This window comes from Pteropus medius, unplaced genomic scaffold (genome assembly GCF_902729225.1).
Source record: "Pteropus medius unplaced genomic scaffold, Ma_sr-lr_union100, whole genome shotgun sequence".
In the NCBI taxonomy this organism is placed as follows: Eukaryota; Metazoa; Chordata; class Mammalia; order Chiroptera; family Pteropodidae; genus Pteropus; species Pteropus medius.
In genome coordinates, this window is record NW_024349519.1 from 11,236,934 (window position 1) to 11,357,962 (window position 121,029).

The 121,029-nt window shown below is 35.6% G+C and overlaps 2 protein-coding genes and 1 pseudogene across 9 annotated transcripts in view; 2 read left to right on the forward strand and 1 right to left on the reverse strand.

Annotated features, from left to right (window-relative positions):
* Positions 1-54,192, forward strand: part of TMTC1 (transmembrane O-mannosyltransferase targeting cadherins 1) — a 476,780-nt gene extending 422,588 nt beyond the window's left edge. For all 8 annotated transcript variants that reach the window (XM_039882400.1, XM_039882401.1, XM_039882395.1 and 5 more), the window contains 9 exons: positions 5,323-5,466; positions 23,761-23,869; positions 36,688-36,790; positions 38,877-39,012; positions 39,770-39,914; positions 40,864-41,001; positions 42,336-42,458; positions 45,443-45,520; positions 48,781-54,192. In XM_039882400.1, the coding sequence (XP_039738334.1) occupies positions 5,323-5,466; positions 23,761-23,869; positions 36,688-36,790; positions 38,877-39,012; positions 39,770-39,914; positions 40,864-41,001; positions 42,336-42,458; positions 45,443-45,520; positions 48,781-48,921 (1,117 nt within the window). In that variant the 3' untranslated portion in view covers positions 48,922-54,192. The remainder of the gene's footprint in view (positions 1-5,322; positions 5,467-23,760; positions 23,870-36,687; positions 36,791-38,876; positions 39,013-39,769; positions 39,915-40,863; positions 41,002-42,335; positions 42,459-45,442; positions 45,521-48,780) is intronic.
* On the reverse strand, positions 11,905-12,023 carry LOC120618632 (uncharacterized; annotated as a pseudogene).
* A 2,388-nt stretch (positions 54,193-56,580) lies between the features above and the next one.
* Positions 56,581-110,122, forward strand: OVCH1 (ovochymase 1). The gene is given in 25 exon segments (XM_039882861.1): positions 56,581-57,600; positions 58,242-58,360; positions 58,614-58,711; positions 59,477-59,649; positions 63,039-63,260; positions 64,384-64,500; positions 64,605-64,739; positions 65,475-65,564; positions 66,572-66,700; positions 68,211-68,285; positions 69,213-69,393; positions 74,465-74,537; positions 74,937-75,132; positions 77,629-77,774; positions 84,445-84,601; positions 84,892-84,993; positions 88,247-88,272; positions 88,275-88,545; positions 92,384-92,530; positions 94,696-94,831; positions 95,582-95,721; positions 100,085-100,210; positions 103,213-103,259; positions 105,154-105,379; positions 106,654-110,122. Coding segments are annotated over 22 exon segments (2,868 nt in total). The 5' UTR covers positions 56,581-57,536; the 3' UTR covers positions 100,156-100,210; positions 103,213-103,259; positions 105,154-105,379; positions 106,654-110,122.
* Positions 110,123-121,029: the final 10,907 nt, after the last annotated feature.

The following is a 121,029-nucleotide window of genomic DNA, read 5'->3' on the forward strand; positions in this document are numbered from 1 at the left end:
CCATTTTCTTCTGTTCCTGTCTTCTGCTTTGCACTTAGTCTACCGTTTCTTTCAGTGACTACTTCCTGTTAACATATTGTTGATGTTCATTCTTCCCAGATAAGATGACTGGGAATGGAGGGGAATAATAATATTCTTAACTACCTACTTCATTAATTCTGCTTAAAGAAATGCAGTAGATAAAAATTAAGAACACTTTAAATGCTCAAATGGATGTGTGCTTATCAGGAATGTAAATTATTCAATATTTGAAAAAAAAATTCTCTTCTGCTCACGGAACTGTATCTCTGTACTTAGATTTCATTTTTAAAGAGAAAAAGTAAAATTCCTTATACCCCAGAACTATTAGACAATATAACACATTTTCTCTATAATGAGTTTTAAATTTTTAACTCATCAAAATAATAATAAATAGCAAGAGAACCCCAGTGAACAAAGCGAATGTTGAATAAAACCATGACAAAGAAAATCCAGTGATTGTTCACATTTGTCTTTAAAAAGTAGGTTTGACAATCACCATTCTGCTCCAGTTCAGAGAAACTTTTGTTGAGGTTTATTTTATTTTATTTTTAATTTTTATTTTTTATGGGGAAGGGAATAATCACTAACAGAACTTTAAAACATACCTGTAGAAGTCAGAGTCAAGATGGGCTTAATTTATTCTGACAATTGATGTAGCAACATAGATATCTCTTAAATTATTCATCTTTCCAGTAGAAAATTTCTCTCCCGGAGACCTCAGAATTGACTTAGACCCAAGCTAATTCAAACATAAATTTATTTTAAAAAGTAAACACACAAAATGAGTTTTGTTCTTGCATAGGTGTTCAGTATGCAAGAGAAGAGTAACTTTTAAGAAGATATCTAATCTATATAAAAATAAAAATGATGTTTTTTTTCTGACCTGGATGTCGAAGAATTCTTTTAATGAAATTCAGCTTTGTTTCATAAATAATGCAATGCTTACTCGCAATTAGGAGAACCTAATCAGATAACCAGTGAGAGAGGATGTTGCCAGCAGACCTTTACTATTACCAGGAATAAACAGCATCTATTTATTTACCAGGTGGAGGGAGAGCTGTGCCTGGTTATAGATTCAGTAAGTAACCGTAAATGCCAGCAGTCTCCTTCCTAGAAGGGGTGGGACTCTGTTTAATTAACACAGAGCCTCTTTTCTGACTGTAGCTGGCCAGGGAGCTTCGTGGTTCCGCAGCCTTGGAGCACAAGGCATTAAAGGCCTTCTCCCTCACCATGCTTATGTTTGTTTTGCTTTACTTCTCTTCTCAGTACTTATTTCTGTTTTTGAGAGTTCAGTATGGATTTACATTCTGATTTGAGAGAATAAGGGAGGGGAGAGGGGGAAAGGAGAAGGGGACGGAGACTTTTGGTGAACTTTTAAAGTACATGCTGTTCATTTAAATGGCAGTGGGATCATGAGTGAATATATAAAGTCCAAAAAGTTGGACTGAGAACCAGCTGGAAAGGGACAGCTGCTTGGTGATAAGGTGAACCTAATCAGATAACCAGTGACTATTTACTGAATCTACAACCAGGTGCAGCTCCCCACCAGGAACTTTAACGTATAGGTGAGCCCATTGTGGAAGTTCTCATTGACCTTAGATGCTCCTTGTCCATTGTTTGTGCTTTCATCTTAGACATTTATTTTGAGGGCTCCAAAGACTAAAGCTATAGGAAAAGGATCAAGTTTTAAGAAAACACCTTTTCTGAGAAGGCAGATGTCCCAGGATGCTTTTTATTACTGTTTGTCATCAGAGAAACAATGAGACTTGCTCTCACCAGGTTCACTGGACACCCTTAAATTATTTGGAAATCAGCTTTGCTCAACAACAACAACAACAAAAAGTTCTTTTAGAACAATTTGAGTCTTAGCTGTGACATGCTGTTTGTAACTACTTCCAAAGTAATTCTTAGACACAAACTTCCCAGGAGACTTTTTGAGGCATGGAGTGAATAGGCAGATACAAGAGCATTTTTTTTTTTTTTTTGGTCTCTCACCATAGCTCTGATAGCCTGTAGTGACATCTTGGAAAGCTGAGGACTTAGTGTCCTCACTAATTGTAAGATTAAGTGTTAAGGGGCTAGAACCAGGACCCTCAAGTTGTCTTTGCTAATTAAAAGTGACCAGAGAGAAGCAAACATCAGCACTTGTCTGGCTTGGTGTATTTTCTTTTCCCTAATTTCTTGTCACAATGTATCTTTCCCTACAGCCTCCAAATCCATTGTGAATAATTAGAGCTTTTTAAGCTTTACCGGGATGTAACATTCATCTGAATTGATTATATTCCTTGTCAGTCAAGAGGAGCATTACTCCGAATGTCTTATTAAAAATACTAGTTCTGAGGGATGTTCATAGCTATGCAGTAAGAGAGTAGGGAAAGGAGATTACATGGTCAAATAAATTTAGGAAACTCTGGGTTAAGCAAAGATTTAAAACAAAAAGTTATGCAACTTGTCTTTTCGGCCTTTTAATAGCAACTCCTTCTGTCCCCAAATGAAACTGATTTTCTTTGAAGGTACAGAATAGGAGGAGGGAGCATGGCATTTTGTTGTCAAGAAACTTGACAAGCACAATTTCTATTTTTATTACTTGGGCATTATCTTGGCTCTTCTGCCTTAAAAGCCAGTTCCACAGGCTTATTCAAAGTACTCTGGGTGACAGAGATGGAGTGAACCTCTTATATTCCTAAATATGTTCACTCTAAATGTAGCAGGAGCAGCTAAACTATGTAGTTGTGCCGATCTGCCTTCTTTATAGTTTTGAGTTAAGGAAGTAAACCAATTCCCTTCCTTCTTGAATCAGTACAGATTTGATTTACTGATATCCAGCCCTTTACATTTATTTTTGAACATTAGGAACATTATTTTCACTTTGTTGTGCATTATTTCATTTTCGATTTTTAAGTGTTTGTCAAGATTTTCATTCTGAGAACTATATGAAGCCAGGTGGTACTAAATTATAGTAGGAGGGGGAGATTAGATAAAATAGAAAAAAGAGAGTCAAGTTGTAGAGCCATATGAGACATAAAGTTTGTTATTCTGGGGAGACATTATGTATCATCTTTTTCTTAATAATAGTGGCCTAACTGATGCTCCCGTCTAAGCATGTTTACGAAGATCCCTCATCCAAGGAACTCCCAGCATCTTGTGAAAATAGTGGGCACTGTAGAGGCAGCAGCTGAGCAGCAGTCTCACCAGGCCAGAAACTCAGCACCTGAGGCAATGAGGATTTTCTAACAAAGGAATTTGAAAGTAATTACAGGCTCCAAAGGACTAAAATTTATTTAATCCTGATAGATTCATATGCTATTTATTTTTGTACTATTTGGGAATTACTTATACCACTAAGTGACAAATATGTGCTTTCTTGCCTTATTTATATGCGTACAGCTGCAAAAATAGTTGACCAAAGATTTGACATAAGAAAGAAGAACAAAGCTGGAGGTATCATGCTCCCTGATTTCATGCTGTATTATAAAGCTATAGTAATCAAAACAGTATGGTATTGTTATAAAAAAGCACATTGATCAATTGAACAAAATAGAGATCCCAGAAAGAAACCCACACACATATGTAAATTAACTTACCCTGAAGGAGCCAAGAATATTTAATGGGTAAAAGACTTTCTATTCAATTAGTGGTGTTGGGAAAATTGGACAGCCACATGCAAAAGAATGAGACTGAACTATTATCATATACTACATACAGAAATTAACTCAAAATGGATTAAAAAATATAAGACCTGAAACCATAAAACTAGAAGAAAATGTAGGCCGTAAGCTCATTAACAGTGTTCTCAGTGATGATTTTTTGGATCTGACTCCAGAAGCAAAGGTAACAAGCAAAAATAAATAAGTGGGACTATACCAAACCAAAAAATTTCTGCACAACAAAGGAAACCATTGATAAAAGGAAAAAGAAACCTACAGAATGGAAGAAAATATTTGTAAGTCCTATATCTGATAAGGAGTTAATATCCAAAATATATAAAGTATTCATACAACTCAAGAACAAAAAAAAATCCAATTAAAAAATGGGCAGAGGATCTGAATAGACATTTTTCCAAAGAAGACACACAGATGGCCAAAAGGTACATGAAAAGATATTCGACATCATTAATCATCATGGAAAATCAAAACCACAATGAAATATCAACTTGTACCTATTCAAATGGCTATTCTTAAAAAACAAAAAACAAAAAACAAGAAATAACAAGTGTTGGTGAGGATGTAAAGAAAAGGGAACCATTGTGTACTGTTGGAGTGTAAATTGGGGGACCCACTATGGGAAACAGTATGAAAGTTCCTCAGAAAAGTTAAAAATAGAGCTATCATATAGTTCAGCAATTTCAATTCTCGGAATATATCTCAAGGAAATGAAAATATTATGTTGAAGGGATATCTGCAGCCCCATTTTCATAGCCGTGTTATTTACAAAGCCAAGACCTAGAAACAGAAGACATGTATAAAAAAGTATATATATACACTGGAATATTATTTAGCCATAAAAAAGAAGGAAATCCTGCTATTTGTGACGACGTAGATAGGCCTTTCATTGCTAAATGAAATGAGTCAGACAGAGGAAGACAAATACTGCAGGCCCTCGAATAAGATCATTTTATTCAATGTCCTTTTGCTCTTGTTTATGGCAATTAACCTTTGGTAAAATTGCTTTCATTATACTCGTTTCACTTAAGTCACAGAACCTACTGACAACACTAAGTGAGACCTTAACTATACTGTATGATTTCACTGATGTGTTGAATCTAAAAAAAAAAAAGAAGAAGAAAAAAATCATAGAAAAAGAGATCAAATTTATGGTTACCAGTGCTGAATCATTGGATAAAGGTGGCCAAAAGTTACAAGCTTCCAGTTATAAGATAAATAAATACCAGGGATGTGATACACCACATGATGACTATAGCTGCCACTGGCGTATGGTGTATATGAGAGTCATTAAGTGGATCTAAGAGTACTTATCACAGGAAAAAAACATTTTTCAATCTATATGAATGATGGGTGTTAACTGAACTTCTTGTGGCAAGCATTTCACAATGTATGTATGTAAGATCTTTATGTTGCATATCTTAAACTTATTCAGTGACATACAACTTATATAAATTATATCTCAATAAAACTAGATAAAAAAAAAAGATTTGACATAGAAGTACCATTAAAATAAAGGAAGAATTTAGTGTTTCATTTTGGTTGTGGCATAGCTGGGGAAGAGGGATAGAGAACAAGCAAATTATGCCCAACGTAGAAGTTTTTGAACAATCATGGCTTAATACTCCTAATTTTTCAGATTGTATCCACGCCATGCAAGTGCCCTGAACAACCTTGGAACACTGACAAGAAACACAGCGGAGGCAAAGATGTACTATCAGAGGGCTCTCCAGCTAAATCCACAGCACAACCGGGCTCTTTTCAATCTTGGGAATCTCCTTAAGTAAGTAGAACATGTACCTTCGATCAGGTGGTCTCGTAATTTCAAGAAGTCTTTTCTTTCTCAACACTTACTTGGTTGTGCTGTTGTCTCCTCTTCTAAGAGTGCAATAATTAGGGATTTCAAGCTTTGGAGAGATGTAATATTCATTTGAATTAATTCTATCCCCTTATCAGTCAAAAAGAGTATTTTCCAGAGTGTCATTATGGAAGTATTAGTTCTAGGAGATCTTCATAGATTGGGGAGGGGTGGGACTAAGGAAGGATTACATGGTCAAATAAACTTAGGAAATGCTGACTAAAGTTAAAGATAGTTTCTTTATTGCAAGAATTTCTGTGTGCTAAATGCCCTGTGAATCTTGAAGAGGCGAATATGGAATACGGCATTTCTCAAGTCAATTTTTTCCCAAGTATATCATGAATATACTTGGGGAACGCTCCAGTCTAGTAAAAGCAATCTGCTCTAAAGGTGTAACTAAATGACATAACCACAACGCATGCCCAGTTTGTACTCTAGGTAAGAAACCAAGTGAGGCATACCTGGAATTAATAATGATTAGAGTAACTCTTGCTCTTAGGAAGACCTCCCTGGCATAATCGCTGGTGCTGGCTTTTCCCTCACTGCCCTGTGAAAGGTTGATAGTGCAATTAGTGTCACTGAAGACTAAAACAAAGAGGTACTTTCGCATCTTGTATTTTTATCAATATAAAGTCTAGGCATGCTGGTGATGGTGCTGGCAATGATAGCAACAGCAATAATAGTGAAAATGTTGGTGGTTCTGGAATTTAACTTCTAAACTTTTTTAAAAAAGGTCGAAAAACATTAGAAATGAAAATCAAAAGGTGAAAGTGGTTGGAATCAAATTGTGATATGTTTACCTGTACTTGTTAGGATACTGACAATCCACACAGTACTGAATATCTCTAAACTTCTAGAGAGCACATTTGTTGTTACCTTTAAGGCTAATATTTTTCTTTGTTCTTTTATCCTCTCCCTACCAGGATTGTCTTAATTGCCTCAGTAACTCATCATGATGTATCTGTCTTCTTCACCTTCCTGTTTACTCCTTGAATTTTACATATTCATATAGATAGTAGTCCTTTTTCCTAATGTGTGTGTTAATGCATGTTTTTATCTAATTCCATTTGAACAGAAGCATTGGGATAAGTTAATCACAGAACAATCTAACATTGTATTAAGTGTCATCCTGAGTTTGAAGTTTTATGTTTAGGAATGGCTTTTTTTATTATTATTAGTTTCAAGTATATAGTACTTTGGTTAGACATTTACATAGTTTATAAAATGATCCCCCTAATGGTTTCATCCATATACTGGGATAAATCAAGGGAATACTTCACAGAAATAAATAAATGTGAGAAAAGTACAATTAAAATGGAAGAAATAAAAGTGTAAATCAGCAAAAACTAAATTTTTCAAATTTGTTGAAATTAATAAAAATTGAAAATGATAAAAGAAACAGTAAGAATGAAGAAGTAAACATTGGCAGAAAGCCATTTGGTTCTTTAAAAATAAGAACAAATCAAAAGTTGTGGGGCAAATGAATTTAATTATTGTAGATAACTAGTTAGAGGTCAAAGGGGTGCTTTTATTTTACTCTACCAAATTTATCAGCTCTTATTTCTTTATGTGAAGTTCTAAGGACTAATTTTTTAAAGTCATTATTGCATCTGTATATGTCCTAACTTGGGGCCCGAATAACTTAATATGTGGATAAAATCCTGTCAAAGTTTTTCAGTGTAGATGTAGATGAGCATTTTTTTTCGAAAAAAGCCAGCTTTAATGGTCTGTATATGGAACGATGGTTGTTAGGAATGCTATATCCTGTAGTTACAATTATATATTGTGGTGGATGTGGCTCTACTTAAAAACAATGACAGATTCTTTTAAATTTCATCTTGCCAAAACCTGAACAGAAATGAACTCTAACCTTTTTTCAATTCACATATGATTGCCACTAACTACTATCCTGAATTAGTACATGTGAGTTAAAAACACAAGGAAATATTTTTTGGAGCATGGCAATGACTACTTTTCATGGTAGAAGGGACTCCTGGATACCTAATATAGGTTTTTTTCCTCTCTTTTTCAGTAAAGTCAACTCTTGATAATTATCCAAACCAACAACAATGCTTTACATTTGTATAAGACTGTAGTTTTCTGAGTGCTTTGGTTTTTTTATGAGGCCCTCCCAACGACTAAAGTAGGTAGGGAAAAGAAAGGGAACCAAGGTCCTGGGAGATTAAGTGCCTGTACAGAGCCACCAATGTTTACCTTCTGCTCTCTCACATTACACCAGACAGCAAAGTAGCCATATCTGTGTACATTATTCTTAGAATCCAGTAGAAGAAAACTCATAATTGCTAACATTTATGTAATACTTTTCAATTTACAGATAAATGTTTTTATATCCATTATTTAACTTAATCTTTAAAACAATCTATTGTGAGGGGTATTATTATTCTCATTCTCATTTTCCAGATGAGGAAACCAAAGTTCAGAGGTCTCATGTGACCTTGGCCTAGGCTATGGCAGACCTAAGATTGAATCGCTGCCTTTGGATTCCTGACACTTATTTTTCATTACCCATGCTGTCCAAATAGCTCTTGTTTCCAAAAATTACTTAATATTTATCAATTTAATGGCATGTGATTGCCTTTTGAGAGAAAGGTCCTTCCTGTTTTTCTTACAAAACAGTGAAGTTTGTTTACATTATATCCCTCAGCAGCAGAAAGAGGTAACCCAGAAAACAACAGGGCTAATCCACATTTAGGTAACTCAGAGTTTCCCTTTTGCTTTCCTTAATATATTTGCGCTACTAAGTAGCAATGAGTCAAAGGCTGAAAGAAGATAAGAATATTTTAAATTTGGTTTGATTTGATCTATTTTACTATTTATTGAAGATTAATACCCTATTCATGTCTCTTTAGGCAGCTTTTTAAAATTGTGCCCTTTTTTGTAATCTAGAACTTAATGCTTATTATAAGAACCCAAGTTATCTCTTTAGATAAGAGCTGTTTAGATTGGAGAAGTAATGTGCCAAGGTGCCTTAGCGAAGGAATAGAAGATGGAATTGAACTATCTAGATCTATCTAGATCTATCTGTCTGACCAAGTACTCTTGCCCTTCATCACTACACTAGACTGCCCTCTTGTGGCTCACCTCAAAACTGTGATGCAGCCTAGAGGAGCACTTCCCCACAGAAATGCCACAAGAGCCAGAATCTGTAATTTAAAATTTTCAGGTAGCCATGTTTCAAAACATTAAAAAAGTGAAAATAATTTTAATAAAATATTTTATTTAACCCCAATGTATCCAAAATATTATCATTTTAACATGTAATTAATATTAAAAATAATTTGAAAATCGAACATGTAAAAATATTAATGAGATAGTGTGCATTCTTTTTTATAATTAATCTCTGAAATCCAGCGTATGTTTTACATTTACAGGACATCTCAGAGTAGTCATATTTCAAGAGATCAATAGCCATATGTGGTTAGCAGCGGCTGTGTTGGACAGCACAGACCTTTATTAATGACCTTGACTTTGAGAGAAATGTGAGTCTTGTCCAGGCCAGAAGGTCTAAATAAGATGTGATTCTGTCAGACCATCTCAGAAGTCTTATAGCACTAAGGGCAAATTTCATTTGAATTCTTAGAATTATATGACAGAGAGCTTTAGACCTGTTCATGGCAGACTTCACTGAGTGTTATCCAAATATATTTGGCCTCTTTCAAGACCATTTCACTGGAATTCTAAGCTAATCTATTATGATTCTGTGCAGCACATTTACACTGTGACGGATTGATGAGGAACAGCTTTCCATGCCAGCATTTTTAGTTTATATTAATTATTGTTGGCCTTGCTTAGAACCTAAAATGTAAAAGAAAATAGGCAAGATTAGCATAAGCTTTTTATGGATGGAAAAAGCAAGAGTCCCTGATGGCTCAAGAGAATATAATAGAATATTTAAATTCAGGGCATGAGAAAATATTTCTGTGGCTACTTGGGTAAAGTAGTTGCTAATGTTTGTTACTGAAACAGAACGTGAAAAGAATCTCATAAAGAATCATATCATATCTCTCTATCATTGCCAGAACTACCTTCCATTCATAAGAGAGGTTGTAGGAGTTATGTGGTTGTTTTAATAAATCTTGTAATCAAAACTCAGATGAAAATGAAATAGAATGTCCACTAATTGAACTATATAAAAAATGAATTTGATACATTTTATTTTCTTTTAGAAAACTGAATAGTTAATAAAAGGACACAGAAGGATAACTGTTGTCTTTTAAATAAATTTAAATGTTAGTGATAAATTTTCTTATAGCTTTGGTACTAGCCACACTCCCTTTTGTTTCATAGAGAGAACATTTATATATTCAAGATAGTAGTATCCCCTTCTTCTACTTTTTAACTGAAGCCCCGAAAAGTCCAAAATGCCAGCCCACTGAATAAAGAAAAATGTTTTGAGGTTCTGCATTAGGATGTCAACTTTGGGTAAGTTCTACATCCTCCCCTTGGAGTGAAATGCCACCCCACCCCCGTGGTGACCTACTAGTATCCACGTTACCTCCAACTTTACTTATCTCTAGTCTCAACCCTATTACAGTTTCTCCTCCCTCATTTTTATCTAACTCATACCCATTTCTTTATTGATTTCCTTCCCCTGGCTCTTTAGAAGCCCAATTCATCATCCCATTAACACCATCTCCATCCTCATCACTTCCGTCTCACAGTCTTCTGTATGTTCTCCCATCGTCCTCAGGGCCTTGAGCACCAGAGCAATGACTTTCCCTTGCTCCCAATCTGTGCTGTCATCATTAGAGAATTCAGGAATTACATCAATCACCTGGTTCCTCTGCTGCCTTCGCTTCAGAGCCCCCCCAGTTCTGCTCTACTTTGGCCATTCACTAACATGGCCATGCATGGGCTTTTTATTGTGCAGACCTTTTCATTCTTTAGTACCCGAGTTCTGACATGTTCTTCTTTGACCTTAACCTCTTACCTCTGTCTGCCTTTCCCATCCCCCTCTCTGTCACTCCCACTGACCTAATGACGGGATCGTGGTTATGACCTGCCACCTCCTAGTTCTTCTCTGTGCTCAGTTGTCTTCTTTTAAGACCGTGGTGTTGGCACACCTTCTGTGATGAGTTTGTTCCCCTCATTGCTAGTGGCCCTGCTCTTTATCGTGGTTAGAATCTCATGGATAGATTATGTTCGTAATTTATAATCCCATCTCTAATTTATCTGATCTGTTTCGGTAATACATGTGATGCCACCTTAACTCCTTCACACCTTGACTGTCATTCACTTTCCTGAGCAGATCCCCCAACAAAAGGTACCCCCATTGCCTGCATTTTGCTTTCCTTAAACCAGTATTTCACAGCCATTTTTTATGAGCACTCCCATCTCCACCACAGGAGCCCTTTAAAGCATGTTTTTCCTAATCTCCCTCCTGCCCCAATTAAATACTCAAGAAAAGATTTATCAAGTAGGGCTTAGCTTTGGGAGACCACAAATCATTGTACTATCTATGATGATTTTTTGCTTCACCACCCATTCTCCAAGAAGCAATTTTCACCTCTGTCAAGAATGTATACCCTAGAACCTCACCCAATCTATCAAGTGTTGGAGGTAAAAACACATATCTTAGTTGAATGGAACCCTTACAAAACTCCGAAGGTAGCACTGTGGGAAAAAACAAGATCTTGGGGTTAGAGCTGTTAGAGATTCATCCTTTATGGTATTATAATATCTCTCGAATATTTTCTGTTTCCTAATATATGAATCCTTTGTTTCCCCTCTCAGTGCTCATACACACACCCAGAAGATGACATCATGCCTTCCTTTTACTGAGAATATTCAAGTAATTCAAGATGAATTTTTGCAGCTTTCATTCTGCCTGCCTCAAAATGTCCTGCATGTCCACTTTTCTTTTACTCTTCCATGGGAGGAAGAATTGTCTTGCCTCTTTCATTAGGCTAGTGCTCACAACTGTGCTTATGTGTTTTAAAAATCGAGGCATAATTAATATGCAGAAAACTGCACAAATCTTAAGTGTTCAGTGTCACGAGTTTCGACAATTTTACATACTCATGTAAATTACCCCCGCAAACAACATAGAGATTACTTCCATCACCCCAGAAAGACCCCTCATGCTTATGTGCAGTAAATTTCCCCTCTCCCGAGACAATCATTGTTCAGAATTTTTTTTTTTTTTTTTTTTTAGCCAAACCAGATTAGCCTGTTTCAGAACTTCATTTGGAGGTGATCATTTACTATGTACTTTTTTTGGTGTTTGATATTTTTACTTAGCATAATTTTTTTTTTTATGGTGAGGCAACCCTTGGTTGACCTCACAGATTGCAAGGACCTTATCAGCTTCCAATCCCTTATTTTTATTATTATTATTTTTTATGCCTACAGCACCTGGTCTTTCTAGGTGGTCTACCATCCAAACACTAACCAGGCCCGATCCTGCTTAGCTTCCGAGATCAGATGGGATTGGGCTTGTTAAGGGTGGCATGGCCGTAGACATGCTTAGCATAATTTTTGAGTCTTATCCATGTTGTCTCATGATACATTTTTTTTTTTATTGCTGAGTAGTATTCCGTTGTACAAATACGCTGTCATTTGTTTATCCATTTTCCTGTGGGTGGATACTTGATTTGTTTACAAGTTTGAGTTATTTTGAATATTCATGTTGTGAATATTCATACCTCAGTCTTTATATGTTCATTCTTTAGGGTAAGAGTAGAATTATGGGTAAATGCATCTAGGAGTAGAATTACGGGTAAATGCATCTTTAATGCTTTAAGAAACTGCCAAACAATTCTCCAAAGTCATCGTACCACCTCCTATTCCATCAACAATGGTGAGAGATCCCTTTACTTCACACCCTAACATTTGGTGTTGTCAGTCTTTTTTATTTCAGGCCTTGGTAGTCATTACTGTAAAATCCTCATGTGTTCTTGATTCTATTTTTTTCCCTTTCCCCCATCCACTATCTTGGGCTCTCTCTTGGGCCTTCAGATTCTTCCCATTCCACAGACTTCTGACACCTAGGGAAACTTTTTCAGTTCAGCTACACCCTCAGAGTTGTTTTCCTAATTCCTTCCTTTCTCTGATCAAATTGGCAAGAAAAATGGTTAGCACTTGGTGCTTCCCTTCCACAACTTGTTTATTCAGCATTCCAGTGGAGCTGCCGTCTTGATCATCAGCTATGAATTTCAAAGATTCTCTCAGCTCATATTCCCTTTGATTTCTCTGAAGTAAAGAATATGACACTGTTGACCACCTCCCATTGCTTTTGAAGCTTTTTTATTACTATATTATAACACATCATTTTTCTCTTCTATTTCCAACATCTACTCTTCTTTTACCCTCCTTCTAAATTTAGGAGCACCTGAGAAATTAATTGATTATCCATTACAGACACACATATGGGCCACATGTCATAATATTTAGGACTTTCTGTAATCCCGCCACTTTCCTCTTCTACTTTTCTACTGCTCTCCCACACGGTACAAACTCAGACTCTCAGCCAAACCGAACACTTGTCAATGTATGAGGAATGCAAACCTGCAAACCGTATTTGAGAAAAAAATATTAGTAAGGGTTTACAGTGAAGACTCTTCTAGTTCATCTGAAATATGTTTCATTTGTGTTTTTATAATCTGAAACTGAAAGTCTTACAAAACTGAATTATCTGGGAAACTATGAGAATGTTTACCTACTTCCTCAAGATTTGGGAGTTATTTGTATATAAACAGATTGCTAATTGTGAAAATATTTTTGTAAGTATCTCTCCTCCACCAAAACTCGACTCACTCATGTTGTGATTACTAATGAATTGGGCATGAGTGAGTTGTTTTAAATCTGTGCTGTGGTTTGCAAGGAAAGGCCCCTTTTCTCAGTCCTTTCTTTTGCCCTGATGGCTGCAACAAACACCGCTGAGGCCAGAAGACAGCTCTGCACAGGAAAACACTACAGGGGAACACAAGCTTTAAGGAACCCTTGGTTTTGTTTACATTCTCCTGATGAAATTGAAATGTCATCATTTTCTTTCCTTACATAAATATTGTTGACAGATAATAATTAAACAAGCTGGACTGCTTTGACAAGTACGAGAGTTTTCAGGAGTCTCCTCTGTCCTGAAAAGCATGTTTGCACTCCCTTAACCCTCATAATCTATCCTTGCTTCATTTGCAATCTAGTCCCCTTAAGCTCCTGTGCTGGGGAATGACTTTGGAACTACTCTTGACTTGAGATATAGCTTAAAGAAGGCACAATTCATTAAAAAGAATAAGAGAAATAAGGATAATCATTGGAAATTTCTTCTTGCATGTATTGTCTTACTTTAGGGGACCAGGCACCTCAACTTTTTATCTTAAATCTTGTGGGAGATCAGCTATGCCCTGACACAGAGGCTAAATTTGGAATATAAGTTGTTCATGAAAAGGCTTTCAAATCTAAAAATGCTCTATGCAGGCCAAGAAGAGAAATTTGAAGGACAGGAAGGGGCGACGCATGTTCTCTATGTTTCCTCTGGCCCACACTGCCTTGGCCTGAGGCAGGGTCTGTCTCTGGAAGCACCATCGAGGAAGTAAAACTTGCCTGTAAGCCTCTCTGCCTTCTCAGTGACTCCTTGCTAGTTCTGCCAGCATCCCTCCTGTGTTCCCCTTTTACCATCAGGCCCAGTGTGGTGCTTTCATGCAGTGTCACCCGTCTGCTGGGCAGCATTGCAGAGGTCTCTGTTCTTAACCTTTCTGCCTCCTCCCCTCCAAGTGAAAAGAATAATAGTAACTGACAAGTGAATGACAAATTACAAAGTGCTTCCTCATGTCTCATGAACCTGCCCATTCTGGGTTTATAGAGGGCAGGCACAATCACTTCCCTATTACAGATAGGGAAACAGGCAAGGGAGGGTCACGGACAGTAAGCTGTGAAGCGGGATGTCTAGAGCTTACACTTTTGGTTCTGTCATGCTGTTGCACTGTCTCCCTGTGCTCTCTCTCCATAGCACCAGGAGCGATAGAGTTTAGTGAGTTTGAGTCTCAGATCTGCCATGTATAGTGTGTGACCTTGGGAAAATGATTTTATCTTGCAGTGCTTCCAATTGCTCACTTATAAAGTGAAAATAATATTAGTAACTATGTCCTTCATGAGTACTAAACACAAGAATGCATGTAAGTACTTACCATAGGACCTAGCCCCGAATAAAGATGAAATAAGTTTCAGCAATTATTAATTATTACTAGCCCAGGGACATAATTTCTCGCTTCTAATTTGAAGCTCAACTTCTTAGTATAAAATTAATAATGAGTCAGAAGTACATAATACATTTTCTACCCCTGCAATTGAACAGCTTCAGGCAATATTCGACCTTCTTGACACTTTATTTGCTCCTGTTTGAAATGAGGAATAAGACCAGGTGATCCCGTAAAGCTCTTGAGCTATAAGATATGTGGTTTTAACTGACTCTAAGTTTCTCACCATTTAACAGAAGTGTAAGGAGAAGACCAGAAAGGAACTTGAAAGTCCCTTTTCTCTTCAAAGGCATCCTGGTTTTGCTGAGAAATCAGTCGATGAGGCTTCTGATAGAAATTCCAGGTGGGAATCTGGCTAGAGAGTGGGGAAGGAGCCAGTGCAGCTAACATTTACTGCATCGTCCCAAGTTCCAGACACTCTGCTAAGTACACTGCCTATGTGTGTTTATTCTACCCTTACAGGAACCTGGAGAGGTAGAGATGAATATGCACATTTCACAGATTCAGCTACTGAGGCTTGTAGAGGTAGAGCATTTAACCCAAGTCATACACCTCGTGAGGGCAGAGCCAGGATTTAGACCTCAGTCAGCCTGAGCCTAAAACCAGGGACTTGTATTCAGCTGCATCATCGGAGCAGCCTTTTATCTACTGGGTAAATGAATCCTGGCTATATCAGGCTATTCTCAGCTGCCTTCTCCTCCAGGTCCCAGCCTGGGAACACTGTTTCTATGCTTTCCGTCAAATTACAGAAGGGCTTAGAATAAACATTGTGTGCACTTTGAAGTGATGCTGACTTGGGACCACTTCCCACCTCCGGCCCACCCTCATACACTTGTGGCACAGGACTGGCTCCATACATGCAAGAGCCAGGCAATTGTGAGCATCAACAGCCATTCAAAGGAGCAAAGAGGGAGCAGACTCAGGATAGACATTGCCTCAGGAACTCCTGTGTGCCAGTCCCTGCTGAGGTCTTTATGTGAGCTGTGTCTTCAAATCTGCTGCTCTGTGACTAGATAGCATCAAAACTTTCCCTCATTCCATTCCTGTTTTCAGCTGGGTTGAGAGGTGTTACAGACCACCAAAGCTTGAGCACTACTTACACCACACAGAGTGTGGCAACCGGCAACCTGCCTCCCATTGTTGCCACAGCGACCTGAATCTGATACTGCAAACCCACTATGGGGGAGGGGCAGGTGATCAACTCTCTCAGTGCTAACTATAATGATCATGGTTTTGGAGTTGAAGAAAAAATTCATTCTTTACCACCACATAATATGAATGAGTCCTCCAGATAATTTTCCTATGTGGCTTTCATAAAAAGTCAAGCAGAAAAACTAGAGTGAACGCCAGTAAACCAGATGCTACATTTCCATCGCATTGCCCAGAGATGTGCTCGGTAAACTTGAATGTAAAAGAGGCTATATAGAGGATGATCCGATTTTTTTCCTTTACTGTATAAAAAAGATAGTAGAGCCATAGAAAAAATGCGTGCCCTAAAAAGATCATCTCAGTCAGACATTTATAATCTTGTCTTTCACGATTCGGTTTTTCAGAAGAGTTGGTAAAGTCTATCAGCCATCCCCCCCGCCCACCACCAACACTGCGTAAAAAAAATCATACTCTTTCCTTTGTGAGAGACGTCATTTTTGGACCCAACAACGACAGAACACCCCAACAAAGAAATAGAAATGAAGAGAGCTGCCCGGCACTCCAAGTTCACACTGTGGTTAATAGGAAATTTTACTGCTGCCAAGTGGATTGCCAAATCCATTTATTTCTGTTACTGGCATTTCCTAAATCCTCCCAAAATGTCAATACTTTTTCAAAGAAAGCATCTGCTTTCAGTTTAAATGAATGTGTCATGAGATTTTAGACAGGAGTCCAAAAAGTTTTCTAAATTGACACTTAACAGTTCCTTAATTACTAAAAAAATGTGGCGAAGCTTTATTCCCTTTTTCTAAATATCTGCCATTGAGACAGAGCCAGGAAAGTGAGAAGATGCAAATGTTTTTACTTAACACACAAGAAAAACAGTCTCACTGCTGTATAACCAAAGGAGAAATTCCCTGTGAAACTACAAATGTTTAATGGCAAGATTTGCACATTATGAACAAGATCTAATTTCTACTTGATGTTTCTCTTATGAAATGAATGATGAAGATGTTATTGGTTCCAGGAACCCCTTCTTAGGAATTTTAGCCTTTTGGAAGTTCCTGGGGGAAGCTTAAGAGACTGGAATTTTGCTTGTAGACTATTAGGAGATTTTAATTTATGTTATGATGCTTATGTGGATAACACAGGAGCTAAGACTTGGATGCACAATAGTAGACATTCACAACAGAGCTTCTATGAGAGAGAAAACTGCCTCTTCTACTTGCAGCATCACCTTCCATGCACCCCCAATCCAGCCTCTCCATATCACCTGAAATCCAAAGGTATCAATCATCCGGGCAGATCAGCTGGCACTGTGACATTTCTCTTTGGCTCAAATAGTCCCAGGAAGTCTTTCTCTTTTTTATAGGCTTCCTTGTACTGTTACATTTAGCATCAGTTAATTGATCGGGCAAATCCCTCCTGGAAATCAGTGCTGAGTTTTCTAAAGCACAGGCTGAGGACCACCCTAACAGAACCGCCTGAGGGGCTTGTTAAGAATAATGATTCCTGGGCCCTACCCCAGACGTACCTTCTGGGCTTGGAGTCTGTGCATTTAACTACTACTACTGAATCTTATGAGACCTGGGATCCTGCATTTTACCGAATACTTAATGATTCTTAAGCACTAAGTTTGAGACTGTTGATTTAAGGCAAACGTGAAGACAAAATATTTTAGGTCATGGAGGATTAACAGTCATCAGCTGGTGACTTGTTTGGCAGATAAGGAAATCCAGGATGCTGGGAGACAAAAAAATGTTACCTAACCCTGGGGCAGTTTTACTCTTACCTGTGTCTTTCACCTATCAGGGGATCCCTAATAGTTCCATCAGTTTCAGTTAAACCCCATGACAGAAGCTCTGACAATCCTCAGTATCCTCAGTTTCCAAAGGGATTTTGTATTCCTTCCTGTAACTCCAAACTGAAAGTGTCCATGGTTAATTGGATGGGGTATGTACTAAGGTTGATTTTATCAGTTTGTTAATTTGGCTACTTAATTCATGCTTTTTCTATGTAATTCAGACAACCTGTAGATTTGGTTTCCTAAATCACATGTTTGGTCAATTTAGAGGCAAATGCTATTTTCGTATGTCTCTCTTTTTAATTGACCTGTCAATTCAATCTCAGTGGCTAACAGAGTAGCACCTCATAGACGGGGTTTATATTGATGATGGGCTTCTGATTTCCCTAAATAGCTTATTATAGAGCCAAAATGAATGCATTTGGAAATTTTAATACTATCTAATGCTTGCCCAGGAGTGAGCTGTACTGTCAGAATACATAGGTAATTCCTATTATTAAGAAATTTCATAGTATCTATTTGAAATTGTCTGCTTCTCTTGTCATACCTTTTTATATGGAAATAACTGCCTAAACCTTTTTCTTCTAAGAAGCTTTCCTGGCTTGGCTGGAAAAGAGGCTCAAAATTGTCCCTGATCCTTTCTTGCCTAAATGTTCTCCTTCAGCAATCACCCCTACAAAATGCAGACCTGCTCCTTTGTGTGGCTCCATCAGCTGAGTGGATTCTGAACTGTTGGTCTGCCATTTAGGTCTCTTCAGATTGGTGTTTGCCTTACAGTGAGACTTCCAGGGGGTAATTGTGCCTCTGTTTGTTACTAGTGTTATTTTATATTTAGTACAACACTATTTATTTGTTGTGTATTTAATTATTATTATTATATTTTAAAAAATCTATTGTGATATCAGGCTCAGGAAAAATCACTCTGATGCCCTACTTAAGTTTTTTGTGAATAGTTTAAAATGTGGAGGTATATTACTTTTGAGGGAATTTCAAAAACACTACATTCTCCTTTATTTTAAAAATTAATTTTAAAAAGAAGGGGGAGATAGATTTGAATGCGTGATTTTAGAAACATTAAATGAGCTAAACAAAGCCAGAACATACATAGTACTTACTATGAGCCTGATAAACAGGGAGGTCAGATAATTTGCCTGTGAAAACACAGCTAATAAAGGATAGAAGTACAGTCTGAACCCAATCCTTCTGGGTTTTGAGTCTGTGCATTTGACTACTATGCATGGTTAAGGTAGAGAAGCTGCTTAGTAGTGCCTGGTATGTAAGAAAGGCTCACTAAATGCAAACTAGTAATTTTCGTATAATTCTAAGGCTTGGATGCCTCTGCCTTCTTTAGGGTCACTTCTATAATATCAAAAGATGTAGAAACAGATGTAAAATGGATAATTATTTTATCCTCTTCTGTCAAATTTTATTAGAATATTGGAAAGTTCATTTCAGATTTACAAAGATCTAAGAATAAAGAAAATAATAAAACCATGGGTTTTTAAAAAATTAATTTAGCAATTATTGAATTTCTACTATGTGCAGATCACTGTACTAAAATAATTGAATTTCCACTATGTACAGATCGCTGGGATGAAAGGAAGATGAATAAGACATGGATCCTCTCTATGAAGGAGCTTAAAACCTAGTACTAGTCACAGAGTGCATAATATTGAGTACTGGTCACAGAATGGATGCAGAAGGGCAGAGCATAGCCTGTCAGTGGACCAAACTATATTCGAAATTCTAAATTAGAACTCTGGTGTTACAGTAGCTGTGTGCTCTGGGCAAATCACTTAAGCTCTTCAAATCTCAGGGTTTTTGTTTTTGTTTTGTTTTGTTTTTTAATTGTTGTTGGGGTGGTGGTTGCTGGTGTTTGTTTTCTAAATCTTTAAAATGGAGATAATTATGCCTAATTCATGCTGTTTAATGAGAATTAAAATAAATAATGGAAAGGAATCACTCTGTTCTTAGCAGGAAGTAAATGTTCAGCAAACGACCACTTTATTCGGGAAACGTGAAATTTGAAAAACTTGCCCGCTTGGCACTGATAGAGAGGTTTGCACCCTCCCCCATGAGGCAGAGGTTGGGGAGCCCTCCACGTGCTGTGCCGGGGTCTGGGAGAAAAAAACAAACGCAAGCTGGGGTGCATTTACTCCTTAGAAAGCTGAGCGGGAGAAAAAAGAACAGCTGCCTCTTTGGATGTAAAATCATCAGAACAAAGGTGATTCCCCTACCACCTTTTTTGTTATTGAGGAACAAAGAGAAAACCCAAATATAAGAAAGAGAGCATGTATGTGGGTTTTGATTTTGTTGTATGTTTACGAGCTCTGATGAAGGCATCATGCTCTGAGCTGGGCAAGTCAGGGAAGGCTTCGCGGGAGAGCAGAAGTTGAGGGGAATGGGAGAAAGCCGTCTGTGAAGTGGCATGGCAGGGGTGCCAGGCTGAGAGGCACAAGGCCTGGGAGTGTCCTTTCTTTTTGCTTGGGACTGGAGCAAATCACTGAGATCCCCTAAATCTCAGTTTCTACTACTTTCAACCAAGGGGGTTAAAGTATATCCATACTTCTTCTCGGATCTAGATGGCTGTCATAATTCTGCGCAGAGCTTCCTATTAGTTGCCCAACTTCAGAACACTAAGGTCTTTTTAAAAGCACCCCAAGTGGTTTTAATGTACCATGAAGTTAGAGAAACAGTAGAGTAAGTGATCTCTTAGGTTCTGTGGGATGGATGTCAAAGGCCACCCAGTCTGGGTGGACTAGTGAGTACCTGGGTATGTTTAAACCTTGGTCAGAACTGTATTATAGAGGGTTTTAAACTGAGTCTACCTGTAGGCAGTAGGGCATTAATGAAGATTTTTATATAAGGGAATGTGCTGAAAGCAATGCTCTAGGGAAAAAAAAATCTATCTTTCAGTGGTCTGTATGTAGAAAAAGAAGAGAGAGGGAACTAGAAATGGGTTTTAACTAAGGATATGAACCAAGATATTAGCAAGCAAAGCTGAGTGAGATAACCCAATAGAATGCAATAACCCAATAGAATCATAGGACTATTGCTCTTGTTTTTTAACAGGGGATAATTATCAGAGAAATGTGGGCTGGACTGTAATGTAGATATAAAATGGGATGCTACTGAATTCAGAAACAAGTTGAAATGAAATTCAGTTCTCACATAGTAATCATGTTACTACAAACCAAGGAAGATTCCATTTAGATGAATTATCTGCTATAAGTTATTGTGTCAAAGCCACAGCAATTTCATAAACTACCACCAAAGGGTGAGCAAAAGAGGGACTACGGAAGAAATATATTTTTTCTACTATTCCTCTACCTTTCAGAAACAACAACAACAAAATTACTGCTTATCAATTTCTTGGGCTTTTGTAAAAAGCATTTTAAAATATCTGTTAAGGTGGCACATTCCTGAACCCTATTGGCATCTAATGAATGACTCTCAAAGATTCCCATGGGAAAGCAGTCATCCAAGAGCACAGAGCCAAGAGGAAATGTCCTGTCTGCTCAAGTGTTTGCATCTTGTAATACTCTTATACTAAATGAAATGACAAGATACAATGGTTTTCCAAAAGTATGTCAGTCGGTCCCTCCAGAGATTAATAGAAATAGTTTTTCAGAAAGAATCTGAGTTCGCTATGAATAACTTTAATGCTAACTTTTCCATTGTGTCACACGAATGTTAATGGATGACCTCAAGTATTTGGATTCATAGACTGTATTAAGTGGTAATGAATCTCATTGAGATTCATTAATAATAAAAGGTTTAAGTTGCCATGCTAACTAATGTGAGCCATGACAAATGAAAATCATTAAATTTTATTATCAAATTGTTTTTTTTGGCGGGGGTGGATTCCACTGATTTTGAAGACTATCTAAGCTAAATTATGTCCTGAAGGATTTAATTTTCAGCCTTAATTTCCTTAAGTCCGTATCTTCCTTTGGATTTTAGGAGGATTTCCAAATTAAAATTAATAAAATTTACAAAATCCTTGGAGGAAGAGTTCTGCTAACCATGAAATCAGTAATCAAATTACCAGAATTAAAAAATAAGTTTTTACTTAAAACATGTACCTATAGAAGAAATACTTCAAGGTATATTTTAGAATAGAAACCCAAGAGTGTGTAAACATAGTGGACTCCCATAGGGTCTTACATACACTCTCTAAATATTTATTGACTAAATGAATGAATCAACAAGAAAGAAGCATTTCTTGCTGCTTTCTTATAACCAAGCAACTTTAAAGCCACATCCCAAGGATGATATACTTAAGGACACAGGTGTTACACCTTGATATCAAAGGCAGGACTGTGTATTGAGAGGAGTCCAGTAGGAGTTAGCTAGACCCCAATAATGAGAAGATAGCATAGACAGCCACCTCCCTTGAGAAATAGCTAACACATAATAGCAATGATAAATATTTGCTAAATTGAATAGTTAAATGCAAGGTCTCTGCTGGAAACATGACTTTTTTCCCCAAGGTTTGTGATAAAAGACTATCTCCTAAGTAAAATCACCTTATAATATGCTGCTTCTAGAACCTGGAACTCAAAAAGGTGGAGTTAATATTTTCCATAGATCTTTATTCTACAGAGACTTAAAGCCATAGGGGTTTTGTAGCAGGAGTGCTCTCAGCTGCCTTTGATAATTCATGGAGCAGTTATGCTGAAATCTCAGTGCATGTACAGATTACCTGACAATCTTTTTTAAATGAATGGTCTGATTCATTGGGTCTGGCTTGGGGTCTGAGACTGCATTTTTAATAAGCTCCTAGGTGATGTTGATAATACTGGTCCATGAATCACACTTTGAGCAAAGTCATAAAAGGTGGATTTCTAAGTAGTTAGAATAGACAAGTGTGGAAGAACATTGGATCTTGACTCGAGACTGATTATGTGAATATGATGAGTCACTTGACTTTTCTAAATCTAAAATTTCTCACTAGACAAATGAGTATAATAGGACAATAATACCTGCTGCAGGGGATTCTTGTGAGAATTAAATTAAAAATGTTATGTGAAAGTTTTACCAGAATGTATGGTAGATAGCCATTGCTGAATAAATAATCGTTGATCCTAAATAGTATAAACATGAGCACACAATTCCACATTGGTAACTGGTAAAGATGAGGGACCCTTCGGCTGTGTGCTTTTTATAGTTCCAGGAGTTCTATTCTTCGTTCCACTTCTTTTGCCTGTTACAAAGTCTAGCACTTAGCAAGCGATTAGTGTTTGTGGAATTGTACTAGTACTAAAGTTGATTATTGCCAGTGTACATTTTTAGCTTCAAAGATATCAGTGTCAGAATAATAACCCAATGTTTCCCTATGACATGAGCAGGAAAGAAAACTGTCACCCAAAATAATGTAACTTTTGGGCCTCAAGTCCTTTTTGAACCAGAATTGTAATCGCTGAGAGAAGACCAAAATAAAGAACGCAGAGCCAGCCTCAGTTCTCAATAAAAATATAAAATTACTGATCATTCTTTGCCAGCCAGTAGTCACAATATTTTCTGATTGCATAAATTACGTATAAAATATATCTGTCTTATGAAAAAAAAAAGACTAACATGGGTAGTTTGGCTGGCTTGTCCCTGATGAATGGCACTGGCCGTAAGGAGCCCAGCCCGTAGCATGTAGCTGGGACTACAAGGGCTCAAATCATCTTCCACATCATGGTAAACTGGCTCCCAGGCCACCTAGGTAATGCCCCCACATTGCTGCTCTGAGGGTCTAACTTTCTGGTTAACAAACTTGTAAATTATTAAATAAAACTCTCGAAAAGTACATAGCAGGAAATAGAAGTTGGAAAAATTAGTGGATACCTTGCAGCATCATTTGCATCTTAACATCTCTTTCCACTGAGAATTCAGGGACAGAAACTAACACTGAAACGGCGTAGATCAATTCATTTGCAATATAATCCAGAGTGAGTCAGTTAATCTTTGCTAACAGAAATAAGATCTTAAAGTCTAATCAGAGGATTTAAACAAAGTTTTATTCAAAGATGTTCTTTTTCCACCCCCTCTTATAATCTGTAGGTCCCAGGAGAAAAAAGAAGAGGCTATCGCTTTACTGAAGGATTCCATTAAATATGGTCCAGAGTTTGCAGATGCATATTCAAGCTTAGCTTCACTATTGGCTGAGCAGGTGATTTTTTTTCCATTTAATGTCATTTTTTTTTTTTTAATTTAACTGTTGAATGTGCAAAGTATTATTACACAGATTTTTAGTACTGATGGTTTCATTTGTAAGTTCATACTGGACAACTAATCTCTATGTCAGTTTTCTTGACAGAAATTACAAGCCTAGTATTATCATTCCAATATTCTCTGTGTAGTGTAGGTGGTCTTTAGACAAAGATGGTCCATTATAGGCCGTTGACATATTCTGTATCACTTTGCGATAAAATCTGTGAAGAACAATACATGCTATTTCCTGGTTTTATTACTGTTTATTTATTACATTTGTCTCTGGAATTACTAAGCTATCTAAACTCAAAATGGAACTTATTACCAGTCATCTTATAGAGCCTATGTCTTAATACCTGTTAGAAGGTCACAGATGCTTTTAGGACAAGCTCCTAAAAGATAACATTTCTCATGGCATAAAATAGAGAGGTATTTTGACTTCCCTCCTTTTCACTTGTCTCTAAATGATTTGATACCACTTTTCAGTGTCCTGGATGCATGCCCCTTGTTATGGGAAAACAAATGTAAATTATCTCCTTTAAATTGATTATATAGTCTTGTTGACACACAAAAGTGCCCTCAATAGACAGTGAGTAGATTCTGCTATCATGCAATTGTCATATTGTCTTTAAAATCAAACTCAATACCTTTGAAAGTGGCCTTGCAACACTCAGATGGCTTGAATGTAATGAATAATTTGATACTGCATGTCGAGTACATAGGACTGCAATTTGCAGTCGAAAAACTTTGGAACTTCCACCAGGAAACAAAATTAGGACATTCTATGGATATTTAAATGTCAGAAATGGTAAGCCTAGTTGTCTTGCTGTAATAGTCTCCATATAGTATAGGAGGGCTTTAGACAAAAGCCCATGTGTATAGTGGATGATTTTAATGCTAGTTTTAGCACAATATTTAAGCTAAAATGATGATGGTCATGTTCTATGCTATACATTTAGTCCTCAGCTGCCCTTGGCTTGTCCTTAAGCAGGCACAGTAGTTTTCTGAAGAAACATTGCCTCTATCATTATTCGTTTTTTTCACCTCGTCTTGGCTCCTTCATTTTCATAAGAAGACCCTCACCCTGCCTCTGCTTGGCTGGTTGTCTTGTAGCTACTTAGACACTTCAAGCATGCTTCTCTATCAGGCTTTTATAATAACTGTTCCCTTTGCATACACACTTTTCTCCCAGATATCTGAGTTTCCGTCCTTATGTCCTGTTGGTTTCAGCTCAAATATTACATCAAAGGGGTTGTCTGTGATTGCCCTTTCTAAACAGCAACCTCACACTGCCCAGCATGTTCTCTACCACTTTGCTTTATTCCCCCTAGCATTTATCACCATATAACATATGTTTATTTGTCTGTCATCCTTCTCCCACCACTAGAATACTTAATTCCGTGATAATGGATATCTGTTTCACTCATGGCTGTAGCCCCACATTTGTCACATTGTATGTAATCAATGAGTCTTGAACGAATAAATTAATGCATACACATATTCTAAATCCACTCTTATACCACAAGGAGGGATGGGAATGTGGGCCGCACTGTTTTGCAACTGAATTGTGGCTCAGCATGATGCTCTTATCCTCCACTGAGGGTCAACATGAAAAACAGCTGTGTGAAACTGCTCATTATTTAACTATAGGGTCGGGGTGGGGTCGAGGCCAGCACTTCCTACATCATTCAGTGGCTTCTTTATGAGGACTCAAGGGAGACACTTCTCTTGTCTCAGTATTAGGAAAGGCTAGGCTTCTGAATTAAAAGATTTTTGTTTTATTTTTAATCTAATGAAAAATCTTGCAAATGCTAGAAAGGTTAACTCTCTTTCTGTCCCTCTTGCTCCTCCTACCTCCAACTAACAACCATGTGGATCACATAGTTTGCTTTTCTGTATGTGCTGCTTTCATTCCTGGGTTTATCATTTTCCTTAGAATTTACTTTATTCAGTTTATGTCCTGTATTTTTTAAAGCTGCCTCATTTTCTTTGTGGAATAAGGAGGTATAAGTAAGTAAATAAATAAGGCATTGCATTAATGGTTTCCATTTATATCTTTTTTCGCAACTCGCAAAGGCAGATAATAAACATTAAATTGCCCTTCTTGATGAAAATTACTCTTAAGGTCAATGACAATATCACTTACCTAATACCAGTCATAACCCTGTATGTTGTGTTTCGGAAGCTCTTTACAAATATTCACACAGTTCCGTCTTTCTGTAATGCCATCTCCTTTCTCGCCCTCTAAACCCTCCCTGTTTTTCAAGATCCAGTTCACCTTCCACTTCCCGCCCCCGCAACATTCTCTCACTTTCTCATCTCATGGTGAGTTGTGTTTCCTTGGAGCTCCTATAACATTTTGGGGAAACACATCAACTCACAAACTAATCAGATATTTTTATTTTTTGAATTAATATTGTGAATTGTAATTTAAACAGTTTTTCCAGTTTACTTACCTCACGAGACTACACATTTCTTTAAGAAAAGCAGTGTCTTCTTTGCATACTATTCCTTCTTTGGGTCTTAGGATAGCTCGCTGTGTAAGGCAGGCATTCATAGAGCATGTCTTAACTCAGTCACTTTGGCATTCAGTTACTCTGGGCTGTGCTGTTAGGAGCATTTGGTGGTGAACTGAGACACCTGATTCTAGAGCTCACTTCATAGAAACCAACTGCACATTTACTCTTGGATAAAGAGTAATTTACCTCTCTGGGCCTCGGTTTTCAAATCTGAAAAATGATAGTCTAAATTATCTTCACTGTATCTTATCTTATGCCTCTATCATTTTAGAGTGTCTAAAACTATCTCATTTAACACCAACTAAGTAAGTTCTAATGAATATTTTAACAAATAGCAAGACTCCACTGTAATTAGTGCTGCTGTTTCTATACAAATAAAGTATTAATATGTTTATATTGTAAAATGTGATTTGCCTTAATAAATATCCAAAAGTTTCAGTTGTATTCTTTTTCTAAATTGATGAGCTCTCAGTTCATAAAAAAACTACTATTTTAAAAATGATTGAGCTGTTTAGTGATCTTGAAATTTTAGTCCATTCTGCAGTATCTCACTATTCACAAATTTTATAGACGGTAAAGACTAAAAAGGATGACATTTATACTTTTTCCTCAGTTATTTTTAAGTAGTGTCAAATGCTTTATTTAAAATCAATTATGCGATAAATTTAATTTTTGTGAACCACAGTGGCAAGGTGATATAAAGTTATTGCATGTCTCAGAGTTGAAGTTATGAACAATTTTCTAAGAAAAATAAATTGTGACCATGACCATGATCTTTTCTTATATACAGAGGTCATATCTTTTGCCAGTATTTCCTTCTCTAGATTTGAATATAAAATGCTATGAGATTGAATAATGTAATTGAAAGATTGAAAGGTTCTCACTTCTCCTTCAGGCAATTGATTTTAACATCAAAGAGACAAAGTAGCCTTTGGGCATAACACGGGATTGCCTCCCTCTCTTTCAACATCTTGTCTTCATGTTTTGAATTCTTTAGTGATAAAAAGAATGTGTCAGATACACACCAAGGCACAGAGAAACTACTAAAGAAAAATCCACCTAGCTTCACATTCTTTGACATTAATCAAACTCATTTCTTGGTGACACAACCTTATGTAACAGCATTCCATAATTTCAGACACCTAAGGTATATGAAAGCAATGTTTACGAACCTTAGCCAATCTGTGACACACTTGTTGAAACGACCCCCTTACGGGTCACCTTCCAGTGCCACTTGTGCACACGAAACAGCCCATCTCACTGAGGTTGTGGGCCAATCTAATGTTAGAAAACTCTTTCTTACACTGAGCTGAAACCTCCAGTCCTGTAATTTGTTCCTGTTGGGCCCAGCCCAACAGAGAGTTTGTGAGTACAGTTTATGAACACAGCTATCTTACCATTTCTCTAATCTCTTTTCTATGCTAACCCCATTTCTTTCAACTTGTTTCTCATTTACTCTGGTTTCCAAATACTTTCCTTCTGGTCGTATTGCTTTTCATAGCATCTGAATTGTCCATTTTCTCTATGATAATATGGCTCCCAAGTTGAACTTGCTTCTCAAACTGCAGTTCATAAGCTCAGAGTGGGATAGAAATACTTCTTTCCTTATTTTGAGATCCTGTGTATTATATGACACTCTGAAATGAATACTGTTAGATTTTAGCATCCTCATAATGCTCTGGCTCAGAATGGAGATACAGTCAACTGGAATTCCTAAAAAATGTTAAGGTTTGTTACCTCAGGTCTCACCCTTTTTTTCAGGCAAGTTTTTATAAATTGGGTGAAAGGATTCATCTTTACTTGTATTTAATTTCAACTTCTTCATATCAGCCTGAAATTTCTGGTATTCTAGGACCTCTTAATCCTTTTTTTCTCCCATTCATTGTATTAACTACCCTTTCCAGCTATTTTAATTGGCAAATTGAATAAGAATATCTTCTAGTTATTTGCCAAGATCAGTAGCTGGTAGAAAGCCCCATATTGTATCTGTAGACTCTTCTGTCCAGGTGATCGCTATTTTACCCAAGACACTTTAGGTGTAGTTATTTGACTCTTGGTTAATTTATCAAATTATATTATCATTCAGCTCACCTCTTTCAGACTTGTCTACAAGGATGTTGCGAGATTTGTCAGATACCTTCTGAAATCCTTCCTCTGATCTAAGGTTGTAATTCTATGCTGCTGTCTACTGATACCGTTTTCTATCTGTACTCACAATAAAACCATGAGTTTAATAATCCTTTCTAGAGTTTGTCTCAGACTAATATTGTGTTCCTCACTCTGTTGGAACTGAAAGTAGCAAGTAAATCTGGGCACAGTGGAGAAGGGGACATTTGAAAAACAGGTTACTAAGTTTAATAAGACATTATATGGTGGAACATATTAAGGCCCAGAATGGAACCCAAATTTGAAATTGGTAGATAATAGAAAGCAAAGGTTCAGTGTCTGAAGAATGGGTTTTAAAACAGGTGAGAAAGAAAATCCTGTAGCAATATATAGGATATTTTAGAGGAGGCTTTAACTGCATTCTGTTGTGAATCGAGAGCCTTGTTTCAGGCAGAAAGAGTAGAAATAGATAAATTCTACTGTGGAAAAAAAAATTCTCTTTGTACTTGGAGACTATCTGCATGTGAAGGCTGAAAGAAAAGAAAATTAAAAATTAAGAACATCAGGCTAGGGCTCTTAAAGGACTGAGAAGACACATGGCCACTGACAATGATGGGGAAGCCAGGGAGAAATAAGATTTTAGGAAAAGAAGAACTGAGATCAGCTTCAACATTTTTTAAAATTACACAAATATTATAAAAGTATAATGAAAAGTGATCAAAAATCATAGAAAATAAAATATACCTTCACCCATAATATAATATCTGAAAATAACAAATATTATCATTTTTTAATATTCTACAGGTCTTTTTAATGTACTTATTTTGTTTTCATACTTACAGTCACATAAGGTTTATATCCTGTTCCTTTTACTTGCCATTAAATTATGAATAATATTATATGTATTTTCATGGTGCTAAGTGGCCTTCACAGATACCATTTTAATGGCTGCATACTAACTTATCAAAATGATACATTGCAACTTACATTAACAATGGTATCCCATGTGTTAGTCATTTGGGTTCTGTGTATGTGTATATGAGAGAGAGAGAGAACTTTTCATTTCTTATGTTTTTTTAGAAACAGTATTTGGAATCATTTCCTAATGATACATCCCTAGAAGTAGAATTCCCATATCAAAGAGTATCAGCATGTTTCACTGCGATATCTCACAAAATTGCTCTTGGGATACATTACTAAGTTGCTTTCCGAAAGAGTGGTACTAATATTCTCTTCCCTCAGCAGTGTACAACCTTTGTGTCTTGAATGTTAGCGGAACATTTAAATGAAAATAATTTATGGACAGATGACAGCAAGAGAGATCAGGACTGAAAAGACAGATTTAGGACTTTAAATAAATGAAACTGCATTGTGAATAGGTCATTTCTCTGAGGGGAAAATGAAGAATAGTGTAAGGGGGAATAACCTTACAGAATACTTTAGCCTTGTCATTTTGTAGATGAAAATGTAAGGTGTACAGAATTAAGTGCTTCTCAAGTTCATACAAATAACTAGTGTCAAGACCAGGACCAGTGCCTGGTTTCTCAACTCCTCCCCAGCTCCTCTTTCACTGTATGATGCTGGGATCCCATAATTGGACTATGATATTAGGCCACAGTCAATGAGGTTGTGTGTGCAAGGGCCTGGAAGGGAGAAGAGAATTGATAGAGGAAACCTGGAAGGGTGAGTGGTCATAGAAGTTAGATACATGAAAGGATCCAGAAGAAAATTGATGCCCCTCTGTATCTATTGCAAACTGAAAAACTGAGAACAGAAAATAAACTCTGAGATTCAAAGTCAGGGTGGTCTCTGGCTTGCTACTCTCTTCTGGTTCTTCATTAGCATTTTTCACAACTGGCTGTACTCCAGCTTCACAGATAGGATTACAAACATTTACAAACCCACCGTCATTTTTAAACAGCTTGCTCTTGCCATAGATTATATAGCTTGCATTACACTAGCAGTAATGGAAATAAAATTAACATTGTTTATGACTCTGACCCACTGCAAATTATGGCTAGCCCTATGTTTACAGCATATTGAAAAACTCAATTAATTAGATAGTACTTAAAATAAAATATTTTCTTTTTATGTATTTTGGGATATGTCTTCACCTGATACAAGAATGAAAAGAAAATTGGAACAATGAAATATAAATTAGAGCATAGATCAAGAGTAAGAGGTTCAAGGTCAATGTCTCTCCTACAAATGCCACATTTGGGGTAGGTTCAGCCATGTATAGCATTGTATGTGTGGCCAGCTCAACTCCAATTGGACCCTACCTTAAGAATTCAATGATTGAATTATTCAGCACACATTTATTGAGCATCTAGGTACCACTAAGCATTAGAGATAGTTGAAGTAGCAAGGTATGATCCTTATCCTTATTGAACTTAGAGCCTAGAAGGGAAGGTTTCCCTTAAACAAAGAATTACATTATCGGCCCCCTCTCCACTATCTACCACAATTGTGACAAATGTGCAAAGGGAAAGTACTAATGAGAATGATAAGGGGACCTAATCTAATGTGGAAGAGGAGTATGGGGAGTGGAGGCCATGGCCAAAGAGTAACATTAAATCTGATACCTAAAGAACTTAGAGATATTAACTAGGTAAAAACTAATAAGACAAGGTTTCTGGCAAGAGGAAGCAGATCATGTGAGGGCTCTGCGATGGAGAACAGTAGGGGTGTCTCCTTCTAATAGAAAGTCATGTGCCTAGAAATGCAAAGAATGAAGATGAAATGGCATAAGAAGGACACTGCAGTTCTATGCAAGTGTGAGTTTTCTCCTTTTTTCTGGTCTTCTGATAGTGTGATGCCCCTGTGGTTCCTTACTCTTGCCATGTTTTCACTTTAGCTTCTATTTTTTATGATTCTTGGCATTTCCTCTTTAAAATGTTTCTCTTTCTGACATTGTCAGAGTGATGTTGATCACGGTCTGCTGGGTAATGAGAAAATTCGGGGTTAGAAATATCTAACATTTAAAAAAAAAAGACATAGCTAACATTTCTTTGGTGAGGAGGATTGCCACATTAATTGATTCATTTCAGTTGAATGCGAAAGAGAATTAGACATCAAATATCGACAGCACGTTTCTCACAAATGTCTGTGTTGAGTAGGTAATGACTGGTGGTAGAAGAACTGTTTCATAAAAAAAAAAAAACACAAGTAAAGACAAAGGAGAGTGAGAAAGCAGACGTCTCTGCTTTGTGTTTTGAGCGGCTGTGTCTTGAAGAGTTTTTCAGAAAAGTCATTGAAATGAGTTTAAGCACATCCATCAGCACTAAGCTTCCCAGGTTTGTAGGTTTGTAACAGTGAATAAAATCATCTATCAGTCATAATAAAGTTAAGTGTTTTTCTAAAAGAGAGAGGATCTTTAGCGTAATCTTTCCCACATTTAATTTTGTAGGTACTATATTTCTATTCTCTTTTCAAGCATTCAGATCTCTCTAAGATTTGAGCAACACCTGATAGGGTATACAGCAAAACTGCAGCAAATACTTCCCAGTGCTTTTCCTCCATATGCTAATGAGTAACCAGTGCTATATGGTTTCTAGTAAGTACTCTGGGATTTGTTCTCAGAAGATCTGGATTTTAGGCACCTTTGGGTCACCAAATAGAAATAAATGAACAAAATAAAGTCATTTGGTTGATGAGGAAATACTTTATCACTCTGTGTGCTTACATCATTGACTAGAGTGAAAGCACTTCCAAAAAGCAGTTCAGACACATGATCATAGTGTCAGGGCACGAGGATAACTTTCCATTCCCCTCTCTATAGGTCCTTAACCACTTTGGAGTACCACGCCCTATACCTTCTATACAGTAAGGACGTATTGTTACCGACTGCTCATTAAGCCAGCCGTTCACAAAGCATTGACTGGGTATCCCTGAGGTCCAAGAAGGTCTTCGTAATAGTACTAACAAGTAATTTGCCTTTTTCATTCTCATTTTCTCATGAGCATACCGTAGTTTTGTAGAGGCTACATGATGTATCCACAATTATGAAATGGCTATTAAAGTATTCTCCTATTTTCCAACTAAACATCTGTGTGAGGCCAGATTTTTTTCATATACTCTAACTAAAAAACATATAAAAACAGATTTGAGCACAAAAGTAGATATGAGAATCCAGCCATCTTGTAGTAAGCCAGGCATGAAAGAAATTTGCAAAATATAAAATAATGCCGCTATTCTAATTTTTTGTGCTTTAGAGAATATAGTTATTTTTCATATAAATGTATTATGTTTGAATTTATTATCATTTAAAATAAACTAACAAATACCGTAAAAGTTGCTCAGCTTCATTTCTATTGTGGTAAACACTTACAGATAAAGCCCACATAAACAAAGCTCTTGGAGACCTTCAGTAATTTTTAGAGAACAAAAGACCCCTACAACGAAAAAGTTTGAGAATTGCTACATTAAGCTTATGTCTGTTTGTCCTCCTAGTTGCTGCAACTTGAACTATAAAGAAATGGTTCCAAACATATCCGTTGATGCAAGAGAGTAAATTACAGTCGGGGTTCCTTTTTTAGAAGATCTGCTTTTTATTTTCCTTTTCTTGAGTTAAAAAGCATATCATGTAAAACTTGGGGACATTGACTATATTTTATTTTTCCCCTAAGGCCCATTTTATTTCTGACCTGCTGAAAATGCTTTTGAGCCTTGGAAAGGAGCCCGTGGCTTCATGCTGCCCATTTTTAACCACTGCCCTCAAAGGCCAATTTCATGCTGAGGCAGTGATTGATTGAGGACTCTGATGTACAGCAGACGATATTTTTTTATCAGAACCATTCTCTGAATTCCACACATTTTTAATTAAAGTTGTTTTGTAAATAGCTACTGTTTATTTCTCCCAGATCTCACAAATCAGTAGAGACTAGGAATGGTCAGGCTTAACTCAGAACATCCAACCAGAAGAGGTCAAGGAAAGTGTGTGCATGAAATTGAGCTTTGGGGATTAACTACTACTACTTTTTAAGATAAATGCATTGCCCTTCCAGGGAAGGTGGAATTTATTTTAAATAAATACCTAGAAGGTATTTTTCTCCTGCAGTAGTGGTTCCCTTCATTTTTTAATAAATGGAGTTAATCATTTCTTGAAATTTACAGTCAGGTGAAAGCAAGAGAAAGACAGATATTGAAGACATTTTTCATAGAGCCAGAATCTTGAGACTGCCCTTGGGGGTTACCAAGGTTACAGGGATATGATTACTTGCTCCCAACACGCATGGTCTCTTAAATCCCATTACTTCTTTGGACTTTGCAAATTGAATTTCTAATGGAAATCCAGCTCATAAAGCCAAAAATAAGAGAACTTTTAGATGAAAAAGATGATCTCTTTGTCTATTTTGGAGTAGCAAGAAAATGGGAGAAAAATAAAATTAAATCAGGCAGAACAGTAATTGCACTTGAAAACTGTTGTTAACTGTTGTTATTTGACTTCGGGAAGTTAGAATGTGAAGACATCAATTTTATTCCTTTCAGCTCTCCCACAGTTCAATTATCAAGATGTTTTTAAGATCTCAAGTAGCTACAGATTTTTTTCAAGCACATCTGTATGTTACACAGCTACCGGAGTTAATGGTAACCAGCCTCCTTAGGCATTTGGATCATGATAAGTGTAGAGTATCTATCCAACCCCAATTCTAGGTGTCACTTCTGGTTGCCTCTCAAGTCCCTTGTACTTCTCCTCCCATGACACTGTCACCATACATCGCAGTGTTTCGTTCTTGTCTGAATCCTATTTGATTGTCTGTGAGGACAGGATTGTGTCTGTCTCATTCACTCTTCTGTCTCAACTATATATTTAGCACATGGATAGTGCTCATGAAATATTTGTTGAGGGGATGGATACATGGGTAGTGGATATCCAAAAGTGTAATTGTTTCTTTTAATGCCAGACACACCCTTGTTTATTTCCAGAAATACTACTTTTATTCAAAGATTATTAGTTCCCTGTATGTCAACTGAAAACCTAGGTTCTTCTCTGTCTCCTTGTCCCTATGAGATCTTGGACAAGTCTCTTAACCGATTGGTATTCAAGTTTCTTCATGTATTAACTAAGATAATTAGTGTCTATTAATGTTCTTTCCAGCTCTAATAGTCTTTTATTTCCTGTGCTAAAAATCTTACTCATTGTATTTTTAATAATTGTTTGTTTGTTTTTAATTTTATTTTGCCATGACTATGTTAGGGTGTTTTAACAGTGCCATGCAAACTAGAAAATTTGATCCTATAAAAATAAAGATTTGGCATTAGTGTCAAACATTGACACTGGTCAGATGGTAACATTACAACTCAAGATTTTGAGGAACTGATTACCCAGTTTTGGATTAGCCAGGGTATTCTTTCTCTGGTTGCCCCTAAGATATTTTTTATTGATCTCTGTATCAGAAAGTGATTAAGAAAAATTAAAAGAAAAAGCATTCAAGTTAGTTAATGATTTCTCATATTGAGTTACTTAAAGAGGTTTGATAGGAGAGAAACTTGAAACGTGCTCCTTCGTCAGGGTCATGATGCCTGATGTGGCGGCAGTAACAACTCTAGGCCACCCGAGCTCAGAGCTTCCATACTTACCTCTTTAATACATTGGTCATAATACAAAATGATCCTTTCTAACTATGAATTTGGTTAGAGTTTGATATAATTTGTGTTCTGCCTATCTCCATTTAACACACACATACACACTCACAAATTTGCTAGTCCTTCAGTAGATGATATCTTCATAAAGTTTTTCTTCTCTTCAGTAGATTGAAAAGATAGTTTGAGATTTTCCTTCATCTTTAACTTTTTTGAGTTTGACAATTTATTGAGTTTGGCAATTAGAAAATGCATTTTTAGAAACATGGATCTCCATTTCTGCTGGACTATGGATTTATAGTTCAAGTAAGTGAAATTTGCCCAATTGAAAACACACTTTTTCCCTGCAAATTGTATTTGAACATGTAGATTCAGAGAGATGGCATTGGTCACGCTACAGAGGGTAAAGTGTCTTTACCTTTCTGGATAAGTCAGATGTCAGCTTTTTGGCTTACTGCTCAACCTTCAGTACATTTTAGTACAAGCTTAAGGTGTCACATCTGAGAAAAGTGATACTGTACACTCCCTTTTTATTTGTCTGGTTGAATGCTTAGTACTGTTAACTTGTGACAAAATTAGGAAACTGTCCATGCTCCGAGCATGTTAAAGGAAAAGTTGCGATATGCTTTATGCCAAAATATTTCCTTTCACCTGACCTTCACAGCAGTACTAGGTAACTATGAAATTGTTTACTTGTGAGTAATTATTAGGACCTGGGTAGCTTTATTCATTAATTAGGTGTTACGTTCTCTATTGTAAAGTTTATGTGACCTAACAATCTCAGATGGTTGCAAAAAAATGTACCTAAAAGCTAACTCAGAATTATTAAAGTGTGTTAAAGTGAATCTTTAGAGGAGTAGAAGATCAGAGCAATTAGAAAATGATTATTTGAAGATATGGCAGTTGATCTGGGCCTCGCCACAGCAGTAGGAGTTGGAGGTGTGCCTTTGAGGAACATATGTTCCTGTTGGAGGGAACGGCTCAGACATAGAGAGCACAGGTTAGATAAGAGAAGTGGCAAAGATTTTGGTGGACTATAGAAATACTTCAAGTAAAGAAAGGATAAGGCAAAGCCCTCCATAATTTGCATCAGCCTCCCTTCCTCCTTCCACCCAAAACCTCCCCCAAATAAGCCCTAAGTGTGCTTGTTAGTTAGGCAGATGCAGCTGGAAAACAAAGATCCCAGGCCTTCCTGTTACCTAGTCAGAGTGCCACCTGGGAAGATATTCCTAAACATTTTCATCCTGAGAGTTATCGTGTGGAGGGCATCCATTTAAACAACCATTTTGAGGCTTTTTCCAACTATAGAGCAAATAAATCCTTGCAGATATCACTTTTTAGTAAACATCAGCTGTTTGCCCTAAAGGAAATAAACACAGATATGAATTGCAGATATATGTGCAGTTCGCATTGTCTTTGATTCAGACAAGGACATAGTGTTTGATCTTGGCGCCTATTGCATAGCAGATGCTCAGTAAATCCTTTTCTGCTTTTCTCACTTTTACTACTCAGTGTCCTGTCAATTTTTTAAACGTCCTCATTTGCTTTTCTTTATTCTCTTTTGAAGGAGAGATTTAAGGAAGCTGAGGAAATATACCAGGCTGGAATAAAGAATTGTCCAGACAGTTCAGACTTGCACAACAACTATGGCGTTTTCTTAGTTGATACTGGTAAGTGAAATGAAAGACAATCTGTTCTGTTGAGATTAGATAATACTCTCTCTCGATAAAAATGTCAACCACCCAAATAATGCTTCGGAAGTAAAAATCCCTGGGCTTGGCAGGATGCTCATACCAGCGACAGTCGCATTATACCATGATGTATCATTCCTCTAAATTTTCAGACTCAGTTCAGTAAAATCTGCCCGGTTCTTATAATCGTATCTCGAAGGAAAATTCCCCAGGTGGCAGGCAGTTGCTTCAATGATTTAATGAGTAGCAGTCTTCTTTGAGTATCCTTTATGCAAGTTTATAAATCTATGGTAATGAAATGTTCCTCTGCAATAATGCACAACCTGCCTCTGAATCTAGTAAATGGCAGGTGGTAAATACTTTTTTACAACTGATAAAAAAGCCTCTAGAATTGTTTTATTGTTCCTCATGTCATATACATGATATAAACTATTACTATAATCGATAGAGTATTCTTATATAACCATGCTATGGAAAATATACTTACTCCATCTTATTTAATGCAAAACATTACCGAGCAGGGATTCTGCTTTCTTGATGACTTGTGCCTCATGTACTATTTGCATGTTATGAATCCTTATAAAGTATAAAAAGATATTTGAATTTAATGTAAAATCACCACATTCTTCTCTTTCACTATTATACTACCTGCCCTGCAGTAAAATTAAATTTTAATTATTTTGTCAAAATGAAATACTCAAAAGGGTTTTTATTTTTGAGGATGTTAGAACTGCTTCTGTTTCATAGAACGTAAATTTATCTTCTGATTCACCTAAGAAACATCCTTTATTTTTGCATGTAAAATTGTTTTGTGGTGCCATCTGCTGGTACATTAGCAATATAATGATAAATTTGGTATCATAATGACATAAAAACTAGAAGAGACCTCCTTGGTCTAGTCTTCTTCCTTCTACTTCAACAACAACAACAACAACAAGGCCACTCCCAACCACCATCCCCAATACATACTGACCACATTATGTATCTTCCCACCACTTCTTTTGCATTTGTGTTTTTCACACTGGCAAAATTCTTCCTGTCACCAGTAGCCGATACATAGACCTAGATATACATAAAGCCTTTTTCGGCACTTCCTAGTCAAACTTGCATTCAAAGAGGGTGCACTTGAGAAGATGTCTGTACAGGCAGTAAACATGTCGTTCCACATAGAACTTTAGACTCTTCTACGGTTTCGTCACTTAGATGTAACTTCACTGGGCCGCTTCTTTGGGGAATCTTATCAGATTAGAGAGACTTGATTCTCATTCTGGCCTTTTCCCTCACTTGCCCTGGAATTTTTGTCAAGTCTCTTAATGTCTATTCACTGTAATGTCTTGTCTATAAAGTGGTAATTTTATTTAAGATATCTCTTACATCCCAAGAGACAGTTTAAGTGATATCAAAAGGCAGCTTGAATAGTATGAAAAATAACTGCAAGGATCATATGATAGCACTTAATTAAAATGTTTTAAAATACACGATACTTTGGACAAATGCAAGGTGGCATTATTATGTAAGTCCCTTCAAATAAAGTCCATCTAAACAACGTATGATTTAAAAAGATTTTTAGAATACAGCTAATATACCTTTAAAGCAGTTCCTGAATTACTATGTTGTGGTATAGAAACTCAGACAGGCCCTTAGAAATTGCTTCAGGACAGTTTTCTTTGCATAAAGCTTATTCTTTTTTTTTTTTTTTTTTTTGTATAATGAGAAGCAACAATATCTTGTGTAAATAACAGTCACAAATAATCTCAGAACATCGTATTAACTAGGGCAATGGCCAAAAAGCACTTTGACTAAAATAATGTATGTAATAAAAGAAATAGGTTGTAGTTTCTATTGCTTTTTAAAATTAATTTCTTCAGAAATGTGAATGAATAGTCAAATAGTCTAAAGTTAGGCAATGGCAAGAAGAAGCCGAAGTTCAAGGTAATTTCCAAACTGAATAATTGATGGTATGACTCTATAAGAAGAATGATGTACATCAGAAGAGAAATGAAAGAGCCTGTGTATTTTATAATTAAGTTGTGTTCCGCTCTTACCAACCCACCATGCGTCACAGGCTTTCCAGAGAAGGCAGTGGCCCATTACCAACAGGCCATCAAACTTAGCCCAAATCATCATGTGGCCATGGTGAACCTGGGAAGACTCTACAGGTCTCTGGGAGACAACAGTGTGGCTGAAGAATGGTATAAACGGTAAAGTCATTTTTCTTTACTTTGTAAGTCACCCAAAGACCTCTGCAATTGCCCATCAAGTTTTTTAAACTCTTAAATTTTATTTTTTTAAGTATAGTTGTTATTATATTAGTTTCAGGTGTACAACATAGTGATTAGAATTTATATACCTTATGATGTGATCACCATGATGTCTAGTAACCTTCTGTCACTGTAAAGTTATTACGATATTATCGACTATCATCAAATTTTTAGTTAATTAAAACAGACATCATCTCAGAATACTAGAAAATTTTGCCAATGCAGTCCATTCAGATTCTCATATCTAAAGAGAACAATACAACATTGTAAATGGTATCCCAGTTAGTGACTTTTTTGCTTACTGGTTAGAAGACGGTGCTAAACCAAGGTTGGAATTTAATTCTCATTTTAGCTATTCCACTGTTTTCTGAAGCAGTGGACTGCAACCCAAATCAAAAATAGCAGTTTCTGAAGTGGATGTGGATGAAATACTGTGCATGCATCAAAACAAGTCTATCACCATTAATAGAAAAGATTCTTGGTGCTCAGTTTCCATACTGGTAGGTCACTAGACTTTCATATAGTCAGAGGTGGCACCATGATCTTTTTGTTTTTTTAATATTCTTCTTGATAGAAACACAAAGACCACATTGGAGCAAAGTCTCCAACCCAGACAGTCATCCCTAAATCTAAGTTTTGACCTTTGGAAATGTACCTATTAGATGAAAAGTGTTAATTCATCTTTCTCAAAACTCAGCGCCCTGCAGGTGGCACGCAAAGCTGAGATACTATCACCCTTGGGAGCACTATATTACAACACTGGCCGATATGAAGAGGCTTTGCAGATTTACCGGGAAGCTGTAGCACTTCAGCCTTCCCAGAGGGACCTCCGCCTGGCACTGGTGAGTAGATAGACTGAAAAAAATGAAGCTGGGAACATAAGCACAGTCTGAAATATAGGGAGCTGTAGTCAGTAAGCCTCAGAACGGGAAGTGGAGTGCTATAATACTATCCATTTTATGAATATTCATATAACCAGTGTTAGAGCCATTCACAAAAGACATGGATGGTAAAAATACTTTTAAGTTTTTGTTTTGAAATAATTTCAAATGTGCGAAAGTTTGCAAGAATATTAAATAACTCTCATGTATTCTTTCATCCAGATCGATCAGTTTTTTAGCATTTTTATGCATTTGTTTATCACCCTCTTATGTATGTACGTATGCATGCATGTATGTATGCATGCATATATGTATGTATGTACCCATATAAATGTGCATATTTAGGCAGATATATGTGTGCATATACATATTATTAATACATGTTATTTTTTCCCGAGCCATGTGAGAATTATAGGTCTCATACCTTTTATTTCTAAATACTTCAACATATAGTTCCTAAGAGCAAGGATGTTCTCTAACAAAACCACAGTATGGTTATCAAATTCAGGAAATTTAAACGACAATATTTTGTATTTAATTTTTGGATCAGTACTCTTCCTTTTCCTTATATTTCCAGTAAATCAAACTCGTTATCTTATTACAAACACAGTGTTCTGTTGAAACCATAGGAAATCATTTCCCTTTTTTGACATATTTAATCAGCTTTTTAAAAAAGACAGTCATTTCATTAGATATCTGTGATGTTCCTGCCATTCATGCAGAAACTCATGCACGTACCTAAATACATAAAAAATAAACAACAAAAAATTAATGCCTGTAAGCTCTGGTAATTCAGCCCTCTCTGTGAGTCAACAATATATGCTGAGAACTTTCATCTGGGGTGTTTCCTGAATGCCTCTGCTTTATTCGATAAAGTGTCTTATAAGCTAAGGTCTGCATGGTTTTGCAGGCTCAGGTTTTAGCCGTGATGGGTCAGACAAAAGAAGCTGAAAAGATGACCAATCACATTGTTTCGGAGGAGGCTGGATGCCTTGAATGTTATCGCCTGTTGTCAGCAATCTACAGCAAGCAGGAGCACCACGATAAGGTAGAGGGGACACTGTTTGGATTCATGGGTAGAAAATAGGGTGTACCTAAATGGTTCTCCAGTTTGCACAGTTACAAGGCTGAGCAGTCTTGAATATCATTAGTTTGCATATCCGATCTTATGGGTACTTTCCACAGATATCTTCTTAACTCCTAAGATGTCCCCTTGAAATACATTCTTAGCTCTTCCATGGTCTGAAAATTTTATATATTATCTCAGTTTGTTTTCGGCTAATTCTATAAAAATAAAGACTAACACTTTCATGCTTTATCATTTTCCATGTTCCTCCAAATATATTTTTTATAGAAACCTTATAACACCATCTAAGGCAGGTCAGTGACCCTGTATTTTTCTCCATTTAAAAAGTCACATAACTAGTAAACCCATGAACTGACTCAACAAAATAGTTATTGAATACCTGCTATATGCCAGACACTGTGATGGGCACTAGAAATAAATTGATATTAAAAAAAAAATCATTGCCCTTGTTCTCATGGAGTTTAATAGAAGAGCAAACAGATTAAACAAGTAATCACAAAATCAATGTAGAATTATAGCTATGCTCACTGATATCATAAAGTGACGTGGTCCCTAATGAGGCTATAATCAGGAGACCTGAGTAGTCTGTGAGGTCAGGTTCCCTGAAGAGCGAAGTGGCGGTGAGGGCTGAGTGAATAGGAGTTATTAGGCAAAAGCGGAGTTCCAGACAAGACCAAAAAAGAAAAAAAAACAGGAGCAAAGGCCATGTGGCAACAGTGAATGACCTGTCTGAAGGATGGGCATGAGGGAGCAGGGTACAGCATGAGATGTGGCCTCAAAGGCTGCTGGAGACTAGACCCCAAGGCTTGGGAACAGGGCAAAGGTTTTGTTCCTTACCCTGAAAAAAGCTTTGGGGTTTTAAGGAGAAAAGCGTCATCATCATATTTGTGCTTTGAAGAGATCTCTGGCTGCAGAGGGCAGGGCAATGGGTGTTGGGGGCAGGGTGGGCTCCAGGGACTGAAGAGAGGCTGTTTGAGTGGCCCAGACTGAGACGTGGTAAGGGCAACTTGTCCGACCCCAGATTTTACTCTCTTTCAGCTGGATCACCCAACTTCCTTGTGAAGTGATCAGGGAGATTTCATTGTGAATATAAATGGGGAACCTGGAGTACAGGGAAATTATTTTGTCAGGGCCACATTATTTCTCAACGAGAACATTAAAGAATGAAGAATGTGTTTTGATTGTCCTTTACCACACTACCTAATACATAAGAACAAAAAGTATAAATTTTATCATTTAAATTGTTTTTTCCTTATCTAATCAACATTTATTGTTTCAATTTGCAACCTGTGCAGGCACTACATGCTATAGACAAGGCTCTCCAGCTGAAACCAAAGGACCCAAACGTCGTATCTGAACTTTTTTTCACAAAAGGAAACCAACTAAGAGAGCAGAACCTTCTGGACAAAGCTTTTGAGGTATAAACATTTAATAAAATTGTTATTAAATTCATGGATTAAAATTAATACTCCCTAATCTTTAATGAAGCAAATATAGTAAAATCTAAATTCATCAGCATGTTTGTGAATTTTCTGGTTAATTGACGATAAAATTGAGCCCCTTTTTTCATGTAATGGTTATATATTTTTTATTTTTCAATTACAGTTGACATTGAATATTATTTTATATGAGTTTCAGGTATACAACATAGTGGTTATATATTTATATAATTTCCTAAATGTTTCCCCCCAAGTAGTCTAGTACCCACTCTGCACTGTACAGACTTAATGCAATATTATTGACTGCATTCCTTATGCTATACTTCACATCCTTGTGACTGTTTTATAACTACCAATCTATATCTCTTAATCCCTTCACCTTTTTCACCCTACCCGCCTCCCATCTGGCAACTATCAGTTTTTTCTCAGTATCTATTCTGTTTGTTCATTTATTTTGTTCTTTAGGTTCCACATATAAGTGAGATCATGTGATATTTGTTTTTCTCTGTCTGACTTGTTTCACTTAGCGTAATACCCTCTAGGTCCATCCATGTTGTCACAAATGGTAAGATTTCATTTTTAATTGCCAAGGAATATTCCCTTGTGTATATGTACCACATCTTCTTTATCCAGTCATCTATTGATGGGCACTTAGGTTGCTTTTATATCTTGCCTCTCGTTTTTGCCTCTTTGGAGTTCTGCAATACCTCTACATTATTTTCTGAATCGTCATCTTTAACTCGATGTTTGAAGCCTTCCACATTTTGCCCACAAACCAGCTTCTCCCTCTCTTGCTCTTTCTCTATCTTCAGTAACTCTATGCCAGCTGCACTAGTGCTTGAATCGCTTTTGGCATTTCTGCACCCTCCCCTTGTAACACTCTTCCCAGCCCAGCCCCAGACCCCCTGCAAATCCCCACCCTGCTGCCAACACACAGCCCGTGTCCTCCTCCCTCACGAAGCCCTCTGTGCCATTCTTTTTCTCAGTGACCCTGTTTACACCGAACTCTTAAAACACTGTCTCTAACAATCATTTGGAAGTGTCATGTACGATGTAATTATCGTATTCTTAGAGCCCCAGTCCCTACAAGTGCATGCATGTGGTTTAGCTCCCCAGTTTGCTTGGACTTTTCCTTAAGGGCCTGCTTCCTTCTGTGTTTTAAAACATGGTATATTGCATCTTATAAGTATTCAGTATCTACAGCTTTGGAACACAATTGATACAAAATTTAAAGTCAAAAAGACATTTACAAAGTTAAATAGAAATATTATAGAATACCATACATTTTCCTTGTACCTGGTAAAGCCACAGTTGGAATTAATGAAGTCAGAAAAATTACACCAAATATATCATGGGAAAATAAAATTTCAAATAATATAATTATTTTTGAAAATAAACAGTAAGTGGCCTTTAAAACATTATTAGAAAACACATGCAAAGATATTTAGAAAAACTAACTTGAATGCAACCCCTTAAAACAGAAACAGTGGCATATTTGAGACAGAAATTATGCATTTTTCTCTGCCTTGTGAACATTTTCAGTACCATCATTCGTAAATTATTTATAACTAACATGACAATTTAATGATTAATTACTTTAACGGTGAATATTTATATGTTATTTATGTCTTATATCTTGTATTGAAAACAAAAGTATTTTCTAATTGTTTGACTAATGGATTAAATAATCATTATAGAGTAGCTAGATTTCTGAAGAGTAGGGGTAGGGCTGTTGGCTAATAACAGCAACTAAAATGTGTTAACACTTTTATTATGATTCCCATTAAGTAATTTAATCTTCATGACAATAATATGAGAAAATCATGGTCATTGTCTCTGTTTACAGTTGAATAAAATGAGACTCAGAGTTTATGTAACTTGCTCAAAGTCACACAGAGGGTAAGAGATGGAGTGAGGATTTGAATCTTTACCCTACCTACACTACATCCCATCTGCCGATAACACTTAAGACATACTCTTCAAGTTTATTTTAGCAGCTTTTTAAGAGCATATAGTTTCTTAACCTTTGCTCTTTCTTCTAAAACTGAAATAGAGGAGGGATGGACAGATTTTCTTTACTTTATGGATCTGTTCGGTTGAATTCTTGCTAATGAAAATAGCAAGGAGCATTGGACTACACACATACATACTCAGTTTTGTTACTGAACACTCTGTAAAGGCAACACTCCTAGCCTTTAGTTTTATTAAGTTTACCACTCTTAAAATCAAGACTCAGTGGTGAGCATTCCTTTGATGTAAAACAACATACAAAATATTAAAAATATATCTCATGGTTGTTACATATAATGGAATACATGCTATTTAGGCAAAAAGTCAAAAATATTTAAGGGTTAGGTAGTTCCCTTCAAACAGTGAAGATCTTTCCTATGGCAGAAGAAAAAGAAAGACTTTATAATTATTAAAACTACCACCTAGTAAAATAGGTGTCTTTAAAGAAGTAATGAGCATCCTGTCACCACAAGAATTTAAGCATAGGCTGAATAACCAGGTCAGCGATATTGTCACAGGACTTACTACAGTACAGTTAGGCTGTTTAGGAAACTACTTTAAGCTTCTGTGATTATTTAAAAAAAAAAAAAAAAAAACTCCTTACCAAACCCTTTATAGCAAAAAAGGCCGAAAAGTGCTATTTTCTTGCAGGTCAAGGCCAGCGGGAATGCTGCCCAATAATAGAAATCACCTGGATTCCCTGCAGGCGTCTTAAGTCTCTTTAAGCCCAAATGTTAGTTCTGCAAGGAAATTACACATTTCTGTTTCCTCCATTTTAGAATCATCAGCTTTAAAAAATAACAGAAATAAATGGGAACACCTGTGCACTAGAAGTGGCTGTTCGTTTTCTTAACCATTTAAATTTTCACATGTGAAGAAAGTGGTTTCCACATTATGTGGTGTTAAAGATGGGTTCTCATTTCTCAGTCTGAAGGTCTTTCTTACATATTTAGAGTTACAAAGCAGCCGTGGAACTGAATTCAGAGCAGGCGCAGGCCTGGATGAACATGGGTGGAATCCAGCACATCAAGGTAGGAGAAGAATTCACTTCCATGCAAACTGGATTTTTCCTTTGTATTTTCTCTTTCTGTCTTTCTTCTCTTAAAATATTGAGAAACTATTATGAACTTCCTCTTTGAGTTATTTGAATACCAAAAACATAGTTGTTTAAAATTAGCCACTTATGTTCATTTCGTATTACCTAGATATTGACTAGCATGAAGCCATTTAAAAAATAAATCTATGAAAATTAGATTCCATGGTTTAATTTATCATAAAGAAAACCACAGGTACTTCAGAAAAGTATTATCATAGAGCAGATAAAATCTACTCGTGTGAACTAAAAGCTTTGTTGGAGTTTAGTGCAGTTATTTTCCTGTAGCTTAACTCACTATCAAGAGAAAGTGTTACTTTAAATATTACTTTACTATTTCTTATACCTAATGTGTCTTTTATTCCTTAACTTTTTACTGAAAAACAAGGTTACTTGGTTGTATTTATGTTTGTTTTGTTTTGTTTCTCAAAAGAAAATGCTACCTTTAGGTGAATTATTGAAAATGATCCTTTGGGGGACTGTTGTCTATAATTAATGAAATCAGAGATTCACTGTCATTCATTCATTCACCCACTTATTTGACAAGCATTTATAGAGAGTGTCATATGGCCAGCTACTCTTCTGGGAACTGGGAATACAACAATGGAACTAACATTCTAGTAGAGGGAGACAGGCAATAAGTAAATAAACACATATGTACATGCATATATACACACATAAAATATATCAGATGGTGATAAGTGTTATGGAGGAGAAAGAAAGAAGATAGGAGTGTCAGGGGGTCAGGGCTGAAATTTTAAATTAAGGTGGTTAGGAAAGGCCTCAGTTAATGTGATATTTGAGCTGGGACCGGAGAAGAGGAAGGCACGTGGCAAAATAAGGAATAAACGTGTGCGAAGGTCCTGAGGTGCAAGTGTGCTTGCTGTATTTGAAGAATAGGGAGGAGGCAAGTGAGTGACTTACCTGCTTTCCTGGTTTAAAAGTATCCAACAGGTACATGTTATGAGACACCATGAGGACTGGATAAATAGGGAGGAGAAAATGGTAGAAGCTTTGCCTTAGGTAAAGCTTAAGAAGGACTAAAGGCTTTGGTAAGGGTGAGAGTTGGAATAGGTTTTGCAAGGAGGTGACAGAGGAATGGGTGGAAGGGAGTTGTCTCTTGCTCATACTACTTAGTAATAAAAGATCATATTTTTATGAAGTTTTATATAGGATGAACTGGATAGAACAAAAAAGCTACAATACATTTTTTATAATCAGAATTGCATCAACTGGGCCATATCACAGAGTATTATTTTCAGTGCTGCCTCATGAGATTAATGCATTTTATAGAATGACACTTTGCAATATAACTTTCTGCAAAGACAGAAATGTCCTATATCTGCACTGTCTAAGGCAGTAGCCACTAGCCAGCCATGTGTGGCTGTTGAGTATTTCAAATGTGGCAGGTGCAACTGAGCAACCGAATTCTTAATTCATCATAATTAATTTAAATAGCTACATATAACCAGTAGCTATCATACTAGATACACATTTCTAGAAATTAAATAATTCAAATTCTCTTCCTAGCACCTAGGAATTGGGTATATTGAATTAAAGGATATAAGTTGTTTCTTAAAATAAGGCTTCCAGTGTAATAAAGAAAAGGGCAATTTGAGGGACAGAAAATAACTCTATGACTAAATTTTTGTGTGACAGGAGAGAGAAAACTGGTAATTAGAGAAGATGTGGTGGCACCAATCTGAGGCCTAAATTGAGAGAGAGCTCTTGGAAGAATAATTTCAAAGTCAGCTGCAGTAGAAACATATTTTGAGAGCACGTTAATACTCACAAAAGTTGTCTGCATGTGTGTGCTCAGCTTAATAAACTTCAGAAGGCACTTGGAAGATAAATGCTTGAGTTGAAAATAAAAATAATGTAGCAAATCCAGATTCTCACTTGTTCGGAATTCTTATCAGAATCAGGGTTAACAATGAGAGACATCTTCATTTGTGCACATGCCAGAGCCTGGATTCCCAATGTACAATTTCCTGTTCTGTCATTTCTACTCTCCTTTTCACCAGTATAACAAGTGAATGCTACAAGAAATAGTATTTACACAGCCTGGACAGTGTCCAGCAGTGTCTAAACTCTTGACACATATTAACTCATTTGGAAAATAGTTGCTATTAGTTGCTATTGCTAAGTAGTACTTTTACTTCAAGAGGTGCTATTTTAAACTGTGGTAGAAATTTAGAAAGAAACTTGTTTTCATCCACGTGGAGCTGTAACAGAATAAAGTAGAGCAAATTCATATTTTTTAAAATGGAGCTCTCTGACAATCTTAGTTCTGACACTATACAGATCTGAAAGACTGCAGACCACATGAGGAAGGTAATATGTTTAGTAACAGAAAAGGGGCTGGGAAAAGTTAGTTAATTGTGAATAATTTGCCTGGGACCAGGCACACGTGGTTGCCAGTTAGGGAGGCATTGAACAAACCAGATGGGAGCCAACAGAGGATAGGGACAGGTGTCTTTAGCAGGTCAGGAGTGACATACCTGCCTTCCTGGTTTAAAAGTATCCAACAGGTACATGTTATGAGACACCATGAGGATTGAATAAATTTGACTCTATATTCTTATTTTTTTCATTTTATAGAAACTTACATTTGCATTAATTAATACCATGTATACCATGTATTGGGCAATAGTTGGTTTTCCCTTTCAAGTTGAGGATTAAAATAACTCCTACCACTAAATAGATATTGTGGATTCCTAAACTATTTACTTTTTAATCATTACCCTTGGACTTTCGAAACATTTCCCTATACACGTACCTCCTCTCTCTCTCTCAATCTCTCTCTCTCTCTCTCTCTCTCTCTCTCTCTCTCTCTCTCTGAATTTCACCTGCCTTGGCTCCATTTGATTACAAAACAATAGTGCTAGCCCTGTGAGGACAGTATGAAATAGTAGTCTCCCACTTTGCATTAGTAGAACTGAAAATCTGTTTTCTGCCATTTCACCTTATGGTATAACTCTTAACCTTCACATTCTCCGGTTGGTCTGGTACTTAAATGGTTTCTCCAAAAACACCAAAAGATAAGGATAAAATTACACATACAGACAGGGTTTCCTTATGAGGATATTAATGTTAAATTAGGTGAGAAGTTCTGTTTTCTAGTCTCCTCATTCTCTAACAGAGTGTTCTGATAGGTCAGAATATAATTATTCTATTTTTTTTTTTTTTTCACAACAGGGAAACTATGTGTCTGCAAGAGCTTATTATGAGAGAGCCTTACAGCTGGTTCCAGACAGCAAACTGCTGCAGGAAAATCTCGCCAAATTGGATCGCCTAGAAAAACGATTACAAGAAGTTCGAGAAAAGGATCAAACATAGCAGCATTTGACCTGATCTCAAGGACAGTGTTGGTGCCTCTGGAAGAAGAAGTAATGGAGGCCTTATTTTTACATCAGCAAAGGCACAACCAATGAAGCTTTCCTCTACCCCCAGTTCGGGGTGGCGCATTAGGGGATCCCTGCTGGTAACGCTGTGCTGAGGAACTTACATTTCCAAAAAGACAAAAAAGAGCAAGAAAAAGCTAGGAGGTCTAAAAGGGAAGGGGGAAAAAATAACTACGCATTTTACAGATTATTTTGCTTTAACTCCAGATTTCCCTTCATGTATTTCTCTGCTTTTGCAACCCAGAGATTTGATTCTATTTCTTAGTTTAGACTTATGTCCCAGAAATACTGAAGTTAGAAATGCTGAGAGGGCAGAGCATTGCTTCATAATGAGATGGGATATTTCCAAGAGGACAAATCCTCTGAGATAAGCCATTTGGGAAATTCTACCAAGAGGTGGCTCATTTAATGCTCCAGAACAAGAAAGGAGTATCTAAAAGTTTTCGTAGAACCTTCCAGAATATGTGGGGAAAGGGCTATTATTAAGTGAGCTTGATCTAATAGTCCCCTAAGGATATTGCTAGGTCCCTATCGAGTAATTAAATTCTACTTTCATGTAAGCTTTTCCATTGCCTAACATATAAAAAGAAAGCTTCTGGATTTATGTGTGATATTCTTATCTCTAGGGGAAAATCAAAGATCTTAGTACCCCTAATTCTTTATGGAAAATTTTAAATTATTTAAATTTTATTACAGGTATTACTAGAGTAGTGGTTCTGCTCTAAGATTTGAAAAGTGCTTTTAAAATTATAAATGTTTCTGCCTCCACATATATTGTTATTTTGGTGGAGAAAAACATAGTATATTCTACATGGGAATTATTAAAGATATTAACTGAGAGAAATGTTCTACTTTATCTTAATGTTTAGACATCATGAGATTATTATTTTTTTGAAAATTATTTTTAACCATTGAGAAATCTTTACAATATATCACAGAAGTCTTCATAGACTCTAAGTGGAAAGAGAGCTTTATTGATTTGTCTTCCTGGGCATATGAGAATTCTGTGCTTAGAATGTGACTGATGGAAACCCAGAATTCTTGGCTCTGTATTTGTAATCCTGGAGATTTCATGGAGAATGCTCAAAAAATCTGAGAAAAAAGTCTAAATTCATAATTTAAAAATATATATTTATATTTAAATGTAAGGAAGGAAAAGTTGAACCTACAATTTGACATTTTTTAATGTTATTTATTCCATAACTTATAAAATATTTAATATATACATACATACAGTTTTTCTTTGTACATAGTGGTTTTTAATTGCAACTTTCAAACGTGATCATAAAAAAATTATAAATCTAAATTAAAAATAGTTTGGTTGTAACAGCTTCTCAGAAAAGTTGTATTGGTTATTCACTCATTATGAAATTAGGGATCGGCCTTCAGTGTTTCGGTGGTATTATATTTTGGTATATATTTTAAAAGTGGACCACCTTTTAATTTGGTCATCATCATTAAAATTTAAAAAAAAGAAACCACTCTGGGCAGTGCTGTTCATGGTGCCGATCCAGGTGTCATTGACATATGGTAGTCAGAAGGCACACATACTCCACATGCTTAGGCTCAGGGTGAAAACCTTCTGCTTCTTTTCAATCCAAGATCAGGAAAAGGAAGAAAAACTTCTTTAAAAAGAGATAACATGAGGAATGTTTTAAATGCAAAGGACTATCTAATTTGCATTAGCATACCTCTGTTTGTGTGCATCGATCATCCAATAATGTTTATATTACCCCTGTGACCTTCTGTTCCTAATAGTCTTTTAATGTTGTATATCACAAATTTATCCAAAAGTTTATTTAAAATATTTTCTTTGGCCTCCCCGCCCACAAGATACACTTTTATAGTCCTAAGCCAAGAAACTTAATACAGTGCATTTAAAAAATATACTGTGTTATACCCTAGCCCCAAAATAAATAATATGAAGCTCTAGCTAAAACTAGTATCTAGAACTTTAATTACAACTTTTTAAGGATAATCTATAACCAAAATTCACACTTAGAAAGTTAATGGAAAAAACTGAGCACCAAATTTTGAAAAGCAATTATGCCTTACTTGAAGTGCCACTAAAGTTATGAGAGTACATTTGTTGGAATAATTGAAATGGCAATTACAGCCCAAAAGTCTCTGAGAGAAAAGGGTCACATAGCCTTCAGGAGACTTTTTCTGCCTTCTTTTGGTGCTTTTCTCCTCTCCCTACTTCATATCTCTTTCCCTCTCTTTTTCTCTATTGCTCTGTCTTCATACCCTGGCATCTCTTTGAACATTAAAAATTAGCACGGTTGCATCAGATATTTCTGTTTTGAGTTAATACCTTCACTGAGATGTGGCCAATGGAATAATTTTCATAGTTGAAGTGGTGCCTATAAGAAAATAAATCACACGTTATTTTTCAAAGATATTAAGTGTATTTTGTACGATTTTTATTTGATCTTTATAACATGAAATAATATATGGTTTTCGTGCTTATCAAAATAAAAACTGAATGCCCCGGCTAGACATGGAGATGCATCCAGGCTGCCCTTAAGAAAGCATGATTGGCACGTGAGTTGATAAGCCTGTTTCTGAGATGGAATTGCAGAGCTAGTTACATGGACGTGCAGCCTACACAGTCCTTCGGGATCCTGCACTCTTATGCTTGGTTGAATATCCTGCTTGAAATTCTTAATAATCTTTAACAGGAGTCCTGTAATTTCATTTTGCACTGGGTCTTCAAATATATGGCAGGTCCCGGGTAGGAGGGAAGATGGCTGAAGACAAGACAAAGTTGCTTTAGGCTGGCTGAACACTTGATCTAATGATCAGTTTCATCTGTGACTCTGTCATTCTGAGTAGCATGTGCCATTTTTTTCTCAGCTACATTATAGTTCTTTGTGTACATATCTCCCTCCTCCTACTGCCAGTCTGTCTAACCCACCTTTCACTCCTACCGAAAAGCAGTTCTTCTTGCCTTCAAAATCCTCATAAATGGCAGCCCTTTAATGTGTCCTTTGACACAGGAGCCATGAGAATGGCTTCATAAGCTTATTTCAAACTTGAGAATGATTCAGGATTTAAAAATGATTCAGATGTTTTCAATTTGTTAATGGCAGTCATAAAACATGGTTCAGTGATGTAACATAGGTAAACTAAACCAAAGATTCAAATACCTTGAAGGAAAATTAATTTTATTTTAGGGACTCCTAATTCTAATGTGCAGCTAGGCTAGAGAGCCACTGCAGGCTAACGATTTCAATGGGAGTGTATGACTTTTACAAAAGAAATGTTTATAACCTTTCATAATTTTTACTTTTAAATCTAGACTAAAATGAGCCAAAGAATTCTAAAGAACGATTTATGGCACAATTGGTTGGTTGAGGTTATTTTGAGACAGACAAACAGGTGGATTAGATGGGGTAGTTTTGCACTTGTGGCAGTTGGACTGTGATTTGACCTTATATTTACAGAATTTTTCATTCTCAGAGGGAAAGGAATTGCCTTGCCATTTGCACGTACTCAAAGTGCCCAGTATGTAAAACTCATACTTTTTTACGAATCTAAGAGGGTGTCCATGACATAAAGTTTATGCCTAGACCTGTGTCTTTCTTTAGGTTACACACATGTCAGCATTTAAAAATTATTTCTTAATTGTACTCATTAGAATCAGTTTGAAAAAAATAAAACTTTTGCTCTGATGTGTGATGGATTAACATCCTAGATTAATAAATCTATAGGATATTAGTAACAACATTCAAAGCAAATGTAGTTTTAGGTGGTTTGTTATTAAATTTTTTCCTGATTTCCATGTCACATTTACTTTGATTAAATTGTATGTTGATATTTCCCAATAATAACAAAATTTATCTAAATGCCATCTTTTGACATTGTAAAAGAACAAATATAGCTTTCAAATTTTGCATTTAGGCTACAATTAAGATAAAAACTTACAATGCCAATAATATATAGGGAAATATAACTCTTTTATTATTATTCTTGATGTTTTTGATGTAACAGAAAAATATGTTGAACAATTATTCCAAGATTAACACTTTCTCATTATTTTTGTTTTTAGTAGCCATATAGTTTAAAGAGAAGAAATAAAATAGCTGGAATCAAAGGCATGGTTTAAAATCAGTAAAATAAAATGGCACAACAGAATTGATGATATTCATATCTATCAATTGGCTCATATAAAAATGTTTTATTTTTATCACCAAGGATCCTTTCAATTGAAACCTTTAGGGTACGTAACTTGTAAAATTAGCATCTATCATAATATACAGTCATTATTAATTTGTCACAATATACAGTCATTATTAATTTGTAAGTTCACCCCAAACTGGAAAGAGGTGTCCAGAAAGCCAGGAATTTCCTCCCCTTCTCAGTGGGGCACACGGAGTATATGTGTATCACATTTAGAAGTTTCCAAAAAAGAAAAAAAAAAAGTTTCCAATGTGGATAATGTCCTTTTGGGCTGGTCCGTGAGCGGGGTACACCAGTTCAGGAATCAGGAGGTCTGGGTTCTTAGTCTTTCCTCTGCCACCAGGAACTGGAGCCACCTCACCCTGGGCGAGTTACCAAATGTCTCAGTCATGTTTATCACTCATTAAAGGAGGACTCACTGGGTAGTTCTAGGGAACTATCAAGCTCTACGGGTCTCCTGAAATGAATACAAATTGAAAGCCCTCTACATCTGAAGCCATAGCTGCTAAGTGTTGCCCTTCGTTTTAGAAACCCTTAAGAAAATCACCACCACAAAACACATACATAAACAACCTTAAAAGTGACTGAACTGCCCAAGTGCTTTAACATGGCAGAGCTAACCACTCTTATTTTACAGTCTGTACCCATAAAAATCAGTGATTTTGTTATGTTTCTGGGAAATAAAGATATTTTTAAAATTTCCTCCTAAGGAATTAAAATATCTATAGAAGCCATGGCTTGCTTTTATAACATGGAAATCATTTGACTTGCTGTAACTCACACCGATCTCTCCTTCTGACGGGGGAAATGACTTGCATCATGTTTTTTGTTCATAATGCTTTTATTTCCTACTTTAATCAGTTGTATATAAATGTACATTTTTGTTACTTTTGCTGTGCCATTAGAAATATATCTCCCATAAAGTATTTCTCCCATGTAAGTCTGATTATGTATACTTTGCCTAGGTATTTACGAAATAAAATTTATGTAAATATCTATTTTATATAAAATATGATGAAAATAATTGTCTTGTTTCAATCTCTCAAGTGCTCCATGATTAATATCCTTTGAAATCCATGTCACCAGTAGGTGTCTGCTTAAAAAAAAAAATCTTCTTTCCTTCCCTCATTCATTCATTCATTGCATTGTTCTGTGTGCTTCATTTCAAGTCTGCTTTCTTTCCCAGACCCCACAATGACTATTTCAGTGCTTGCTCCAAGACCCGTCTCCTCATCTTACCAAGTAAATGCCTTCACCTCTTTCTTCACAAAGTAAATACAAGGTAGAAAATGGGTACTCCCTCAAAACTCTGTGCTCTTTCTATAACCTTATCTGCACCCAATTCTTCCCTCTCTCTTATTCTTGCAGTGGAATACGAGGGCTCTAGGCTTTGTATTTTGCCTCTGATAGAACTTCATTCGATTCCTTAACCTCTTTTTTTATCTTTAACATCTTCCTTTTGCTAGCTCTTGTCAATTTTCTTTTTTAAAACACACATACAGGTAACCACCATCAAAATTATTTGAAAAAATAGCCTTCCTTTATTTCTTTTATTCTCTAGCTGCTACTACATCTTTCTGTCCTTCACAGCCAAGCTATCAGAATGAATTGTCTCCACTCATTCTGTATACCTCCATCCTTCACATCCCTTCCGCATTATAGTGATATCTGTCCCTGCAACAAATACTCATATGAAACTACTGTTTCTAAGGGCATCAATAACCCCCTTGCTGCTGAATCTTAGGACTTGTGGGACTTTAGAGAGGGTTCCAGAGTTTAGACTAGTTGTTTAGCTGGGATGGAAAATTTTACTTTTTACACAAAACATTATTTGCCAATAATTTGCTTATTGCTAGTGTGTTCATCACCTAACACTCCTAATTTTACAACTATCCTTAGAGTTAGGGCTTCCATCCAGAGTTCTGGAAGGCTTTTAATAGCAGACAATTATTATACTGCCCTAATGAAGATATGTTCAAACTAAAGGCAGATTTCTCATATATCACAAGTCTGATCTAGGGTAGTCCAGCCCACTCAGCCCTTCACTGACGTCCTTCCTTTTCTGAAGTTGTTTTTTTTTTTTTTTTTAAATAAGAGAATACTTCCATTTGGACACTTCAACATCTTCGTAAACTTAAACCATCATCATATTAGCAAATTTAAATCTAAAGATAATATCCTGGATATCGGGTATTATGCAATTTACATTAAATGGTTCTTTTCCTATTTAATGGAAAGGCATTTTGTTAGGCCTGTAAGAGACCAATTCTCTATATAGAAGGAAGAGCTCTCACTTGAGGCTTCGAGTTTTGAACTTTGGAAATAAAGGGAGTTGTGCTGTAACAGGAAATGAGATAATGCCCAATCTCATGGATACTTTGGGTATGAAATAAACCACTAAAGATCCTGCAAAGCTGTGGGTATCACATGCAGAAAGAGTGCAAGGGGACAGCTCTGTGAACCTCATAAGTTAGCCATGAACTTCAACATTGGGGGTCCAACTATATTTGCACAGCACATGGTAATTTTTCTTCTTCCATTTTATTTACAAAAGCTTCGTATTAGTTTTAATCTGACTCCCTTTTGCTAAGAAGAGAGGAATTTGGGTCTATTTGGATAGTCTGAGATTTTTTTGAGTAGTGGGCCCCTGAGGTCAGGGATGGTTATGCTAATCTTCATGAGATCACTACAGTGAAAGCAAAACTCAGGAATGAGAATGGTGAGGGCCCTTGGCCAGGAATCTGCCATACCTGGAGATTTCCTGAACAGTGCTCAAATCTGGAGGTCCACTGCCTTATTTTCACAGAAGAGCTGCTTATTTTACTAAGCCCCCTCCCTAGTGTCTCCTAGATACCCAAGCTTGTAACCCAGAAGTCATCTCAGTGAACTGTCATCCAAGGTGTCTCTATTTAAAATAAATACTTGAAACTAAATCATACTCACTCAAGAACAGTGCAGTCCAATGGAACTATCTGTGATGATGGCAGTGCTCTATGTCTGCACTATCCAATATAGTAGCCACCAGCCACAGATGACCATTGGGCCCTTAACATGTAGCTCACAAGACTGAGAAACTAATTAAATTAAATTTTAGTTCATTTTAATATAAATAACCACATGTGGCTAGTGTTCACCATAGTGAACAGCGCAGCTCTAGATATTTTCATGTAATAAACTCGGAACACAAAAATCACAGAAACCCTTTTTAGGTTCATGAAAGGTTTGACAAGTGTGTTCCAAGTTTGGGTGCCAACCACATTTTGTAACCTTTTCACCAAAAGGTGCCCATTCACTTTCTGCTCCCTTCTACAGTTACAGGAGTCACTGTCCCCAGCTGAATCTCACCTGCCTGGTTCTGTATCTGCATTCCCTCTACCTTGACTGTCTTCTGTTTTCCCATCCATCTGTCTACTGTCTGCCTACTTCCCTCTGTTTGTGTGCCCTCCTACCTAAAAGAGCTTTTTTTTCTGTTTTACACAGAAATGAGACAACTGGGCCTAGGGGATTGGTGTCCAGATTATTCAGTATATAGAATGTTCATTTAGCCTTGCCTTATATTTTCAATAAAATATAAATCCATTACAAATTCTGGCTTTATTCCTCTCCCGGCCTCAAGCTAACATATTACAAAATAATACTTCTGGAAAAAATGTTGACATGATAATCTTAGCCATGAATTTATTTTAATCATCTTAAATGATGGATCGTACCACTTTTGGCCCATTCCACTGAAGCTAACAACATCACCATCCAGTAAAGAAATGGTAGCATGAACCTGATTTTTCATATCCTCTATTTGAAGACTCTGTTTGAAGGCTCTTAAGTGTCAAGGGCTTCACGAAGCTGCTTAGAAGCAGAAGTATCATTAAGTCCTTAAGTTTTTGTGAATCTTGCTCCCCTCAGAAGTCAGCCCCACTGTGTCTTGTATGTCACCAGCTTCCCTGCCCCTGAGCTTGAGCACACTCACCGGTGTGGAACAGAATTCACCTGCGCTGAGCCTTCTAGGTCGCTGATCACCTTGCTTCTGCATCTGTCCGTAGGGACCTCTGCACACGTGTGAGCGTCCCACCAGCCACGGGGACATCTAGTGTCTGTCTCTAGGGGCGGATGGTAACCTGGGTCCTGTGTAACCTGGGGCAGCCAGGGGGCGGCAGTGTCTTGGGAGGATCCCGAGGAGGAAAAGCAGCAAGCTCTCAGCCCGGGGGCGTGGCAGGTGTGGCTCATCACGTTGCAGGCTGAATAGAATGAAGAGCAGGACTGGCGGATGATTCAGGAGCGCTAGGGCCTTTTCGTGCGGACCGCCTTCTTTGCTCGGTTTTCTCAGCCTGCGACCGAGAGAGGTGGACAAAGTCCCGGTTCGTGGGCGCCATGTGGGCGCTGGCCGGAGCTGGTGTGCTGCTGCTGTTCGCCGTGGACCTCCGCACCAGCTCAGGTGAGCCTGGTCCTGTACGCCCAGGCCACAGGAGCCTGACTGCTGGGAGGGACACTGCAACTCCTCAGGCCAGAAGAGGAAAGGGTTGGGGGAGGGGAGGGAGCAGTGCAATCCCAGGTGTTCCCGAAGAAGCTCCTCGGTCAGTTTCTTTTTGAAATTCTCGAATTCTGGAGTTCACGTTTTTAGGCACAGCTGCTAACTTTGCGTTCTGAGCAGCCTCTGTGAAGGAAAAATAACCAAGTCGAAGTAACTTAGAGCCAAATATCTGCCATCTGGGGTAGCATATGTTGTTCTCCAGTATCTTTGATAGAACATAAATTATGTATCGCTCTCTCTCCCAGAGTAAGGCCCCCAGTCGGTCACCACAGGGAGAGCTGGAGCATCCTGCCTCCAGTTCTTGTCTTGTTAGGGCAGCTCAGGCTGAAAATGGACAGGGGAGTCCTGAGGCAAGTTCCAGCCAAGGCGGGTAAGGGTAGGGTCTCAGGAATATCCTGAGAAAAGAAAGAGGATAGCCTGCAGCTGAGTGATATCAGGACATCTGTGCCAGGCCAGGAAAATCTGAATGTGAAATCTTGGTAAAGTGAACCTTTTAATAAAGTGCACTGTGTGAGTGTGTGTGCATACATGTGCTTTTTCAACAGGACTGAAATGTGGAGTTCAAGCAGTTGATTTGAAAAGTATGGAGACTGTCTCGGAATCAGAGTTTTTTACTAGAATTATTAGTTGGAGAAATTCAACAGTTGATGGACATCTGTGGCAGGTCAGTATAACAAAGGCATTGATTTCTTAATGAGAAAATGGTGAATTATGTCCTTTGTTTCATATTTCAAAACTGCAAGTTAACATTTTTCTCTCGACTCTACTCAACCTCTCTGCCAGTTTACTTCATATCTTATTAACCAATTTATCATAAGAATGTTATAATAGAAGAGTTCATTTCAAATATTTCTGAGGGAGACAACATCCCTGGGGAGATGCATGTTAGTTGTGTTCATAATTTTCTTTTTGGGCAGGTTTCCCTAAAATTATGTGAGCACCATTTCTGCAGAGGAAGCTTGATTCAAGGTGATCTGGCGGTTACAGCAGCACACTGCCTGGTTAGACTCAATGAGTAAGTTGTGGATTTCTAATACTTGTCAAACTTTGATTCATGATGATAGAACTGAGAGATTTGATGCTTTAAACACCTTCCACAGTTAAATCTCAATCCCTTTCTTAATTTTGCCACCTGGTCTGCCTACCCACTGACCTTCCTGATTCCCAGAAACTGATATCTGTCCCAAGATTAGCCACACTTCCTGCTTTACTGATAAGAAACCCCAGTGATCGCAGATATCATGTATAATTCGTGGAGTTAGTGGTGGAGAAAAATAATTACCCATTCTAATAAAGGATTAACATTAAATGTTAAATGGATGCTCCAAAGTTTTAATAATCTTTGAGTTTTAGTCATTAAGAGGGGAAAACACCGTGGAAATAACAGATACTTGGCTGGATTAAAAGAAGGTATTAATAAGAGGAAAAGAACAGTTCTAGGAACAATTTTTATATATTGTTAAAAATGATAGAGCATGTATAGACTGATTTATTTATAAAAGAAGAAAAGAAGGTCACACTTATTTCACATAGAAAGAGGATGGTAAGAGGAAGAGTTCACAGTGTAAATACTCTGTGACTGAAAATTATGACTTTTTATAGATCCCCATAACTTATAGGGAATTATGACAATTGTAATCATCGACAAAGATATATATATATATTTGGTCTTAGAAATGCATATAGGTACATTAATCACTTTTCATTTATTTACATGAAACTAAGACAGTCTTTCTTGGGGAAAACAACTACTGAATGAAACATTTTTCTTTGGTTTTAGGAAGCAAATTAAGAGTCTGACTGTGATCGCTGGAGAGTACAATCTCTTTCAGAAGGATAAGCAAGAACAAACTATCCCTGTCTCAAAAATTGTTATCCATCCTGAATACAATAGACTTGGATATATGAGTTCTGATATTGCACTGCCGCATCTAAAACACAAAGTCAAGTTCGGTAAGTAAGAAGAGTTAGAATACAAAAAAAAATTATAATAGAAAAGAATTTTATTAATTCTGTACCAGTTAACTTTAATTTCTGTATATGTATTTAATAATATTAGAATGGCTAAGTTTTATTTCTTTTTAAAATGATTTTTATAATGTATAAAAAAATCACTGTACAGACTAAAAGTCCCAGCCACGAATTATGTATGCTTAACTTAATCAGCATTTTAAATACTCTAAAGTCTTGGCTGGGCTATAATGTAGACCATCTACCTACCTATGCTCAGCTCTAGCCTAGGAGTTTGGAACATTTGAAAATTTTCTCAGAAACTTATCCTTTCTGTCATTATTATGGACTAGATAGCTGACACTCTCTCAACACAGATAATCTAAAGTTGGATAAAATAGTAAAAACATATATTTTAAAAATGCAAGAATTGAAAGTGTTCAGTGGACCAAAACAATGAAAACACACATCTAGAGGAGTTAGCCAGGCACTGAAGTAAGTGATTGCTTTTGAGACATCTAATTCAGGATCCCTAACCCCTGGGCTGCAGACCTGTTAGGAATAGGGCCACACAGCAGGAGGTGAATGGCAGACAAGTGAGTGAAACTTCATCTGTATTTGCAGCCTCTCCCCAGCACTAGCATCACCTCCTCAGCTCCACGCAGACCATCAGGCATTAGATTCTCATAGGAGCACTAGTCACTGGTGCCAAAAAGGTTGAGAATCGCTGATCTAATTGATCTTTTAGAACCTAGAGCTTTAATTGATCATTTAAAGAGACTACATAGGAGTAGGAATGGGGGATGGGAAAGTCTGATTACAGCCTCTTGTTTAACCTGGGACTTCTTGAAAAGTAATGCTTTGGAAGATAGGGAAAAATATGTCTACAGTCATACCGCTTAATGTTCCTGATCTCGTCTGATCACGGAAGCTGAGCAGGGTCAGGCCTAGTTAATACTTGGATGGAAAAACAGTCGAAATGAGAGGGAAATATGCCACATGTAGTGAGAGAATAAGGAAACTTACCTGCCTGAACCTTGGCTCTGGATGGAGAATTCTCAGAAGAATCTGTATTCATGAGCCAGTCCTCATTCCAGTTCGATGCTCACATTTACATTACCTGTGACCAAAAACTCCAAGTGAAGACTTTAAAGTTGTTCCAGGTGAGTAATTGGGGCTTCTGGCAGAAACAAAGGTAAATCCTCTCTGAAGAGATGAAGCTTAAATCTCAGCTTCGAGGTACTCCCATAAAATTTTAATAAATGTGAGCACACAATTAAAAGCATGCAAAAAAAGTTGCCACCAAAGAGAGAGTCAGAAATAGTAACAACCAATCAGTCTTTCTAGGATTACAGATGTTAAAATGAGATGCATAATATAAAAATGTTTTACTTAAAGTTAAGCAAAGGTCTATCAAAAATGACAAAAGAACAAGAAACTATTAACTGAAAAGGAAGATTTGAAAAGGAGCCAATAAAACACTAAGATATGAAAATATAATTGGAATTAGATTGCAGAGTAGATCAGATATAAGGAGCTAGATCAGACTACATGAACTATAGGGAACTAGAAGATCTGAAATAATTATCCAAGACACAAAAAGAGTAAGAGAGAAGATAGACTGAAAGAGTCAACGTCCAGTATGAATTTTAGAGTATAGCTAATGGGAAAGAAAAGCTATAATTTAAGAGAAAGTGACTGAGAGTTAATTATAACTAATGAGATACAAATCTTCAGATTTAACAAGTTTAGTAATCCCAAAGTATGATATTACAAATAATTTTATATTTAGATATATTGTGCTAAAACCACAGCATGCTAAAAACAAAGTGTGGATGGATCTCAGAAGCATCCAAAGGAAAATATTATATTCCCCAAAAAGGAAAGATAATTAGACTGACAGCTAATTTTTCAACAACAGTAATGAAAGTCAGATGAAAGTAGAACAAGGTTATGAACATACTGAGAGAATAACTCAAACTAGATTTGTATATCAAAAGAAACTATTGATTTTTTTCTTCCATTTATAAAAAACTCTGAGAAGATCTATCTGTGTTAGCTATGTCAATTTCGCCTTCTCAGTTCTAATAAGCATATATTAGGTTTGAGCTGTCTATTAGACATCCACTACCACCACGCTACCAAATTTGATCTTGTCACAGTCACTGATGGCATATGATTTGAAATCTGTTTTCCATCTCTGAGTTAGAGACTTTGAGGCAGAAAAAATTGGATGAAAACAGGAGAAAGTACTGGCCTTTGAAGCTATACAGCCTAAACTGTATTTCCTATTATATGAGATGTGATGAGTCCTTTAATACAAATGCCAGTTTTCCCATCCAGAGAAGGGAAGCAACTTCTCTCTTGCCTGTTTCAGAGGGGTGAAATGAATCGAAGGAAGGATGATAGATGTGAGGTGCTTTTTCAAATGAAGTGCTTAAAAACCTGAGCTTTATAATATTTTAGGCAGGTTTTGCTTTTTTAAATTGAAGTGCCTAAAAAGTGATTTTCCTAATATTTTAGGCAGCCTATTTTTACATCTTCGTTTGGGATAATGGACTCAAAAAGAAAAAGAGTAAAGCAAGGAGTTTCTGATTAAGGAAAAGATGTTTAGTAAGACAAATCATTGTTTGGTTTTTGGAAACTGGGCATAAAAGAGTTGGATAACGCCTAGAGCCTAGAACATTTATTTCTTAGAGGGCAGTGGGACTGTTAACAGGTCGAAGATTGTTGAAAAAGACTACCGAGTTTTGGAAAGATTCCAGATGAGATTGCTTTGCATTCAGATAAATGTGAGACATGGAAGACACTGAGGATTTATGGCCCACTGGGGTTTCTTTTCTTGAATGAGAACATGAATTCATGTAGAAATATAAAGATGTAAAGGATTACTGTTAAATTATGTAAGACTACTTTCAAAATGTTTACACATGTTTCTAAAGATGTTAGTAAAAGGTCATAACTGACCTTACTGGGAATTAGAAGGATGACATTGCAACCACAGGGACAGTGACTTGGGTCGACCTTGGAAGATGCAGCTGATAACATGTGCTGCATGAATAGTCTACCATTCATAATTAATAATTCAACTTCTGGGTGAATATTATGAATTTTCAATTAGACTTAGAATAGAGAGATGAATCTTAGGATTCTTCAATTCGTAGATCATAATTCTAGCATTTTATAACTAAATGAAATTTTAAAGGTCGTTTCCGGCTATTCTCTAATCTTCTATTGGTTGGATGTCAGAAATTCAAGCATAAACAACTTATTCTCACATAAGTAATTTTCATTGCCTTTTATCTTCTAATGTTCTATAAAATATCTTTGGTAATTATGAGGTAAAGCTCAGATAATAGATCTTATCTGTCACACTTTACTCTGCCATTAATTATATGTTTTCTACCTTCCCCTACCTAGCTTATGTATTTGGAAAATAATAGTACCAGAAAATAAAATTATCTTGATAAAATTTACAAGTTTAGACATAGAAAATCAAGTTGGATGTGATGATGACTATGTATCTTTGCAATCAAGCAATGGAGTACTTGTTAGTAAGTATGTCACATTTATTTTCATTTGTCATTTTATAGTTCCTAAGAGACCAAAGAGATGCTAAAGGATCTGAAATTAAATTTCTGCCCACAGACCCATTATTTTATCTTCTATAGTGTGCCCTTCTGAAAGAGGTGGGGGTATGTGCAGTAAAAGTGGAGCCAATGGCCAGCATATTGACTGAGGTTTCTCTATTCCTTTCCCAAGTTTAATAACAGTATTGCACAAAAGTGATGTCACAATTGTCAGAAAACTTCTTTTCAATGCATTATTTTTTTTTATTTTTGTCACAAAAGTGGGTGCACGTTTGCAACTCTGGTAAAGACAAATGAGCAAATGGAAGAAATGTAAAACAACCATAACTCGAGCACGTAGAGATAGATGCTGTTAACATTTTATTATATGTTCACTTATATGTACTTACTATACACACTGAACTTTACTGCACATTGTATTATAATGTTCTTTTTTCTCATGAGACAATAGATCATTTCATGTCATTAAATTTCTTTTATTGAAGCTATATACAAGCATAACTAATATATGTATTTAATTGAAATATTGTGTTAAGCATGATAGAGTCTCTAGAGCTGGTGTAAAATTAATCTCTAGGTCTCTGTAAGGCCAGTAAGATTAGCAGAAATCTCCCTTCACAAATATTTGACAGGATGGTATAGGCAAGATGTCATGCTAAGTGTTGTAATATTTATTGACCAAATGATTTCATGCTTCAGGCCTGATATTTACCCAGAAATTATTCATTCAAACAGTCATTTGTTAAAAATCAGTTATATACCAGATCTCATATCAGGTCCTGGATATACACAGAGTAAAAGCAGTCTGTGCTCCAATGAATTTGCAGTTTGAGGAGATAACTAAAGGTATACCACAAAGTAGGAAATGACACAGAATAGGAAATGTGCTGTGGTGATTCAGAAAAGGTAACTTTTATTTCTGTTGAGTATCTTGGAAGGATTATGGGAGAACTGGACTTTGAGTTAGGCCCTGAAAGATGAGTAGAATTTGGACACAGGAGATTGGGTTTGAGAAAGTGAATGGAATATAAAATCATAGAAGCAGAAAGTGCGGAATGATTAGAGATTGTGTTTAGAGTTCATGGAAGATAATATTAGAAAAACAAACATGTATAATTTTGTTTCCATCATTTTTTTTAGTAATCTTATTCCAATTTGCTGACAGAGACCAATAAGGCCAAAGTTACATTTGTTTCTGATGCAGAAAATAGTGGCAATGGCTTTGAGTTTACCTTTAGAGCTGTACAAAAGAACTCAGAAGCAGGTATTTCAGATACATTAAATCCCTGTTCTTTCTCTTTGACATGAGGGTGAGGAAGAGAGAATGCCTTTGGCCACTCACTTTGGATTTTCCAAATACTTCCATAGATTCATGTCGTGGGAGTGTGACTGAATTTGTGGAAGAAGGGACGATTCACTCTGCCAGTTACCCTGATTTGTATCCCAGGAATGTAAGCTGTCATTGGTTCATTCATGCTCCAGAGAAACACGTTATAAAGATAAGCAACAAAGGAAGCTTTTTACTTCATTGAGAACTTAGCTATGTTAGTTAGATAGAACTTATTTTATTTGAACTGTGAAATTCCCATCATGACTAGGAGCTTCTATTTGCCTTTTTTTTAACTCCTAAAGGATAAAGGAATCAGCAGTTTAAAGGGAACACAGGGAAAAATATGCCTCCTTCTCATCCGACTCTCATTCTACCTCCCGGTGGCAAACACTAAGTTTCTAGATCATCCCTAGAGAGAGATTCTGAGAATATACAAAGACGTATACATTTATATTATTTGGCAGTGCTTTTTCTACTTAAAAATATCTCAAAGATCTTTCTAGATGAGTCCACAGAGCTCTTTAAAAACTATATAAAATTATATTGAGGGATGTTACATAATTTCTTAAACCAGTTTCCTATTAATGGATATTTGGTGAGTTTCTAATCTTTGCCCATACCAATAATGCTGGTATATTCCTTTGTCACTGTTTTTAGACACATGCAGATGAATATAACTACCAGAAGTAAACTTACATGAACCCTAGGTCAAAGGGTTTATGCATTTAAACCTCATAGTCCTTGCCAAATTTCCCTCCAAAGAGGCTATAATTATTTATTTGCACTTCTATCGATGGAATATGAGGGGGAGTACTAAGAGCCTTTTAATTTATAGAGAGGAACTTTTAAACTTTATCACTTCTCTTCCTTGACCTCTTCTCTGGTTGTTTTTATATTTGTACAGTTGGCATTTGAGGACTTTAATACTGAATTTAACCAAAACTGCATTTATGATGCTGCTGTGATTTATAGTGATCCTGAAGAAGAGCATGAGTTAGGTGGGTAATATTCTGTCCTTTAAACGTAATCCCGAAAGCATGAGACTAACCAGAGTAATTGAGGTATTGGCTGGCTTCCTTGGGTACACAGAGGTAGAGTGTGAATATGAATTTGTTACACTGGAAACTCATGAGCCAGCAATGGATTCACCAGTAAAGTTTTCAATAGAAATATGCCAAATTTGAAGAATGTTTCAGAATATTTGGAAGATGAAAAGGAAATCTCAGGGAAAAAGAAAAATAGTAACAATGAGTACATTTTTGACAGTTATTTAAAGTAAAATTTTAAACCTCCTTCTTTTCTATAGTAATCCCTTACATTGTTGATATATCTACATCCAAGGAAAGTAACAAAGGTAACCAAAGTTATAATTTCTGCTTGAGTCTTAAAAGTTAATTTTTTGAACTAAAACTTCAAATATGCTTTCAATTTGGACCTACCAATTTACTAAATATAAAAACTTATCCCTTCCAGCCATACAACCACATCTTTAACACCTACTATTTGCCCCAGGCTAGGCGTTAGTGTGGGTTGGGGACCAGGAATATAGGTAGGTTTGGAATGTTTATTTGGATATTTAGGACAGGCGAGTGGAAGCACAATCCCCTCATCCAACAGAACTTGTGTTGGGAGGAGGAGAGGTGGTTAGGCAAAGCAGATTTCAGTTGTCACAGTGTAACCATTTTCTATTTGGAAGGAGGAATATCAGATTTGGGATTTCTTTAACTTGCCTTTTTTCATTGTCTACAAATTAACAATCAATTGAGATTTCTATGCGTACTAAAAATCGGATGTCTTTACCTTATCTATAGAGTATTTTCCCTGCCAGATAAAATTATAATGCATTACTGTCTTGAAACTAGTGTTTAATTCCCACATGACATAAAAGGGTGTGCCTACATACTAAAGTTGCTGGAAAATAATTGAATAATGTTTTACCTTTGTTTTCTGATTTTTAAACATTTTTTTTATAACTATAAAGTAAACTTTTCTAAAACTTTTACAGCTAAGCTTTGTGGAATCTTCAACCCTACTCCAATATTCAGTCCCGGAAACATGATGGTGATTCATTTTAAAAGTGATGATGAAAATAACTTTCGAGGCTTCAAGGCTAGATTTACTTTTTTGCCCTCAGGTCGGTATAAACAGCAGTAGTGATTTTTACTTATATAAACAATTCTAGGGAATATAATTTAGCCATGTTTACCTAAATTTAGGGTGCTTGAAGAACCTCAGTGGCAAAATAAAAATGCAGATTCCCGTACCTAACCCCAAAGATTTTGATTCTATAGATCTGGGATGAGGCCCAGGAATCTGTTTTTTAACGAGCACCTCCGGTGAAGCCAAGAAACTACATCCACTAGGTGATCAAAAACTATCCTGAGTATTTTATGTTGAAGTAGATAATTCAGATTAGAGAACATAATTCAGAAATGAGATTGATTGGCTCTGTTGTGGAATGATTGAAGGTTTTGAAGAATCAATACGTTTCTAGGCATTCTAGAAGATAAAATAGCCTTTACCCAGACAAAAGAAATATCAATTACAAGGACCCTAATGTGAAAGAGAATAGATGATGTACAAAAAATCTACAAATAATTTGACATAGTTTGACTTTTGGGGGGAAATTATAGAATTGGCAAGAGTTAGATGATGATGGACGTAGGGCATTAAATTTTAAGTATCAGAATAAGATAGCTAGCTAGCATTTATTGATTACTTGCTCTGTACCAGGTATAGACTAAGCATTTCACATGCATTATCACATTCCTCCTTAAAAACCTAAGAGACTTGTACACGGCTCCCCTTTTTAAAGATGAGGGAACAGAGGCTTAGAGAGACAACTTTCCCAAAGGTGCATACATAGCTGATGGAGAATTCTGGAACCAGAATTCAACCTTGGTAGTAATGTGTAAAATGGGTATGATGATTAGGGGTGAATTTACAGGTAAGGAGAGTAATGAGGAAGTCATTGCAAGAATTCATTCTAGGTGTATTGCTTGATTAGATAGGTTGTGGGGAGGGGGTATATGAAGGAGAAAAATTCTAGCGTGATTTTCAGGATTCTAGCTTGAGTGGCTAGATGAATGGTAGAGACACTAACTGATACAGAGAAATACAACAAGACCATATTGATTGTTAAAATTGATTGGTACCATTTGAGACGTGGATTTTTTTATGAGCTTGTGGGAGATCTAGACAGAGAAATCTAGCAATCCTAGATCCTAGAATTCAGGAAAGAGATTTAGATTGAGGAGACAGATTTGGAAGTCATATATATGTAATGAATAAAAATAGGATCATAAACAGTACCTTATGGAACATCTTTCAGGCTGGAGAATAGGATCCTGAAAAGAAGACTGAGACTGAGACGAGAAATCTTTAGATATATCAAGAACACCAAGAGAATAATATCATGAAGCCAAGGAGGGAAGAGATGCTTAAAGAGCTTAGATACAGCAGGGATATTAAGAGATATGCAACAGATCATTTCCATGGGATCTGGCATTTAGCATTTGAAAGGTAGTGTTAGTGAGATTAACATAAAAGTGGTTTTATGACTGCCCAGGGTAAGCAAGTAGGGTCAGCTAGTATAGGCTACTCTAAATTATTTTCAATGAAAAAATTTGTTTTTATATCTATAGACTTTTTAAACAAAATTGGATCAACATCACCTCCCCAAAACCATCCTGTATCTTCTGAAAAAACTATTCCCTATGGTGAGTTGATGACCATGTCGTCTGTTTTGTTTCCTTTCTTCTTTGACTAGATGTCTGTTTTGGAAAGCCTCATCTTACGTTGATATAACTCCACAATGAAAAAGAATAAGTTTTGTCTCTAGGACCATGAAACGTCTACAATCTTGTTTGGGTTTGCATATAAACTCATAGATGGAAGAAGAAATAATAGGAAGAAAGGGGTACAGAGGACGATCCTTTGTCCTCATCTATTCTTGTGCAAACAATATTTAAAATATCTTCCTAGACTCTGTATTTAATATGATTATGCATTTGGGGGAAAAGGGCGGGGGAAAGGTTTTTTGTTTTTGTTTTGTAATACACACTGTTAACTTTTAACTTATTTATGATCTGAAGTATCCAGTTAAATACGACGATCCTTCATTGCTCTGTATGCATGTACTGAATATGTTCTGGTTTTTGGGCTGTAATATAGAAAGTTGTACAAGGAGCTGTAAGAGGTGAAAATATCTACCTCTTACAGGGGAGACAGAGAAGGCTTCATGGAGAAGATAGCACCTGAGCTGAGCTTTAGCAGTATTCCAGACAAGAGAACAGCATTTAGATGTCTGAGCAAATTTGGCATGTTTGACGATTTTTAATAGTTTATACAGTGAGAAAGAAAGAAAACAAGGACATATAATGAAGAATCTTATATGCTCTGCCAACAAAATTTTCCTACTAGAATATAAGTTCCATATAATGTAAATTCTAATACAGTTGCTTAGCAGAGTCATGTAGGCAAGATGTAGATCACAGCTTTTAAAATCAGATTCCTTAGTGGTGGTGGTTGGGAGTCTGTATTTTTATAAAGCTCATTATGATTGTTCACCACAGCAAGCCATTGGAGGAAAAGTATGTTCTTAATTATTTCAGTTGTACAGGTCATTAGTTTCATCTCTGCCGTAGGTATCTGTGGCATCCCTCCATTTAGCCCCCAGTGGCTTTCCAGAAGAATTGTGGGAAGGGGAGAAGCCTGCCCCTACTGTTGGCCATGACAGGTGGGTTTGAGGTTTCTAGGCAACTACCATTGTGGAGGTGCCATCATCAGCCCAGACTGGATCCTGACTGCAGCCCATTGTGTGCAATTGTGAGTTAAACTGAAGATATTTTACTAAGGTATTTATAGACCATACCTAGGACACAAATATAACTGTCTAATTACTAAAATCATCCAGATTAATATCTTTCAGTATTTCTTCTACATAGCCATGTAGCTTCTATTTAAACAATGTCAGCAAAGAAAAAGTTAATCAAATTTTGAAATTGTTCCTCCAATTTATGAAGATCTCTGATTAATATGTTGAGCCTTAGTCTGCTTCTCTGTAGCAGAAACTTATTGGTCTAAATTAATCATAGTTCCAGAAAAGAACTAAGTCTGTTTCTTCTTTCAAATAACAGTATTTCCTGTTATTGAAGACTTCTCTCACATTGCCTGTCAATTTAATCTTTAAGGTAGATACTCATTATTCTATTGTTATTCAGTAATTCCAGATGCCTCACCATACGATGTACTTTCCTTGGTTTGGTTTAGTATTGTTCCTCTTAAAATAGGATTCATAACAGTGGAGAGCACAATTGATGGTACACCACCTTGATCACTGGACTGCTAGTGAACTAAAATTTTGGCTGACTTTTTCAGTGTTTTTTAATTGTGAACTATGCCATGATATGAAAAAATGCAAATAATATATATGTAATGTAATATTTGTGTCCCTACCACCCAGTTATGGAAGGATCTTTATATTTACCTTTTAAAAACCCTTGGGGCCCCTCCCAAGAAGTAAACACTATGCTAAATTTTGTATTCATAATTTCTTTTCTTTTTATAATTTTTTTTGTTTGTTTTAACATCTCGAAGTTCTTAAAACCAGTATGTTGTTTGGTTTTGATATTAACATAACAGAATTGTAGTTTATATTCTTCTGACTTACTTTTGTCCTCATAACATGTTATATAGATCAAGTTGTGTGGATGTGTATAACTGTAATTAATTCATTTTCAGTCCAGATCATTTGAGGTTAAGTTCTGGACACCATATTTGTAAATACTCCCCAGATAATCCAATGAACAGTCAAAGTCAAGAACTACTCCCAGTCTCTCTGATCCACCTTGACTCTTCCTCTGCTCACTCAAAGTGGGCCAGTCCTGCTCCTCAAACATGCTGAGCTTGTTTTTGTCTCAAGGTCTTTGTAGTTGCTGCCTTTCAGGATATCACATTACATTTAGTTGTCTTGCCTCCTTAGGCTCCTCTTGGCTGTAGGTTTCACAGACTTTCCTTGTTTTTGATGACCTTGACAATTTTGAGGAGTATGCATCTGGTATTTTGTAGAATGTCCCTCAGTTTGATTTCATCTGATATTTTCTTCATGGTTATACTGGGATTATGGATTTGGAGGACAAAGACTGCAGAAGCAACATGCCATTCTTATAATATTAAGGTACATGCTATCAACATAATTTATCACTGATGAAGTTAATCTTGATCACTGGCCAAGGTAGTGTTTGCCAGGTGTCTCTACTGTAATGTTATGTTTTCCCCTTTTCACACTTACTCTTTGGAAGCAAGTCACTAAGAGTAGCCCACACTCAAGGGGTTGGGCATGAAACTTTACCTTCCTGAGCAGGGAGTATCTATATAAATTATTTGAAATTCTTCTGCATGGGAGATTTGTCTCTTCTCCATTTATTTACTTGTTAAATCATTTTTTTATATTGGTATTGGATTCTGGAATATTTATTCTCTAATATTACATACTTTATTGTTCAAATTGTTCTAGCTTTGACCATTGTAAGGTTTTTCAAGGTGGCTTCTAGTCTTTTTGACACCCCCTATAATTTTGTGACACTATAAGATGCCCCAGGCTCATATATTCCTTGCTCAGTCCTAGAATCAGCGATGCCCCCAGTTAACCCTGATTTATCTTATTGGAGAATGGTATGAGAAATCAAGATCTGAGTTCTACGTGTACTGGTTGCTACTAGGGCTTTATTCTAGTAAACTTCTAGGCCCTCTCAGCTGACAGAGCTAGAAAATATAAGAAAGCATACTAACCCATTTATGTAAACATGAGCTAAACATGAGTTCATGAAGATGTTTCCAATTCAATCCAGTACCACAATGTTAATTCCAGGCCTCCCCATCCCTTTAGAGAGGAGCCCATTTTACAAGAAGTCTATCAAAGTGCATTGTTATGTCCTGTGGAAAAGAAACCTCCATAGTAGCTAATTAATTAATGAAAATTAATGTATTGGGAAAGATAAATATTAGTATTGATGCCAGAGGGACATAAGAAACTTTGGTAGACTCAGTTGTCAGGTAGCATACATAGTCTGTTCTTGACTTTATGTGGTGGACCATGACACCTTACAGCAAGATATAGACCACAGCAAAACCATTCTTCACAAAACTATTGTTCAACTGTTCAACTTGATGAGTCAGTTGAATTTAATAAACGCAGAGTATTTTCAAGTGAACCATTTAAGTTAACCACAAGAAGAATTTATGTGCAATTTCATCAGCAACTATTCTTGATTTTTGTTTTAGAAATTTATTATAGTACTAATGCTTTGGAAAAAGACAGGTAAAGTTATCAAGTAAAATCTAAACTATCCCTTCATTTCACTAATCCACTCTTCCTCTATATTAAGTAATCGATATCAAGAATGTTACCTGATTTTCTATTAATATTTATGCACATGTGCACATATTTTATAGTATTTGTATATATCACATATTATTTTATAACTTGCACATAACATTGTGCCTTATATTTATACTGTATGAAAAATGTCCATGTGCTTTATTTTTTCTTCAACTTTTCATACTTGCCCAACTTATTAACCAGAGGAGTGTCTTTTTTGAAGCTATTCCTTGAAGTGTATGGATTTTAACAGCACAGGTTTTGATATGCTGATACAACAAAAGTAGTATGTTCCATTCATTCCTGCCTTTGTGGAAACTCTTCAGCTGATCCCTTCAGGCGCTTGTTTGTCCTTGTCTCATCTTCGTCAACCCTATAGGACATCCAGGACTCCCCCGCTCCCCCCACTCCCCTACCCCGCCCTCCCCTGCCCACTGAAGAGGTTTTCTGAAGGGGACTTCTGAGCATACACATCCATTGAAAAGGGATGTTCGTCATGTGGAATGAGTCATTTGGAGAGATAATGCAAAATCCTGGAGCTGAAATAGATGTCATTTTTGCTGAAAGTCACCAGGGGCCAGGCTGGCTGACGTTGTTGGGTAGAGTTCCAAAGACAATAAGAACAACTGACAGCAACATTGTACCACCTCCCATATATCTTCCCTGGCTCTTGTTACCCTTTGTATTAGTTCTCAAACGTTAGTGTACACTAGGATCACCTGGAAGGTTTCCAACTCTTTAAGAATATTGTTAAAGAGAATTTGTATTTCTAGTAAATTCCCCGGCAATGTTGTTTCACACTTCAGGAAAAGCTGGTGTTCTCCTCTCACTAACTCCACATTGATATTTGTATTCATGTAGAATTTTTAACTTACTTTAGGAGACTAAACTCACTTTGTAATTATACATCAGAATCTTTCTGTCTCAAACTAAATAAGCAGTTTTTGTCAATCTGAGCCACTTTCTTTGTGTAAATTGGTAGTGACAATTTCTCCTCTCATAGCAGTGACACATGTTCCATTGTTGGATTAGGGATAAGACTCAAAATATAGCAAATGAAATTTGATTATGGGCAAGTGGGAATAAAGTATGGAAGAATTCGTCAATTGAAACCTTGAGCTATTATCTCATTATTAGAAAAATCTCAGACTTCGTTGCTTCATAAAATCTGTGTTGCTCTGTCATATGCTTTTCACGCAGTGTTCTCTACCAAATTAAAGGATATTTGATGACCGCACATAAAACTTCACTAGAAATCATAGTCTACATTATCAACTCTACTATAATTTTTATTATTTCACTGTATTGTGCACACGTCCTCTAAATAAAGAAGTAGAGTGACTTTAAGAAATAAGGTTTTTTTTTTACTGCCAAGTAATAATTTGGAGGGTGACTTTGAAAATAAAGTTTAATCCTTCCATTAGAGTGCATGGCAGATAATAACGATGATAATGGCTACCATTATGGAGTCATTACCATCTGCAAGGTACTTGCCAAGCACTTTACCTGAGTTAGCTCCCTTTATAAAGGCATACTGAAACACATGAATAAGCCAGACTCATCATGCAAGGATTTGAAATGAGCATGGTTATGACTTGAGAGAAGATGCCTCCATGTATTAAAAAACTCCTTTGAATAAGATGTGTCGAAAAATAATTTCAATAACTTTACTTTTCCCAAAGAAACACTTTTGAAAAATGGAAGAATCTCTAAGCCAAAGTGACGGAATAATTGTGGCAATTAGGTACTTTTTCCTCAGATATTTTTTCAGCTGGAGATCTTAAATAAATGGTTGTTGATTTACGTTTTTGTATCATCTTTTTAAAGTATGTCAAAAGTGTGCAAATGTTAGACTTGTAGTTTGAGGAATTGTCACAAAGTTAGTACTCCTGTAACCAGCACCCCAGATTAAGAAACTGAATATTACAAATACGCTAGGTAGCAGGCCCTTCTTATGCCTCTTCCAATCATCACCCCATTAAAAGTAGCCAGTGTCCTGATTTCTAACACCATAGGTGAGTTTCACCTATTTTTTGAACTGATAATGTCTTTTTAACCTCGGTTCTATCAATACTCGTGATTTAATAAAAGACGCCGATTTGAGATACATTCCTGTAAGATAATATTTGGATACTTTTAACAGTAAAACATAGACCAGAAACTACCTCATTCTGAATGTAGTTTTTGTTTTATGTGTTCTCAATATCACTGTGAGATTAAAATAAGCTCTAATATTTCTTTTTGCTTCTCAACTAAAAAAATAGCCTTTGGTGATATTTGGTAAGGGCTCCAAAGTCGTTTTATACCCAAAAGAAGGGGGCAAGATACAGAAGTAAGAGCTCTTCTTCAGGTAGATGAGCCTCTTTCCCTGGCGAGAGATCACAGAAAGACACCAGACAGGGAACTGAGTGACACCTGGCTGAACTGAACAGTGTATATTGGTAGGGCCAAATAGAATTAGCCAAATAGTGAAAAATGTCATTTCATGTCATACATTTGTTGTTGTTCTTTCTTTAGGAAAAATAATCCCCTCTTCTGGAGTGTTGTTGCTGGGGACCATGACAGAACTCTGAAAGAATCAACCAATCAGGCGAGAAATGTTTTTAAAGGTTATTTTGCCTATACTCTATTGTCACATGCCAGGGAATTCCTTTAGCTAAACTGTATAATTAGATATTCCACTCTTAGTGCTCCTTTATATTTGTAATTTAGACCAACATTTAAAGATACCATTTGAGATCACACTTTAATCTAAAAATTAGATCAAGTTGGTCAGAAAGTACGAATTCAGGTCCACATAGTCTGATTCCTCCAGGACTGAAGTCCTCAGAAAGTGGTTCATGGCCTCCTGCAAATTATAAACAGAGATTACTGATTTCAAATTAAGTCATCTTCATTGAAATCTGTAAAGATTTCAGATTTATTTTATCGTGATGTAAAGAAGTAGTTTGACTCATTGTCTTAATCTTGTCATCCTCACCTGATACAGGTGAGAAGGGCAAAACACATCGTCATGCACGAAGACTTTGATAGACTGAGCTTTGACTTGTACATCGCCCTAGTGCAACTGAGCTCTCTTCTGGCATTCAGCTCTGCGGTGAGGCCGATGTGTCTCCCACACAGCACGGAGCCTCTGTTTCCCTCTGAGATCTGTGCTGTGACTGGATGGGGAAGCGTGAGTGAAGGTAAACAGTTTATGTTTGCATAAACAATACTGCAAGTTGTTGATTTTAAAAATTTGTCATGGCAATTAGTATCAGGCAGTAGCTACTTTAGCCTTTCTTCCTTCTGAAAGATAGAAGTCATGGTTTATTTAGTTGTAAGAGGTGATGAAATTAGAGAATGATCTGTTTTATGTTTTTCCTTTAGAGTAACCAATTACAGGTAGGCTAGATTGGTAAAGGGCCAGGTAATAAGTTTTTTAGGCTTTGTAGGCCATATGGTCTCTGTCATAACTATTCAGTTCTGCCATTATAGCACAAAGCAGCCATAGACAATGTGTAACAGAACGGATGTGGCTGTGTTCCAATAGAACTTCATTCATGAAATTTAAATTTCATATAATATTAATGTGTCACAAAATCTTGACAGATTTTTTTCAACCATTTAAAAAGGTACAAACTATCATTAGTTCCTGGATTGTACTAAATAGGCCCAGGGATTGGGGGTGGGGCTGGGATGTGCTGGCAGAGAACTGGCCTGCGGGCTGTGGTTTGCTGACCTCTGGGCTGGATTGTAGCATTCTTAAAGCGATAGTAAAATAGTGAAAGGTCTGAATGGGTTAATGTTCATGTTTTGCTTCTTTTCACTGTATAATTTTCTTTTACATTCTCTTTCTGTTTCTATGTCATTTATTTGTAACCTGTGAGCTTAAAAGAGAGGGATTTATCTTTCTGTAGTTTTCACATTCACATCTTACTGTATGACCTGCAGCCAAATTCTATTTTCCTAAAATCTTTGCAACCACCATAAGAGGAGATTTTATCCTCCCTGTTTTGCAAATGAAGTTATGGCCCCAAGATTTAAGTAACTTACCAATATCCTATGACTGCTAAGTATCAGAACTAGGATATACAATTAACCATGGCTCAACTGATAACCCTTAAATGGCTGAATGGCTTTTTAGTTTATTTAGAATAAAATCTGAACTCCTAGCCTGGGTTGGGCGCTAGCTGATTTGCCCTCCACTTAACTCTCCAACTTCATTTCCATTTTTTATCCCTGGTCTTCTTTCTTTCTTTTAAACACCAAAATTGTTCTGCGTTCTGAAGTTCTGTATCCTTTTTTTCTTCCACTTGGAATATTCTTACGCTAGTCTCACAGCTGCCTCCTCATCATTCCCTTCTCAACTCAAATGACACTCCCCTTCTCAGACCACTTTGCTTCAGCAGGACTGTCTTTCCATCACTTTCTGCCTTACCCACTTTTCTCGTCTCATTGCACATAAATGTTCTTGATATTATTTTATGTCACCATTTTCTACATCTCATCCTTTAGAGTAGGAACCACTTGGAGACAGAACTCTAACTCACCATTCTTTCCCCAAGGCCAGAAGTGTACCTAGTTGTGGAAGAAATATTCAGTAAATATTTATTGACTGGCTGGCTTCAAAGCCCTTGAATAAATGTGCCCTTTCTCTAACATCTTTGATCTCCACCAACTCCATGATCACCAGACAACTGAGAGGTGGTTATAGTCTCATAATAGATGAATCTATTCTTTCAGTCTCAGAGAAAATAAATTCTTGATTTTGAGACATGATAAGCCACACCAATATAGATGGTCCCTGAAAAGAAGAATTTAAATACATTACTTATGTATTAGATGAATACATTAAAGAGAGCACAAGATTTAGAGTCAGACCTTGGCTGGAGTCATAATTCAGTCCCATAGGAGATCAAATTCTCAGAGCTCTGGCTTTTTCGTATGTGAGATCGGTGATAGCCCATCTCACAACGTTGTTGTGAGTGTTACAAGGTCGGAGTGAAGGGCTTTATAAATATCAAGGTCTTATATAAGCGTAAGGTAATTTTTATTTTGTCCAAAAATGTATAAGGCTATAAAATACTAAACTTAATTATTTTAGTCATGAATCTAAGATGATAGAATAAGTCATACAGAATACATGTTAACGCAGGCCTGCTTGAGAGTCAATTATGAGAAAAAATTCTTTAGTGTTCATCGTTTGTCATTTTAAATTGGAGTTGAGTTTAGGTCTCAGTGACAATAGAGGAAGAAGTGGAATATGATTTTGGTTTATATTAAGAAATTCTAAAAACATTGATAGTGCATATTTAAAATATATTTTATGTAATATGTTTATATGTATAAATATATACTCATATAAATCATGTATAACACCAATTCATATCTTGTTGAATTTTTTTCTGAGTTCTTATGTAGCAATCGAAAACACTAAAATTTAAATCAGAAATAAGCTAGAAAAAAAGTGTTTCTGGACTTGTTCTCCTGCCAATGTATTTCTTTTACAAAGATGTCACATCTGGAAATGAAGATACTGCATAAGACACTTATATTTTTTGATTCAATATTCTAAATCTGTTCAGGCAAAACTGAGTGATTGCAATTATGTTGGTGCAGAGCAAGTTTGAACTTAAATATATTTTTTAACATCTTGCCATCATTATTAAGCTCTCTTTCTGAATCTATTTCTTAATTAGACAGTGGCCTGGCAAATCGCTTTCAACAGTCCATGTTAGAAAGAGAGATGTGCGAACACACTTACTATTTTGCTCACTCAGGAGGGATAACAGAGAAGATGATCTGCACTGGCTTCACAGCTACTGGAGGGAAAAATTTCTGTCAGGTGAGACGATTATGATTTTGCTGAGGAGGATAGAAAGTTGCCATCTGTTGGACAGTAAGAGAACACTCTCAAAACCAGAGACAACCAAGGTCTTAGCCTGTGTCTCATAGCATCATGCCACATCCCCTCACCCGAAAGGCTGGAGAGACTACAGAAAGAGTGAGTTGTCCAAATTTGCTGAGATGGCAGAGAGTGGGTGGAAGCAGCCCACAGCCAGAAGAGCAGGTGGGTACATAGAGGAGCCAAGAGAAGGTAGGAGATGGCAGCTCTACTAAACTGGCCTGCAGATGGGAAGATGTGTTCAGATATATTTAAAGCTTTGGGAAAAGAGGACTGAACAAATAAGGATCTAAATTAGTATATCCTATTTATGACTGAAGAGTTTTATTGTTTTAAATTTTACTAATCTCCAGTGTACTCACACTTAATTTTCCACCACAGGTTAAAATAATTGTGAAGAAAATGAGAACTTTCAAAGAAATGATTTTTTATATGCAGTGGAAAACAAATCACAAAGTAATAGTTTAATTTCAGTGATGTTATAGAGTCACAAAGCTGTACAGATGTATTCACACTGGGCAAACAGACTATTGGCAAGTTCAGAATCAGCTAAGAAAAAGACGATATGAACAAATAGCTTGCAAACACTAGCTTTAATATTCGCCAAGCCTGCTGAAGAATGTAAATTCAGATATACAACCAAAAAGGATTTCTAATACTCTGTAGCCCACCTTTAATACCTGAGCAATCCAACTAAGGGAAAGTGTGGTCTGCAGGGCAGACGTACTTCTCCAGATTTATCATTTCTTACTGGTCTAGAGTAGAAAGAAGAAAAGATGAATCTCTAGTCTTTACTGCTTTTTGGTAGTTCCCCCCACCCCAATCAAGAAACATGAACCAATGGATGTCACCTCTACAAGAAGGAAACTGGGCATTTATATAGAAGTCCTTCCGTGTGAAAACATTAGGAAAGAAGGAAGGAAGTCCCTTCTTAACACTGAATATAAATTTATTTCACTTAAACCTAGTCATGGTGTCCAGCACTCAAATTTAGTTATATGTTGCATATCTTAATTTGCATCCCCAGAAGCAGACCCTGTGACAAGGATTCAAGTGCAGTGGTCAGTTTAGGAAGTGCAGATATTACCAGCAGGAAGGTAAGGAGGAGGTGTAGGGAAGGCAAGGCTGCCAATCTAGGACATGCCATTAAGCCAGCTACCACAGTGAGGGACTGAGCTTAGTCATGTGACAAAACTCTAGCAGTGATGCAAAACACACTAAGAATATTTATCCCTTCTGGAGGTTGAGGGAGCTGTTTCCCCAGGATCATAGTTCCAGGGCTGCAGGGGGAGCACTTCCTACTTCTAGCCTGCTTCATGAATGGGGTGAAGGGTAGCAAAAACCTTCAGACATAGAGCCAGGATGTGGATTGAAAGATATAAAGAATATGGGAATGGTACACCTACATTTGCTAGAGGACATACATATTATAAAAATCAAATAGAAAAGTACTCTGAATTAATGTGTTCACTCTTACTCTTTGGGGGTATGATTTTATGAGTCAAGGAAATTACAAATGGTTCTGCTGTCTCTGTCACATGTGAGCATCTAACATGAAGGGAGCACCTTAATCACTATCAAGAACTAGGGAGGGGCATTAGATTCCTGTCAGAGGTGAAGCGAATATGATCTCAGTTGGCACTTATTCTTATTTTAGCTACATCCAACGGGTCCCTTCTGGTTGCAGTGCAACCAAATTTATAGCTAGTACAAGAGGAGGAAAATAGGGAGTTGAGATTCTGACTAATAAATGTGGCTAGCTTTCTTTTACAGATTACTAAAGGGTAACTTCAGAAACTTGCTTTGATAAAATGGACTCTATTTCTATCAGGTAATTGATTTTTACTCTCCTGTGAACGCTCAAAGGTCATGGACCTACTAATGTCATTTCTCATCAAGAAGGTAAAAATAAGAACATTGGGATGTAGAAACATGGGAGTTTCCATGTAAAATCCTGTAGTTCTTTGCTCATAACACATTTCAGATTTTAGCTATTTTAAAACATTTCAGCTTCTTTGACCTACAAAATGGTCTCTGTTGTCACAGAGTGATGTAGGTCCTGTTCCTGCTGATTTTTCCAATTGATTTCATACTTCTCTCTCCTTGCATACTATATTTCAGCCACACTGATTGCTTTCTAACCTCCCACCTTGCCACGTACTTGCCCAACTGGGGGCCTTAACCCAGATATCAATTCTGCATAAAATGTGATTCCTCCAGGTTTATGAAAATCTGGCTCCTTCTCATCCTTCCTGTATCAGTTCAAATGTTATTGAAACTGCGTATACATACATGCACAGGTAAGCACACACACATACCTACCCATATTCTCTACATTTTGCTCTGAATATTTCCTTTATAGCTATTATCACCCTCTAATACATTTATAGTCTTTCTCAGAATGCCTAGCTCAAAATAGGCACTGAATATTTTTTTAAATAATTAACAAAGACTCTTTGTTTATTGAAGACCATATGCTTGGCCCTATGATAAGTACTGGCAATAAAGGATAAATTAGATAAGCTCTCTCTGTATCATGGAACATTTGTAGTTGCTTAAAAAATTCTGTATTGATATGTGTTTGTACTGAATAAATGAGTGATTTAAGAGAAAACAAACCTGACTGGAGATAGACCATTTTCAAACTTGAAGGGGATCTTAAGTATAATCTTATTTTATGCAGGAAAAAAAAATAGGCTCAGAGAAAATGTTAATTGCTTTACATTACAGACTAGGGAATCTATCTTCTTATTCCCATTTTAGGATTTATTCTGTGAAATTCTTCATATAAAATAAACAGGTACATCAAATATGTCAGCTTAGTGTTTTTTATAAGAAGACAAATTAAGAATTTAGTTTGGTCCTAAATACATTTGTGTCAAAAGTGGAGGGCTGATTAAAAATCAGAAAGGCTATCTTAAAAAATTAAAATCCTGCGTTTTAAGGATTGGGTTTTTTTCAGCTTTATTGAGATATAATTGGCACGTAACAGTGTGCAAGTTTAAGATGTTCAATGTGATGATTTGGTACACACATGTTGTGAAATGCTTACCACATTAAGGTTAGTTAACACCTCCCTCACCTCATATAATTACCATTTCTTTCTTATGCTGAGAACATTTAAGATCTACTCCTTGAGCAACATTCAAGTCTATAATACAACACTGTTAACTACAGCCACTATGCTGTACATTAGATTCCCAGAACTTTTTAATCTTATAACTGGAAGTTCAACATCTCCCTATTTTTCCATCCCTAGCTGCTGGTAACCATCATTCTATGCTCTGTTTCTATTAGTTCAGCTTTTTTAGATTTCACATATAAGTAATATCATCTAGCGTCTGTCTTTTGCTGTCTTTGCCAGAAAAATAGGTTGTTTCAATATCTTGACTATTGTGAAAAATGCTTCAATGTACATGGGAGTGCAGATACCTTTCCGATATCCTGTTCTCACTTCCTTTGGATGAATACACCCAGAAGTCGGGTTGCTGGATCATATGGATCATATAGTACTTCTTTTTTTTTTTTTTTTTGAGGAATTTTCATGCTATTTTCCATAGCGGCTCCACCAAGTTACATTCTCACCAACTGTGCACAAGGGTTCTCTGTTCTCCACATCCTTGCCAACACTTTTTGTCTCTTGTCTTTTTTCTAACAGGTGTGAGGTGATATCTCATTGTGGTTTTCATTTACATTTCCCTCATAATTAGGGAGTTGAGAATCTTTTCATGTACCTGCTGGCCATCTATATGTCGTTTTTGGAAAAAATGTCTGTTGAGATCCTCTGCCCATTTTTAAATTGCATTTTTTGTTATTAATTTGTATGAGTTCTTTACATATTTTGGATATTAATCTCTTACCAGATATGTGGTTTTAAATATTTTCTCCAGTTTCATAGTTTGCCTCTTCATTTTGTGGATTGTTTCTTCTAATGTGCAGAAACATTTTAGTTTGACGTGGTCCCACTTACTGATTCTAGCTTTTGTTGCTTGTGCTTTTGGTTTCATCTCCAAAAAACTGTTGCCAAGACCAATGTCAAGGAACTTTCCGAATATGTTTTCTTCCAGGATTTCTACAGGTTGGGGTCTTGTGTTTAAGTCTTTAATCTATTTCAAGTTAATTTTTGTGAGTGGTGGAAGGTAGGGGTCCAATTTCATTTTTCTTCATGTGGTTATCCAGTTTTCCCAGCACCATTTATTGAAGAGCCTGTCCTTTCTTCACTGAGTATTGTTTGCTCCCTTGTCAAATATTAGTTGATCAGATATGTGAAGGTATTTTCTGGGCTCATGACTCAGTTCCATTGGTCTATATGTCTATTTTTATGCCAGTACCATACTGTGTTGATTACTATGAACTTGTAATATATTTTGAAATTAGGAAGTTCGATGCCTTTAGCTTTGTTCTTTCTCAGGATTATTTTGACTATTCTTATGTGGTTCCATGTGAATTTTATAATTGTTTTTTCCATTTTTGTGAAAAAATATCACTAGAATTTTGATATAAACTGCATTGAATCTATAGATGGCTTTGAGTAGTATGGACATTTTAAGAATATAAATTCTTCTGATCCGTTAAAATGGAATATCTTTCCAATTATTTGTGTCTTATTCAATTTCTTTCATCAAAGTCTTATAGTTTTCAGAAGAGATCTTTCACATCCTTGGTTAAATTTATCCCTAAGTATTTTGTTTTCTTTAACGCTTTTGTACATAAGATCATTTTCCTTTTATTTTCATATATTTTGTTGTTAGTGTATACAGATTTCTATATGTCCATTTGGTATTCTGCATCTTTACTGTATTTATTGATTAATTCTAACTTTTTTTTGGTGGAATCATTAGGATTTTCTATATATAAGATCATATCATCTGCAAATACAGTCCTCTTTCTTTTTCTTTCTTTCTTTTTTTCTTGCCTTTCTTTCTTTTCTTTCTTTCTTTCTTTCTGATTTGGATGCCTTTTTTTCCCCTCTTGCCTGATCGCTTTGGCTAGGAATACCAGTATTATGTTGAATAACAATTTTCAGAGTGGGCACTCCTGTCTTGTTCCTTGTCTTGTTTAACATGAAAAGCTTTCAAGCTTTCACTGTCAAGTGCAATGTTAGCTGTGGGTTTGTTATATATGGCTTTTGTTATGTTGAGGTATGTCTCATTTATACCCAATTTGTTGAGAGTTTTTATATGAAAGGAGGTTGCAGTTTGTCAAAACCATTTTACTATTAACCATAATAATACGATTTTTAAATTTCATTTTATTAATATATATATAATATTTATTAATTTGCATATATTGAACCATCCTAGCATTGCTGAAATAAATCTCACTTGATCATGGTATATGATCCTTCTAATGTGCTGTTGAATTCATTTTGTTAGCATAGATGCTCCTCAACTTATAATAGGATTACATTCTGATAGACCCACTGTAAGTTAAAAATATAATCAAGTCAAAAATGCATTTAATACACCTACCTTAAATGTGTCAGAACACTTTAGTGTACAGTTGGGCAATATTATCACACTGACACTGTGCAGCATTGCTAGAGAGAGTATCATACTGCATATCATTAGCCCAGGAAAAGATCAAAATTCAAAGCACAGTTTCAACTAAATGCATATTGCTTTCATACCATCATAAAGTCAAAAAATCATAAGTCAAACCCTCATAAGTTGGGAACCATTGGTATTTTGTTGAAGGTTTTTGCATCTATGTTCATCATGAATACTGGCCTGTGATTTTCTTTTCTTCTGTCCTTATCTGGCTCCAGTATCAGGGTAATGCTGGCCTCATAAAATGAGTTTTGGAATGTTCCCTCCTCTTCATTTTTTTAAAAAGAGTTTGAGAAGGATTAGAGTTAATTCTTTAAATGTTTAGTAGATTCATCAGTGAAGCCATCTAGTCCTGGGCTTTTTTTGTTGTCGGGATGTTTCTGACTACAGATTCCATCTCCTTACTCATATTAGACTGTTCCGATTTTCTATTGCTTTATGATTCAATCTTAGTAGGTTATATGTTTCTAGGTCATGTGACCCACTTAGTGACAAGGATACATTCTAAGAGATGCGTCATTAGGTGTCTTTGTGTGAACATCATTACACGAACCTAGATGGTATAGCCTACTACTGTAACTTTATGTTCTATCATTTTATATGACTGGCAGCGCAGTAGGTGTGTTTACATCAACATCACTACAAACATGTAAACAATGCATTGCACTACAACATTAGTATGGCTACATTGTCATTAGATGATAAGAATTTTTCAGCTTCATGATAATCTTATTGGGGCCACTATTATGATTCATCATTGACCAAAACGTTATGTGGTATGCAACTGTATTTCTTCTAGATTATCCAGTTTTTGATGTATAATTGTTCATAATAGTCTCTTATAATCCTTTGTATTTCTGTGCTATCAATTGTAATGTCTCCTCTTTCATTTGTGATTTTAATTATTTGAGTCTAAGTAATCTGTTATACAAATTGACAAAGAACAATCTTTTAAAAATTAAATGTATTATGAATAAATTATTGTTTTTTCCTGTTCCAAAATCAAAAGCAGGAGCTCTGATTGTAGTGAATTTCTAGAACACATTTCCTTGGTGTTTCAGGGAGACTCTGGTGGGCCATTAGTGTATAGACATGAAAAAGATCCCTTTGTCCTCTATGGCATCATAAACTGGGGAGCTGGCTGTGCCCAGTCAAGGAAGCCAGTTGTATTTGCCAGAGTGAGTGTCTTCTTGGACTGGATCCAATCCAAACTCAAAGGTAAATATTTTTCAGATATTGTGAAAACAATGCCTCTTTCTTTAGATTTCTATCAGCATTATAAAAAAGAAGACCATAAAGTATTGTTTTATTTATTTTAGTTTCTAAACACATTAAAATGAACATTAAAATTCTGTAAGAATAAGTTCTCCCTTGGACAGAGTTAGGGTAAGACTCTGAAGCCGTTTTCATCTTAAATTTGCATTCTCTTTTAACAAAAGCTACTTTGGTACAGACTACATTTTGTCCTCAGGCTTTCTTCTTTATTTTTTTTAACATGTTCTCTCTAGATACAAGTTCTGCTTCACTTCAGATAAATAATGAAAGCAAAACCTTAACAAAAAAACAGTTGTCACCACTTACAGCTTCAACAGACAATGTATCTGAGCTAGGTAACAGATATTCATGTTATCCCATGACAGCTAGGAAGAATTTAGCAAAAGGCATTGCATGTTTGAGTTCCCTTATTTTCTTTGGAACACCGTAAACTCTGTGTTTTCATTCTGGTTGGTAATTTAAGCTAAAAGAGTTGTTACTGTGATTGGGGATCTTTTCTACACCATAGATACAGTGTTCGTAGGTGCCTGAATCTGGAGAAGTGCATAGAATTTTTCTGACCTTTGAGCTATATATTTCTACATGAACAAAGGTCCTTATACTTCCAGATACCTTGCTAGGTAAAGACTCTGAATGTGAGGTGACCAAGACCACCATCAGGGTTAGTGCCTCTCTTAATTCTCCCACAGTTGTCAGTCTGTGTTTACTAATAGGATTTTGATTTTCAGTTTAAAGCAAACAGAAGTTGGAGAATTAGAAATCTGTAATAGACTTATAGGGAGATGAAAGTTCTATGACATCATCATTCTTGATTTCCAAATGGTCAGAGTCTTTCCCTTTTCACTCATCTCTGCCCCACCCACCCCCACATACACTCAACCCTGGTAGACAGCTAGGATGAGTTGGAGGAAAATTAAACAGGATGCAAGAGAGAGGAGTAGAGAATTATTAGAGTGATGGCTTCAGTAGATGAAAGGGATGAGATCTACTGCCCAGCCGTGGGGATTGGGCTTAGTTAGGAGCAAAGCACAGTTTATCCATTATTGCCAGATAGAAGGCAGAATACTTAGGTACTGATGCAGGTGTATGAGTACATGTGAGGATGAGAACTTCTGGAAGATCTCCTTTAATTGCTTCCATTTTCTCAGCAGATGAAACAAGGGGTTGTGGAAGAGGGTGTATGAGTTTTCAGAGGAAAGTATAAAATAGTTTTCTTAAAAAATGACAAAGAACATGGACTAGGAATATGTAGTAGGATTATCGGGTAGCATAAAAGCCTCTTGAGATTAATGATTATAAATTTAGACAGAGACCAACCAGTTAGCTTAATTTTATGTTTTCCTCTGAAGACATTGAGGGATATCACATAGATGCAGAGCAGGTGGAGAATAGATTCAATCAGCGTGGGTTATCCCAAATATGCGAGACTATAAGAACATTGAGAGTGTGTGTGAGAAAGGAATTAAACAATGGATCATTGGAATTTAAACTAGGAAGAGTAAGCAAAGATGAGAGATGAGTTAGGGACAAGGACAAGGATAGATGAATTAGAAGTCTCAAAAGATGGAAGGAGTGTTGGAGGACGCTGAAAAGATAGAAGGTTGTAGTTAGAGTGGTGCTTGAAACAGATTATGGCAGGCCTGGGATTTCTGCAAATGACTAGATATCTTGGGGCTGACCATTGGGATGAGTGGCTGAGGTCAAGTGGAGGAAAGTTGGGAAATTGGAATCATCATCTATATGGCTACTGAACTCAGCAAGATTTGAGGGAGGAAGAGTATCAGAGAGAATATCTGCTAAAATCTAGGAATGAGAAGGAGGTTGTGGGTAGTATAATCTGAAAACACAAGAGTCAGAGAATCAAAACAAGAGTCAAAGAGTGAAATTTAGATTTAAAAGAAATCGAATTGGGGCTGAGGTGGCACACTTAGGTGCAAGCAAGATCCTAAAGCCTAATGATTTCAACGGTTTGAGTTAAATGAATAATTTCAGTGAGTGCCTCAGTAAGTTGATACATGTAAAGCACTTAGAATAAGGATGGCATGACCAATGAGAAGGGTCAATAAGTGGTGGTGGTAGTGACCATCTAATGCATTCTTTGAACTGTCTCAGACTATTAGAAAATTAGCATTGTTAAAATATAGAGAAGATATTCCTAATATGTTTATGTTCAGCAATACTTATGCATGCCAAAGAACTTTTTCAGTTTTACGTATGAATAGGCATTGTTTAGTTTTAGTTCAATGACTGTTTAATGAGCTAAAATGTTAGGACTATGCTATACCTAACATGCGCCCACTTCTACCACTCGCTTTTTATACAAGAGAATTGACAAATCTTAACTGTTTTTTTGGATTTTTTGTTGTTTTTTTTTGTTTGTTTTTTTGAGGTTGTTACCTCATTTATAAAAAATAGTGACTGCTCGGGAATTCATGACTTTATATGATTTGGCTACTTTCCGGGCAGATTTGTCATAGAGATTCACGTGGAGAGGAAAAAAGATTGAAAAGATTGGAAAGACATGTTAGGGCCAGACTCTGAAAAACTTTGCAAGGTGTACTACTTTAGTTGCTCTGAGCATGGAAAGAACTTAATTTCGTTTCATATACTATTCCCAGAATGGAGGGCATGGTGGGAAAAGATTAAAGACTGAGAAATCTATTAAGTTACTATTAAATCAAAGTAGACCTAATATCTAAATTAGATCATAGTAATGAAAAAGAAAATTTGCAAAGAAATAATAGAGGATTAGGCAATGGAGTAGAATCCTTAATTATTGTAGCATTTTATTTCCCTTCTGCCACTCTTCATCTCTATTGTTTATAAAAATATATTTATATATGTATCTCCTTGGTGCAATTATAATTTCTCTATTGCAGAGTATATATAATACATGTGTTAATTAACTAACACCCATACAGTAAAATTTGTTCATTTGAGTACAGTGTATTTTAATATGTAATTGCTCAATATATTTTTGTCAAGGGAATAAACATAGGAGAAGAAGGAAGAGTCAAGGGTATAATCTGAAGGAGAAGTTGATTGCAGGGTCAGTAGTCCAGAGAGCTACTGGCATCTGAAGCACTGCAGGTATCCCCACAGGTCCAAAGGTGCCCTTGGACTTAAGAGCAAGTCAAAGAAGTGAGAAACATTCAAGTACATTCAATAAATTCTCCTTTTCTTGACCTCATTCACAAACTCCATAAATGTAATCACTTGTCCCAGCAGGATAAATACTCAGTTAAATTAATGAAGCTTTTAGGAAGAGATCTTCAGCTGCATCTCAAAGAAAGAAAGAAATGAAAACATGCTGGGAATAGAGAATGTAATCCGTAGTGCATTTTTTAAGAGATTTAAAAATTCAGTTAAAAGTAATTTTAAAAAAAAATATTTAAATTCTACTCATAATCTCACTTTAAGAAAATAGGAGATATTAAATGGAATGGTCTTTTTTACCCAATAACTTGCAACCAATAGTAATAAAGTTTTACTTTTCTTCTTGTAAACCTAAATTTCTCAAGATTGTGATAGAACCTCATTTTCCTTTGTTTATGTTTGTCCCTGGTGTCTGTGTGTTCTGAATTGTAGGCTGTTACTCTGAAGTGGAGCTGGAAGAGAGCCCAAAGGCTTTTTTTCAACTCCAAGATATCCACTAGATTATAGAGGAAAACTGGAATGTTCTTGGGTGCTCAGAGTTTCACCAAGAAGTATGGCAAAATTTACTGTTGAGTACCTGTCACTCCCTGGATCTCGTATGTGTCTAGATTCAGTTCTGACTATATATGAAGAAAGCCATGGTGAGATAAGAATGTCAGATAATCCTTACTGGTGCTTAAACTTTGTGCTAGGAGACTTTTCTGTAGAGGCGGTTTATGATCAAGAGGGACTTTGACTTGGTAACGATACCACCAAAATGTTGATTCATGTAATGGGCATGCCTTTTTTCTTAGACGTGCCTAATATTATCAAAACTGGATTTTACAAAACAGGATGCAAGAGGTTGTATGCATGTGTGTGTATGTATGTATATTCATAAAAGGAAAAAAAAAAAAAAAGAAGGAAGGCCCAACTTCTTCAGACGTACCAAAACCACACCAGAATCCCAGAAATGTGTATGTGATAGAGAAGGGATTAAAATGGTTGAAAATTGGGTGGTGAGAGAGGGGATTAGGAGTGTTTAATTTTAAAATAAAGCGAAATACATTAAAGGCTTTTGAAACTTTCAGAATTAAAAAGATTTGATACTAACATGCCAGCCATCATTTCATGTACAGGCAAACCTGTTTTCAGTCAACAAAACAGACTTACCACCTCTTGTTTGTATATAGGTGTAATACAGGATTTTTGTCTCTCAGTAAAGAGGGAAGTGAGAGGTGTCAGAAATAATTTGGTTGATGGGGAAACCTGGAAAGAAAATAAGTTTGTGTATGTTATTATGAATGTGTATGGTACACACACATATTCACGTGCTTGATTCAGGAGAATATGGAGACCAGAGAAATTGCTTTGAAGGTGAGATTGTTGTTTTAGGATTACATTAGGGTGAGAGATTAAATTATTGATTTAGAAGGCACAAACATATTTGTTTAAGGAATCTTTCTTTAAAAATACTGCCTTATTTAGACTTTAGGAAAAAAAATTTATTAACCGGCCTTTCCACTTGCACACATATCCCCTACAATCAGATCACCTTTACCATCCCCCTGAATTAAAACTTCTCCTTGTAGCTGGAATGAAATCCAGACCCCAGTGCCACCTTTTTCCTTTCTTTCCCCCAGCTCACCATGATCCGGGCACTTCCATTTTCACCTGAGGTTCCTGTCCATCTACTTCCGGCTCTTCAGAGAGTTCCTTCTCATCCTTGTCTCTCACCTCAAGTCTTGAGTAAAGTGTCACCTTCTTAATGAGTCCTACCTTGATCAATGTAAACTGTGTCACCTCCTACCTGTGTACTTTGCAGTGCTCTTTTCTTAGCACTTGTCTCCTAACATATTTTGATTTTTTTGGTCATATTTTTGGTTTGTCTGTGTCTTTCCTTTTGAAGGTGAGCTTCCTGAGGGCTGACACTTTTGTTTCTTCACTTCGAGAATCCCCAGTGCCTAGAATAATACCTGACACATAGAAGGCATTTAGTATATCAATGAATGAAAGAAAGGTTGCTTCCTCAAAGAGGCTTTGTCAGTCTGACGTAGAACCATTTATTCTATTCTACAATCATTTTCTGTTATATTATACTGGTTATTTCATTTGTAGCCTTGGTCTCTATTTGAATTCATCGTCTTCATTTACCTGACTAAAATGAAGGCTTCTGGAGATCTTGCTATTTTGTTTCCTTCTATAGCTCCCCAAATTAGGATAATGCCTAGAGACCCAGAACATTTTTTGCCTAATGTGTGTTGCTAAATACTCTTCAAAAAGGCTAAATCAGTTTTCGCTGCCATTAGCAATATATGGGTACCTCCTTCACCATGCCCATCACATAATATATCAATTGAATAGGCACTTTTACTTTTTAAAAATCATTAATGAAGAATAAATATTTTTTTTCATATATTATTTAGCTATTTGTATTATTTCTTGTTATTTCCATCCTTTTTTTGAGTATTCTTTTTATTGGTTTATAAAAGCTTTTATGTATAAAGATATTTTTCCTTTGTCATAAGTTGTAAGTGCTTATTCGTAAGGTTGTAATTTGCCTTTAAATTTTATTACTTGTTGATGTAAACATTTAAAAAATTATTTGTTTAAATCTATCCATACATATCTCTGATCTTCAATTTATTTCACTGCTTTTATATTTAAAATTCTTTCTGAGTTCAGAAAAATTTTTAATTAAAAATTTTAATCCTGCTAAAATGTTTTATTATATTATAAATGTTGTATTATAAAGTGATGCTATACCTGTTTCTTTAAAGAAATAAGCTGTTTTCTCTTAAATTTATAGCTCTATCTTTATTATATACTAAATTCTCTTATGGAAAGAAACATTTTCTGGAAAACTTTCCTTTATCATTATAACCTATTGAAAACCATGCTTGACTTTCTTGTCGGCTAACTGGGAAACCACTATAATTTTCCAACCTAGCATTTCTTTGATTTGAAATTGTCATCTTGAACCTTGTAGAACTGTTCTTTCTCTTCAAATGATAGCTAGCAGAACTGAAATACTGAAAACATTACCTCTTACTCAAATTGGATAGTATTCTTCTATACTGTAAAATGCTATTTTTTTCCCTGTGGAATCCAGCAATTCATTCAAGAGCTGCATTTATCTCTACTTGCTACAAATAAATGTCTGATCATTCTTCAAATAGTATTTCAACATCATTTACCAACATATGTTATGCGAACTAATTTTTTTTCTTGGATATAATCTCCTCACTCTCTTTTTCACCACAAGTATTTTGGGGTACCTACCATAGGCCAGAGACTGACTCTTCTTGGTTGTGGGGCTCCAGTAGTGAACAAAATGAACAAAAAAATCCCTGCCCTAGTTAAGCTTATATTCTAGTAGGGAGAAGACACATGATAAGATAAAATAAAATACATCATATATTATGTGAACGAGGGGAAATGAAGGAGGTAAGGGAGAGAAGTAGTGTCTGGGAGGTAGGTACCATATAGTTGTATGTAGCATAAGGTGCAAATGTCTTTCTGAGTATGCGACTTTTAAACAAATGTTGCAGAATGATACTGAATTATTCTCAACAGTAAATGAGTTTGCTTCTAAGAAACACAGACTCTTTCCACGCCTTTTTAATCAGCTCTCTAAATTGTTTTTAGAATTATGGTTATAATTTTTCCTTTCATCTTTGACTTAAGCTTCTCAAAGTAAAGCAATCAAAAAACGAGTGACTATGGGGAAAGAATAAGTTTTCAGGTAGAAAAAGTTTTCCATCATGAATCTTCATGGTGAGATATTTTTAATAAGTAGGCTAATTGTCTAGGAGAAAATGGCATATCAGCATTATCTTAAAGATAAGATAATTTACTATCTACTGTCCTTCAAGGAGCAAGGTGATATAGTAGAATATGATGGTATTGGATTTGTGGACCCAAATTCAAATCTTGACTCCTCAGCCCATCTGTCTGTGACTTTGGGAGAGTCACTTGAGTTCAGGAACCCTGTTTCCTCATTGGAGAGTGAAATAAACTCCTATTTCATGGGTACAAACTTGTAACTAATGAACAAATAAGTCCCTGAGATCTAATAATGCACAATATAGTGAATATAGACAAAAGTATTGTATTATAACCATCAAACTTGCTAACGGACTAGATCTTAATTTTTCCCATCACAAAAAAGAAATAATTATGTGATATGGTAGAGATGCTATTGCTACAATTACAATATTATAGTATGTAAATACATCAAATCAACATGTTGTATACCTTAAATTTACACTATGTTACATGTCAACTATATTTCAATAAAAATAAATACATAAAAATAAATGTTATATGTAAAATAGAGAGACTGCTCAAAAATCTGAGTTCTTGTTTTTTACCAGATTTTCTTTTTTCTTTTTCTTTATTTTTTAGGTGAGGCAGCCCTTGGTTGACCTCACAGATTGCAAGGACCTTGTCAGCTTACAATCCCTTATTTTTTGTTTTTTACACCCGCAGCACCTGGTCTTCCTAGGTGGTCTCCCATCCAAGTACTAACCAGGCCCGACCCTGCTTAGCTTCCGAGATCAGATGAGATTGGGCTTGTTCATAGATTTGATTTTTTCTTTTTAAATCTAGATAAATTATGTGGAGGAAGGCTTTACCCAATGATTTTCATGAGCTCTGGACCACTGGTAAGGGTGACATTTCAATCCCTTGTGCAAGGTACTTTTGGCATAAGTTATATTGTCTTTAGAGTCCAAGGTATGTTTGGTCATTTTATTAACTTATAAAGTTAAAAACTAATGTTTTTCTTTTTAGAAATATTCAAAAATTATACATTGTTTTGAAAGAAATAGTGGGAATGAGTTTATGTTTGAGGTGATCTGAGATTGATCAGGTCTAAAAGAGAAACTGCTCAGTGGATAACTTGCTTAACTTGTAAATCATCCAGAATTATGATTTCTGGACATGGCCATGATATGCTGAAAAATAACATTTTTGACTGTGATTGTGATTTTACATCACAGAGAGCCTTTTCTGCATCTGTAATTCTTGTGGATCAGAAGATCTGGGTTCTAAATCCTAGCTGTCTGATTAGCTCTGGACACTTTGTTATCTCTGTATCAGAATTTTCTTTATAGTGATATTATAATAAAAGAATGAATTTTGGAAACAAACTACACAAATATTAGATGCTAGAATTATAAATGTAAACTATGCAATTTCAACTTAGATCAGATTGCATTTTAGAACATGTAGTTAGTGAGGCTTTTTGACTCTTGATGAGCATAGGTAACTGAAAGCTTGTTTTTCTTCTTTGTACTGAAAAGCACTGCAAAAATATATTGGGGAAAAAGTTAAGTGACTAATAAAGAAAAGCATGCATATCATATGAAAGTCTTCTCCTGAAGAACTATATTAAGAATGTTGCTTTCAGATGAAATTGTGCATGAAACTAGCATTATCTACAGTTATCCCACATTTCCTTCCACAGACCCTAGGGTATGCCAAAGATAACTCTAACAAGTACTCCTTTTCTGTATCTTTGAATGGTTCAGATAAAGACTATTCAGTGACACTAATGACCTCCCGTTAACTTATTTTCTGTAACAAATTAGTGCCGTGTCGTCTTTCTACCCTACTGCGTGACAAGGTCCGGAGATGGGAACAGAGGCTTCAAGGAATGCATCGTCAAGAATGAGGACGTGGCATATGTTTAGGGATAATTGGTTTCTTAGAAACGATCCTATTAATAGGGGGAATTTGGGTAGCACAAATTCTAGTAAGTGTAAACACTGTCCAAATGGATTTCCTCAAAATTGGCTCTGAGGAAAAAACAATAAATTCCCCATGTATGGAATCAGCTCTAGTCACCCTGACGTATCCAGAATGCATAAACCCTTTATTTGAACAATTATTAAGAGAAATTCCTTTTGACGTGCCTCTTAAAGATGTTATGAATAAATTATAACAAGCTGAATTACTAGAACCAGTTTATACTCCTGTTCCCACGCAGTTAGTAGAAAAATTAGTAAAGGATAAGAAATTTACTCATAAGCCTGTGCCTACTATGGAAGGGCCTCCTTTTGTGGCCTAGTGGATAAATAGAAAACTCTGGTATCCACCTAGGGGGGCTAATACTATGAAAAGATTACCTGATCTTCCTTTGCCTTATACAGGAGCTTATAATAAAGATAGTATACATATAGTGAATAAAGATGGAATTCATGTGCCTTATAGTAGTTTAAGTTTCATAGAAAGGCTGGCTAGGTCAGGACCTCCTTAGTGCTTAAAAAACAAAGGAACAGAAACTTAGCTTATGAAAGCAGCTTTGTAAAACTGATTTTTATAAATATTTTCCTCATTAAAGCACCAAGAAAACTTTTGAACAGCTATGAGAAAGGTTCAGCTTGAACTTTAGATATAGCATAAATCAAATAGCATTTAAAAGATTTCTTCAGGCAGAAAGAAGAATAATGTCTGCCTACAAGCCAGTGCTTGCTGTTATGAATACATCTATCTATCACTTTTACTTAAATCAAACTGTATCTTACGTAATAGATATAAGAATTAAAAGTTTAGATTGTTCCTTCAGGTAGTTCTGTTCTAATGATTGAGAGAAAAATGTACTAATTAATCATGAACATTAATAATAATATACTCTAGAAGATTTTTCTGCTTCGCCTAACCACAGAAATTTAACTCCCTGCTACCTTAACTACAAAGTATAATCCAATGCCAAAATAAAAAGTATAAAAGTTGTACTCAAATCACAATAAAACGGAACAGTGTCACACCGCCTCTGAGTTGTGTAGTCGACTGTCTCCCGCACCGACGCCTTGCCCACCTTCGGGGCCCCCTGGATCCTGTCGTGGCTGGACCGCGGCAAATTAGTTTTATTCTCATTCCCTTTTCTTCATTTCTAGATCCAAAAGGCAGTAAAATAACAAGACTTCTTCAGAGTGCAAACCAAGGGCATGTGACCACTTGTAAGGGTGTTATACTGACCAAACCAGTAGGAACCATACATATCCCAAAATATTTTCATAGAATCACTATGAAGTGAAATTATTATGATGAAAGAAGTAGGTAAATGATTACTTGACAAGTAGCAACACTTGATATTTGCTTAAAGCATTATTTTTCACCTTATCTCCTTAAAGAATAGACTTTGAGATAATCCCTGATCTGAGGCCTTCAGTATACAAAAACTTACTGTAAATTATCCCTGTTGATAAATAATAGTACTTTTTCAACAAAAGAGATTATTTATCAGGCAAAGTGGAAAGTCAGAGCTTTATCAAAGAGTTTTGGAGATTGAAAAATGTACGTAGAATCTTCTGGCACCTAGTAGGTATTCAATATGTGGTTCTTAAATTGCCATAATGGAAAGAGAGGTTTTATTGAATTAAACAATAGAATATATTTAAAGGGAGAAATGAAAAGTTAAGATTTATATCATATTAATCCTAAGTAAATTTATGTGATCTGGGGGAGTTTGGGCAAATTCAGGCAAGAGTAGGTTCTTAACTCTTACAGATTGCCAATCAAATTTAGAGTATTTCACCTGATTGACCAACCATTCACCATAGTAGGTGAATTTACTTAAACTTTTTGATGAATTAAATATTAGAGAATAATTTTAATTTTGATAATTTAAAGTAGAAATCTTTCAGCCCAGCACAAAGAAGTAAATATAAAAACTAAGGCACACTAAAAGTCAATAAAAGTGATGCATTAAATTCTAAAAAAGTAAATAACAATATATGCTGTTTAGAAATAATTTCTGACATTCTTCCACCTGTTCCATAGCTGCCACTGGAGGTTATTAGCCCCTTTACATCACATCATTCGCCTGGATACTATTAACTTCCAGATGAAGCCAACACCCTTATTCTGTCAGGGTCACCAGTGGGTTTATGAAGGATTTGGATCAGGCAAGAAATTAATAGGTAACTAATGTTCCACGAAGAACTATGCTGTTGATTTTTTAATGAAATATTCCTAGATTGTTTTATATTCAATATCAGACTTATAGATGATATATATTTGTCTCTTCCTAGATGATGTTGAAATAGTCTTACAGTTACTGTTTTTTTAGATTTATAATTGAAATTAACCTAATATCCTCTCCAATTAAGTTGAAAACAAAACCCAACTACATGCTGTTTACTCAGGTCATACTTAGATTACACTTGCACAAAAATACTAAGAAATAAGGGATGAATAAAGCAGTTTTAGATGAACATAAGAACATTGAGACTATAATGTTAATTAGGCAAAGAAATATTTATAGGAAAAGGCATTAAATGGGTTTTTGTATTAGATAGTAACCAGAAACCTGAATACAGTGACTTAAATTTATTATTCTGAAACGAGAGAAATCTAGAGATATGCAGATATACCATTAGTTCAACAGTTCAACTCTGTCAAGACTGAAGTTACTGCAATTTTCTAATGGTTCCATAATGGCTATTTCAGTTCTCACCATTACACTGGAGGAAAAAAGAAGAAGGGGCATGAGGAATGATTATCACCATTGAGAAAGCAAACACATTTCCGAGAATCCTGTAGCAGATTTAAAATCTCTCTGGCCAGATTTGTTACATACCCACAGCTGACCAAGAGACCACTAAGGAGAAGAGAAATGGAAACAGAGTTCGGGGCTGGTGGACCAAAAATATCTGATGTGGTGGGACATAGCAGTCCTGGAATCTGATTGTCCTGGGTTCAAGTCTCAGGTGTACCACACAGTGGTTCGGTGACTTTGGGACTGTTCCCAAAGCTTTCTAAGATTCAATTTCCTCATTTGTGACACGAGGATAATAATATGTACCTGTTGCTTTTCATGTGATTTATGAGAACAGACACCCACCATCACCACCATACACTCACATATGTGCACAATAAGTTATTGACTTAAAGATACAGATGCCTCCTGAAACAACTTGGTTGGATGGAGGGAGAGGATGTATGGCATTTTGCTGGCCTTTGACTTCCTAAAACAAAACAAAACAAAACAAAGCAAAACAAAAACAACCCAGATGCCTGTCGAGTCCTGCCAGAGCTGATAAAACAGCCAATTGTTAAACCCTGTCCTTTTATTCTTCGGACTTGCATTACTATTCCAGAAGTAGGCATACTGACAATCTTCGTGTTTCTACCTAAGGGAATATTAACAAATTAGCTTTCCTGGTTCCTGAGCCAATTTAGCATCAAAAGGGTCATAGCTTCTTTTAGGAAGAATGTAGGATCTGGACCCAGCGTTCTTGGAAATTATCTGTGCTTCTTCTTTTCTTGCTTTACAGAATACCTGTTACTTGTACTTCATGAGGTGCTTTTGATAATTTAGTGAGAATACATATTAATTAATGTAAAGAAACCAAGCTTCTGCAGTGTTTGAATTAGGAATATACATTTTCATTCCTATTCTTAAAATTGTCATGCTTAGAAGAGAAGATTAGGCTGTTGTTTCTCTATTGTCTCTTCATTGAAGGAGTGTCAGAATACAGTTTGGAAGAACAAAGAAATATAGAAAAAGAGGGGAAGAGTACATTAGCTATATTAGTTATAATCTGTAATGTTAATGACCTACATATCTGTTCTTCTTAGAATTAGTGCCTCAAACATATGTACCACTTGCTATCTTTTTCCCAAAAATGTTTTTGACTATTTCAATTTTTGCAAGTAAGGTTTATAAGCTTCAGGGACTAACTCAGGTCAGTAGGTTATTCAGTGAATATTTAACATGACCAAATACTGTGATTTATCCTCAGAATGCAGTTTTTTTTTATTTTGAAAAATGTATTATGTATCATCTAACTAGGTCAAATAGGAAAAATAGATATAAATTAACTATATAGCAATTATATCTTTAAAACCATACTAGTAAAACTGAGTTAAACTATATAATGGAAAAATCTTTTTAATTGATTAGCAACAAAACCATAAAGCTAGGAATAACTTTAAAATGAAATGTGAGGTTTATCATCAAATGTAAAACTTGACACACACACATACACACTTCTGAATAGAGAAAACTATCATGTTATAATACTGGAAGACAGAACTAACATTAATTCATATCAAATTAATTTGCAAGTATAATATATCTCCCAACAGAATTCCAGTAGGATTTTTTTTAGAGAGTAAGGAAATTAATAATAACTCTAAAGTTTATCCTTAAGATAAAATGCACTAGCTGAAAATATTTGGGGGAAAAATGACCAGATGATTAAACAAATGATCAAATATAAAACATACTTTAAAACAATGATTATTAAAATAGAGTAGTATCAATACAAGAAGAGACATATATGAATGGAAATAAATAGATCAGAAGGGAAATCAGAAATATAAGGTGTTTATATATGGTTAAATTTGACATTAGAAATCGGGAAAATATATTCTTCATCATATTAGAGCACAGTTGATTAAAGAATTAAGCATTTTTCTTAAGCTATTAAAAGTAGAAAAAAATAGATAATTAACTATGGTTGCAGAAGGACGTTGTCATATAAAAGTGATGGAAAAAAAACCCAGAAAATTATCAATAAATTCCTATGTAATTAAAACCTTTTCTGCTGAACCAAAACAATTTAAAAAGCAAATATCAAATGGGATTTTCAAGAATTCTGAGAAAGGTTTAAGGTAACTAACATAGGGAATGTTCATAAATCAGTATTAAAAAAGCTGAAATCCGTGAAAATAAATTTATAGGTTCTAATATCTTCAATTCAGCCTTGAGTAAATTTCAAGTTAAAACCAGAGTCCCCAAAGCTTTTGACTTTTTATTCATTTTCCAAGAGAATGGCAAACTATTGACCCAAGTGATTTTGAGAACAGAAAGCACTGGATTCATCATTAGCCTCATTTAATAGATAAGAAAGGTTAGTGAATGTTTACATATCAGTTACTATACAATATAAATTAAATCTCTTCTTATTTTATGTCATGTCACAATGAAGTTGATCCTCTGGTCATCTATTTATTAAAAAGGTAAATTTTTCTGTAATAGTGAAAAGCTTAATAGTTTCTAAGATTATTGACTTGAAACCTTGAAACCATGAGTGTTATAGCAAACTACCTTTGATAAAGTGTTTGTTTCAAAAAATACTGTGTATGATCAAAGTTGAAATGGTTTGTCATAGGAAGCAGATTTGAATCATTAACCTTATGATAATTAGCTCTTGACTATGACCTTTCTGATCTACTGCTACTTGACTCAACAGTTAAAAGCACAGTTTATTCTTTTAGAATTTAAGAGGATCCCTAATATAAAAATTTAAAAAACAAGTTTAATAAGGGTTATAAAATAAAATATTTTCATATAACTTTTTTGTAAAACTAGAAAATCTTACATATAATATTGAATGAGAAGATCAGAATGAAAAATTACATAGTACAACTTAAAAAAATTAAGTGCTACATTTGACTAAAAGATCTAAAGGAAAACATACCAATATGTTTAAGTAAATATTTCTAGAGTTCAAGATTATGAGTAATTATTTAAAAAATTCTCTAAAATTTTCTCCAGTGAATGAACATTCTAATCTAAACAAACAAACAAACAAAAAATAACAAAAAAACTATAAAAAAGTAAAAGAGGAAGAAAAAAATGTTGTCTTCTAGAAGTTGAACTTCCTTCATAGGGAAGAACTTCATGACAGCAGTCTGCCTCATAAGAGAGAACCATTGCTGAAAGTTCAGACTCCATCATCTTCTGAAGAATGCTTTAGAAATCCTGGGGTAATGGGAGGTCGGACCATTACTAATTGGCTCTAGGATTCTGAGTCTCAGGAGACTTCTACGAACTATTGCCTTATAAATTTTATTTAGCCTAGCTAACAGTTTTGCTTTTCATGTCAATTCAACTTGCCTTTTTTTCATTTGATTAGGCTGTGAATAAATGAAGGTCATATGGATCTAGGCCCCAAATAGACTCCCCATATATGATTATTTTTACTTAAGTCTGGTGACAAGAATTACTTTTTAGTTCCCCGTGGAACTAGCTAAACCATATCACCTTCTCTTATAAGATATAGCTTAAAAAGATCTACCAACGTTATTCTAGACATTTTAAGAACTGGTTACTATGTCCTAGTTTCTTTAGAACCCCTGGCTTAGAACTGTGTGGACTCAGGAATCTTGAACTTCTATCTCTCTATTCTAATTGGATTTTATTCTGCTTAATTTCCCCATTTTGATATTGTTGGGAATAGATACAGTATACATTTATAATTTCAAAAATAATTTTTTCGTATTTTGCCTTGATGAATAGTAAGTTTTGTTTGTTTGTTTGTTTGTTTTGGCTAGGAAAATTATATAAAGGGGATTCACCTTCATTAAAGTCTCATGGTCCTGTTATGATATTGATTTTCACATAAAGTGTCAGTTTGGCCATGGAAACTTTTTCTTTGAGATATTCTTTTCATATTTCTGGTAAGTCTATTGCCTTTTTTTCATATTTGTTTGTGTATTTTTTTTATTGTGCCTTGTTAGGAAGAATATGTTACCAAATAAGTAGATTGAAATTCTCTATTTTATTTGTGAGCTTTCAGGGTAGAAGACAAAGACAATATTTAAAGTTCTGACCTCTGTAATCTCTGGAGGCCTCAAACTAAACCTCTTTAAAGAGTAAGATTGATCAAAGAGCATTTGAGATCTTGCTTCCCAGCAACTGTCATCAGTTTGGGCTCAAATAAACTCTTATAAAAACTGAAGAAAAGAAAAGAAAATTGATCATATTTTCCAGTTTTTCTTACAGCACCTAAGAATTTTGCTTGTTTTTCTGGACACTTGGAATATTCTAACAATACAGTAGGAATATTTTATCCCTATTAAAAAAGTTTCAAGTAGTTTTTCTCTTTTCAAATTAATTTCCTTAATGTGCTAATATAAAGAATAATTAGTTCGGGTTTTTTTTTTTTACCCGTTTGGTGAGTAGTTTCTATATATTAGTTGCAATAAGATTATTGAAAAATATGCTTTTCCTAGCATTCCTGTGGTTTGAGCAAAGGCATTAATAACATTATGAAAATTGAGAACTCTTGCAAATTATAGAAATTGTGTGTCACAGAGAAAACATTTGCCATTATGTTTAATTCTGAACAATTATTAGAATTGATTCAGTTCTTAAAGTTAATCAATTTATACTCGATAAAAATGTTGATTGAAATACAGTTGGAGAGGCATTTCTACTAAAAATAGTTTACTTAATTTTGTTTAGTAAGAAGTGTTGACAGGAGATAAAGAGATTTTCATCAAACTCAAATTATATGTCAAAGTGTACCTTAAGGGACTCACATAAACAGAATAAAATCTCACATTTAAGCCTTTAATTATTCAGACTATCAACAGATGTTTTTAAACTTATGCCAGGCCATGTTTAGGGTCTTGAGGATTCAGCAATGAACAAGATAGTCCCCGCCCTAGTCACATTTATAGTCTAGTAGGGGAGCTAGCCAATAATCAAATAATCATGTAGAAAAATATGGAATGAAAAAACAAGTGTATTAAGTTTGCAAGGAAAAATACAGAGTGCAATGAAAATATATAACACAGGGATCTTGTCTAGTTTGGTAAGGGATGGGGATGGAATTCTAGGAAGACTTAATTTCTCTTTTCTCTTACAGTGAAACTTCATGAAATTACTTCTTTTCACTATCTCCCCCTTTGCCCTCTCATTTTGTTTTGAATCCATTCCTATAGAGCTTGCTTTCTTACAATTCCTCAGACATTGTTCTTACCAAAGCTTCTGATGACTGCCACAAGTCCAGATTCAATAGTTACTTCTCAGTCCTAATAGCAACACGTGGCACAGATAAGCTCTCCTGCCTTCTGCAATATTACTTGTCTTGGCCTCTAGGACACAACTTTCCCTTGGCTCTCCTCCCACCTCCCTTATCTCCTTCAGAGTCTCTTGACTGGTTGCTCTTCACTTTTTCTACCACTAAAGGTTGAGGATTCCCAGGACCCAGGACCTTGACTCTCTTTTCTTCTTTACATACATTCACTCTTAAGTGAGTGAGTCCACAATCCTTAGCTTTAAAAACCATCTATACACAGATATCTCCCAAATATATATATCTTCAGTCCCAACATTTTTATTGAACGCCAGCACTGTATATTCCATTGCCTCCCTCTCCACTTGGATATATAATAAGCATCTTGAATTTAACATGACCAAAATTCAAATGTTGATTTCATGCCACCCCTACCTCCAAATTCTTCCTCCACTAATTGTTTCCATCCCAGTAGATGGCAGGGCCATTTCACTAGTTAACTGCTAAAGCCATTAATCTTAGTTATCCTTGACTTTTCTTCTCACATTTCATATCAAATATAGTTAATATGTGGGCTTTTCCACAAAATAGATCTAGAATCGAACTACTCAACAATTCCAGCATAACATTCTGATACGAGTCTATCTTTAGTCTATTTTACAGCTAGAGTGATGATTTTAAAATAAATAATTCAGATCATGTTACTCTTCTGCTTATAATATTCCAGTGTTTTCTCAACTCATTCACTGTAAAAGTCCTTACAGTGACCTATAAGATGCTATATGATATTAATCTTGGCTACTCTCTTGACTTCTCCTACCATTTTTTCCCAGTACTCATTACACCTTCCTTGCTAACTTTCTGGCTGTATCTCAGTCACACCAAACATGCCCTACTGCTGTTATCTCTGAAAAAAAAAAAAAACCAACCATGCTAGTACATAGTTGGTGCTCAAAAATTGTTTAAATAAAGGAAATGACATTTCAACCAGAGCAGATTAGGGAGTAAAGAGTAAGGAAGTAGCTCCTTATCCAGTAAATAGGTGAGAAATTTATGTTTTGTTTATGGTAATCCACACCCCACCCTCCCGCAGCTAAAGTATGAGTGGGAGTTAACTCAGGAGACTGTTATCATACATATTCAATTCTGTTTTTAGATAAACACAGAAAATCTTTAGTGCAGACATTTCTCTAATGACAGCACAAATTAATAGATTTACACCTTGTGTATGAGGTTTATTAAAGATCTGACTCAGCATTTATATTCTTGTAATTACAAATTAAAATATGTCAATAGAAATTACATTATATTTATGTGGCTCAAAATATAGAGCTATTAAAATTTATGTGGAATATTTAGTAATATGAAAAAATAATCCCAATAAATTAAATGGGATAAAAAAATGTTATAATAGTGTAAAATGGCATACAATTTTTTAAAACTGCGTATACAGTATGGAAAAAGGCCTGGCAGGATTTCCATTAAAATAAGTATTGATTACTTACAGGATGGAACTACAGGAGAGTTTTTATTTTCTTCTTTGAACTTCTTATTTTCAAAATTTTCTGCAGTGTGCAAGTATCATTTTTATAATCAGAAGAATAAAAAATATAAAGTATTTACTTGGATGTATTGACACTGAATATTCTCTCGTTCTAGATTCCATGAGAGGAAAACTTAATGCTGGAGGTAAGGCCATAAAGGAGGTAAGGAATCCAGCTGGCTTGGCTTTGATAATGTGAAGTCATGGAAAAAGAGTGAGGCATATCCTAGTTGCTAAACACTGTTTAGTAAGAAGTGTACTCTGACTTTTGTCAAAAACCTTCAGGGATTTATGGCTGATTCTAGTTACTTTATAATGAAATACGGATTTGTATTAATTTTTTTAGTGATAAATTTTGAGAGTGATGGAGACCTAGGCAGATTAGGGAGTAGAGCAAGGAGGAACCCAGCACCTTATCCAATTAATGGATAATAAATGCATCTGTTTTGTTTATGGGAATTCCCCTAGATATTTTAAGTCTATTTATTGACATTCTATATATTTTGTGTCTCTCCGTCTCTCCGTCCCATCCCTAATCTCCCACCTTTTACTGTACCATTGTGTATTGAACCTAAAGAGTTAGGATTATAGATGAAACAAATCAATTTTTGGATGGCATTAATTTTAGGCTGGTTAATACCTAGAGCATTTGGAGCAGGCCAAAAATGTGATTGGATTCGTCAATTTTCTTTCTAGTAAGTCCTTCGCCCTTGTGAACTTTAATGTCCTGGTTTTAACTATCTGAGAGTGATCCAAATTTTCCTACCTAATAAATGTTTGTCATTTGAATTGGACATGCTGTGAGGCTGAATTTTAGGAGTACATAATTTACTCATGGATTTAGTCTAACCAAGTACCTAGATATACTTCCCAACCTGCTTGCCTGTTCTTTACTCATATTTTTATATCATTTTTTTTACTACATTTGTGAGGGAAATAAAATATTACTGTGGTATTTGCAAATTTAGGGAAGTTCTAAAAGTCTTAGGATGTTTATGTCCTAAATTGAATGTCACGTGTGGTGTCAACTTAAGAAATGTCCAAATCTGTAGAGAATTTTAATGTTTATTTGAGCCAAAGTGACAGCAATTGCCAGGAAGCAAAAATCTCAAAAGACTGAGAAAATGCTTTGGAGAATGGCAGTTTTGCAACTTATTTTACATTAGTATCAAAGGAAGAGACATAAGGAGGATTACATGAAATCTATTGGTGGTAGACTAAGGGGGCAGGGGAAAGCAAAGCAGAGAAATCTCTGTAGTTGGATAAAAAGTGAAACAGAGAGACACATACTTATTTTACATTGGTAGGTACAGGATACTTAACATTTACAGTACATAGAGATGGTATTTGGGGAACAAGATAAAAGTGAGGGGTTCTGTGATTTTGTGCTCTGATAAGAGGTTGTACCCTAAGGGGTCTGGAAAAGGGGGATTACTCTGACATTTCAAGAGTATGTTATCTTAGATGCAAAAAGACAATAGATAGCTCACTTAAAATAAAGATAGACATTTGTCAAGGAAGCTACAGGCCAAGGATGTGACTACCCACCATGACTCACTTTTAGTTAGGAATTTTTATGTTCCGACTATCCTATGTGGTTAATTTTGGTCTCTGAGTTTGTAAGGCCCAGCATGCAGGCCTCCCCTCAGCTTGTCAAGTTTAGTATGTGGCCCTTTTTCTCTCCACAGTGAGTTCAGTCATCTCTAGATTGAAGATGCTAAAATCTAGTGATTGTGAATATTAAATAAGGTTTATATATTACATATGAGCAACAAAACTACATTGAAATGTAAAAGTTGGTGATTTAGTGGTTCAGTTTGTTGAAGTCAAAGAACTTCAGTCTGTCTTATTTACAGGGAGGCAGTTTTTCAAAACAAAAATTGTTTAAATTCTGTTTCGTTATATATAAGGGACTAAGAATGCAAAGAAACAGTGATAGAAATTAATAAAAGTACATTATAGTTTGTATAAGTAAGTACATTAAAGCTAGATTCAAGAAGTAACAGTTTTTTGATTATTTTGTTATTTATTATTTATTTATTTATTTTTTGCCTCAGGGATGTCCTGTATTGGATTTGGTTCCAGTTAATTCTACTGAAATCACACCTCCCAATTATCCTAATATTTATCAAAACATGCTGAACTGTACTTGGACTTTTTATTCCATGTCTGGAAATAAAATTAAGGCAGTGATCGAAGACTTGATAATAGAGGAATCTTGGTACTGTGCATGCGATTGCGTCAATATTTATGATGGACCAGATCAACAATCAAGATTACTTGGTAAATTGATCTTTCTTAAATGACCTACATTAAGTGGCACTAAGAATTTATATAATCAACATATGACCTACAATTGTCTTGAGAACAATATTCTTTGCTGTCAGTGATTTTCTGATCCTAATCAGAATCCCAGAGCACAATGGGATGACTATAAGACCACTTTCACTGGATCTTGACCTTTAATCCAACTTTTCTTGATTTTGGTATAGTGATTCCTATTTCCTTTTACCATTAGAGAGCACTCTAACTTGGCTTTTCTCAAGAGGTCATATGTTTTTAAAGGTGTTATTTCCTAAACTGCATTTTAGGTAACTTTTTTTGAAAATCAGTTTCCTCAGATTTCATCTTCACTGTGAAGATGGCCACTTTATACCCAGGGTAATTTGAAGAGGGAGAGGCCAATTAGATTAAATAATCTTTAAAGATTTCTTGACCACTTGGTGTCCGTAATGCTTGATGTCAGGCAATATCCTACTCTGAGACCGACTCAGACAGAAACTTTTCCAAAGATTTTGCAAGCCAATATTGCATCACCCTCTCCAGTTTCCTCTAAGTTCCTTCTTTTAGGACACCATTATAATCCACTTGTCACAAAGGGCAAGAGGAGAGTTTTTGATACTATCTTTTCCAGAGACTTTGACCTCTTTTGTGATAGTCCAGGATTTATAACACCAATAAATTTAGCAATTTGCTTTGAATTACGAAGTTACCCAACTTTTTCTTATCAGTGAATTTGATTCCTATCAAGGATTCTAAAGCAATTACAATATGAGGGAAGGGAAGATACAAAATTTCAAGCTATTCTCCTTAAGATTAATTTGAGGCCTCAGACCCTGCCACTGTAACTCTTGTCAAAGCCTTTCAGCCAAAGACTCCTGGAACATATCTATAGTTGAACAAGTTGAATTTATTACTCATGGTGGAGAGAGAGAACACACATTATGGGAAACCATGGGATCTCAGTTAGAGGGTATTAAGAAGAGCCTATTAATAAGGTTTGGACTTCAGTTAGGTAATTCTATAAAAGTCTAAGGCAGTAGACTTTGCTCTAGGTTTGTTACTGTCAGTAAGTAATGAATTTTAATGGGATATCTCAATCACAGGGAGACCTGACTCGAAAAAGAATAAAACTACAATTGGTAAAGCAGTAGCAATCTCTCTTCCCCTTATAAGGTGTGTATTGAGTGAGAGGGAGGGGGGGATTGGGGCAGGAGAGAGATGTTTGATATTTTGGTGGTGGCCCATGACCTTGTTTTTGTCTCATCTTATTACAGATTCAGAGTCCTGTCTGCTGTTGGTGTACAACAGGAGAACAACATGGTCTAGCTGTTAGTGTCACATCAGTTTCAGAAACTGCTTTTCTCTTTCTTATTCTTAGGACTCTTCAACATGGCAACATTATTCCTCTTTAAAAGTTCTGATCAATCAAAAATTTAGAGATATCAAATGATTACAAATGAGATAATTTGTATTTTTATAATTACCTTTTATGATTCTATGTAAAAGCGAGGAAAATACCATTTGTTTACTAGTTTGTACAATTTATTTCATACAATTTTATTTCTTTGTACTCCTAAAATTTTATTTCAATGAGATGTTCTATTTCTATAAGGATTTTTAAATTGTTGAATGTAGAGCCCCATTGCTAGTTAGAAGGCCATCCCATATACAGAACCACATTGTCTGCATTATCTTAGTTATCTTTTCTTACTAAATCTTTTTGTTCACCTAGATGGAATTCACCAGTTTTTAGCTAGTTTTTAATTATTTATGTCAGTGTAAATGGAGTGGTAGATAGCCACCAAATAGTTTCCATTGCAATGCTTTTACAGCATTTTAATGACAATAAGGTAGCAGAATTAAGGTTCATCTGGTTATCCTTCCATTTACCCTGTGTAAGAAAGACATCAGTAATTAATAACCACCATTTTAAATGTAAATGTTAAAGCCATTCATTACCGAACATTTCCTAATGTATTGGGTACACTGGAGATGCAATAGTAAGTTACTTGGGTGGACAGACAATGAAGAAGAAAAAATAATACTATTTAACAGTAAATATCGGGCCTCTTCTATCATGTAATCTAAACAGCCCTCCCCGCCCCCACATACCTTTTCTTCTTGGCATTTATCATGACGTAGTAGATATACAGTTGTTTATTTGTTTACAATCTTTCTTCACCAGAAAGAAAATTTCCCTAGAACAAGGCTTAGTCACTCTTTTGTTCATTGCTGTATCGGGGGTGTTTAGAGTACTGCCTAACACTTAGTAAATATTTGATGAAAAAAGTGGCCTTGAATGTGAGAAGATCTTTGTAACTCGATGAACTGTCAGAGGTCACAGTGGCTGGAGATTGAGCAAGGACAGACTGGAATGAGGTGAGGTTGTGGAAGATAAAGGCTTTGCTCTATTGTGTAGCTTAGACTATGGTAATGAGTTTGAATTTTATTCTAATCCAGTGAGAGGTCATTAAAGGTTTTTGACAAGTGAGTAATTTGAGAGCCGCTCTGACTGCTGTGTGGAGAGTGGATTTTAGGATGACAGGGTGAATTATGTCTACAGTTATGAAGCTATTGTGGTAGTCTAGACCTGCATTGTCCAATTTGTGCTACTATTTAAATTTAAATTAGTTAAAATAAATAAAAGTGGTATTAGCCATATTTCAAGTGCTCAGTTGCTACATGTAGTGAGTGACCACCATACTGAACAGTACCGATATAGAACATTCCATCACTGCAGAAAGTTCTATTAATGATTTTAGACAATAGAATATTTTGTCATAAAAGGAGGATGGCAACAATAGTGTGCAAGTGAAGTGGGCAGATTTGGAGATAAAATTGATAGGATTTCTTGGTAGATTGAATATGGAACTAAACATGCAAATCGGGGATGACTCAAGCCTATGGTGTGAGATGTTGGAGATGATATTTATAGAGATGGGAAATATTGGAGGGAGAAATAGATTGGTTGGCCATATTAAACTTTTAATGCTATGCTGCATCCAGATAGAGCTAGCAATAGATAACTGGAGGTGGAACTCAAGCTAGAGGAAATGTTTGGGCCAAAAGTTAAATTTGAGAGTTATTAGCTTCTCACAAATTTCCTTTAGTTAGCCTTTCTCCCACATCATCAATCTCCTCTATCATTCTCATTGGTTTCAAACATGTTCTAGTATTACCCATCATTTAAAACAAAGTCAAACAAGAAATTTAGCTATTGCCCCAATTTTTGTGCTTCCCTGAACAGGGAAATCTCTCACCTAGAGGCCGATGGATTTAGAATGTTTATGGGATCAATGGCTAGAAGATTATGATGACATAAAACATAGCAGGGAAATATTAATAGAGTTGAATAGATAGAAAGTGATGATTTAGAAAGTGGGATGTTCAAAATAAAAATTTCAGCGGTGTCAAATGATTGTAGTTTTTCAGAGCAGTGTTAGTAAAGAATTGAAAGATGAAGAGATTATAGTTCCATTGTATGGTCAAATTCAGTGTTGGCACTTAACTGGCATGCACTAGATCAGTCTCACAAATCTTCACAATCAATGCCCAATCTTATTGGCTGTTGCCCTGCCATACTGGTTATTAAGTATCATACTCAGTCAAGCAACAATTTTGAGGAACACTGGCAAACTGGAACACATCCATAGAGCATAATGACAAGGATGATGAAGGACATGGACACTTGGGCATGTTTAGCTTGGAGAAAAGAAAAGGCAGAAGGATTATAATTCTTCTTTTCAAATAATTATGGAATTCTCATACAGTCAGGCCACATATGAAACTCATTCTGCCTAGTAATATCTAATAATTATTGAGTATTTACCATTATTTAGGCATAGTCCTAAGAACTTATAACTCGCTTAATCTTTTTAACAATCTTATGGAAGTAGGTTATATTATTCTCATTTTAAATATAAGGAAACCAAGTCACAAAAAGATTGAGTAACTTGCCCCTAGTGACATAGTAGAGAAAGTAGAGAAAGTAAGATTCAACCCAAGCATTCTGATTCAAAAATTTATGTTTTGGGCCACTGTACGAACCATGTGGCAGTCATTACTTTGATGTTTTTTGATCATGTTGATGAGAAAGAACAGCCTAGCAATTAGAACTGTTCAAAAAGAGAAAATGCTCATAAGGTCTATGTCATATTTTTAAGTCTAGTAATCATTTGTCCAGGGTTTTTTTTAGAATGAACTCAGTGTTAGATGAAAGATTAAACTAAATGATCTCTAAGTTCTATGTTTAAACTAGTCCTTTACTTCTCATCTAATCACTGCCCATCTTAAACCTACAGATTTTTAAATGTGTTATTTGTATTCCTTAGTCATTAATTGAAATACTGTACTTGACAGAACCAAGGATAGAACCATTTTCATACCATTAAAACCTTCCCTCCAGGTTTTAGCATTGTATGGTTATTTAATCAGTTGTGAAACTTCTCATCCACTTACATTTTATATCTGTTCACAGGGACATTGTAAGATACTTTATTAAGTGCTTCCCTGAAATCAAGATTCATTCAATTTATCTCATTTCCCCTAGCCACCATCTAATTATCTCTTTCAAAAATTAGATTAGCTTAATTTAATGTGGCATGTTAAGGATCCCATGCTGGCTTCGCATGACCACTGAGTCCTTCTCCAAGTTTTCAGAAATCATCTGTCTAATAATTAGCTGTAAAATTTTGCTGAGGTTTATTTTTAACAAACACAATACTTTATATTAATTCATTTAATCCAGTGTAAATCTTATTATTTTTATCTTCATTATGCAGATGAGAAATTGGAGGCACAGAGAGAGGTTTAACAACTTGCCTAGGGCCACATAGGTAATAAATTGCAGAGCTGGTTTGAACCAGCAGTTTGCGGATAAAATCTGTAAGCACTAAGCCACATTACTTCACTAATATATGACCTTGGAAATACCCTGCAACTCTTTGTTTTCTCTGTCTCCTACCTGTCCCCCCACCCAAATCTCTCTTTTAAACAGAGTAATGTTTCCCCATGTCTATTATCTTAAAATTTATGGGAGTTTTGTTGATTCTACCCAGAATCCCTTTGCTTAACATGGTGTATCCTGAAAGGTCTCCATCACTTTCAAAACACCAAAAGTTTCTTGAGGATAAGAATGATGTAGAGAATAACTGTTTCCTTCTTCCTCATTTTTTTCCTAAGGTTTCTGAGATAACATCTTTAAGACAAATCAATAGTATGTTGTTTTAATTCAGGAGAATTTAAATAATAGCATGCACAGATAAATTATAGCAAATATCCTGTAAATACCAGAACCACTTTTGTGCCAAATTTTGTGTTTCTGAATTAGAAAAGTATCCACATTATTCTATATTTGAGCAACCTGCATGTCTTAGTTTGGACTGCTGTAACAAAAATACCATAGTTTGGGTGGCTTAAACAACAATTTCTCAGTTCTGGAGGCCGGGAAGTCCAAAATTCGGTGTTAGATAAGAGCTCACTTCCTGGTTCACAGGCAGCCATCTTCTTGCTGTATATCCTCACATGGCAAAAAAAAAAAAAAGTAAGATAGCTTGTTGGAATCTCTACATAAGGTGACTAATTCCATTCAGTAGGACTCTACCCTCAGACCTAATTACTTCCCAAAGATCTCCCCTCCTAATACCATCACATTGGGGATTAGGATTTCAACATATCAATTTGGGGGAACACAAACATTTGATCCATAGCACTGTCTGTTTCTCTGTCTACTTATCTTCACTAAAATGCCTCTTTTCTCCTCATCACAGATTGACATACAATTGTTTATTATTTTCATATCAATTACTAACCTAGCCTTTTCCCTTTGATCTTTTTAAATCTATACCTTTCCATTATTGCAATCAAATCATGAATTCCATCCTACAAATCTTGATCTTACACTACTGCTAATCATTCCTTTGTCAATATTAATATAGGATTTATATCCCCTCTTTGCCCTCTTTTACCTATGTTATTGCACTGGAGAAGTGTTTTAATTATTGAGTATATTTTACATTTCACCTCATTTTTGTGGCTCCAAGAAAGAGTTTGTCTTGCTATCCAGTAGTGCTTACCTGACTGTGCATTTTAAGACTGATGAGTCTGTGGGAGAAAGAAGTTTTAAACTTATTTTGGAGGATATAATTCAGAAGCAATCACAGAAAAGCAATATTGGGACCAAATTGCCTATCAATGGTAAGTAATTGTTTTAAAATGTTTATTAAAGCAGGTATCACATAGGTCTTGAAGTAGAACATGGGAACACTGGTTTAAGGGTCACTGGTAGTCACCCTGGTCTAATACTGAAAACTAGATAACTTCATTTCAAACCATTTCTTAATACATGAGAAATGGTAGTTCAGATGTATCATCTAAAGTAATAAACTTACTTGGGGTGGATCTATGTTATTTTTATTTAAGAAATAATGATACATGAAAGTCAATTCATTGCTTTTTAAAAGATCCATCAGGGATATTTAAACTGGAACAAAGGTACAGTTCAGTGTGTTTCCACGTCTGTTACCATGTCTTTTTTATTAAGTAACCACCCCCCACCCCAAAAGAGAATATTTTAGCTAAACATGTACTAACTTCTCTGCATAAAATAGAATCAAATTTAATGGTTTTTCTACTGATCCAATCTATTTTAAAGCCAGGATTTTATTAGTTGTGCTTAAAATTTAAAAGCCTAACGAATGTGTTATTAGGAGATTCTCCTGATTGGGGTGTAATTCTGGGAAGAATTCTGATAATCAACTTGCAATGCAAAGAGTTTCTTTTCTTTTTTTTTTTTTTAATGTCACTTTGTTTTATGATAAGGGTGATGGATGGGCTTTCTGAAGAGTCCTTGATTTGAACAGACTAGTGAACCACGCCATTTTTAATTGGTTAAGGATGTTCACCTAACTGACCTTTCTGTCTCCCTTGCCTTCATCTTTCCTTCTCTATATCTCTAAACTGATCCTTCATTCTCATAGTAAAAAATATTTAAGCTGCCTCATTTCTTTTTCTAACTACTTCTCTTTGGGAAGTAAGTTGAATACTAATAAAATACTGTCATTATTTATGTGTAAAAACAGCTCACAGTTGTAAGACCACATATTACCACATATAATGTGGATTACAAATGCAATAAAAACATGCATTAAGGTAGTAAATCTTAATGCACTAAAAACATGTTTGAATAAATACCTTTTGTGCGTTTTTCCCCCCTAAGATTAAGATAGGCATAATTTTGATGGGTTTGCATGTTTTTTTGGAATATGTATCAAAAGGGAAAGAATCCATGTTTTATACATATCTGAAGAGAAAGAAATGAGTTTTGATATATGTAGTAGATAAAGAAATCTACTGTGTTAAAAATTGGTTTTAAATAGATTTCTGGTATAAAAAAGAAATTTTAAGTGAGGAATTTAACAAATGAGCATATCTTATAATTCTCAAATCGTATGACTCTTTTGAGAATTGTAAGCTTAATTTTCTTCATATTTGAAGGACTACTTAAATAAGTCTCTTATTTTTAAATTCCTGGTGGATTTCTTTTTAAATCTGAAACGGAGTAAACATACTGCTAGAAATTTTCCTTATCCTTTTCCTTTATATAAACATTGTATTTTGAATATGTGTAGTATAAAATATTTTGATATATCTAGATATGTTATACTGGAATAACACAAATAATGCCACAGAAAGAACAATGTCTAATAATTTCATAATAAAATACAATATTTTTTTGAAATCAGTTTTTTTGATTTGTCTAATGCTGTGTATATTAAGGCATCAGTTAATTTTACTGATTTTTGCTCATTTTAAAAGCAATTGAAGAAGAGTCTCATCTCTTATTAAAAATCCCAGTGTTGAAGCTATAAAAGAAATAAACACCTCTATTCTGAGATTTTAATAGACTTTCATAAGTATTTCTAATGTTTTGTTACTTTTTAAGGAATAACAGTAGAAAACAATACAGAAAGATGGTCAGCTGAAGACAGATGTGAAATTCCAGTCATTGACCCACTTGTAACAGAAGAGTCTAAGAGAGATACAAATGTGCTGCCAGCCAAGCTTGGGGAACCCAGGGTGGTTGGTGGCCATGTTGCTCTGGCAATGTCATGGCCATGGCTGGTCAGTCTGAAGCACCAAGGACAACATAACTATGGAGGTGTTCTGATTGCCAAACAGTGGGTCTTGACAGTGGCACACTGTAACTTTAGATGTGTGCCTGAGTGGTGCAGGAAGTGCTGGAGCTGTTTGAGGGCCCAGAGTGGGCGAACTCCTCCTGCTCTCCTGTATCTTAAGAAACATTAAGCATCACGCTCCCACTGATACAGTCCCCATCTTGCAAATGAATGGACATACTGTATTAGGTTGACGAAACTTTCTGGGCTTGAGGAATATGTTTACTACTAATAGCTCTTAATTTTAAAAGCTGCTTTCTGCTTCTAGGTTAACTTAGTTAATAAGTAACTAACAATACTCCCTCTTCTTTCATCCTCTATAAAATGGAGGTAATGATATTTTAACATTTTCTCATCAGTCTCTTAACACCATACTTAGAGCACAGGGGTTGCTCAAAGTAGATTACTTTCCTCCTTGCTCTCCAGTTCTGTCTTATCTGATTATCAAGTTAAAAAGGACACTCTTTAAAATCCTTTGAAACTTTGGATAATAATTATGTGTCTCTAAATAACAAATATCTAAAGTTTTTCAATTTTTTAAACTAAAGAAAACTAAAAAAAACCCAAACATTCCACCTACCCGTTCTGGCAACAACTGACTGTTCTCTGTATCTATAAGCTTGTTTGTTTTTTAAATACGTGTGCCTGTGTATTTTTTCTTAGATTCCATACGTAAGGGAGATTACATGGTGCTTTATCTTTCTCTGTCTGACTTATTCCACTTAGCATAATGCCCTTAAGTTTCATCTATGTTGTCACAAATGGCAAGATTTCATTTTTTTATGGATGAGTAATATTCCATTATATATATCCTTTTATCCTTTGATGGATACTGAGGTTATTTCTATATCTTGGCTATTGTGAATAATGCTGCAGTAAATATGGGGTACAGATGTCTTTTTTAATTAATGTTTTTGTTTTCTGTGGATAAATACCCAGAAGTGGGATTGCTGGATCATATAGTAGTTCTTTTTTTAATTTTTAAAGAATGTTTTTTAAAAGAAACATTTTTTTAATCTGAAATTTGATCTCAGTGTGATATAAAATATCTGAAAACTCCTTCCTCAGAAGTGTTAGCTTGATTTTAAATACCGGCCTCCAAGAAGTAGTGAGACAGTTGACACCATCGCATAATGTCCCATAGCTAGGTGAGTAGATATAATGTCTTCAGTGTCTCTAAAATAGGCTTTATAATAAAAGTATCTGTTTAAATAATTTGGTGAGCAGGAAACTTCAATTAATCAAAAACATTTTCTTTACTATCCCCAACTCTTACTCTTAAATAACAAGAAGGCATCCTTATTAAGGCAGTTTTTAGACTTTCACATGCTGAAAATTACCTGGGGACTTTGCTATAAATGATATCTTAGAATCTTAATTCTGAATTTTGATTTGATGAGGTATGTCATGCACATTCCATGATTTAATGCATGTTCTCCCTATACATTTCTTTTAGAAATGTTATATTAGGGAGTTCAGTAGCTTTAACTTTCAGAATCGCTTTCAGTGGCCATTATATAAATATATAATGTATACAATTATGATTGTAATGATATGTAGAATCATTACTTTGAGACATTGTGAATCTTCATTTTCAAAGAAATCATTTTATTTGATGTTATGAAGGCAAGAAACTACTCTAAATTTTTTCTCAAGGATTCAGTTAATGAGAAACCCTCATTTTCTAAGAATTCAAGATAATAAAGACTTTAATGTAAATTAGAAATGTTAATGTATTTATAATAATTTTGAAAAATTATGGCCTCATTAAAAGTGGTATCTATTTTCCCACTCTCTTTTCTTATGACAAGTACTGTCACAGACAACCTGGTAATAGGAAGAAGTTACCTCTCAAACATAGGAAATAGTGATTTCATACCAGTGAAAGCTGTATACACTCACCTTGGCTTCACAGTTTCCTTCTAATGATGCTCTATCCCTGTTGTATCTGGAAAAACCTGTCGAACTAGGTCAGTATGGACAGCTCTTTTCCACATTTTGAACATTTGCCATTTAGTTTATATCTTCCATCTTGCTTAGAAGTGCTGTATGCACTTTTGAAGTTAAGTAAGTATTTCTAAACTTTCTTATATTTTCTCTAAAAGCTAAAGTACCTGCATAAACATTTTACTTTTACGTGTTTTTAATTAATGGATCTAGAAAGGATGTCAAAGAAATACATTTTAACTTTGTCCTATTTATCCTTCTGATCTTGCGAGGTTAACCCAAATACTTAGGAATTTGAACCATCAGATCTTTGATTTTCTGTACCTTCGTGGCTTAGTAAAATCTCGTTCTTTTTAATTGTTTATTTAAACCAAAGCTACTGTGAAAGTGTAGTGAGAAATTGCTAATCTGGCTCTGTCACGTGGTAGCCATTCAATCTTGGGTAGGTCATGTAACTGTTGAGAGCCTCAGTTTTATCATTTGCCAAAAAGGAATAACAGTAACCCACCTATCTGCATAGCACAGGGAAACATTCAGTGAGCAACTATATTGAGGGGAATGTAGCTAAGACCTGTGGATTGTCCCCACTTAGACACCCATGCTTTTATTCTAACTCTCTCCTATGTTTCTGCATTCTTCAACTGTTCCTCTGCCAATAAATAGCCTCACCTCCTTTTTTTATGTCTTTTCAATGCATCTATTCTACAAACCCCAGTCATGGTTCAATTCACCACTTACTTTTTGTGCTTTTAAATTGTACCAGTGAGAGCATCTAGAACAGTGCTTCTCAACCTTAGAGGCACATTTTAATCTCTTGAGTTGCTTTATCACAACCTCAAGAGTGGAGACTTGACTTTTTTTTTTTTCCTTCTTATCTTGCTTTTAAAACTTATTTTAGTTGGACTTTTTATGCTGAGATAATTGTAGATTTACATGTAGTTGGAGAAAATAATACAGAGACACCAATATACTTTTTCCCCAGTTTTCACCAATGGTAACATCTTGTAGGATATTGACACTGATGCAGTAAAGATATATAACATTTCTATCACCACAAGGATCCATACTGTTGCCCTTTTATATTTAATTATGGTACATTAATTATCTGAATACTTTGTGCTATTAAAAAGAATGATGTGGTAGATCTATATGTAATGATGTGAATGATATAACCATAATTTAATAAATTAAGAAAATCAGAATAAGAAAAAGGACCAATTAAAAGATGTGTTGGTAGAGGGAAATGTTTTTTAACTCTAGGAAATTTGGCAGGAAATGGTATAATAGAGCAATGATGATCTGTGAAGACAGAATAACAAGATTTGGAACCAGTTGGCACATATGTAGAGAGATGAGAAGGAAAAAAAACAATTTACAAAGCGTTTTATGTGATTTTATTAAGAAATGGCAATAAAAATGAAGTACAAATCATATAAATCATGATCTAGGATGGCAGATATGTGGAAGCATTTAAGTATATAAAAGTCTGGATGAGAATAAAGTGAAACAACATGAGGAAACAAACACAGGACCACTGCATTCAATATACATACAGTGCACACAGACATACATAAAATCACAATATTTATGTATATACAGATTTTGGTGATGTGAAAATGTGAATGTTTAAATATGTAATGTTTCAATATTGTTTATAATACACCTGTAAAAATGAATTAGATATAAAAATACTTATTAGCTATAAAAATACTAAAAAGTTCAAATTGCTACAAATGTGGTTTTCCCCACTCTTCATGTAGTATATTTAAAGAAAAAAGATAATTATATTCTCCATTGTCATCTCAAAGTCAACAAGGTGATGTCCTGGAGGCACATGGACAAAAAGGTAGATGCATTCTTTAAATGATTGTGGATGAGAAACCAGGAGCCCCACATCTCAGTGCAGGGCATGTATTTCTATTTTCCTAGGAGGATATAGAAATACCTGGAGCAAAGTGGTAACATGTAAATTGGAATGATCCCTTCTGAGTAATTAATAGCTATCATTTCTAGAAGACTTGTTTATTAAATTACAGAATTAAAAAGGTTACTGTTAGGTCAAAGTAGGTATTTCTAGAGTCATCACTGAAAATCAAACAATTCTACGGACTAAATGATAATTGCCTTTTTTCCCCTCATCCTTTTAATTAGGAGAGTTTGTATCTCCAATCTGTTTGCCAGGGAAAGATGATAAAATAAATATACTTTCCAAATGTATGACTGCTGGATGGGGACTAACTGAACCACATCATGAATATATTCACTACCTCTTCCAAGATTAGACTCCAAACAAATACATGCAAAGTCTAAGTATACTGTCTACTCATTTACAATTTTTCTGTATTTTTAACAAGAATGATAATAGAAAAAGTCTTTTTCATAATGGATCTAAGGGTGATAGCTCGAGTTTTAGGCCATCATGTTATTGATGTTAGTTCATTAATACTAGTTCATTGATACTTGTAAAAACTTGTGTTGGAGAATATCTAGGGATTTTATTATCTAATAAGTATTCGTGTGTCCCGTTTATATATAATTACTCCCCAATTGCACTGTGAAAATATACAAACAATTTTGTTTTTACAACAATATAGATGCCACTACTATGAAAACTCATACCTGAAGATATGAGCCTATTCCCAAAGATATGACATGTTTTCTGAAATGATAGACTGGTATAAATGGTAAATAGGTGAAAAGATTATGTGAAAATAACCAGTCCATATGAAGATCAAACCCATGACTTTGGTCTCACTTCCACTGTATTCTACAAATGAATTAATGATTTACAAATATCCAGTAAACTAAAGACAAAGTGGGAATATAGAATGCAATTTCAATTGTCAGCTTACACACAGTGTCAGCACTTAAAGGGGCATGTATTTCTCTTGTCCTAGGAGGATATAGAAATATATCTTCAGCAAAAGTCAAGTCAAAAGAATGAGAGCACCGTGAAAGCAATGGATAAAGTATAAACTTCACATGTAAAAAATAAATCGTATTATTTAATTTATCAACAACCGATTTGGGTGCAAATTTTGTCTTTTTTCTTCCATAAAGTGATATTTTTCTATCTTCTTAGGACTGTCCTAAAGACAAAAGACCCCACATAAAATGTTTTGTTTTTGTTGTTTCTGTGCCACTGTGGAGTAATATCAATACAAATCACCTAACAGCATCAGTACAGTGCTGAGAGGGGAAAATGAGTGGGTTAATCCTTGGAGTCTGTATATAATATTGGGCTGTTTTTGGTTTATCCTTTAAAAGCATTTGCTTAGGTTGTATGTGTTTTCATTCTTTTTCTACTAGAAGATGAATTTTCTAAAACTGTGCAGCAGACAAAGGTACAACTCATCAGTAGTACATCTTATCGAAGCTACTAGGGACTGTACCAATATATGTGGAGGGGCCTCAGGATCATCCTCATGCATGGTAATTCAAGGATTTCATTGATGAGTGAAGTATTGTATTCTTTTCAGTGTGTCTCATGAATGGGTGTTTGCTGACCATAAAGAGGTATAAATATATGGTAGTTTTAAAATGAAAAGCAAGAATAAGTACATTGTTAAGTTGATGTACTATGTTAATTTGATACTTGAAGTAGACTCAATTCTCAGAAGAAATTGCTCATTCATTTGCTTGACTGAACGATGAAATTAATGATATTTAACTGTTTTTAATCTTAAAAATGGTAATTTCTTATGGTTTGACTTCATAGATGAATTAGGTATTTTTAGTAGCACTGAAAATATAGTTTTCATGTAACTCAAAACTATCTTTAGCCATTATATTTAGTAAATGCTTGAAACTTTCTACATGACACAGTATATTGTCAGCACTGAACAAATTTATCTCAAAATATCTTTTAGCTTCTCTTTGAAAATGTAGATTCTGATCTGATTCAGATACCTGTAACATCAGCCAGCTACCCCTGTCTTTGGTTTCCTATGCTGCTGTGAGCAGAAATCAGAGATGAGTGAATGATTTATATACTGTCTGATCATCCTTTGCAATTAGGGTTAGCTTCAACCATGAATCATGGAGCCAGAACTCTTTCTGCTGGTTGCAGGGAGATTCTGGAGGACCACTGCAGTGCGCCCAGTCTGGGCAGTTCAAGCTCATTGGTATTGTGAGCTGGGGAAGCAGTAACTGCCATCCTACTGCACCAATGTCTTCACTAGAATTTCAGCCTACAGGGACTGGATCACATATGTCACTGGAGGAGAAGCATGATCACTGAGAAAGAAGCAGGGTGGAATTGTATTATAGATGAGAAAGGAAATACATAACAGTATATCTGAAAAATTAGTCTCTTGTTAGTGCTGAAAAACTCAGTGTCTCTTCCCCCAACCCTTGTATTGAGGAGCTTGGATATGGTGTTACATACATTCAATATTAAACATCGGTTACGGAAAGTTAATATTGTTTCATGCCTCTTGAGAACTTATAATTGAAATGTCATTAAGTTTCTATCTATTTGGCCATGTATATGTCATATTTGAATACCATCATATACTTTTACCATTTTTTATAGTTTGGAAAATTGGAAAATTTGAAGGGAAATGTTACTTGGTCCATAAAATTCTTAGTTTTACGCACAAAGAACAGTGCCCTGAGCCCAGTTAGATATGCAAGGGCCCTGTAAGTTTCACAATTTCAATGAGCAATAGACATTTAAAACATTATTTATCAGGCTTATCACTAGATTTTTAAATTTTTAGATAAAATTTTAGGATATTTTAGTTCACAAAACAGTTAATTTATCTACTCAGTTTTTCAATATTCCCTCCCCTGACTCTATGTTGTAGCCAAGAATTAGGGTGCAAGTAACTGAGATGTTAACCACTACACTATGCTTGTTCTTAAAAATTTCAGGGAGGTAGAAATAAATCAACTTAAATTTGATTTAAAGTTTTTGGACTAATCTTGGCATGAAAGTGTTGAAACGAAATTACACCAGTGGAAATTCTTATACCTGTTCATTTTCTAGACCTCTTTCTGGAAACTCTTATACCTGCTCATTTTCAATTTAGTGAAATTTAATATTTCAATAAACATTAATTCACTAAATAAAACTATGTGATTTGCTCCTCTAAAAGGCAGTTCAGTGTTGTGGTCAAGATTTCTCTGCCTCTCTCAGCTGACTTTGAATCACTTAACTGCCAGTTGATTCAATTTCCTTATTTATTAAACAAGTAAATAACGGTATCTTACATGATTGGTTGTAAAGATTAAATGAGATAAGGCAAGTAAAGCATACATATAAAGCAGTGCTCACTGGAAAAAACAGCACTTAGTGTATAAGCATTAGTCGTCGTGATACCTTTGCAAGACCTTTGGTCATTTAGAAAATTAAAATCTCAGTGTTTGATTGGGAAATCTGGTAACAGTTGTACTTACTCTCAGGTAGTTCCCATTTAACCTTTCTTCCCCAAAGTCCCCTCCATTACCTCTTATACTATGAATTGTAAAGAAATGATAAAATGAAGTATTGATTTTTTTCAAAAATCTTTGAGTGCACATAAGTAT